The 144,179-nt window shown below is 28.3% G+C and overlaps 2 protein-coding genes across 2 annotated transcripts; one reads left to right on the top strand and one right to left on the bottom strand.

Moving 5' to 3' along the window:
- Positions 1–44,983: 44,983 nt before the first annotated feature.
- On the top strand, positions 44,984–118,700 carry LOC122508841. The gene is made up of 4 exons (XM_043622418.1): positions 44,984–45,102; positions 47,049–47,187; positions 110,396–110,575; positions 117,831–118,700. The coding sequence occupies exons 2-4, from the start codon at positions 47,049–47,051 to the stop codon at positions 118,211–118,213; spliced, it is 702 nt and encodes a 233-aa protein (XP_043478353.1). The 5' UTR covers positions 44,984–45,102; the 3' UTR covers positions 118,214–118,700.
- A 102-nt stretch (positions 118,701–118,802) lies between these two features.
- Positions 118,803–134,940, bottom strand: LOC122508840 (general transcription factor 3C polypeptide 5). Its single transcript, XM_043622417.1, has 7 exons — positions 134,634–134,940; positions 134,015–134,212; positions 126,982–127,342; positions 125,223–125,795; positions 120,235–120,440; positions 119,955–120,138; positions 118,803–119,041 (listed from the first exon to the last, which is right to left on the bottom strand). Exons 1-7 carry the CDS (start codon positions 134,781–134,783, stop codon positions 118,839–118,841), a joined length of 1,875 nt encoding a protein of 624 aa, XP_043478352.1. The 5' UTR covers positions 134,784–134,940; the 3' UTR covers positions 118,803–118,838.
- Between the last annotated feature and the right edge of the window lie 9,239 nt (positions 134,941–144,179).

Here is a 144,179-nt window from a genome sequence, read left to right as displayed (position 1 = left end):
CATATCCTTGGAGTGCGGAATACAAGGTATCTGTAGACAGATTTCCCAAAATTCTCTAAGCAAAAAAAAATTAAAATAATACGGAACAAAACAAAGGGCCTAGCGGAGTAAGCATGCAAAAACTGCCCCCGCTCAAAAAAAATTTGGAATTCTTGTTACATGTTGGCAACATTAAGATAAAATTTTTCACCAAATATTTTTTCAAAAAATCTATTTTTGTAAGAGTTATGGAGGGGGAAAGAAAAATCAAAAATTTGTTTTTTCTCGAAAACCACTGGATCGATTTTAATGAAATTTATATGTGTTTTATGAATTAATAAGAGGAATTTAAAATAAAAATTTAAAAAATTTTGCCCAAAAAAAACCCAAAAAAAAATTTTTTTAATTTTCAAAAAAAAATTTTTGGTCTTTTTTTGGAGATACTACTTTGGAATTTTTACAGAAAATTCTCCTAAATGTGTTCTTTTAAGAAATATTTTTGTCGATTTTTTTAATTGGGTACCACATAGTTAAAAAAATTAAAATCCTAGGTGGCGCATCATTCTGGCTGAAGCACAATGTATCCAGTAACTGATTATTTTTAAATTTCCTTGAAATATAGTAATTATGCGTTTCTGGGGTCACTCAGTACGAATGTAATATTAAATTTTCAAAATTCAAAATGACTTGGTACATTGTGCTTCAGCCGAAATGATGCGCCACCTAGGATTTTAATTTTTTTAACTATGTGGTACCCAATTAAAAAAATCGACAAAAATATTTCTTAAAAGTACACATTTAGGAGAATTTTCTGTAAAAATTCCAAAGTAGTATCTCTAAAATAAGATCAAAAAAATTATTTTTGAAAATTAAAAAATTTTTTTTTGGGTTTTTTTAGCAAAATTTTTTGAAAATTTTTTTTTAAATTCCTCTTATGAATTTATAAAACACATATAAATTTCATTAAAATCGATCCAGTGGTTTTTGAGAAAAAACAAATTTTTGTTTTTTCTTTCCCCCTCCATAACTCTTACAAAAATACATTTTTTGAAAAAATATTTGGTGGAAAATTTTATCTCAATGTTGCCAACATGTAACAAGAATTTCAAATTTTTTTGAGCGGGGGCAGATTTTGCATGCTTACCCCGCCAGGCCCTTTAAAAGCTGATTAAATTACTCTTTTTTGGCGGCCGTCGAATTTTTTTCTCGACATTACCCATTATAAAGTTCTAAACATGCCGACAATTTATAACTTAACAGTTTACACCTTCGAAATTCTGAGGCAGAGATGATACGCGTTGTTATCGATCTCTGCGCCGACAGTAACTTTTCGCAGATGGTCACTCATCTGCTACTCCTCAGGGATGGGGCCCACGCTGATGCTGAGTAAAGCATTTTAGCATGGGCGACACTCGCCACTAGTCTTCTTTTTTGTTCACGGGGTCCGCCTACATGGCATTAACCGTGAAAGATTAGCCGCACACTCGATCGTCTTATTTGACGCCGTAGCCATGTGGTGGTGGAAGTTTAATCTTCCATTCAACTCCACCCCAAGATATTAAAGTCGTTTACTCCACTTGACCTCGAATCCGTCTATCACGATTCGTGGGAGCTCATAACCACGTCTGTCTGTGACAAGTAGTGCCTCGGTCTTTTCCAGGGCCATTTCAAGACCTCTGGTATCCAGCCAGCTTTTTGCTAGTAGCAGACATTCGTTCTCCAATGTCCCAGAGCCTTCTCACTTTTGGCAGTGCACACGAACAACGCGTCGTCTGCAAAGCCGATAATCACCGCACCTTCAAGCAAATCCATTCGCAGGAAGTCATCGTAAGATACATTCCATACAAACGGACCCACCCTCGAGTCTTAAGGAGCCCCACGCTGCATCTCTTCCTTGAGAATGTAGGTGTCTCCCTCATATATAACCCACCTGTCGCTAAGATAATTATTTATTATCCGAAACAAGTAGGGCGGCATGTTTTTCTTTTTCATCGACTCGATAAGATCTTTCCATCTTGCGGAATTAAACGCGTTGTGTATGTCAATTGCTACCCACGCGCAGAAGCTCTTTTTCTTCTCTGGTCCCAATTTGTTTTTTCCTGCTTCGGCTATGTCCACTACTGCCTGTATGGCGTCCTTTACGGAAACCAAATTAGTGATCCGATAGACGATTCTCTCCGGTCAAGTGGCCTTGCATTCTCTGCAGAACCATATCCTCTAGAAATTTGCCCATCGTATCTAGCAGGCATATAGGCCTGTACGACGAAACTTTATCCAGAGGCTTTTCGCCTTTTCTTAGGAGGACTAGCCTCTGCCGCTTCCAGTCGCAGAAGAACTCTCCTTTCTCAAGGCAAAGATTGAAACATCTAAGCAGAATCTGGGGTGAAGTGTCGATAACCAATTTCAGGATCTCGTTACTTATCTCATCGATTCCAGGCGCCTTACCTGTTTTCAATCTTTTGCCTGCGCTTTTCAATTTACTAAGTGTGAAAAGTTCTTTTTCTTTAACTGTATTGATTCTTAATACGATATAAATCTAAAAGAAGTAAAAATCTTTATGCAAAGTATCCGGTTAGAGTTTACGACAACCTTGGACTTCATGCAGTTAAAAAACAATTTGTATTAAATTCGGATGAATTCAAACTATAATTATAATTTTGTATGTCAAAACCTGACCATAACCAGATTAATTCCGGACTTATTTGGACTAATTTCACATTTGCAAGTTACGTATTATCAGACTAACTTCGGACTAAACGAGACTAATTACGGATGCAATAGTTATAAAAAACTGTATTGATTTGAAACTTAATTCAAGGTGAAAAACTCCACAAATAACCGTACTGTTGCGGACAAATTCTGGATTAATCCGAAATCGGTCTGACTTTTTATCCAGGGTATTTACTTATGATAAATAAAATATTTACTTCTGCTGTCAATTTGTTTTTAAAAATTTACTAGTATTATTAATTCTTGTTTCAATATTATGATTAAATGTGTTAGTTTTTTGTTATTTCTTTTCGTGGCACTTAATAAATTCTATTATGAATTTGATCTCCCATGCAAGCGTTGTATAGTGTTTAGTGTATTCAATTTCAGTGCGATATAATGTTAGATAGGTGTCGGTTCAAATCCCCCAGCGTTAGAAATTTTAAGTTAATGTAAATAAAATTGGGATAGGTATATCGAAAAATATGTAGATAATTAATAATAATTAATGCGTGTAACTTGTATAATTATTTTTTATTAACATTCCCTAAATTGCCCGGACTAATTTTTGACTGTTTCGGATTAATTCCGGATTTACTAGTTGTATACAAACCGTATTGATTTCAGATTTATCCGGACTAATTCCGGATAACAAAAACCTAACAATAAACCGCATTGTTTCGGATAAATTCCGGATTCACTAGTTAAAACTAACTGATTAATTTCGGACTTGATCGGACCAACTCCGGATTCACTAGTTGTTTACCAACTGTATAGAGTTCGGATTTATCCGGATTAATAATTTCAGGTGACAAAAACCTTACCATAAACCGCACTGTTTCGAAAATTCTATTTATCCTGATGTTCATTTTTCAGAATATCAATAAAAACATTTTTCTGTATTTTTTAAATTAGAATTTTTATTTACACAATTTTTTTATGTAAAGGAAGATTTCATTACATGCCTTTCAGCCTTTACAATCACCTCAAAATCATTACTAAACTTTTCCAACTCACAAACTCTTTGGGGACCCAACTTTTGCGGCTGCAGCCGACTTGAATTGGGAGTACTCGCATTTGCCTGGACATTCGGCCAGGGGAGAGGAAAACTGCAGAAAACTTACATCCGAGTACAAACGGTTTATTGACCTCCTGCTTAATATATCTCGATCGCAGCGAAAAACACCAGAGGCTGTAAATCACACAGAAGTTATCCATCCAAGTACTAACTGCACTCAAACGATGCTTAACCTCCGTGATCACAAGCAACGAGATTCCGCCAACCGTCTATTAACATTTTGGGTGTACTTCCGAGTAAGGGGGACCTCCGATTTAAATAAATCTTGGTATACAAACGTATTTTGATGCGCTGATTATGAAAATGATAATGAAAATTGACGCAAATTTGATGTTCATGGTGAAAACCATAAAAAACCATAAAATTGTGGTTTTTTGCGTATAATTCGTAAAAAAATAAAATTTTGAAAAACTTTTTAAACAAAAGTTATCGATCTCACCAAAATACACTTTTTATGTTCTTATCATTATTTAGAAAGGTAGTCAAATTTACTTCCTAGTTAATACTAGAAGGTACACAACTCAGACCCGACCCCCCTATAATGTGTTCTCCCAAAAAACCTTTTTTTAAGGTCCCAAGGAGAGAACAGTTGGGAGGCGGTCGAAGCCCGCCTCAGGTCGTGTTCTCTCGCTCTGTGCATATGGAAAGGGAGTCAAATTTACTTCCTAGTTGGTACTAGAAGGTAAACCACCCAGACCCAACCCCCCTCAAACGTGTCATCCAAAAAAGCTTTGTATAAGTGCCACTTTTTGTGGATCCTGGCCCACTGTGCCCTGGGGCACTTATAAAAAGCTTTTTTGGATGACACGTTTGAGGAGGGTTGGGTAATATATACACTGAAAAAATGTTAGGCCATTGGCTGTACTGGTTCCGAAACAACCAGTTCCCCTTTCAACCAGCACGTCAGACGTCCTTTTTCAAAACAGTAGACATACTTCTTCAGCGCATGCGTTGTTCTGTGGTTTAGGGAAATAGCTATCAGCACGGCGGTTGAACTGAAAAAGTAAGTCTACTGTCAAGAAAAAGGACGTCTGACGTGCTGGTCAGAAGGAAAACACTTGTTCTGGCGTTTTAAGAGAACCAGTACAGCCAACGGCCTAAAACTTTTTCAGTGTATATATAATTGCAAATTTTTATTGCAACCAAACTGCGTAGTTTACTGTTTTTGGGGTGGCTGATTACGAATTTGGAGTCAGATTTCAAAAATTCAAAATGGCGGATCCAATATGGCGGATCGATTTTTTAAAATCTTAACAGATTGAGTTTAATTTTGTCACGAGGGGGTTTTTGAGGTTGCTAATTAGCAACCTCAAAAACCCCAATTCGTAATTACGAATTTAGTATCAGATTTTGAAAATTCAAAATGACGGATACAGTATAGTGGACGACAAAATAAAAAATTAATTGGATTGGCTTGAAAGTTACTTGGGGGTTTTAGTATTACGTAGCTGCATGCAACGACTCGTGTAGTATATAATCTAGTATATAAAAAAATAAAATTAAAAAAATATATAAAAATTTTTTAAAAATAAAAAAATGGAATGTAAAATCCTATGGCAGCCTCCTCGTGGTACATTCTGGGGTCGTGAATTTAAAAAAATTAATAAACCATAAAAATTAAATTCACAAGCTAATGTCAAGTTATTTAACGAAATTTGATTTTACCAAAATTTATCATACTGATGTCAGATTAACCAGTTTCAAACAAATTAAATAGATTTTAAAAAATTTTCTGCCATATTGAATCAGCTATTTTAAATTTTGGAAAACTAATGTCAGAATCGTAATCAGCGACCCTAAAAACTCCCAAGTATTTAGTTTCAAGCCATTATAATTAATTTTTAGGGTTCCGTACACCTACGGTGTATCGGCGGAACCCTATTGGTGAGACTCTGTTGTCCGTAGCCAAATCGTGTCCCCCCCCCTAGCGGCTAAACTATTTGACCTAAAGAGCTCAAATTTGGTACAGATATGTATTTTCACACGTAGATTACAGGAAAAATATAGAGAATGTGTTTGGAGATGATGGTCATAGCGTTGTCAAGGAAATAACAAGATTTTTGGCCAAAAATGCATAAAAAGTGACCATTCCCCCCCCCCCTCCCCTTAACTTCTAAACTATTCGACATGGAGAGCTGAAATTTTGCATGCTGGTGTATTTTTACTCGAATATTACAGGAAAAATATAGAGAACTTGATATGTAATGATGGCCATAGCGTTGTCAAGGAAAAACTAAAAAATTTTTAAAAAAAAATTTTTTTCCCCTAACTTTTACATTATTTGACCTAATGAGCTGAAAATTGGTATCCTAGTGTATTATTACAGTCTGACGACAAAAAATTTATTTAAGAAACTTTTTGAAGAAAAATAAAAAAAAAAAATTTTTTAATTTTTTTTAGTTTAAACACGTGGCATTAAATATTTTAAGGAAGAGAGTGAAATTTTAAGAGAATAAATGAGAGGTTGTTTTCTGACTTTAATTTCTTAACTAAAAATAAAAAAAAATTGGACAAGTGCGAGTTGTACTCGCACTGCAATGGCGGGTTCCGCACACAAATATTAAAACAATACTTGTAACATTGATCGGTAATTGGTAGAATTAAAATAAACAATTATAAAAATATATTAAAATCATTTGATAAAAAAAAATAACTAAAAAAAATTAAAGTATTGTATATATCTAATATTGTAAACAATAATAAGCAGAGGAACAAAATTTTGAAAATTTATTATAGTTCCTCTGCTTATTATTGTTTACAATATTAGATATACAATACTTTAACTTTTTTTAGTTATTTTTTTTTATCAAATGATTTTAATATATTTTTATAATTGTTTATTTTAATTCTACCAATTACCGATCAATGTTACAAGTATTGTTTTAATATTTGTGTGCGGAACCCGCCATTGTTTTATTTTGTCGTCTACCATATTGGATCCGCCATTTTGAATTTTGAAAAACGAATGTTAGATTCGTAATCAGCGACCCTTAAAACCCCCGAGTAACCAGTTTCAAATAAATTTGATGAATTTTGAAAAAATTTCCGCCATCTTGGATCCGCCATTTTGAATTTCGAAAAACTAATCTCTGATTCGTAATCAGCGACCCCAGAAACCTTAGGATACCAAGTTTCATAAAAATCCATTTAAAGTTTTTTCAACACACTTTTGGCCCAAACAGTGGAAATCTCGTTGACAGCCAAGGGGGTTAAAGTATATAAGGCATCTCAGGCCAAACCCGAATTCGTTTAATTTCACATTTTTGATTTGGCTCAAATATTTTTTATCTTTTAGTACTAGTTGAAAAAGAGCTTTATGATTTTTTCAAATTTTTTTACCCAGCCGTTTACAAGATACGAATTTTTAAAAATTTTACGTTTAAAATCTGTTTGTATCCTTCAATTCTTTTTATAAATTCCAAAAAAACTACTTCCCTTTACGCAAATTTAAAGCCCTGTCCCGTCGTGGGGAAATAATTTTTACTATTTTTTCAGAATTTTTTAAATTATCGAAATTCAGTATATTCTCATTCAGCCGCTGTATTGTGCAACAAACTGATTTTACCGGATTCAGTTTTGCCTAATATCAATTGAAATACGATTCCTCCAAAAGTCTAGTAATACAAAAGAATACATTTTTAAAAAATGTTATTTTTGGACTTAGTTTTGCTACGTTTGAAGTAAATTTTACTAATTTTTACAAATATGTACTTCGAAAGTAGCAAAATTTACTCCAAAAGTAGTCAAAATTACCAGAAATGCTTTACCGGAAATTTTTGACTATAAAAGTTTAATTATTGAATTAATATAATTTATTCCTTATGGGTCAGTCCACTGACTTTTGTCTGAGAGTTGTTGCGACCATATTTTTAAAAAATCTAATTTTCATATATGTATATGTGAAACTTGATGATTTTCTGAGTTCATTAATCATAATATTATGTTACAAAAAATATTTGCAAAATCCCAAATATTTTTGAGGTCCGACATAAAAGTTGTTAGTGAAACAAAAAGTGTAATTTCTTTGGATAAGAACATTTTTATAATCAATTTTCGTCCGCAAATAATAAAATTTTTATTTTATTTTGGTCGTTAGAACGTGAACCATCTACTTTTGATAATTAATATTATTTATTAAACGGAATAAAATTTGTAACATAATATTATGATTAATGAACTTAAAAATTATCGAGTTTCTCATATATGAAAATTAGATTTTTTTAAAATGTGGTCGCAACGACTCTCAGACGAAAGTCAGTGGACTGACCCATAAGGAATAAATTATGTTAATTCAATAATTTTTAATTAAATGAGTTATTTTTATTAAGTTATTATTATCAGTACAATGGAAAACTGGTTTTCTGATACGTTTCAGAAGAAAATTTAAAAAAAGTGTCAAAAAATTGATGTGAAAAGTTTCTTATATTTATGATTAGGTGCCTATACTAAAAATTTGTTAAAATTTAATTTCATAAGACAATAAAATAACATTTTTAAAAATTTATTCTTTTGTATCACTAGACTTTTGGAGGAATCGTATTTCAATTGATATTAGGCAAAACTGAATCCTGTAAAATCATTTTGTTGCACAATACAGCGGCTGAATGAGTAAATACTGAATTTCAATAATTCAAAAAATTCTGAAAAAATAGTAAAAATAATTTCCCCACGACGGGACAGGGCTTAAAATTTGCGTAAAGGGAAGTAGTTTTTTTGGAATTTTTTTTTTTTAAATCGAAGGATACAAACAGATTTAAAAATTAAATTTTAATCTTGAAATTTTTAAAACTGCAGTAAAAAATTTTTGTAAAGTTCATGAAAAAACAAACAATTTTCATATAAGAAAGTTTAAAATTGATCCACATTTGTAGAAGTTATGAGCATTCAAAAAAAAATTTTTTTTTAAAACGTAAAATTTTTAAAAATTCGTATCCTGTAAACGTCTGGGTAAAAAAATTTGAAAAAAATCATAAAGCTCTTTTTCAACTAGTACTAAAAGATAAAAAATGTTTGAGCCAAATCAAAAATGTGAAATTAAACGATATTTCGGTTTGGCTAGGAATGGCTCATATGCAACAATATTAAATGTAAAATTCTATTTACCTACATAACACTTTAGTACTTTCGGATATTTATGATAAATATAGTGTAACAATTTGTATTGACAAAACGCTTATAATACAGTATCTTGTATGTGGTTAACAGAATATTGAAATATATATATGTGACCTGGTCTATGAAAAGGGACCTTACATGTCAAAAAATCATTTTTTACTTTTTTGTTGATTCGAATAGAATTTGAAACGCTCTTTAAGGTGATGAAAACCAAAAAGTCTTGAGTTGATTAGAAGTGTTTTAAAAAATTTTTTAAAGTCAAAACAAACAAGAGTAAAAATACGAAAAAAATTATTTTTTTGTTATTATACAAATTAAAATAACGAAGACGATAATTTTTTATTATTTTAAAAAGTTGACAGTTTCTTTGATAACTGTCAACCGTTAAAATTCAAATTTGATATCATTTTCGTAATCAGCGACCTCAAAAACCTTATTACTCTCTTTTTTATAAAAAACTATAACTTTTTAGAGAAGTTGACAGCTTTCAACTGTCAAATTGTCAATTTAACAACATATTCGTAATAAGTGCCCTCGAAAACCTTTACAAACATGTGTCACTTATTTATACTTATTGTTGCTATTTAGAAAACTTAGATTATTTTTCCTATGTTTGGGGAGTTTGTTATTAATTTATATAAACAATTATTAAAAAAAAAATTTCATTACTTGTATGTTTTTTATTTTGATACTGTGATCCACGGTGAAGAAAATAAGCCTAAATTGATTAAAAAATATTAATATTTAAAAAAGTTACAAGGGTTTTTCTAAGTTAAACTTTAACGGCTGTTTTCTCGAAAACTTGTTTTCGCACGTAAGGTCCCTTTTCATTGTCCAGGTCATATATTTCAATAATTTTCAGACATTTTTTAACTTTCTACAATTTTTAACAATTCTTTATTTCAATTATATCTTTACTTTAGTTGTTCAAGTGTTACTTTTGATACTTATAATATATTCTTTTATTACACTGTAATGCAACCGCAATAAAAGTCAGATGCTATTGGTGGATCCAGAGGGGAGTCACGTATGCTTAACGCCCTCCCCAAAAGCCTTATGTTTAGGTGAGAGAGAAAGAGATAACACTACATTGACGTCTCTTTCTCTCTCATGCAATACCTCCTTCAAGAACAGTTTGTGAATCCGACACTGTCAGTATAGATCATCACGTAACGTTACGTGATGATATTCTATGTAATAATGTATTGCTGTTTTTAACACTGAAATATGAATATGCGCAAAAGTGCGCAAGTTATATTAAAGTAGACATCTCAAGCTAACATACGGTATATTATTTTTGTTGTTAACGAGTGGAGACACGGAGAAACATTGAACGGAGGTAAACAGTTTACTGAGAAATACCATTTTTTTAACTTCAATATATTAAAATAAAAATTATGCCTAAAAAAAATTTGGCTTTTAATTTTTTTTTAAGTTTAATACGTACTTAAGTCAAATAAAAAACATTAAGACCAACTTTCAAGAATTAGAATATATAGCATGCACTTCTAGATAGTTCAGTTTCTGCAAAAATGTTCTTAATTTTTAAGTTTCGAAAGTAATAATTTGTGTTTAAGAGTCATAATGCTCTTCATATTTCTTATGTAAATACTTTGAAGTATCAAGATTTAAAAAAAAATTTAAACTTCTACAGCCATATTGACTTTTGGCCACTTTTTGTCGATTGTGGCCCACTGTGGCAGGGTTTGATTATGTAATTATTCCACATTCCAGTTTTCAAATAACACATTTCACTTTTCCGATTCCGCATTCCACTTTTTCAGATTCCGTATTCGGGTCACTTTTAACATTCCGCATTCCCTTTTTCAGATTCCTTATTCCACCTTTTAGATCCCGTATTACACTTTTTACATTCCGTATTCCATCTTTCAGATTCCACATTCTTCTATTTCTATTCCGTATTCCACTTTTTATATTTTGCATACCACTTTTCAAATTCCGAGTAAGATCAACACATAGTTGGCATTAGAAGATACCCAACCTAGTCCCTACTCCTCTCTAACGTTAACTCTCTCCTAACGTTATGGTATTTTATAATTTTTTACATTTTTCTCGAAAAATAATAGATTTTAAAAAATAATTATGAGAACATAAAATGTGTATTTTGGTGAGATCTATAACTTTTGTTAGAATTTTTTATAAATTTTGCGTTTTTTACGAGTTATACACAAAAAACTACAATTTTATGGTTTTTTATTGTTTTTACCATGAACATTAAATTTGCGCCAATTTTCATTCATTTGAGCGAAAGTATATTTTAACCCGTTTTTATGGTATTTTACATTTTTCTCGGAAAATAATAGATGTTAGCAAATAACGATAAGAACATAAAAAGTGTATTTTTGTGAGATTAATAACTTTTGTTTTAAAAGTTTTTCAAAATTTTGCGTTTTTTTCGAATTATAGGGGAGAGTGGGGCAAAATGGGGTAGGCGGGTCAAATGGGGTTCCTCTGTTTTTCCATGATAGGTACTTCTAATTTTTTTTTCCTCGACATATATCATTCATGTTAATAAGAAACTGTTATTAATTATGAAGACACTCCAAAGAAAATTTTTTTTTGAAAATTATACAACTTTTAAGTTTTAAGCAAAAAAAATATGAATTTTTTTCAAAATTAAAGTGCTCACCAAACTTTTTGGGATAATGCAATTAATTTGGCAAGTGTGGTATCTTTTTCAGTACTTATTCTAGAGTATAATTTCCAATAGAATAGATTGTTTAATTGTTTACAATAACTTGTAAACATTGCATTTTGTTTTAATATGCAGTGTGGGACAGAATGGGCCGTTTCATTAAAACTATTTAAAAATATTATATTATGCATATTTAAAGGTTTCCTGCAAAAGAATCGATATTTTTGTTTTGAAGCATTCATATCGATGTTTCATTATCGATATATCGATATTTTGCAATATCAATGTTTTTTTGTTAAATTCTAATAAATATTACTTGTTTTTCCATAGTAATAAAGAATCCTACTTTTTGTTTGTATTTATAATCTCATACAACAAGAATTTAATGAATTTTGAAAAAATATTCAATGTTTTGTATAGTTATTTGATGCCACGCTTTCTCAGAAAATACGATATAAGTTCTTTCAAAAATTTTATAATGTATTTGTTATGTATTTATTTATTATGTATTTATAATCTCATACAACAAGAATTTAATGAATTTTGAAAAAATATTCAATGTTTTGTATAGTTATTTGATGCCACGCTTTCTCAGAAAATACGATATAAGTTCTTTCAAAAATTTTTTTCTCCGCTATTATCATAATTTCCTCAAAGCTAAGTGTACAAAGAAGAATTCTGAAGTTTAGCTGAATCGATTTATTCGTTTGGTTCTCTGTAAACAGCCAATTTCAAAAAGGTACCCCATTTTGCCCCACTCTCCCCTACGCAAAAAACCACAATTTTATGGTTTTTTTTTATGGTTTTCACCATGAACATCAAATTTGAGCCAAATTTCATTATCATTTTCGTAATCAGCGCATCAAAATACGTTGGTATACTAACTTTTATTAAAATTGGAGGTCCCCCTTATTCGGAAGTATATCCGCCAAAAAATTTCTGATTTAGAGAGTAATAATTCTATATTATTTATTAAATTTTATGAATGAAAGAATTTTCTATTTTCGCTTTTCATACCTATATATAAGGTATAAAATAATATAAATTATAAATTAAAAACTGCAATTTACACCGCAGTAACTTAATAGTTGTCGTTTCTTCTTAATACCTAAATTAATGGATGTTCTATTGTTTTCCCACATAAAGTGCGCAATTTTATATGATATATATGTACAGAAATAACTGATACTGACATTTCTATGTTGTACGAGAGATAAAATGAAAGTCCTTATATTTTTCCCATCATCTGCTATCGTTCGCGTCATTATTATTGTGTCTAACGATATATATATATTGTAATGATCTTAAAATTTGCCAAAAGGATTTGCTCGCCGGATGGAGTCCGGGTTCTTAGTTTAGTTAAATTCTATCAATTTATCAAAACAATATTTATCTTTAGGACCGTTTTATACCATGATTTGGAATAAGGTGTAGTCATTAATAAGGCATTAATTAAACCTTCGTAAGAAAGTATATTTTAGTAACAAATAAAATAACAAAAATACAAAATAACAAAATAGTATAAATTTAGAACAATAGAAAGATCGTAGAACTTAAAATAATAAAATATAGTACGCTAGTAAACCTTCGAGATTAACGAGTAATAATTTTAAACAATTCAATAACTTTTAACTCTAGTGAATTTACTTAGTTTACGTTGTACTTTTGAACGTTTCACTTATTACATATTTACCGAGTTTTACATTACGTTACGTTACTTACTTTTACTAACGAGTTACGCTTTACTAGATTTAATAAAATTATGATTGTTCTGACGCTTATACTCACGAGGGGTGGTTTCTAGAATTAACCCCCTAGATAACGTTAGGGACGAAAACCGAGATTGTGCACGCAAGACAGTTTAAAATCTTAAACTGGAAACTAGATATCAAATTACGTTTGATATTCTTATCCTGCCCGAAACTAGTGTGAGTATTAAGATGGTTTAGGTTGCATCTCCACCAAGTGGCCCCTTGGTGTGGAGAATTCACCCGGTGCATCATCTTCGTCGAGAGAGTTGCCCCTCAACTCGACGAGGATGGTACAACCACGTGTGTGTGTGTGTGAATAAGAGAGCAAAGGGTGTTACCCTGGTCACGGTTGCCCCCGTGCCCCTTGATACATCTCCTTCTAGGAATTCTTACACAGAGCTAGTGGTAGCGGTAGCCCCCACATTTCACCTGACCTGTGCAAAATGTAAAAGGGTTAAGGAAGAGAGAGTGTAAGAGTGAGCTGCTGTCGGTCTACCTCGGAGCAAGCCCCGACTCAGTTCGACGGCGAACTGAAGAAATTCGCACTGCAAGCAAGGTATATAGAGGTCTGGTCGCTATCCAGGTAAGTCTCGCGGTGGGGAGCATGACGTTGCCGCAACGCGCGGTGAGTGCGCGGTGGCTACTCTCTTCGCGACTAGCAGGCTGAACGTGCTGTAGTATATATAGGTATACTGTCTGTACGAAATATAATTTCTCACGTTAGATTTTAAATGCTATCGTTACAATATATATATATATATATATATATATATATATATATATATATTCAATAAATTGCTTCATTGAATTGAAGGATTCATTAAACGCCTGTCAATCGTAATTTTCTCTGAAAATTAATTTGTTATTCTTTATAATAAATCAATAAATTGTTTCAATAAATTCGCATTTAGTTGAGTTTTTAATTAAATACCGGAGAATAAAAAGAATATAGTACTGTAGTAATTTTTACATTAGATTCATTTTTAACAATGAAACCTGAAAGGACACCGCACAGAATACATTGAAAAAAAGTTTCGGTCAAATTTGTTTAAACTTCGTAGTTTTGTAGCTGATAATCTCCTGAATAGAAAATGCTAATGGCAGAACTCCCAAAAATTAATAGTTTTTTAGCTACATCCTGTTAAGCCTTAAAAAATAGGTCCAAAATAGCAAAGCTTGCTCAAGGCTCAAGGCTTGTTGATGGCTCAACGCTTGTTTATGGCTCAAACCTTGGTTATGGCTCAAGGTTTAATTGAGCACCTGGATCGTAGAAGGGCACGTAAATTTTTCTCGGCCGAAATCGAAATCCCCTAGACACTCAAAATTCAACTTCTGAATTTAGACATTTTAAATATACATCTTTATAGAAAATTTCATTGCACATATTTTTTTCTTATGAAATTTTTTTCTATCTATTACCGTTTAACGGGCGAATTTTAAGTAACAAAGAACTTTCAGTGAGAAAGTTGTTCATTATGGACCAAAGAAGTTTTCTGGAAAATCACAGGGTTAATAATTTATTAGTGTTGAAATGGTGAATGTTTAAAGTTGATACCGTCCGAATGTGTAGCACGCGTCACTCGCCACAGGTGCTTGAGAGGCTTGGGAGTGTCGTTTCATAGGTTATGGCCATCGCGCGTGCCACACGTTCGGACGGTATCAACTTTAAACATTTACCATTTCAACACTAATTAATTATTAACCCTGTGATTTTCCAGAAAACTTCTTTGGTCCATAATGAACAACTTTCTCACTAAAAGTTCTTTGTTACTTAAAATTCGCCCGTTAAACGAGAGCCGAGAAGATTATATTTTATGTTTTTTACATTAATAAAGAAAAAATTTTAATTAAGGAAGATTTCGACTATATCAGCAATTAGTGACATCTATTAGACGTCAATTGAACTCTTTGGTTTAGAGTTAGGTGTTATTCTTAAGATAATTATTCCGATATGGTTGTCGGTAAATAATTATATTTTTGAATTTAATTTTTGATCTGAAAAAATAAGCTGCGTGAACGACTGCACTGTGCATCTGTGAGGACTCGAACCCCAGTTAATAGCTGCCTTTCGCGGGACTAACGCCTACCAATGCACCATGCCAACACAGCCTGGACGTTCACGTTTCCTATAATCTCAGATCAAGCCCATACACTAGTCGAAGAGCTGTATAGTTAATGTAGGAAATTATTTGCTGATTGAGAATTTTAATTAAGGAAGATTTCGACTATATCAGCAATTAGTGACATCTATTAGACGTCAATTGAACTCTTTGGTTTAGAGTTAGGTGTTATTCTTAAGATAATTATTCCGATATGGTTGTCGGTAAATAATTATATTTTTGAATTTAATTTTTGATCTGAAAAAATAAGCTGCGTGAACGACTGCACTGTGCATCTGTGAGGACTCGAACCCCAGTTAATAGCTGCCTTTCGCGGGACTAACTCTAAACCAAAGAGTTCAATTGACGTCTAATAGATGTCACTAATTGCTGATATAGTCGAAATCTTCCTTAATTAAAATTCTCAATCAGCAAATAATTTCCTACATTAACTATACAGCTCTTCGACTAGTGTATGGGCTTGATCTGAGATTATAGGAAACGTGAACGTCCAGGCTGTGTTGGCATGGTGCATTGGTAGGCGTTAGTCCCGCGAAAGGCAGCTATTAACTGGGGTTCGAGTCCTCACAGATGCACAGTGCAGTCGTTCACGCAGCTTATTTTTTCAGATCAAAAATTAAATTCAAAAATATAATTATTTACCGACAACCATATCGGAATAATTATCTTAAGAATAACACCTAACTCTAAACCAAAGAGTTCAATTGACGTCTAATAGATGTCACTAATTGCTGATATAGTCGAAATCTTCCTTAATTAAAATTCTCAATCAGCAAATAATTTCCTACATTAACTATACAGCTCTTCGACTAGTGTATGGGCTTGATCTGAGATTATAGGAAACGTGAACGTCCAGGCTGTGTTGGCATGGTGCATTGGTAGGCGTTAGTCCCGCGAAAGGCAGCTATTAACTGGGGTTCGAGTCCTCACAGATGCACAGTGCAGTCGTTCACGCAGCTTATTTTTTCAGATCAAAAATTAAATTCAAAAATATAATTATTTACCGACAACCATATCGGAATAATTATCTTAAGAATAACACCTAACTCTAAACCAAAGAGTTCAATTGACGTCTAATAGATGTCACTAATTGCTGATATAGTCGAAATCTTCCTTAATTAAAATTCTCAATCAGCAAATAATTTCCTACATTAATAAAGAAAAAAATTAATAACAATTTTGTTTATAAAGAAAATAACTTTTTTCCTTTTTTATCATTCGTAGAATATCTTTAGACGTATTTTCTTTTTTGGTACATTGAAATATATTTAAAATTATCTGAATTATCGCGAGTTGAAGTGAAAAATGTCATTAAATTTGCAGTTTTCAAAAAATCAATTTTTCTCAAATATTTCGAAAACGGTAATAGATAGAAAAAATTTTCATAAGAAAAAAATATGCGCAATGAAATTTTCTATAAAGATGTATATTTAAAATGTCTAAATTTAGAAGTTGAATTTTGAGTGTCCAGGGGATTTCGATTTCGGCCGAGAAAAATTTACGTGCCCTTCTACGATCCAGGTGCTCAATTATGGCTCAAGGCTTGGTTATGGCTCAAGGCTTGATCATGGCTTAAGGCTTGGTTATGGCTCAAGGTTGTATTATGGCTCAAGGCTTGGTTATGGCTTAAGGCTTGATCATGGCTCAAGGCTTGGTTAAGGGGGGGTAAGGTCTAAACAGTGAAAAAAAGCAAGTTTTTAAGAATTTTTTTTGCGATACGCAAAAAGTTAATTTATTTTATCGCTTTGCATATAATATTGCAACATTTGAACAATATTTATCTAAATTTTAATTAAAAAATATTAAGAACTAGCTGTCGTACCCGTCTTCGACTGGTTTTAGTTTCTAATAATGCATTTAACAGTGTATCTACATTTTTTTTTTCATTTATTTTAGTCATATAATTAATAGATACAAAGTGACGAAGAAATGAACAAAAATTCGTTGTGACTCTATACATGTTATATTTATTATCGAACGGGCTATCTTGCCTTCTCGACGAATTGTCGTTGTTTATAATATTAATATCATTCTTGCATTTTCTCCTTCATTCATGGTATTATATGCTCATTTTTTAGTTAAATTCACGATTCAGAAAAAAGTTAGAATAAAAATAATTAAAATAACTATAAAAAAACTGAATCAATAATCACTCTCTTTTACGTCCCAAATTTTTAGGTGTTTATATATATATTTTTTTTCATTAAATAACAAAGAATAAACAAATAAATAACAAAGAATAAATAAATAATTAAAACTTTGATTGTATACTTTTATTTCCTTATTTTCCTATTAGATTTTTTATATTTTCCTTTGATTTAAAATGGAGCATTTTTTAGCCACCAGTATTTATTTTTATTTAGTCTATAATTTCTTAATGAGTCTTCTTTTTGCATGTCCTGGGAGTAACGCATTTCAATTTCTGGTTTTGTCAGGAGGTCATCTGAATTAATTATTATTACTCTATCTCTTGAGTGTCTTAAAATGTGATAGAAAATGGGTACATTTTTTGAATTTTGAATATAACCGTATTTATCTAGAAACATGAACGTTTCGGGCGACAGATTGCCAGATTCCACGAGACTTCTCAATGTCACATTATCCTTCGCATAGGGCAATGATATGAGAGGGTTTGCATTATTCCTTGAAGCTCTCGTTGTATGATCGCGTATTAGTCTTAATATGAATATGTCTATCCTTGGTATGCCTGCTATATCATATAACTTTGCGTTGGATATGTATCTTTCAAAGTCCGTCTCCGCATCTCTGTACACCCCCAGACATGCACGTAGACAAGATCTTTCGAATTTTCTTATTTTTTCCATAGTGGAGGGGGATATTCCAAACCATATTTGGCATCCATAAGTCAAAATAGGTCTTATTAATAACATATAGCAGATAATTTTTACTCTGCTATTCAGTTTCGAAGATAAAAACATTCTCTTATGTTTGAAGAATGCTTTTCTTGTTGCATCAAGAGTTATTGTCACATGTTCGTTATACTTGAGTCTATCATCGATGTGAAGACCCAATAGTATTTAACCGTTCTCTTGTGTTAAACAGTGTATCTACCAACCTAGAAAACCGGGAAATAGCCGGGATTTAATTTGATAGAGAAAAAATAATAATTAGTTACTATTGACTATTTTTTCATTAGGAAAATAATACCATTTGAATCAGTGACCGACTTTTTATTATCAAATTAGTTATTTTTAACTAATTCAAATGCAGAAAACAATAGTTCTCAATTTGTAGTACTTTAATTAATATAATGTATTAAAATCAATCCAAAATTTCCTCCAGTTTTTTGAGTTATAGTAAAGTCTAATTTTAACAAATTGTATAGCAAGTATTAGATCCAGTTTTTCTCGGTTACATTAAATTCCTTGATATTTTCCGTCTTTCCTGGTTAGTAGACACCTTGTTAAATGTATTAGTGAAAAAAAACCCGTCTAATAAACCAGGAAAAATTTGGACAAAGCCGGAAATTGTTTTAAACCAAAATAGACACCGTGTTTAACTTCTGTCCTTACATTGCTCAAAATATCCCTAAAAGTTAAATCAGAGAGCCCACAAATACTACTGTATTAAGCTTCATAACAATTGGTATCAATTATAACTTTTTGGATTTTTTTTACGCCTTCGTTATAAGATAGTATTTTTGAAAAATTATGCTAAAATGTGACTAAATAATATGTAAGATTCAATTTTAGAAAGTTTAAAAGCTATCCATTAAAAAATGTGAAATTTAGAAATTTTCGATTTTTTGAAAATATTTTTATATTTACATCTTAGTTATAAAGTAGTATTTTTTGCAAAATTATGCTAAAATGTTAATAAATAACATCTAATATTCAATTCAGAGAAAGTTTAGAAGCAATCCATGAAAAAATGTAAAATTTAGAAATTTTCAATTTTTTTAATTTTTCGAAAAAATTGAATATCTCCCGTTCCAATTAATATTTTTTAAATCTGTAAATTTATAAACCTTCCTTGGATGAAAACTTAAGGTTCGGTAAAAATTTCATTCTCATCGGTCTAGGCCGTTTTGTGTGATTGGTGCACAAACTTTTGTGACATATATTCATACATACTTCTTTACATTTCTTGATGTTCAAAACAACTGTTTTTTATTAAAATTTCTATATTTTAAACAATGTCCATGCAGAAGTGCAATTTTATTTATAAGGATTATATAGTTATTTGTACCAAATATAAACTACTAAGGTCAGATAAATGGAATAATTCGATCTAATAAATATTGCTTTAAATCAATTATAAAAATTGCTTGATTCAATAATTCCCGTTCTTTTAATTCAAATGAGCAGATTTATTTGCAACAATGAAATAATTTTTTTGAAATAACTACATATATATTTGTATCAAATTTTCAATTATTCATTATAAATAATTATTTTAATTAAGACTAATATCCCTTTAATTGCAATAAATAATTAATTATTGGAATAATTCAGGTACTTCTGGATAGTTTATTACTATTGATACATTTATTAATTTTTCACAACGTTTCAACACCAACGTTGGTATTGAAATTATTTATTCCAATAATATAAATGTTTTTACTCTGGAGTAACTGCACGGAAAAAAAGTACGTGAATCCTTCCTTGACAGTGTTTGACTTTTGGATAGGACACAAAATACAAGGCTGTTCCATATACTTTTTATTAGAAAATATAAGAAAGTCCTAGAATTATTCTAGTACTAGTACGGTCCATACTAGTACTAAAATAATTCTAGGACTTTCTTACATTTTCTAATAAAAAGTATATGGAACAGCCTTGTATTTTGTGTCCTATCCAAAAGTCAAGCACTGTCAAGGAAGGATTCACGTACTTTTTTTTCCGTGTGGACTAATTATAGTCAAATTTAATCAAATAATTAATTATTTAGCCTAAATACTTCGAAGGACTCATATCCTTGGAAATATTAATATTAAATTCTTACAATTAAATTAAAATTTGAAACCTACGGGGATCAAAACCCAGTCACACTTATGTATCTAACCTAAGACCTAAAACCGAAGACCCCTAACTCTCCCGTACCACAGTGGGACCAAACTGCAATTTACTGTTCATAATAGTCTAGAGCCTTCATTTTTTAACCGATTTTACTGACCTTTGTTTTAAATGAAAGATTATTAAATTTGGAAGATATTTGTCGAGGCCGAGTTTTAAATTTCCATTTGTTTATATTTATTTTTTTATTGCAAAGTTTAAGAAAAGCATCTATTTTTAAGAAAAAGAAATCTCCAGCCTCTATAATCGAATGGCATGTGCTAAAAACTTTTTAGAAACACACCTAGAGTACTCTGTAAATTGTAAAAAATTTGTGCAGGTAAATATTCGAATGTTATAAACAATTCATATTAACAAATAATTAAGTTTACAACAAATTGTTAATGTGGACAAACGCTTTAAGGGGTTACGCCACCCTGAAATTTTCAAAAAAATTTATTTTTTTTTTGCTTAATTTCAAAGTTTATATTCTAACGAATATTTTGAGATGTCGCCGAAGACAATGTCTCACTAATTACAAAAGTTATGGTCATTAGAAGTCAGCGCGGTGGGGACGCGCCGAGAGTTGCTGGAAGCAGCGACTTTCTATTTTCGAATGGTCTAGGGGGCCCTTTCATGATTTAGGAAGGGTCCTTTTCATTGTATCCCTTCCATTCTTAAATAAAAAAAATTATGCCCCTGGAATTGCTGATTAAATAGTACATTGAAAAATTTTCAAGTTATAATACACTAAAGTTCATTTTTTTCTTCTTTTGCGTTTTTCTCGAAACCACAATTTTCGAGACGGTGTACACGATAACTCAAAAACTATTCAATCGATTGACTTGAAAATTAATATACATCTTCCTAAATAGATTTTCCACAGAGTGACGTGGGATTTTTTTGATTGAATAATTTGAAAATTTTTTATCCAATTTTTTATACGGTAATTTTAGCCAAAAAAAATGTCAATTTTTGAAGTGCTTCCATTTGCGTAAAAAAAATTTTTTTTTAAATGGCTTCGTCACTCTGTTCAAAATTTATCACTTTTTAAGAAAAATATTGTTTTACTTGTTTCTGACAAAAATTGAACTGCCAATCATGTACACCATCAAGGAGTGCTCCGGAAAAATTGATCCACGCCAATAGTTATATCTCCGCCATTTTTAATTAAAAACCATTTTTTTTTAAATATTTATAAAGCTCAATATATGTACTAAAGCATCAATAATTGTAAAGAAGTCCTACTTGAAACAGTTTTATCAAAAAAATTCCTAAAAAACCATCCGATTTTCATGCGTTCAGGGTGGCGTAACCCCTTAATAGATTTTGATGAAATTGTATACTTAAAGTTTTTGGGGTCGCTGATTACGAATCCAATGTTGGTTTCTCAAAATTCAAAATGGTGGATCCAATATGGCGGATGCTTTTTTTAAAAATCAATTCAATTTTGCTAAAAATCGTTACTTGGGGGTCTTTGGGGTCGCTGATTACGAATCCGATGTTGGTTTTTCAATATTTAAAATGGCGGATCCAATATGGCGGATGCTTTTTTTAAATCCATTCAATTTGTCTAAAAATCGTTACTCGGGGGGTTTTTGGGGTCGTTGATTACAAATATGACGTCAGATTGTTAAGAATACAAAATGGCGTTGATAATATGATAAAAATAAAATTTAAATTATGTTTTATACGTTAATTTTTACATTGATCTTATATACGTTTTTAAATAAAGGTTATAAAATTTACTGAAGATTCGTTTTTCATTATCAGAGCTTATAACATTTGTGAATTAATAATGTAAAAGATTTTGATATACTAAAAATATTAATTATACTTAAAAAACCAAAAAAAACCTCTCCGAGTAACAAGTTTCAAGTACATCTTATCAATTTTTCAGTAAAGCGCCTTACACATTATATCATTCATTAAAAATTTTGAAAAACTAATTATAGATTCGTAATCAGGGACCCCAAAAACCCCTGATTTTTAGCTAAATTGAATCGAAAAAAAGCATCCGCCATATTGGATCCGCCATTTTGAATATTGAAAAACCAACATCGGATTCGTAATCAGCGACCCCAAAGACCCCCGAGTAACTATTTTTAGCCAAATTGAATCGATTTTCAAAAAAAGCATCCGCCATATTGGATCCGCCATTTTGAAAAACCAACATTGGATTCGTAATCAGCGACCCAAAAACCTTTAAGTATACAATTTTATCAAAATCTATCAAAGCGTTTGTCCACATTAACAATTTGTTGTAAACTTAATTATTTGTTAATATGAATTGTTTATAACATTCGAATATTTACCTGCACAAATTTTTTACAATTTACAGAGTACTCTAGGTGTGTTTCTAAAAAGTTTTTAGCACGTGTCATTCGATTATAGAGGCTGGAGATAACTTTTTCTTAAAAATAGATGCTTTTCTTAAACTTTGCAATAAAAAAATAAATATAAACAAATGGAAATTTAAAATTGGGCCTCGACAAATATCTTCCAAATTTAATAATCTTTCATTTAAAACAAAGGTCAGTAAAATCGGTTAAAAAATGAAGGCTCTAGACTATTATGAACAGTAAATTGCAGTTTGGTCCCACTGTGCGTACTAAAGAAATAGGAAAAACAAACTACATCGTCAACTGAACTGACTTATTTTATCTAAATGTTTTTTTATTTGTTTTTATTAACTACTTTATTTGCATTAATTAAATTATTATACTTGAAACATAAAATAAATTGTGTCAAATAATTTTTATTTATACCAAATATTCAATTAATTGGTTGAAATAAATAAATTCCTCTTTTTAAATAAGTTATTTATTTGATTAAAATAAATAATTTGTTTTAAAATAACTCATTATTTGTGTTAAATAAATCTATTTATTAGAGTCTATTAATTATTTAATTATTCCAATTAAGATTTATTTGATTCAACTAATTAGAATTATTTAAAGGAAATAAATTCTTATTAGATCGAAATAAAAACTTTTTAAATAAGATATTATTTTTCAAATAATTATAATTACTTAAATCATATAACTTTTTTTCAGTGTAGCTTTAGTAAAGTAAAAGTTATTAATGTTAACGAACATTATGCTATATTTTCAAAAATTAAAAAATTAAAAATTAATGTTTTGAAATAATTATTGTCACAAATTTTACTCAAATTTGATACAGTTTTAATTTTAGTGTTTTTTATTAGAATTTAGTCATCAGAATGAAATTTGAGTTTTTCATTTTTTGATCATTAATTAATATAATATAATAGCAATTTTGAATTCTGTGCAATATACTGACAAAAGTCTCATATTATTAATATGGATATTGTTAATATTCTGACCTAATAGAATTCTTTTAAGAAAGTAAACTTATGATTTTAACAACAAATTTTTATTGTTGACCTACGAAATACAACCGTATAAAAATTAATTACAAAAAAATTTCAATTTTTAAACTTTTAATTTTTCAATGTTTAAATCTAAATTTTTTTATTTGTTATTCAAAATTTTATTATTCTGACGATTAAATCTTAATAAAAAAAACTAAAATTAACGCTGTACCAAGTTTAAGTACAATTCACTAAAGTATATTAAAAAACTAAAAATTTCGAATTTCCGAATTTTTGAAAAAATGGCATAACTTCCGTCCATATTAATATTTTTTAATCTACTATCGCTAGGATTTTAAGTAAGGCTAATGCCTGAAAGACTGCCAAGTTTCACTTCAAACGATTGAACCGTTTTTCCGTGATGCGCGGTCAAAAATTTGCGGACATACATACACACATACACACATATATACACACATATACACACATAATTTTCTTAATAGTATTTTCGCATTCCTTAGAGTGTAAAAAGAAGGAATATAATAGAAATTTTGAATTCTATGCACTGTACAGACAAAAGTCTGATTTAATTAATAAGGATTGATGGAGATAATGAGATTTTCCTCAGGCGCCTCCAAAAAAAATTGATTTGCGGTGTACACTCTAACTCGCAACAGAATCATCCAAAACAAAAAAATCAAAGTGCATTTGTAAAAGAAGATGTTTTTTGAGGTAACGCTAAGAGGAATTTTTTTTTATTTTTTGATTTTCTGTAGCACTTAAAAGTCAAAAAGTCGATTTTCGCTATAAATAAATCGATTAATTTGTTATTGTAAAATTGGTAATTGAAAAAAAAGTCTCTCAGTGTTATCTCAAAAAACATCTCCTTTAACCCTTTAACGCCCAAATGTGCTGATTTTTAACTTCGGTTTCAAGCTCATAATATTAAAAGAAACAAATTATTAAAAATTCTACAACGACATATCTATACGTTTTTCGGGTCGCTCTTTTGAATGACATGGTCAAAATTTCAAAAAAGCGATGTTTAACCCTTATTTTTTCAAAAATACTCAAGAAATACAAGATTTTGGAAAGTAATTTTTATTTCATATCCAATTTTAGTTGTCATATCGATTTTTCCAAATCATCTAAGGTATAAAAAACGTATTCCCGATAGTTTTAGTTTGAAAATATGCTTTGCGTTTTAAGATTTTTGGAATTTTTTGATTCAAAATGGCGCCTGAAAATAAACAATTTTCTAAAATTTAGCACAGGATGGATACAATTTTCAAAAGTTCATGCAATCGATTGAAATTTGTTACTCGGGAGTTTTCGAGGTCGCTGATTACGAATCTAAAGTTAAATTTAAAAAATTCAAAATGGCGAATCCAATATACTCGGGGGTTTTTGGGGTCGCTGATTACGAATCTAAATTCATATTTTCAAAATTTAAAATGGCGGATCTAATTTGGCGGACGACAACATTAAAACTTTATTTATTGGATTGGCTTCAAATGTGTTACTCGGGGGTTTTTTGGAGTCGCTGATTACGAATCTGAAGTTAGATTTTTAAAATTTTAAATGGCGGATGACAAAATATATAAATGCTAACATAATTTCATCCGCTAATAATTCTGGCGAATCTTACTTGCATGATGGCGATGCTGAATCTGAGTGTAAGTCCGATAATATTTTTTCTGAGGCAGATCATGATTTTAATTCCTTGTTAAGGGGGCATGAGCAGTTGTAAAATTCCATTGAAAAAGGCCTATTTTTAAGTACCATTTTCTCAACTCTAAATAATTTTTTTTATCACACTTTGTTTTGACGATTTTATATACAAAGGACTTTAAATCTGATCGTTCGATAAAGACAAATATTTATTTTTGAATTTTCTGTGCCATTTTGAAAAAACAATTACCCGTTTTATTGATTTTTTTGTTAAATAAGCAAAAAATGTTAAATAAACTAATTTATTTGTAAAACCCAAAGCCCAGATTACAGTCCATTAATGTACAAGTATTTTAAATAAAACCATATCCGTTAAGTGGTTTTCAAGAAATGGGTACCTAAGTGATCTGAAATTTTGAATTTTTAAAATCTGACTTTAGATTCGTAATCAGCAATACCGAAAACCCCCGAGTAACAAATTTGAAGCTAATATATGAAGTTTTAATATTGTCGTCCTCCATATTGGAGCCGCCATTTTAAATTTTTTAAATCTGACTTCAGATTAGTAATCAGCGACCCCAAAAACCCCCGAGTAACAAATTTGGAGCCAATACGATGAATTTTTAATATTGTCGTCCGCCATATTGGATTCGCCATTTTGAATTTTTTAAATTTAACTTTTAGATTCGTACACGGAAAGAAAAAGTCCGTCAACCATTAATGGATTAGTATATTACTTTGAGACGGGACTCTTTTTCCGTTGATGGTTACTTAACTTTACTTAACGATTGAAAACGAGTCATGGATTGATTAGAAGGCCAGTATGTGATCAATTGTTTTAGATTTAATGCTGAATTGTTATCAATGGCTGTTTGAATGTTTACGAATCATTAGTGAAAGTTTGTGAAACGTTAGTTGACTCGTATTCTAAATCGGCGCTCTTCACTAGCGCATTGTTGCGCAGTGTACCGATGCGCATTTCTTCCGGTTTCTCTATAGTCCATGTGTTTTTGCTGTCTGCTATACATATCCCTATATACTATTATGTGTAATGTGAATATTTAACTTAACTAATAATTTGCAGTTGAATTGCGTTTAGAAATTGACCTCGATGAAAATATATTTTCTTTTATATTTCTCACTAATTAAAAAGTAGTTATTAGTGCAAAATCATTTCTCACAAGTTGTGAAAAATTTTGTTATTTGGTATATAAGAACAGTTCGCTTCTAAACTTAAAGTGTTATAAGTGTGCGTTTCTACGTGTATTTATTATAAGTGCGAAAATGTGTTGGTCTAAAGCGTCTAAGAGTGTAAATATAATATCGGAACTGTGCAACGAAAAAAATGTGTTCATTCTGTACCAAATAGTGTCTAAAATTAGGGATAATTCTGAAAGAAGTTGAATTTTTTGAATGCTTTTGATAGTCATAGAAAATGTAATAGACAGTTTTCTAAATTTTAGTGAACGAGTTTTATATATTGATGACAGTTTTCTAAATTTTAGCAAGCAACTCGTCACTGATTGTGACTCAAAGTATGTTATCCATTCAATGATTTTGTGTCCCGTCTCAAAGTAATATACTAGTCTATTAATGATTGACGGACTTTTTCTTTCCGTCTAATCAGCGACCTCGAAAACCCCCGAGTAACAAATTTCAATTGATTTCATGAACTTTTGAAAATTGTATCCATCCTGTGTTAAATTTTAGAAAATTGTTTATTTTCAGGCGCCATTTTGAATAAAAAAATACCAAAAATCTTAAAACGCAAAGCATATTTTCAAACTAAAACTATCGGGAATACGTTTTTTATACCTTACACGAAGAGAAAAAAAAAGAGAGCCGTTTGATTTGGCAAGAGAGCGCTGTTTTCCCTTTATAAAGCACAGCAGTAGCGCCGCAAACGTCGAACGGTTATACTTTTTGAGGAGTATCGGTTCTCTTCTCCACACAAATAGAGCCGCTTACCTACGGATCATCTTGCCCATACCAGGGGGATCATCTTGGACACCACGGTGTCCAAGATGATCCTTTTATAAGGTTTTAGAAAAATTAAATTTACTTGTAAAATATTAATTAGCTGCATACATTTCTAATTAGAAAAGTTAGATGGATTAATTATCTACTAGTTCGTACAAAACAAACTCAAAAATGTTGATTTTTCTTTGAATAATGGTCATTCTCCCTTAGGGGGATCATCTCGTACACCTTTCCCCTATATAAAAATTTTTTTAAATAAAAAAATGGAATGTAAAATCCCATGGCAGCCTCCTCGTGGTACATTCTGGGGTGGTGAATTTAAAAAATTTAATAAACTATAAAAATTAAATTTACCAGCTAATGTTTGGGTATTTAACGAAATTTGAATTTACCAAAAATTATCATACTGATGTCAGACTAACCAGTTTCAAACAAATTCAATAAATTTAAGAAAATTTTCCGCCATATTGAATGTTCTATTTTGAATTTTGAAAAACTACATAATTTCAGATTTGTAATCAGCGACCCTGAAAATCCCTAAGTATTCAGTTTCAAGTCAACCTGATCAATTTTGCTTCCTCGTGAGGAAGCTTTGTAGTCGTTTAATTTACAAAATTTTTAAAAATCCTTTTAACAAATTTTCTTCTATATGGGACTATGTTATATAGGACCCTGAACAATTGTCCGGATGTATGTATGTGTGTGTGGATCCCGATTTTTGTGAACACGATAACTCGAAGAGGTTTTGACGAATTTAGCTAAAATTTGCCAGGTAGATTAGATTAGATTTATTTTCTCCATTGTGCACTTAATATAAGTTTTCTAACTTAAAGTAACATATAAGTTATGAATGTTTAACAATATTATTAATAAATTAAATTAAGAATAAGCTACATAAAAAATAGAACGAATACAAGTATATTTTAGACTTCCTGAAGTCTAGCATTTCTCGCGATTTTTTCAAAACATTTCGCATATTGGCAGAGTTTGGTCTTCGGTCTGCTTTTTAGAGTCTTGATTACATGATTTTCAAGATTTACTCCAGTTAAATCCCCTCTCCATTTATTTACTTCTTCAACTAACGATTCGTTAATTTTTTGTAAAGCCTCACCACAAACCCAAATATGGAATATAGTTTCATCAGACTTTTTACATAGTCTGCATAAGGTACACTTATATCCCTTATTACCTGCTATTCCTACATTCCCACATCTTAATCGTGCCCACTGTTCTTTCTCGGTTGCTTTTAAATGCTTAGACTCCCAATACTCTTCCTTTCCTACAAAACTTTTCCAAGTTCTGTAATTCTCACAGTATTTAGACATGTCGATTTTATTCCAATCTTGTTGAATAAGCTGTTCTGATCTGATTTTAACTCCTACTGATAGATTTTCGCTGATTTTCTCGCTAAAATTTCCTGCTATAATTCCTTCCCAGATTAAATTAATAGTTTCTCCATCTCCAACTAATTTTAGTGCTTTTTGTAGTTCCGTTCCCCACGCTGACGGTTTTTCATTTATCAATCCCCTTATTTCTTCTTTTAAACAAATATTTGGCCACCTTTCATCCCCCATATTTAAAATTTCAGTCAAATATCTTCCTTCTATTTCGAAATCCTGTTCCCCGATTCCATCCTCCAAATATAATCCGGAGTCGTGCAGTCGAGTCCCATTGCCATTTTAACCAACCTTCCTTGCATTTTCTCCATTTCTTCTCTCCTTAGCCAACCCCAGACTTCAATTCCGTAAATTCCTGCCATTTTACCTAAAGTATCCATTATATACCTATAATTTTTTTTTCAAATCGTTCAAGCCTGCTCTCTTCATTACTCCCCAAGCAACATTTGTTGCCTATTGAGCTTTCCAAGACATAAAATTTGCCAGGTATATTTATCATAAAAATATCTCGAAATGGATTGATAGACTTTAAAAAATTCTCAGAAAAAATTTTTTTTTGACCTTTTTCTAAAAAAAATTTTTTTAAGTTGCTTTTTGAAGTTAATATATAATAAAATCTTATTCTTTGCATCAAGACGAATCGATTGGTATATGCAAAGTATAAATTGTATGAGAATTTATAGAGTTAATCACAATTAAAGCTGAAAAATTCGCATTTTTATCAAAAAATGAGTTCTTTCTGCAAAATTATGTTGCTGTATAAGAAAATCTTACTCATTTATTTCTAAAATCTTATTTTTTGCACCAAGACGAATCGATTGGTATATGTAAAGTATATATTGTATTTAAATTTATAGAATTAAAACCAATTATAGACAAAAAATTTGCACTTTTAATAAACATTCATTTTTTCTTAAAAATCATGTTGCTGTACAATAAAATGTTATTATTTATTGAAAAATAAATAAAAAATCTTATTCTTTGCATAAAGACGAATCGATTGATGTATATAAAGTATATATTCTACTGAAAAATTATAGAATTAATTACAATTAAAGTTGAAAAATTCACTTTTATACTAAAAATTTTTTTGTTTATTTAGATTCATATTACTGTATAAGAAAATTTTATTCTTTCTATTAAGACGAATGAACTTTATTTTATAAATGTTAAATTGTATTAAAAATGATTTAAAAATGAAATATACTTATCGTTAATGCTTCCTCCACGAGGAAGCAAATTTTTTTTGCTAATCGTAAAGAGGAAGCAAAATGTTCATGTAATGAACATCTGGATTTACAACTTGTTTATTATTTTACTATTGTTGAGCATAATCAGGGTTGCTACAAGTCAGGAAAGTCAGGGAATTATTTGAATTATTAATGATATTGTAAACATTTCAGATTTGTGCGACTTTCAATATTTGCCAATAGTAAAGAATCCAGTAACAAACGAGGAGGAATGTATATACGATAAAATATATCCAAGGGATATTCCACGTTATAAATGGTTGGATGTGGAGGTTCCTTATTTTTTACCACCAGCTGCATTCAGTAGAATGGTGAGTGTACAGCAGTACGTGCCAAAAACTGTATAGATATCACTCTTACCAGATCAAAAAAGGACATTTTGAGAAAAACGCATTTAAAGTTTTTGTTCATAAGTTTCGAAATTTTTTTTAAAAAATCATTGGATTTGCTTGAAAATCGTTACTCGGGGGTTTTTGAGGTCGCTAATTACGAATATGGAATTAGATTTTTAAAATTCAAAATGGATCCAATATGTCGGACATTTTTTTCAAAATCATTGGATTTGCTTGAAAATCGTTACGGGGAGGTTTTTGGAGTCGCTGATTACGAATATGACATCATTTTTTCAAAATTAAAAATGGCGGATGCAATATAGTGGACAAAAAAAAATTAAACGAAAAAAAAAATTAGAATAAAAAAATTTTCTTTTCCGCCATATTGGATCCGCCATTTTGAATTTTGAAAATTTGATATCTAATTTGTGATCAGCAACACCAAATACATTTTTGTTTGTCTTTTTTAAAAAATGCTAATGAGAAAACAATTAAATCATTCGATTGCTTATCTGCATCCAAAAACATCTTTGACATGGCAAAGAATAAGGATGTATAATTTTTGTTTTACTTCGAATTTTGCAATATTATTTTAGGAGAGTATTCTTGACACTATAAAAAATCAGAAAATAAAAACAAAAAAAAAATCAATTTTTTGACATTTTGAACTGGAATGTACCCTTAATTGTTATATAATAATTAAATTGTTATTATGCAGCAATTTAAGTGCAATAAAAAACAAGCAGTTGTAAAATAATTGTTCTTAATTTATTTATTTCCTGAATACTAAATTTCCAATCATTTTCATTTTCAGTAAACAGTAAATAAATTTTTTCAATAATAAATAAACTAACTAAATACATTTAAAAAAATCTGTCCGCGCAAGCGCGGACACATTCTCATCCGCGCTTCGCGCGCAAATGGCTCGCTTCGCTTGCGGCGGTCTGCAATTGTTGTGCATTATTTGTGTTCTTGTTCTTGTTTCCTATTATATGTTTCGTAAAACATTTTTTTTTCTTAAAGTTACTACGACTTTAAGGATTACATTCTCATCACATGTTTTTGTTTGCTGATGATTGCGAGATAAAGTGGATTTAAATGTATATTTTTGGTCTTGATGATTTAAATTGTGAAGTTATTTTTAATTATACTAACTCTTAGTAGAAATATTATTTGCAGAAGCAGATAAAATATTCTTAAAGTATTAGTATCAAGGTTTTTGTGTAGTGTAGACCGGAGCGTAATGGCTAACTTTTCACTGTTTGTTGATTTACACGGACATTTTTGTTTTAATTAAGTGTTTATCTCCTAGAAAAGTTACTCTAGTACCTCAGCTTTCTTTTAAAAAGTCGAACGTCCCTATATTACGCTTACTTTTTTTCTACAATGAACGTACACTTCGTCGGTATCGTAGGTATTGCTCTTTCCCGTGTAGAAATTTGTCGTGGCCTTCCTAGAAATAGACTACAGCTAGATAGCATTTGTCGTGGAAAATTATTCTGAATAAACTGTCCTGGCCCCGAAATGTTAATGTACAGTTTTCCCCTTTATTTTCTTCGCTATGAAGACAGTCTAGAATCTGGCTAAAATTTGTCTAGGATACTGAATTGAAAATTCAGTACAAGTTCGTATAGCAGGTTGTCCAAGAATTAGCTGGGCACTGTCTAGGACGCTGACTTAAGAATTTAGTACGTGCAGAAGGTGGCTCTGAGAGTCTACTAAGCTAGCAGACGAAATCAGTTCTTGACGTAGTGCTTGATGAAAAGAAACCAAGAGTCTACATTATTGTAACTTATCTTGTTGTGAAGATAAAATCAAATTTATAAATCTAGTGAAAAGTTTTCAGTTTTCCATTTTTGAACAGGGACTGTGTACAAGTTTAAATATATTACAGCGAAAAAAAGATTTATTAGAAAAAGGACATGTGATGTCATCATTAATAGTCTAGATTGTTTTTCATATTATAATGTTCATAATAAGTAATAAAACTTTGGTAATTTTAAGTAAATTTTTTGTGATTGCAACAATATAATATACAATTAATTTTATTATCGGTATACAAGTACGAATCTTTATAGTGAATGTGTTTGTGTTTTAAAGAAAAAATCCAATGTAGCAAAATATGTTACAATTAATTTCAAAAATAATTGTAAGAGGAATTGTGATAATAACAAATACTTTTGTATTACTGTTTTGTTTGTTTAAAAGTTAAACAAACAAAAGAGTAAAGTTGAAAAATATTGTTCTATTATTTATAAACCTAACAATTATTCCCAGTATGTAGAAACTGCTTATTTTAATATCCAGGAACTGGCTAGGAATGATTTATTTTACTAGACAAGGACTAGACAAAATAACTGTTCAAAATCTTGAAGTTGCTAGTGTTACATCCCTCGTTCAAGCCTGTCCATTTTTCCCATCTAGTTGCTAGATTGAATCTAGCGCAACTGGACAGTTTCTCATACACTTCCACGGTAAATTTCTACACGGGTTATACATAGCGTGTTGCATTAGCCAACACGCCCTAGGGGTACTTAGGAAATATTTTGTAATTTTTATCAATACAGTAAGTGTGAATCAAAAATCTAAAATTGACCCTAAAAAAATGTTTCAAGCTTAAAACGCGATTTTAGTTTCTTTTTTAAAGTTATTTTAAAAAAATTAGAATGAAAAAATGAAAATTTTGAAAAGTTACTTTCATATGTGAAATACAGATTTTCTACTATATTTCTTACAATAGTTATTGAATAATAAATAATCAACCTTTGTAGAAACTTGCAGTACATCAAGTTGTCTTTGGAGTGAAATCATTTCGATTTACGATTTTTAAATAAATTACAATTATTCATTACGCCCCTTTAGCCATTATGTCCCGTTTTCCCTATATACGTGATTTGTAAATATATATCAAGTGTATGATTAAAAACATGTAAAGGGCTTAGGGGGTTAAGTGTGCAAAAACTGCCCCCGCATCTATTTTTCTCAAATTTGGCCCATATATTACTATCCATATAACTATAACTTTCTGCAATTTTGAACTCAAAATTATTTTTTTTGGGGGAGTTATGGAGGGGGAAAGCAAAATCAAAAAACTTATTTTTCTCGAAAACTACTGAACCGAATTTAATGAAATTTTAAGAGGTTGTAAATATAGATAAGACGATTTTAGAAAAAAAAATCAAAATTTTTTTTTCAAAAAAAATTTTTGAAAAAAATTTTTGAAATTTTCAAAATTTTTTTTTAGGGTTATTTTTTGAAGTGACCACTTTCTCTTTTGTTGTAAAAAGTACCTTATAATGTCCCCTTTAACATATATTTTTTCCAAATTTTTTAAAAATATAGTTTTTGAGTAAAATGTCAAAAACCATGGTCATGCTATTTGCCACGTACGGTAATGCACATATATACATATGGGCAATTTCATGTGATAGGGTATAGCCAAATAAGTATGGAAAAAGTGACCCGAATATATTTTTCCCCATTCATTCCTACCCACTTAAAAATAACTTTTTGAAATTTTTAACTCAAAATTTTGAGTTTTTTGGAACTTATGGAGAGGAAAAAAAATCGAAAAACGCATTATTCTCAAAAACTACTTATGCATTTTTTGGATTTTTATTTGGAAATAATTTTTTTTAACATCGATTACAGATTTGTATTCAGAAACCCTATAAGTATTAATTTGTAATTAAATAAATAATTAATTAATTAACCATTTACATACAACATAAAAATGTACCGGGTAAGTTTTTGAGTTATTTACCGTGACACACCCTAAAATCATGTCGGACAAAATTTTTTTATTCAGTAGATCACACAAGAGAATAAAATGAGAAAATACATAAAAATGTCACTTTAATAGAACTAGAAAATCTTTTTTTGAAAATTTCAAAAAATTTTCATTTTAAAATTTTCAAAAAAAAAGATTTTTAAAATTTTTTGAAAAAAAAATTTGAAATTTTTTTTTGGAATCTCTTTAATTGTCTTTTCAACATATTCAAAGCTGATTAAAATGCATACAGTAGTTTTTGAGAATAATGCGTTTTTCGATTTTTTTTCCTCTCCATAAGTTCCAAAAAACTCAAAATTTTGAGTTAAAAATTTCAAAATGTTATTTTTAAGTGGGTAGGAATGAATGGGGAAAAATATATTCGGGTCACTTTTTCCATACTTATTTGGCTATACCCTATCACATGAAATTGCCCATATGTATATAATTATGTGCATTACCGTACGTGGCAAATAGCATGACCATGGTTTTTGACATTTTACTCAAAAACTATATTTTTAAAAAATTTGGAAAAAATATATGTTAAAGGGGACATTATAAGGTACTTTTTACAACAAAAGAGAAAGTGGTCACTTCAAAAAATAACCCTAAAAAAAAAATTTTGAAAATTTCAAAAATTTTTTTCAAAAATTTTTTTTGAAAAAAAAATTTTGATTTTTTTTTCTAAAATCGTCTTATCTATATTTACAACCTCTTAAAATTTCATTAAAATCGGTTCAGTAGTTTTCGAGAAAAATAAGTTTTTTGATTTTGCTTTCCCCCTCCATAACTCCCCCAAAAAAGCGAATTTTGAGTTCAAAATTGCAGAAAGTTATAGTTATATGGATAGTAATATATGGGCCAAATTTGAGAAAAATAGATGCGGGGGCAGTTTTTGCACACTTAACCCCCTAAGCCCTTTGGATACAGTGAATGTGATATTTACCCATCGTTTTAACAAGCAAAAGTAAAACACCTCCACTAAGCTGAGACAAAAAGTCAAAAATTCGAAAAAAGTTTTTGAAAAAATTAAGTTTTTCAAAAGTTATCGTCGGACAGACAGACAGACAGACGTAATCGACAGACCATGTTTCTTGGATTCAGGGCACCTCAAAACGCAAAGATTTCATAAAATTAGCAAATAGTATATTAAGCAACAAGGTACCGTAAAGGCAGCCTTTAAGTCCCGTGTAACTTACGATATTTTTTATTCCAAAGGCACAAAAGTGGCGATTTAAGATAGCAGACGACAGGGAGTAAAACTCATTCACTTGTTCGACTTCTATGAAAATGGCGGCATTTTTTTTCCATGAGCAAAAATAACGCATGGGACTAGCTGTTTTTTTTGTCCATGGGAAAAAAAGGTCGCCATTTTCATTCAACCTGAGGTATAAAAAGTCAATTTTTCATCAAATCTAATACCTCCTCATGTGATTAGAATGTAAAAAACCATTTCCAACAAGATAGGACCAAAAATTAAAATGTAAAAAAGGGTCAGACCAGCCAAACTGCATTAAAAAAATTTCATTGATTTTCTAAAATGTTAAAACTTTTATGAATATATTTTAGTTATAACATTTTAGAAAATCAATAAAAATTTTTTAACCCAGTTAAGCTAGCCTGACCCAAAAACTTAAAAAAAAAAAAATTAATTTTCTATGAAAAAATGTTGTAAAGAAAAGTTGTTTGTATTTTTCTAATCTAAAGTAATATAAAGTTAAAAATAATGAAATTTGAAAAAATTGAATTTTCAAAATTTTGAAACTACACTAGAACCTCCAACGATTGCATCTCTATCTATTGCAGTTGTTTACGAAAGTTTGGTGGTCATCCGCTAGGGGGGTGAGAGGGGAGGACACCGCCATATTAATGTGAAGGCAGTATTGTACTAAGTTTAGTGTTCTTTTGCGCCCCATTTTTTAAAGTTGTATTTTCATATTTCAACATGAGACTGAAAAAGGTCAAAAACGTAAAAGAACGCACTTAGGCATTGAAACTAAACATAATATTTTAAAAAAAATAAAAAATGGCGAGGATAAAGATGACATTTTACGCCAATACAAAATATGTGAGAGTGTACGGCCCTGAGTGTTGACACTTTTATGGAAAGATGGCGCCAAGGTGAAAACCTCCATCTATTGCACACAAGAAGGTCACGCTGCAATCGTTGGAGGTTCTAGTGTACTGTAGTTTGCGTAGTTTTCGACGAAAATTGCTGGCTAACGAACTCGATCTGTATTTTAACACTAACTTTGTGCATGCAAAGTTGCAAGTTGATGCAATAAGTTTTTCAAGAGTTATCGTAGGGACACCATTGTGTCTACAGACAGACACGAAGACAGACATACGGACAGACACTTTTTTTAGACCATGTTTTTCGGACTCAGGGGACCCCAAAACGTCGAGATTTCATGAAATTAGCGAAAGTCAATTTTCGACCAAAACTAATACTTTCTCATATGATGAGAATGTAAAAATATTTATTTTGTTCAAGTACATTTGATAATAGGTGGATTCCACGTCAGTTCAACACACTTATTTTCATGACTTGTTGGGATTTGGCTGTAATTTTTTAAATTCATTACTTTTATAGTGATAAACAACTCCACCAAATATTTTTTCAAAATTTTAAAAATTACCAAAAAATTGGCATTTTCAAAATTTTTGTCTTTTTTTTTAAAGTGCTATAACTTTGGTTCTAATTAACCGATTTTGGATTTAAAAAAAAGGATTTCTTTGGTTTTAAGTATATTTTAAGTTAAAATTAATATAAAAAAAAATCAAAATTTTTTTTTTGAAATTTTGAAAAATTAAAAATCTGTTTTTGAAAAAACATCATCTTCGATTTTTTTCAAAATTTTACTAATTGTTAGGGCAAATGTGCTTTACATGTCCTGTAAGTTTTATCTTGAGATCTCAAAGGGATTCGGAATAAAAAAATAAAACGTAACCATATATTACGAACATATGGGGCAAAATTCCTCAACTGCCCAGGTAAAAAAATGAATTTTCTCTAAACTTTGTTAAAATGTTACTATTATTAGTAGAAGTGTAAATATTAATTTTTTTTTAATTTGATAAAATATTTTTTGAGTTATGGAGTTTCAAAATTTTGATTTTTTTGAAAATATAGGGCGGAGAGTCTCCAGTTGTGAGACGGGTTTTATTTTTGACCCGTAAATTGTAAACGGGTAAACGAAATTGTAAATAAACTACACCGTTCAAAAGGTAACAGAAATAGGGGAGAGTGGGTCAAGACGGGGTACTTAAGGTTTAAAGCGCAAAAAAACGAAAATTATCGAATATATGGGTGATTCTCCAAAAAACGGTCACTTTTAACTTGATAAAAATTTTTTTTTTAATGTTTAAAAATTGAACTTTCTTTTATTAATTACTGTTCATTGGTATTTAAATAAACTATATTTGAAGTAGGTACGCTACAAAACTATTTAAAGTTTAAAAATAATATTAAAATTATTTAAATTTCACCAGGATCATTTTGAATTTTTTCACGTCGCTCTTTTTCGACATTTGCTTTTTTCTGTTTGTTTAATAATTCTTTTATGTTAGACAATCCATATCAACTATATTTATTTTAAATTACATTTATTAATAAACATTAGTTTTCGTGTAATTAGCACTTTTCGCGTAATTGAAATGAGATGTGAAAAGTAAACAGGAAAACTAACCTTCATCAGAGGCGTATCATCGAGGGGCACTGAGATTCATATTTCTTCTATATAGGTATTATTAATTGAATTAAAAGATTTATTTTTATCATTTTTAAAATTATATTTAAAAATATATGAAAAGATTAGATAAATTTCAACTTTATTACCTATTTTAAAAAAAGTTTTAGGCACGGGCACACTTTTTACTTGTTTCGCACCTACCACGTGCAAATGTTTTGACACGACAAAGGACTCCACGACAATGGAAATATGTATGAAATCCATTAATACATATTTTAAACAAAAGTAAATAAAAAAATGGCTAGGTATACACTTTTGTCCTACCAAACTGTAAGTTTTCATCCGTTTTTTATTGATATTTATATTGAAATATTAAAGTTATGACAGCGCACGACAAAGGAACGAATAAAAATACGCAGTGTTTTTCTAGTGTTTTTTCTTAAAAATATGAAAAATATAATTTATTTTCCAATTTCTCTTGGAGATTTGAAAAGTGACATGTTTTTTCTTTAATTTCCAATTGATTTTTATAAAAAAGTGCACGTCTTATAGTTTCTTTATACACGTTTATCCTTTGTCGTGCCAGCATGGAGATTTTTAAAGACACTTATATTTTAATAATTATCAATTACTATATTGATGTATTAAAAAATTTCATCGATAAAAATTGAAGCTTTTGAGTTAATCTTTTATAATATTTATTGAATAATTAAAGATAGTTCTTTTTTTATAAGTAATAGTACTTTAAAGTTTGGTACTCAGAGGTAAAGACATATTGAATTGCTGTTTTCCAGCTGTTAAATGTTGTTTTCCACTAAATTTGTATTAAAAAATTATCGTTTTTTATAAAGGGTATAATAAGTGATGTTTAAATAATATGTTTGTCCAATGTTAATATTTAAATGTTAAGTTGTTTAGAAGATATAATTCAAAGACATGAAATTGCCCACTTTCAGGAGAATATATACTTTATTATTATTTTTAATTATCATCTTTGGGAATCAGTCTTTCGTAAAAAAGGTGTACAAAGGCCATCTGTTTCTTAAAAAAGCTTATAATTAATAATATTTAAAAAATTGCAAATCTCCCCATCTTGCCCCATCGGCGGGTAAGATGGGGTACCCGTAGGGGTAAGTTGGGTACTAACAAAAAACAACCTATTTCTGTCGACAAATTTCAGAAGTAAAGGTTGCATCTTCATCTTCATGTATAACTGCAGTGAGCCCATTGGCCGCAGACAAAAAAAGCAGCCCAGCCTTCATTTGAGTCTAAATAATAACCATTACAATAGAGACAAGGTGTATTTTCCACTTTACCATCGTTAATTGGTGATTTAACCTGACAAGCTTTTTTCTTTTTGGTCACTCTTATTTTATTCAGTCTTGATTTTAGTAGTTTTCTTAACTTCTCTTATTTCTCTTTTTCTTTGCTTAATTTGTGAACCCCGTCTTGCCCCACTCTCCCCTACCCCATCTTGCCCGCACCTACGAAATTTAATAAAACGATTAATTACTACAATTTACGATTCAACAAAGAAAAAAAACATATGCTTCTCTTCTTCTGTAACCCTTGACAGTTAAAAACAGTTTTTTTAGTAAAACAGATAAAAGATTTGTTCTCATGGATTTTAGGTTTTGTAAACAAGAAACTATCGTCTCGGTGCAGTATTATGTAAAATATAATCGCAATTGGTGAATTCGTTTGTTAAATAAGGCCAGTACCCCGTCTTGCCCCACTCTCCCCTACGCAACTTTTATTAAAAGAAAGTATAGTGTTTCGATGAACTCAAAAAATTTTACGATACATTTTCCGAGCACATCGCTTTTTTCAAAAAAAAAATGTCTCCAGTTGTGAGACACTCATTAAAAATTGCTAAAATTTAATAAGTTTGACATAAAACGTTATGTTTATTAGAAATAATTAAATATATTAATAATATATATTATTATATACTAAATAATAATATTTATTCGCCAAAATGTGACTATCAATTAAAAACAATTTAATAGCTTCAACAAGAGCATTAAAATTGATTTCTTCTGAATCAATTGACTTTTTTCCACTTGACATGCCCAAAAATACTAGAAAAAAATCAAAACAACATTTAAATAGTATGCCTGCAAAGTCGTATTTTTTATGCTGCCCAGATGGATGTTGACACCGTCTCACAACTGGTGATATGCTGTGTCTCACACCCAGAAATTGGCGCTATTTTGAAAAAGGAAAATTAAATTATTTTCAACCGTAGATTAGAACAATGCAATATTGCATCACAAAATATAAGAAGTTTATATATCTGCTTCGGCGTACACGAAAAAGTTGGCTCATATAAAAAGAAATGTTTTTATTTAAACCAATCGGCTTTTTAATATTGCATGTTAAAAAATTGACTGTCTCACAACTGGAGACTCTCCCCTATTTTTTTCGATTTAATATATATTTATAAGTAAAATTAATCAAATTTAAAGTATGAATAGTGATTTTTAAAAGGGTTTTCACGGGCTATAAGCTGGTGACCTTTTTTCTATGAGCCATTTAAAAATCAGAGTGGGACCATGAGAATTTTTGAGGAAAATAATAATTTATCATTATTTTACATAGAAAATGATGATTTATAATTAATTTCTTCAAAAAGATCCATGGTCCCACTCTGATTTTTACATGGCTCATATGAAAAAAGGTAAGCTTTCGATTGGGATAGGTTACGAAAAAATAAAAAACACCGATGTTGAGATACAGTAGAACTTGGTTAATACGATTCTGTAGGGAATCGATTAAACGGGATCGTATTAACCGGGTTCTACTGTATATAGAAATTAAGAATTTGACCTTGAATTTCAAGGTCAAATTGACAGAAAACAACTTGTTTTTCATCACCAGCTTATAGCCCGTGAAAACCCCTTTAAAAATCACTATTCATACTTTAAATTTGATTATTTTTACTTATAAATATATTAAATCGAAAAAAATATATTTTCAAAAAAATCAAAATTTTGAAACTCCATAACTCAAAAAATATTTTATCAAATTCAAAAAAAATTACTAATAATACTAATAATAATACTAATAATAACTAATAATAATAATAATAATAATATAATAATGATATAATAATATAATAATAATAATAATTTACTAATAATACTAATTACTTCTACTAATAATAGTAACATTTTAGCAAAGTTTAGAGAAAATTCATTTGTCCAACGCCTGCAGTGGAATTGAACTATTGTACGCTAGGCACCAGTGGAGGAAAGTGCTACTTTCCTCCACTGGTGGTTTGGCCAGTGGAGAAATGAGTTTAATGACTGGAAGAAAAATAGAATTATTTGTGTTTTCCTTTTAAATTGTTAATATTCATGTAACTTACGTAACTAAACTAAGGGTATGACTTACATAGTTTACGCAAGGTACGTAATTTACGTAAGTAACGTAACATACCCAAATACGTAAGTTATGTTCTTGCGTAAATTACGTAAGTTATGTTCTTACGTAAAGTACGTAAGTTATATTCTTACGTAATTTACGTAAATTATGTTCTTACGTAACAATAACCAAATCATAAAGAGTTTTTTCGCTTTGAATTATTAAAAATGTAATACATTAGTGAGTTACACATTTTGAAATATTAATTATTAACATTGTTATAACCACAAAAATCTTATAAATAAAAATTGAGTTAAATAAAATAAGTTTTGCAGTTGTTGGACAAAGTATCGTATACAATTCGTGGAGAAAAACGATTTTCGCTCGCTTGATTGCTGCACTCGCTACGCTCGAGCAGCAAACTTCAGCTCGCGAGAAATCGCCCTTTTTCTCCACTCGTTGCACAATATACTATTTTTTACCTGGGCAGTTGAGGAATTTAGCCCCATATGTTCGTAATATATGGTTACGTTTTATTTTTTTACTCCGAATCCCTTTGAGATCTCAAGATAAAACTTACAGGACATGTAAAGCACATTTGCCCTAACATTTAGTAAAATTTTGAAAAAATCTAAGATGATGTTTTTTCAAAAACAGATTTTTAATTTTTCAAAATTTCAGAAAAAAAAATTTTTGAATTTTTTTTTTATATTAGGTAATTTTAACTTAAAATATACTTAAAACCAAAGAAATCCTTTTTTTAAAATCCAAAATCGGTTAATTAGAACCAAAGTTTCAAAAAAAAAAGACAAAAAGTTTGAAAATGACATATTTTTGGTAATTTTCAAAATTTTGAAAAAATATTTGGTGGAGTTGTTTTTTGGAGTTTTTTTTATATTAGGTAATTTTAACTTAAAATATACTTAAAACCAAAGAAATATTTTTTTTAAAATCCAAAATCGGTTAATTAGAACCAAAGTTTCAAAAAAAAAGACAAAAAGTTTGAAAATGACATATTTTTGGTAATTTTCAAAATTTTGAAAAAATATTTGGTGGAGTTGTTTATCACTATAAAAGTAATGAATTTACAAAATTACAGTCAAATCCCAACAAGTCATGAAAATAAGTGTGTTGAACTGACGTGGAATCCACCAATATACAAGTACCTAATCAGTTATTTGATTCAAATAAATATTCTTCCAGTGTAGCAAATAAATATTTACAAAATGAAGCAATTTTTTCTACTATTTTTGAAATAAATTTAAGATTTTCGAATTTTACTCAAAATGAAAATTGTTTTTTAAGACATAAGGTAAATTGTTTTTAAAGTTCATAAAAATACTTTCTATAATTGAAATATTTTTGTTAAGGGCATTTGAACCTTGATGACGTTACAGATTGTGCAAAGCATGTGTGACGTCATCAAGGTTCAAATGCCCTTAACAAATAAAAATTATTCCTCAATAAAAATTGTTATTACCTAAGTAAAAATTTTCCTAAATTAATAATTTATTTAATAATTATTAAATATTAAATTTATTATTTAATTCAATTGATTATTTAATTATTAAAATAATTATTAAATTATTTTGCAATGCAAAGATTAATCGTATAAAAAACATGGTGTTGAGATGAGATGCATAAAAAAATAAAAGTCGACTTTCAAACAGATCCTATCAAGAGAGACGATATTCAATTAACAAATTGTTTCTTTTTTATCAAGATTTGTAAGAGATGAAATAATTTTTTTTCGGTTTTCCATCCCTGCGGAAGTAGCTACCAAACTAATTAAGATATTCATTTGCAAAAATAATGAATTATACAAAAGGAGGAAAAAAACAGCGGATTTAAATTCATTCAAATGTAAAAATGTCATTTCGCTAATTCGCTGAAGTGATAATAATTGTTAAAACAATCCGTAAACAAAATTTTTATTTCCAACTATTATACTATTATTATACTATTATATTTGTTGATAATAATTCTATAATTATAATTATTATAATAATATTATATTATGATATTATGAAAAAAGCCTAACGATAAATTAATTATTATTTGTAACGCGTTCCGAAGAAAGGTACCTAAGAAGCAAACAATTTTAAGGTTATGCTTATGTTAATTTTACTGTACTTAAAAGTTTCTTTAATTTAAAATTAAAATCAGTGTTTATTAATTATTTTCAATGTAATAAAGACGTAAACATCAGTGATTTAAATATATAGAAAGTTAATTAATCTCCTTACTGTATTTTCATTCCAAAAACAACAAACAGAACCTCTAATTTTTTGTTTCTTTTTCTTCGGATCACGTCACATTTATTATTATATTCATAATTATAAATTAAATTTTAGACTAACTTACACTGTACTCTCAAATTTTTTTCCAGTTTAAATTTCAAAAGTAGATTATATTTTATAATTATTTTTCTTTTATCGTTCGCCCTTAAAGTTATTGTACTTTTGGACAGTCAAGTAAAAATGTAGGATACAATAATATTTTTCTTTCTTCTTTTTAATCAGTTTTATTTTCATCATACACTTTGAACTATGAATGTAAATTATTAAAAATTTCTTGTAATTTTCCCTTGAAACACTCTTTTTTTAAAAAAAAGACTTTTACGAAAGTATCAATGTTGGACTAACTTTTCACTTGACATCTGTCCAATTCCATTCTGTACGTAAAAACCAAAAAACATAAAGCAGAGGTCAAACATTTTTATATTTCTTTAGTCATATATTATCATATAAAATTCTATAAATTATAACTCAAGATAATCTCAAGGGTATCAAATGAATATTTATATAGGCTTATTTCAAGGCATTATTGACTTTATATTGTAATTATTGAAAATTATTTTCGATAATATTGTATAATATTGAATAAACCTATAGATTAGGATCGGATCCGAAAAAAAATTCTATTCTTTTAGAAATAAAATATACCTATCTCTAAAAATACAATAATAAAATTAATATTAATATTTAAAAACAAGTTAAAAAATTTTCCGTTTGCAGACAAATTTTCTTTTAAAAATTTCGAATTCAAAATTCTTGTTTATTATTTGAGAAAATATAAAAATTTATTTATATAGCACTTTATTTTTCAATTATTTATTTATTACTTTCTTTATTCGATTTTTTATTTATTTATTATTATATTCATTTGATTTATTGTTTATCTATTTATTTTTCTACTCATTTGACTTTTATTTATTATTGTTCTTTTTACTTTGTTTATGTATTCCGTTTATTTATTTTATTCTGTCGACTTTTTATTTATAAACTATTTTAATTGTATGATTTTTTATTTATTTATTATTATATTTATTTGTCATTTTATTTAGTTGACTATTTATGCATTTATCATTTTCTTTATTTGATTTTTTTGTTTATAATTTTATTTATTTACTATTTAATTTACTTGATTTTTTATTTATAAACTTATTTATTTATTATTTTACTCATTTGACTTATTATTTATTATTTGATTTTGTTTATGTATTCCGTTTATTTATTTATTTTTTTCTTTTGACTTTTTATTTATAAACTATTTGAAATTTTAAACTATTTTAAATAGATATTTATTATTATTTTATTGGAGTGAAAAAAATCAACGTAAAAAAATGAATAAAAATACAACTTTCCTTTTGGTCCATCCGATTTTTCCTTTAAAAAAATTTTTAAAAAATATATGCACAAAGGTAAATTATTGATATTGGGCCCCTGGTACTAAAGAGTATAAGTTCATTGGGACTGGGATAGGATGGGTCCAATATGTTATGGTGGGGAGCAATTCTATATAACTGATGCTAAAGTCGGACGTCTCTGCATAATCTATCAGTGTGTGATTCTTTGAACGTCAACCTGTCCAACTGCCTTAATCAAGGTGAGTGTCGACAGTTATTTAGTTTTCTCTTTTTTTTCAAAGAAAAAATTCGTTCTTTTTTTTCTCATACTAATTCATTAGAAAAACACTTCTTTTCTATTAATATTTTATAAAACTCCCATGTGATCGAAACGAGGAAAAATAATATCTTCTCATTAGTGATAAAAATGTAAAAAATAAAAAGTTTTTCGTAAAACGAAAAATAATAGAAAATACCTTCTCATGTGATGAGAATGTAAAAATCACAAGTGGATTAATTGAGTGAATTTTGTGTTAATATATAGTGCGCCGTTGAGGTGAAAATAATAAAAAAAATTAATAAATTTAATCACTTCTCCCTTGATATTAAAAGAAAGTGATGAAAATAAATTTATTGTTTCATGTCCTGAGAAAAAAAATTTTATTTTTGTCTTTATAATTTTTATTCGGTTCAAATCATTTTTTTGTCAAATAAATTTTACTTGGTTCAAGTATTTTTTATTTGATTCAAATATTTTATAGTTGATTCAAATAAATTTTATTTTAGTCCCCTATTTATTTATACATTTCCCGCGTTTTTATATTTTTTACTTGGTTCAAATAATTTTTATTGGTGAATAAATTTTACTTGGTTCAAATAATTTTTATTGGTGAATAAATTTTACTTGGTTCAACTAATTTTTATTGTCAAATAATTTTTGCTTCAATTAATTTTTATTCAGATCAAATAATTTTTATTCCGTTCAAATAATGTTTATTTGATTAAAATAATTTTTAATTTAGTCAATATCATTTTAATTTGTTTCAAATATTTAAATATATATATTACACTTGGTTCAAATAATTTTTATTTGATTCAAATAAAATTTATTTTATTCAAATCGTTTTTATTTACTAAAAATAATTTTTCCTTTCTTCAAAATAAACTTTATTCAATTCAAATAGAATTTTCCTTGTTTAAAATAAATTTTATTTACATCAGACAAAGTTTAATTAGTTCAAATAAAAATGTAACATTTTTTTTATACTTATAAAATATATTTGTTATTGCAAACTTTTTCATTTATTTACAAAATTTTAGTTCAATGAAAACTTTAGAGTCCATATATTAAATAAATAAATAAATAAATATATAAATTTAATTATAAAAAAAAGAAGTATTCGAAAAAAAAATTATAACATTAAAAAGTCTCATCGCTATTTGTGCAATAGAATAAAGTGAAGAAATTTCAGTAGAACAAGTTTTCATTTGTCAGACAATAATTACTAAACATAGACATAATATGTAATCGTGTACAAAAAAAAATTGAAACAAATTTTTAAAGGAAAAAAAAATTTCTCTCATTCTCAGAGTTTATACGACACACCCTATATCTGATGGGAATCTTCCTTTCACTGCAACCCGTAAATATAAAAATATTTTCACTTGTTGCAAGTGAAATGTGTTCGCGTCTTCTGATTGTTGCAAAATATATATACATATACTAATGATTATAAATTGTAATAAAAAACGAAAAAAAAATTAATACATCATTATTGAAAAAATTTTTCATTTTCCTCAATTAGTTATTTATTTAAACAAAATTATAACAAATTAACAATTTTAATATTATTTAGTCAATATACAAGTCTATAAAAATATAAAATGATCTAATTGTCTTATTTTTTATTTTTTTTAATAATAAACTTTTATTTTTTAGATAAACAAATTAAAATTAGCTAAAAGAATATTTTTTGCAGATATTTTTTTTCTTTATTTGTTTAATAAAAAATTTTTTTGTTATAAAAAATTAAAATTAGCTAAAAAAAATATTTATTGCTGACATTTTATTTTCTTTATTGGTTTAATAAAAAATTGTTTCGTTAGTTAAAAAAAAATTAAAATTAGCTAACAGAATATTTTTTGAAATTTTTTTTTCTTGTTCTTTGAGACAAAATTGACAAATTTTTAATTACTTTGAAAATAGATGACGTGGTCGACGCTGGCCGTCGTGGTGATTTTAGCAGTAATCGCAAACGTGGACTCAGCTATTAATGAGGCACGACCACACAGTAATAGACCAGGAAGATTTTTGTCCTTACCAGTACCACAAAAATGTGCAAACAGTAAGTACATTATTTTCCTATTTTTCCTATTTATTACTTTTTCAATTTTGCTATTTTCCGGTTTCATATATACATTTTTTTTAATTATTTCTTTATATATTTTTAATTTCTATATAATTATCTTCTAATAATATTGTTATTTATTTATTAATTCTGGACGTTGGGGATCGAACCAATGACCCTAACGACTGCGACCATCCCAAAATTTCTTTTCTTTTATTTACTTAAACAAAATTAATTCGAACCCGAATTAAATTGTTATATTTGGTTGCAATTTTAGTACAATAAAAAATAAAAAGTAGTAAAATTCTTCTTAATAATAAAATAATAAATATATTTAATAAACAAACAATATATTATTAATACATTTATTTATTAAATTTATTTACTTACTGAGTAATAATTTTGCACTCGTTTCGCACTCATTCTTATATTTAGTAAACAATAAATAAGTATTTACAAGAATAAATAAATTTACTGTAAATAGTAAATAAACAATTTAAAAAATAAATAAATTTACAGTAAATAGTGAATTTATTGTGAATAATATTTTTTGGGCGGGAAAAACACCTGAAAAAAAACAATATACTCAACAACAAAAAGCCATTTTGACCTATCATTTAAAGCAAAAAATAAAAAGCCAGAAAAAAAGAACGACAAACTTGATAAAATATTTCTCTCGACAATAGGTCCTAACACGATTTTCTACTCATTTCAATTTTAATTTCCTGTTATTCGTGCAATAGAGAACTTGTTTCCGCGTGTATAAAGAAGAATATATTTATGTACTGCTAAAGTCTTAACTTTTAAATGCCATCATCCATCTATATTTCCCCATCATCATTGTCAAAGTTCTCGATAATTCCCAGGCGGAAAAGTCGGACGAACGTCGGAGTTTACAACCGGCTGGGATCCGCGCCCGTACAGACCGCAAGTACCGACGGTCTGTACCGATTCGGATCTGAAAAAGCAACCGGCGCGGTACAGATTATGCTCCGACTGTCGGAACCGTCTTCCCACTATTGTCAGTACTGGCTCGGTACTGGATTTCTTCCGCCGGCGGATCTTATTCTTCTGCGGCGTCGAAAGAATGACGGATATGTTGAGTCTGTACTGGCTCGGTACTGGGGAGGATCCGACTGCGGATCTCGTCATTTATTGTCACATTATAAATTAAATAATTATTACAAGTAATTGCATTATTTTAGAAAATAATTATTAATAAATGAATCTAATCAATATATTAAGTAATTATTTATTGAGAATTTTTTAAGAATTAAATAATTAAAACAATTCGTTATTAATTAATATTATATATATTATTAATTAACATTAATATTATTGAGAATTAATAATAAATTATTAATATTAATAATAATATTAATTAATAATATCTTAATAATAATAAATTTATTGTTATTGATATATTATTAATTAATATTAATATTGATAATTTATTATTAATTCTCAATAATATTAATGTTAATTAATAATATCTTAATAATAATAAATTTATTATTATTGAGATGTTAATTAAAATTATTAATATTATTACGTTCAATATTATTATATTGAAAAACAATTATTCAATATAATATGTATTATATAATAATAAAAATATAACAAGTTTCTTTTTTAACGAAATATTGAAATAGTCCTAAATATACATTCAATAAAGTATTGAAAATATAGCGGTATCATTGACGCGTAGTAATTCTGCAAGTTTTATTTGAGCTAGTGACACTTGAGAGTATTTAAGATTTGAGAGTCCCATGCGAGCGTAGCATAGTGGTTAGCGTGCGAGATTTCGGTGCGTAAATATTCGGTTAGGCGTAGGTTCCGTACCCCCAAGCGTTAGGATTTTTCAAATGTCTATGTAATAAAAAATTGCGTTTAAGTGAATAAAAAAATAAAAAAAATGTGTAAAGTGAACTGTCAATGAATTGTCATCAGTATTTATCTTTTGCAATTAATTATTATTTTTGTATTGATATTTGTTGAAATTATCATTTGGATCCGACCCGGTTGTTAGTCGGTAGAATGCCAGCGCTCGGCTGGCTATTAAATGAAAAATCCACGGTCGGTAGAGTGCCAGGTCCCAGCCGGTTGAATTATACACGGAACGGCTTCTCCCGGCCGGTCAGCGGGCGGTAGAATGCCAGTTCCGAGCCGGTTGCCAGCGCGCTCCTGGCCTAGTCACTATTCGGTAGAATGCCCGTTCACATTCGGTTGGCAAGCGGTTCCGAGCCAGTACAGTTACACCGGCGTCAGTACGGGCTAGGATCCGCGCCGGTTGGAAATTTCCGCCTGGGATTTCGTTCCTTTTTTCGGCATTAATGCAAATTATCACCTGATTAAGGTTTCTCGTAAATTTCATTTAAATTTTATACATATATACATTATTTCAAATCAAAGTTTTTTATTATTGCACAATAAGCAAAAGAAAAAAAAATTACAAAAAGCCAAGAGCACAGGAGGCGTTTCAGATAAATATTATGCATTATAGAAGAAGAAAGTTTTTTTTTGACACCATAAGTGTGAGATAGCGATCTGTATAATATAATCAATTATATAGAAAGAAAGAAAGAAAGAGAGAAATAATTCCCCCGAGAAAAATTTTTCTTTTTTTTCGAATTATATAACCGCAATTATTTATTATGTAAATGTTGGTCATCATTTTTTTGAGTCAATTTCGAACCTATTGAATAATTCATATAGAAATGTGACAAAATTATTTTTTTTACATTCTTCATTCACTTTGGAATAAATGAATATTAAGTTTCTCTTCGTCAAAACGCCATGGGCGTTTAAAAATATTAAAACTGAGCGACCAAAAAATTACATTAAAACGATAATCTTTGCTTTTGTTTTAAAAAAAAAAATTATTTATTTAACAATTTATACGGACTTACAAAAAGGAAAACCGGAAAAACAAAAGAAAAAGTAAGAAAAATAATGCATTAACAAAATTAAAAAAATAAATAAATACAAAAGCAACAAAATAAAAAAAACAAGAAGAATTAACAAATGTAAAGTAACAAAAGGAAAAAAAAGAAAAATAAATAGAAAAGCAACAAAATTAAAAAATGAGAATAAAAAAATAAAAAATAAATATAAAAAGTAAATAAAAAAAATAAATAAATGGATAAATTAAATTGCAAAGAATCACGTGATGCAGTAAACGATATGATGTTGCGGTATAGATAAATTTTTTTCACCTCGTTAAAAAAGTCAGTGACCCATAATCTAAGAAACAATAGGTTCATCTGACGATCAAATCTTTTAAATTCATCTGACCGATTTTCTATTCATTCGATTTTTTTCTTTCTTTCTTTTTTATCTCTTTTATTTTTTTATCATATTCTCATCTTATTATTGTCACCTATACACAGAAAATAACAAACAAACAAACAAAAAATTAATCACCTTTCCTAAAAGGACATATTATTTCGTATTGAACATAAATCCCTTATTCAAGTTGCTTTATCTGAAGAGAAGAATCTCAAAGATTGCTACTACTTCTTCTTTTTCAATATATAATAATTTAGTTTCAAAACAATTTTTCTCAAGTCGTTTAGGAAAATTTTATAACTATTTTGCCATATATAAAGCGATTTTTAGATGTTATACGTTATACCTTTTTTACACTTTCAGTAACGTTAAATGCGTATTAGAAAAAAGAAAATTCTTTTCGATTTCGAAATATATTTCATAATACTGTGACTATTATGTTGAATATAAATTTCTTCACCTATATAATAAAATAGTTTTAGAAATATAAGTATTATTATCTTTTTATAATAAACATTTTTTTTATAATTGAGTTTTATAAATTTTGCTACTATAAATTTATTATAATAGCAATTACTATTTTAAATTATTTACATTTTATAAATTTTGTTATTAATAATATACAATTAATTAACATCTATAAAAAAAAAATAATCCAATATAAGGAATCCAAATATATTAATAACATTTTTTTCAGAGAGGAGTAAATAAACAAAACAAAAAAAAAAAATTTTTATTTTTTTATTTAAAAATTAATTTTTTTAATAACTTTATTTGCATTTCAAAGTACATACTTTTACCTGGTGTAAATTTTATAAAAATCCATAAAAAATATTCCGAGATATTCAAAATTTTATAAAATTAATATTAAAATTCAAAATGGCGTATCTTCAACAATTTTGAATTTTTTTTGAAAAAATTTGGGGGAAAGAAGTCTCTTATATAGAACTATAATCCCACGAAGTTTTGGAAAAATCGGCATACCCTTTGCAAATCGTGATATTTCTGACGTGAAATGCCTCAGCAATGTTTAGCTAAATTCGTTGAAACCTCTACGAGTAATCGTGTTAAAAAAAAGGGATCCACACATACATACATTCGGACATTTGTACAGGGTCTATTATATAACACATTCCTATATTGAAGAAAATTTGTTTAAAGCTTTTTTCAAAATTTTATAAATTAAACGACTACAAAGCTTTCTCCACGAGGAAGAAAAATAAAGTAACAAACAAAAGCACAAAGAATAGAAATTTATATATAGTAATATTAGGGGAGAGTTGTTAGAGTTGGGTATAGTTTTGACTTCTCTTCATAACTTCCCCTGTAGAACGAATTTCGCGATTTTGCGAATATTTTTGGAAAGATCAACTCAAATGCAATGTTTTTGCTGAACATTGTAAAAAAATCGGACCAAAAGTTTCAGAGTTATAAGCAATTTAAAAAAAATGTTGCCAGAGTTGATCATGGTTGCCAGAGTTGGGACACTGTAGAATAGTATATTAAGCAACAAGAGGATAAAGCCATTTATAAAAATAATTAGATATTAAAAAAAGGTTCTATTACATTTATTTACGAATTTCTTTAATTGTAAAATTATTCAAGAACATCAATAACTTCTATTTAAAATAAATATTTAATTATTATTATTTTTCCATAGAAATTAAGATTTGAAAAAAATTCAAATTTAAACCTTTTAAAATTCAACAACTTTTCAAAATATTATTATAAAATTTACAAAAATTTAAATTACTTACGAAAACTTTAACAAAATCCAAGAATTAATTTATTTTTATAAGTAATACAATTTTTCACATCAATTCAAAATTATTTAGAAAAATATAATAAAATTCGTTGTAAAGATTTCAATTATTATCATAAATAATAAATTTTTGTCTAGGACTTAAATTTATTTTGATACAATTATAAATGAATTCCTCCAAAAATGAAATTATTTTCAAACATTTTTTGCAAGAATTCAATTACATTTCACAAATAATGAAATTCTTCGCTAAAATTCAAATACTTTCAAAATCTACTATTTTAATAAAAATTCTCAAAAGAATTCAATTATTTTAAAAAATCAACAAATTTTTAAATAATTGAATTTTTTTGACGAATTTTAATAAAATTTTCGAGAATAATTACATTTTTTAAGGAATTCGGTTAAAATTGTACTAAAAATAATTGAAATTCTATGATGAGTTTTATTATTAATGAAAATAATTTAATCTCTGTAAAAATTTGTATTATTTATAAAAATAATTGAATTATTGCGAAAAAATTTATGAATATTTGAATTTTTGTGAAATTTTTATTATTTTTAAGGATAATTAAAATTTTGACGAGAATTTAAAAATAATAAAAAAATAAATTTAATAATAATAAATAAATAAATAATAAATATAATAATAATTATGTTTAAAATTATTTGCAGAAATCCAATTATTAGATTTCTGCAAATATTTGTAACTTCTTTAACCCTCTGCCTACGCTGACTTATCCCCACTCTAGCATTTTTGAATGTAATTCCCATAGTCCCCACCAGGCGACCGAATTGTCGTTTTTTGTCGATAACGGTCACTTGAGTAGGCAGAGGGTTAAAATTCAATTTGTTTTAGTGTTTTTAACATCCAATAAAACTAATTATGAATCCTGCATATTTAATTTTTTCCAGCACATTAATAAAAATACCTGAATTTTCCCTGAATTCCCTGACCTGTGGCAACTCTGGTCGTAATAATTGTTTATTTACAGTATTATTTTATAAATTATTATTATTTTCAATACTACAATTTTATATATTTATATTTTATTATTTATATTTTTATTTACATACTTTATATTATGTTTTTTCAATGTCAGAAAATGAAAATAAATTTTTTCCTAAAATACTTATTTTTCGGGTAAAAAAGTGGACGGGGAGATACTTATTATGCAATATTATCATATGTGATAAATTCCAACGAGAAGATGTAAAATTGTTACAATATTTTTCGCTTTTAAAATTGTATTTATTTACGCGTGGAAGGTGTGATTTAAACGCAACAATTACATAACGAGGATAGAATATTGTGCGAATGAACTCGAATTAACAACGTGTGTGTCTCACTGGACTTATTGTTTGTTGTTTGTTATTGGGCACACTTTTATCCAGACATATAAAATGCAATATCTCTTTTATTCACTATATTACAATTGACGCGATAAGAATTTTTACAAGAAAAGAAAGAAAGAAAAAGGAAAAAAAGCCTTCTGTTTTGATAAATACCCAAGTGCGAAATGCCAAGACTGCAAAAACGGCCCATCATTGGTCCAGTAATGTCTGCCGAGAATTGGCAGTAGCCCAGGCGGAAAAGTCGGAATTTACAACCGGCTGGGATCCGCGCCCGTACAGACCGCAAGTACCGACGGTCTGTACCGATTCGGATCTGAAAAAGCAACCGGCGCGGTACAGATTATGCTCCAACTGTCGGAACCGTCTTCCCACTATTGTCAGTACCGGCTCGGTACTGGATTTCTTCCGCCGGCGGATCTTATTCTTCTGCGGCGTCGGAAGAATGACGGATATGTTTAGTCTGTACTGACTCGGTGCTGGGCCGGATCCGACTGCGGATGTCGTCATTTATTGGCACATTATAAATCACATTATAAATTTATTTTCAATAAATGTGTCATAACTAAATAATTATTACAATAATTAATTGCATTATTTTAGAAAATAATGATTAATTAATAAATGAATTTAATCAAAATATTAAGTAATTATTTATTGAGACTTTTTTCAAAATTAAACAATTAAAAAAATTTGTTGTGCACTTATACTTTATAATTATTATAAATAAATTTATACTATTAATATAAATTTATTATTATTGAGATATTATTAATTAATATTATTGAGAATTAATAATAAATTATTAATATTAATAAATATTAATATTCATGTTAATAATTTATTATTAATTCTCAATAATATTAATGTTAATTAATAATATCTCAATAATAATAAATTTATTATTATTGTGATATTAATTAAAATTATTAATATTATTATGTTCAATATTATTATATTGAGATACAATTATTTAATATATTATATAATAATAAAAATATAGCTGTAGCATTCACGCGTAGTATTCGACAAGTTTCATTTCAGCTTGTGACACTTGAGAGTATTTAAGATTTGAGAGTCCCATGCGAGCGTAGCATAGTGGTTAGCGTGCGAGATTTCGGTGCGTAAATATTCGGTTAGGCGTAGGTTCGTACCTTCCAAGCGTTAGGATTTTTTAAATGTGTATGTAATAAAAAATTGCGTTTAAGTATATAAAAAAATAAAAAAAATGTGTAAAGTGAACTGTCAATGAATTGTCATCAGTATTTATCTTTTGCAATTAATTATTATTTTTTGTATTGATATTTGTTGAAATTATCATTTGGATCCGACCCGGTTGTTAGTCGGTAGAATGCCAGCGCTCGGCTGGCTATTAAATGAAAAATCCACGGTCGGTAGAGTGCCAGGTCCCAGCCGGTTGAATTATACACGGAACGGCTTCTCCCGGCCGGTCAGCGGGCGGTAGAATGCCAGTTCCGAGCCGGTTGCCAGCGCGCTCCTGGCCTAGTCACTATTCGGTAGAATGTCCGTTCACATTCGGTTGGCAGGCGGTTCCCAGCCAGTACAGTTACACCGGCGTCAGTACGGGTTAGGATCCGCGCCGGTTGGAAATTTCCGCCTGGGAGTTACTGGGCCATTACTGGTGTTCAAAACGTCCCATTGATGGGCCAATGATGGCGCCGATGGTCAGATTTTCAAATTTTTTAAGACTGGGCCAGCTCTCGGCCCAATAATGGCACATTTACGGCAAAGTTGATCAATCTTTAATGGCAAAATTCAATTGCCAGTGATGTGACGAAGATCGGCCCATTAATGGCACTTTAATGGCAAAAATTTTGTGTCTTTGATGGCAAATTATAATTGCCAGAATTGGGGCGTAGCTTGGCCCAATAACGGTACATTATTGGCAAAGTTGATAAATCTTTAATGGCAATATTCAATTGCCAGTGATGTGACGAAGATCGGCCCATTAATGGCACATTAGTGGCACTTTAATGGCAAAAATTTTGTGTCTTTGAAGGCAAATTATAATTGCCAGTATTGGGGCGTAGCTTGGCTCAATAATGGCACATTCACGGCAAAGTTGATCAATATTTAATGGCAATATTCAATTGCCAGTGATGTGACGAAGATCGGCTTATTAATGGCACTTTAATGGCAAAAATTTTGTGTCTTTGATGGCAAATTATAATTGCCAGAATTGGGACGTAGCTTGGCCCAGGAATGGCACATTAATGTCTATCATTTTGTATCTATGATGGCAAATTATAATTGCCAATATTGGGACGTAGCTCGGCCCAATAATGGCACAGTATCGGCCAGTGTAGTGTAGCTTATAAGAACCCTTTTGCTTCCTCGACTTATTTATATCAGTACAACAAAATAAATGTCCTACATTTTTCTTTTTAATTTAAAAATATCTTCTGATTTTAGAGAATTTCATAATTTTCCACCAGGCCTTTTGCCATTTTTTTAATATATGCAATTTTCTTATTATTTTCATAAATTATTTTTGTTTCTTTTTTATTCAGTTTTCTTGAAAGTATCAAATTTTGATTTGGATCAATTTTTGATTTGATCCACACATTTTTGGTATCAATTCGTTGCAATTCGATAAACTTTTAAGTTAAGTGTGTTATAAATAGTAAATAATAATCTATCCTATAATATTAAGACAAGTTGTTCATTTCATGATCATTAAGCTTCCTCAATATGATTTATACCAATTGTTTAATTTTTTATTTTAGAATAATTATTTTGAAATGTTAAGATAAAATTTCAAAAAATACAAAATTTCAATTTTTTGTGAAAAATTAAAATATTTATTAATTCTATAAATATTGATATAATATATATACTTTATATACATAAATCGATTTGTTTTTATGTCAGGAATGCAATTTGGACAAGAATTAATGAAAATTTTAATATAGAAAAAAGTTTAATTAATTTTAAAGTTTAAATTAATTTTTTCAAAAATTAAAAAATTGTTGAAAAAATTTTTTTTTAGATATTTTTGAAAATCCTTCTGTCTGATTTTTGGTATTCGTGACCGTAATACACCTACAAAATTTTATCAAAATCCGTCAAGACGTGTAAGAGAAAATTTGTCCACAAGAATCGGTGACATACACACACACACATACACATGTGTGTACATCCGGACATTTGTTCCTCTCGACGAATTATATATATATATATACCTATGACTGTTAATCTGTAATTTTTCTGGTTAAAGTTGTCGAGTTTATTTTATTCATTTGGTTCGTTTAAAATCTCTTACTTTTCAAACAATTTTTGTTACCAAAAATATATTTTCTAAAGTAATAGAGAATCCTATTTATTGTTCAAATAAAATCTTAAAAGTATACTCTATTTGATTAATAAAAAATTTTTTAAAAAAAGATAGAGAACACATTTTTTTAACCCCAAAAAATAAAAAGTTAATTTATTTTAATAACTTTTGCAAATATTCTAATTTTGGAAAACTATTTGCAGGTTTTTATTATAGCAGCATAGGTTTTATTTTAATTAAAAAAAATAAAAATTTAATACAACGTTAAAGAAATTTAAAAAACATTTAAAACCAAATTTGAATTTTTAAAATTCTTTTACGTCTGGAAATGGGAAAAGATTCATTTCTTTAACACAAATTGAGATTTATTTGAAACCCAAACTGCTTTGTTTTGATTTAAATAAATTTAGTATTTGAACTAAATAATTAATTATTTGACGCAATTAAAAGTATATAAGTCTCAATTAAAATAATTAATTATGAAGAATAATTGCATATTTGATAAAGATAAATATTTAGTTATTTCAAAAAAATTATTTTATTGATCCAAATAAATATTTATTTAAATTAAAAACCATGCATAATTGAATCAAGTAATTTTCATAATATTGATTTAAAGCAATATTTATTAGATCCAATTATTTCAATCAATTTTCTTAAGGAATTTGTATTTGGTACAAATATTAGTAGGTATATAATTTTAATAATATTAGTAAACTCTACTAATAAATAATTAGTAAAATTCCACTATTTGTTAGTAAAATTATTACTAAATCAAATTTAGAGAGTAAAAATTTAGTTTTCTTACAGAAGTCTTCTTGGAAACATGTTACAAAGGCTTCGGAGATTAAATTATTTTAGTTACTGCATAAATTCAGTTGAATGAAATTGTTTAATTTTTTTTAAATAATAAGTAAGTGCTAAATTTTTACTATGGAAACTGTTAATAATTATTAGATGATAGATTTTGTTAAACTAATCGAGACATGAAAAATGTCACATTCAGAAGAATGACCCATATAAGGCTAAAATTCACTGCAAAAACTGGTATCTCACTCGTGTCTTAAAATGAGTTGCTTTAGGTGTTTAAACTATTGAGATACAAAATCTGTTTTATATTAAGACATTTAATTACATCTCGTGTCTCATTTTAAGACATTAAAGGTAACTAAATGCGTATAAGACACGTAAAACGACTTCTTAGGGTGAGACGGATACTCGAAACACATTTCGTGTCTCAAAATGCATTGCTAAATGTGTAAGACACTTTGAAAAATGAGACACTATATCTGTTTCAAATATGTGGACTAAGACATCTTATGTGTTTCAAATATGGGACAAAACGTCTCAAAATAAGACACTTGTTTTTGCAGTGATTAAGCCAATCTTTGAAGGAAGTTATTGAAACCTTCTTATTCATACTGTTATGAAGAATATAGTCTTGAAATTTGTCTAATAACAATCAGTAGGGGAGACTGGGGTAAACCCGCTCACTTTTTTTCAAATCGGTAAAAATCTAAGAAATTATTCTCCACTGAAAAAAAAAGTTCATTGAATCAAGTAAATGCATTTTCTTGACCTGATTTATTTGAAACAAACCCATATTTTCTTATTGGAAGAAATTTATTTTCTTGTGTCAAGTAATTTTGAGCATTGATCAAAGTTATTGAAATAAGAAAATATGGGTTTGACATAAGTAAATATCTTACTGTTTCAAACGAACTGCTTTACATGCGCCAAGTCTCGAAAAAGTATTGAATCAAGAATATCATGTTCTCACGTCAAGTAATTTACCTTAAGTCATTTGGTATCTTGAGTCAAATAATTTTTTTATTTCCTTTAAAGCAACTATTTATTTCATCCAACGCCCATAGTCTTGAGCCAAGAAAATGGGAAGATTAATACAAGTTAATAATTGTTTCAACTCAATTAAAATTTATTTTGTTTCAAAGAAATATTAATTAATCTAAGCATTTCTTTTACTTGAAGCATTTCTATATTCTCATGTTTCAAAATCATTAATTTCTTGCGAGAATGTTATATTTTCTGGAATGAAATATTTTATTTATTCAATTTAATTAAGTGTAAGATCTTGAATTAAATCATTCTTTTGTTTCCTTTAAAAAAGTTTTTACTTAATTCAACGCTCATATAATCCTGATTCAAGAAAATACGAAGGTTAATATAAGTAAATATTTGTTTCAAGTTGATTAAAAATTATATTCAATTAATCCCATGTTTATTTGAAGAAAGAAATTCATTTTCTTGTGTCAAGTAATTATTAGCATTGAACAGAATTCTTGAATTAACAATTTAGTATTTGGCAGAACTCAATATGTAATTATTTCAACCAAATATTTTACTTTTCCGAAGTACCAAAAAGTATTGAATCTAGAATATCATGTTCTTAAGCGAAATAATAAAGTATTGTGTGGAGAATTCATGTTTCTTGAATCGAATCATTTTATTTATTTGCTTTGAAACTTTTTTTTACTTAACACAATGCCGGTATCCTTGATCCAAGAAAATATTTTTCTTCAAATGTATATGCAACTTAAATATCAGTTTTTGAAAACTGTCCATTGAGGCTAGGATGGCATAGTGGTAGCGTGACGGCTTCTGGTGCGTGCAACCCGAGTTCAATTCCTCCGACCGTGGAAAATTTTCTTTCAAGGTATATTTGTTGTATTTGTGTTAAGTAATAATTAAATGTAAATATATATGTAAAATAACAATTATTTAATTATTTAAATAAAAAATATAAATGTTAATTAATTAAATAATAAAAATGTTTGACCTAAGTATTAGAAAAGATGTGATGGGGGTAAGGGGGGGGGGGGGTAATTTAAGTAAATAATTTACTTGCATTGAGAAAGTATTTTTTTGATTGAAATCTATAAATTTTCTCAAATCAAGAAAATATTTTCTTGGACAGAGAACATACTTTCTTGATTTGATACATAAATGATTTTGAATTAATATATTCTGCATTTCTTACATGCTACTTAATTTCTTGGTCGAATTCCATATTTTCTTGGATCAAGAATATCTGTTCTTCTCACAAAATAAATGTTTTCTTCATTTAAATCTTGAATTACTTGAACGAACGTTACAAAAAATTGAATGAATCAAATAAAATAATTCAATTAACTATATATATATTTTTAGATCAAGAAAATATTTTATTCATTTAATACATTTCATACTTCGTATAAGAAGACTAACTTCTTGGTCGAATTCCATATTTTCTTGGATCAAGAATATATGTTCTTCTCCCAAATATCCTATGTCAAGAAAATCGTTTTCTTGAATCAATACTTTAATAGTCTTGGCCGTATTCAATCCCACGATTTGCTTCAACCAAGAAAAATTTTCTTGGTTCAATACTTTTTTTTTCAGTGTCTAAATCCAGGTTAATTAGTATCATTTGAAAGCTTATGATTTCTCATTCCCGTCTTAAGTATGATTTATTATTGATAAACTATAAGTCCTATAAACAATTCTATAAACAACAAATTGGTTTAATAAATAATGAATATAGGATTCATGAAAATTCAACTATGGATTTAAATAATGTTATATTTTATTAAGAGAAAGTGAAATATAGTTAAAATTTTGGTTTTAAAAAGTCATAAATTTTATTATTGTTAAAATATAATACGTGAATTTATTTCATTCTAAACTTTAAATTTAAAACTAAGTGAGCGGCTTTACCCCGAGTGTATTCCTCACATTTTAGAATAAATGTAATTAAATCTTTTTGAAATAAAACAAACCTATATATGTACTTCGAAGAAGGACATCCAATAGCAACAAAAAAAATTTGCCAAATAAATTAACACTAAAAAATAATGATGGAAAAACTTAAAAATCAAAAAAAAGTTTCTTTTTCTGACACCTCTAAAAAACATTTGATCGCCTCTGATTCTATGATGAATTCATGAAACTAAACGAAAGTTCGTTACAGTACAATCTCCCACAAGTTAACTTCCCATAAGTTTATTTTCCCCTATCGTGTACCCCCTTCCACCTAAAAAAATAAACATGCGCATAGTGGTATCAAGATGGCTGACATATCATAACCTCAAAAGACTTGAAACATTATATATTTTGAAATGGACCGCCATCCGCAATAGGTTACTGCGCAACAATTTCCCCTTAAGGCCTAAGCACAATAGGTTCGCGAAAGTCGTTCGCGAACACAAAGCATCCCAAGTAGAAATGTCCGGAGTTAAGGGGCTTGTATACCTCCTCCGTTTTAAGTATATCAGAAACGTCCAGCGTTTTGATTGGCTATGCTCATAGAGAATTTCCAAAAAATTTAATGTTTTGGAAATTCTCTATGAGCATAGCCAATCAAAACGCTGGACGTTTCTGAATATACTCAGAACGGAGGAGGTATACAAGCCCCTTTAGGACGGAGTTAAACACCTGCATGGTACTGACTCAGTACTGACCGTCGGTACTGACTTTCGGAACCCGATCAGTACTGGGAGTATACTGACTCCAAAACCGAATCAGTAATACTTTGGAGTTAAAAAAGTATTAAAATCAGTACTGGCAGAAAACTGGCATAACACCAAATCAGTACTGCGAAGGAGTTAAAAAACAAACAAAATTTGTTATAATGGCATTAAACCGGCCACTATTAATAACAACATCGTTTGATTTATTAACTATTAAAATATTTTCCAAGATTTTTAAAAACGTTATTCATCAACAATAACATGAAACACTTAATTAATATATTATTAATTATTAATTAATAGGTATATAATAATATTAATAAATTATTATTTATTAATTATTTTTACTATTATGTATTATTGATAATAATTTTTTTTTATTTTTTAAAAATGTATAAATATATATTTTTTATTATTATTTTAATAAATAATTAAATAATTTAAAAATAATAAATAAATAATATAAAGCTGTTTTTTGTTGTTGTTCAATAATCCACATTTTTTATTTATTTAAAAAAGCGAAGCTTTTCATCCATACACGATGGACCTCATCAGGTATTTCATTCACTGCAAACATGATAACAGTCAATACTCAACAATAAATAAAAACTTTACAAAAAATACATATAAAGTGAAAATGAAAACGTATAAAAATATTTTAATATAATTTAACATTGTATCTTTAGAGGCTAAATATTAATAACAAATTTAAAAAATTTTTCTACATAAAAGCGAGTGTCCAATGAGACCTGTTACTTCTTTTTGTGGTTCACCCACATACAATCTTTCCAAGTTTATTAGTATGCCTATTAAAAAAGTCATTCGTAAGACAGAGTCACATGTAAATAACAGTTTTGAATTTGTTAAACAAATTACAGGTTTTAATGTTCCTTTGAATTTTAAATTAGTCTCTTTGGATGCAAAGTCTCTCTTTACCAATATTCCAAAATCTCTTGTTCTTAAATGTATAAAACTTAAATGGTGTGAAATTCGTGACCATACTAAACTAACTGATAATGATTTTCTTGAAATCTTGGAATTTTGTATTGACAGCGCATATTGTTCATTTAATGGGAAGTTTTATAAGCAAGTTTTTGGTACGCCTATGGGCTCCCCACTGTCTGGTGTTATCGCGGACCTCGTGATGGAAAAGCTTGAGTCGGAGGTATTAAGGAAGTTTCAGTTTCCATATCTTTTTTATCGTCGTTATGTGGATGATATTTTCGTCATGATTGAAGAAAATAACATTGATAACCTTTTAAATGCTTTTAATAACTATAACAAACATATACAGTTTACCATTGAGATTGAGCGAAATAACTGTATTAACTTCCTCGATACCACCATCATAAGAGAAAACAACCGTATCATTACAAATTGGTATCATAAGGATACATTCTCGGGCAGATTTGTTAATTTTAAATCTAACGTTTCTGATAAAGATAAAATATCCATCATATACGGCTTGGTTGACAGGGTTGTTAAATTATCTGACGTTAGATTTCACGATAAAAATTTAAAATTCATTTTTGATACTCTTATTGAGAATAATTATCCGTCTTCTTTTTTATCAAAGTATATAAATTTAAGATTTCATAATATTTCGAGCCAAAACAATGTTCCAAAGGAACCTTTAAACACTAATAATATAATTGCTTTACCTTTCGTTAATGAATTAAAATTTTTTTATAAAAATTTATTTAAAGAATATAATGTCCGGTTGGTTTTCACATATGAAAAACACCCATTTGGTGTGTTTTTGAAGAATAAGGATGTTACCGATTTTGAACATAAAAATCACGTGGTGTACAGTATTCCGTGCCAGTGCGGAGCTTGTTATATTGGTGAGACCAGTAGGTATATCAAGGACAGACTTTATGAGCACAAGAGAGACTGTAAATTGGATAACAGAAGTACGGCTCTGGTTGAGCACTCGCATGTGTACGATCATCATTTCCTTTTTCAAAATGCCAGAATCATAGTAGTTTGACTTTTTTAAATTACGCGCCTTTTTTGACATTCATACTAGGTTTGTTCTCGCTAGCTACACTTTCTACACTTTGTACAAAAGTGTACACTACGGCGTTCTCGTTACCAGCAATAGTGTACACCTAACTCCCTAGAAGCCCGTGCACTTTTCCCTATTTTATTACACCCGATTGCGAGCGAGTGTAATTGAGTGTTCTGATTAGAATGGCGGTAAATGGACATTTTATTTAAAATGCATTAATTATTTTATGAACATAAAATTATAATATATTTCTTAATGACTTTTAATTTGTAAAATTATTAGTAAGCAATTCTTATTTTGTTAATATTTATATAAAGTACCACATTATAAACAATTAACATTGTAAAGCAATTTTTAAATAATTATTTTCCCATTTATTAAAACCAAACTTTATTTACATAGAATTTTAAAAAAAAATTTCTTAATTTTATGATGGTAAACATATTTTTTAAAAAATAATAGAATTTATGAAAAAAATTAAGTTTGAAAGATAACCTTTAGAATATTTCAAAACATGTCGCTTCCGTTTTTCTTGAAACTTATGTGAAAATGAAGCTTAAAAATTCTAGTTTTATTCTCTGTAAACATTATAATGAGCAAATCGGTTGAAATTAAGAAATTAATTAAATTTTACAAAGATGTCAGGGTTTAAACTGTGTAAAAATTTGAAAAAATTAAATTCTGCTCGGTACATATACATTTAACCTTCGAAATTCTTGTAAAATTTAATTAATGTCTCAAATTTCCATGAATTGCCCATTATAAAGTTTACAGGGAATAATAGGAATAAATCCTATTATTTAAAAAAAAATTTTAACATCATAAAACTGATAAATTTTTCTCTTAAAATCACTAATAGTAAATAAATTTTGGCTTTAATAAATGTGAGAAATAATTATTTAAAAATTGCTTCACAATGGCAATTGTTTATAAGGTGTCTTGTTTTAAATAAAATGACCCATATATTTATTTATAAAACCTAACTATATTACAGATTGTATGCAGTTTACAATTAAGATAGCATTAATTTTTTTTCATTTTTTCGCCCACACAGCACATGATATTTCCTAAATATTTCCTGAATATTTCACTGAAAGATTGAAATATTTCAGTGCAAAGTTCTAGAAATATTTCTGCAAACAGGAAAATGTCCGCTTATGTGGGAATATTGACGCGAAAGTTGAGAAAACATTTCATTGAAATATTTTGGAAATATTTAACTGAAATGATGCGCACTGGTCGAACTCAGTTTCTATGGCCTGTAGAGCTGCGCAGTAGTTTTTGGCTTACTATATCCTATGGGTTTTAAAATATTTCAGAAAATTCCTATTGGTTTGAGGTGTTTAACAAATTTTTCCATTTTGTGAAATATTTTCACAATATTGCAGAATCTTTATGTGTAATATTGCAGGAATATTTCAATGAAATATTTTCTCAACTTTCGCGTCAATATTCCCACATAAGCGGACATTTTCCTGTTTGCAGAAATATTTCTAGAACTTTGCACTGAAATATTTCAATCTTTCAGTGAAATATTCAGGAAATATTTAGGAAATATCATGTGCTGTGTGGGCGTGCACTTTCTCTACACTTTTGCGTTCTTGCTAGATTTTGTACATTGTTTAAGTGCGCATGCTCCGTTTTACACTCTTGTTACACTCGAGTGTAGCGGTGTAGCTAGCGAGAACAAACCTATGATGTATGATAAGATATTTTCCCACTTTTGTGATTCATGATGATAAATTAGATCCCGTAAAGTATACACTATAGGTAATGTGGAGTATTTCCTTTTTCTATCTATTTTCGTTTATCATAAAGGGCACATGGTTTATATTTATTTTCATTTTACAACGTTCAACCATGGCTCTGAGTTTGAAATTTCAAACGCTCATCTCTATACAAAACATGATGTATTTTTCTGTTTTTATTTTTAATTTTTATGTTTAAGATGTATAAAATCTGTATGTGAAGGAAGTAATCCACAAATGTAAGTTTGAGGTTATGTAGAAAAACTTTTTAAATTTGTTATTAATATTTAGCCTCTAAAGATACAATGTTAAATTATATTAAAATATTTTTATACGTTTTCATTTTCACTTTATATATATTTTTTGTAAAGTTTTTATTTATTGTTGAGTATTGACAGTTATCATGTTTGCAGTGAATGAAATACCTGATGAGGTCCATCGTGTATGGATGAAAAGCTTCGCTTTTTTAAATAAATAAAAAATGTGGATTATTGAACAACAACAAAAAACAGCTTTATATTAATTATTGAAATCCAAAAATAACGAACATCATATATATATATATATATATATATATATATATATATATATATAATAATAATAAATAAATAATAATTAATAAATAACTAAACTAATAATTTTTATCATATTTTTATGCTATACCTATTAGTTAATATATAACGTTTTGTTAAAATGTATATAAATATATAAAACCTATATTTATAATATTTTTTCTTTAAATAAATATAATTATACAGTGGATTCATTATTATAGCACTAGGTATGTTTTCGTTGCCTGCACTAAGTGTAACTTTTACACCACCTCAAGAGTAGGTGCAGAAAGTGTAGCGAAATGTATGGTAAAATTACGTCACATCCGGCAAAGAGAACAGCAAAGTGCAGGTTAGGTGTTAAAGTGTAAGAAGTGCAGGCAACGAAAACATATACCGTAAACTGGGGCTATTAGGAACAGATTTCAACTTTAAAGTCTTGCAACTTTTTTGTGTATTGAAATATTGCCTTAATTTTTTGTTTTTTTCCTGATCTTGGCGAGCACATTGAAGAGTTAAATAATTACCTTGATCAAAGCTGAAATTTTAAGCAAAAAAGACGAAAAAGACGCATTTTTTCGAAATTACAAAATGGTGCTATTAGGAACAAGGTGGTAAAAATCATTGGAAAACGTATTTAAAGTTAAAGAAGTTATTTTTTATTGTTCGAAAGTAAACACAGAATATAAAACAAATGTAAAAACAAAACTAAAAGAGCGATTGTGTGTTTTAAACGTTGCTGGTATCATCAGTTGAGGTCGATGATGGAATCACTGGTCGTTTTTTGACTTGTCTCTCCCAACACTCTTTTACATTTTTGATCTATCTTTGAACACTAAATACCAAATAAGGTGATAAAAAACAAAATAAATTACGAAAAACTTACGTTTTGACAACACACTTTAACAATTCGGAAGAAATAATTGTGTTCCTTATATACCCGCCGTTTGTGAATTTTGGTTTTTGTCTCGTAAATCTTACTGTAAATACAAAATAAACGTATTTATTACTTAGTTAACTCTATAAAGTTTCCCATAAGAAATCCCATTAATAAAAAACAATCACTTTAAGAAGTTAAAAATGAAACAACTTACCTCACCAATCAAATGTTTTCCACGTTTGAAACTTTACTAAAACACATTAAGTCACTTACAAGCTACTATTGTTCACAAAATAATTAATAATCACAATTATTGCATTGAAAAGTGTTGCCAGTTACCGCAGCAACAATTTTTCAATAGCAAGTAACACAATTTATCGATAAACGGCGCCGATAGCATCAACTCCAACCGAAAACAGAATTTTGTTCCTAATAGCCCCAGTTTACGGTACCTACTGTATATATCCTTCCCATAATTCAAAAGGAAGTTTAAGTAAAATCACTTCCAAGCTTGCGTGGCTGTGCGGTTAGTGTATTAAAAGTTTAGTGTATGTGCGGTTAGTGTATCTAGGGTTCGATCCCCCATGCGTGCGATATTTTTCCGTCTTAGTTCTAAGTGTTTACCCGAGTCGAAATTTAAGCCCTACTTTCACCCTGAATTTTCAGGGTCTATTGAGTGTTAGGAGTAGTAAAGTAGGGTCTAATTCTAATACGATTAGACCCTACTTTGACTCCCAAAATAGGCGGAAATTTGCCAATCTTCCATTTGGAGAAGCAAAGGAGGGTCTACTTCTAAGAAACCTATACCGTACTTTTAAACCTCGTAGACCCTACTTTCATACTCCTAGACCCTACATTCTAAAAGAAAATTTTGAATTATTTTTTAATGCATTACTTGAAACACTGCAAATGCAAAAAGTACTCCAAATTCATAAATACTGATGTGTTTTATAGCGTCTATATACACTTCGTGTATATAGACGCTATAAAACACATAAAATTCCACTTTTACTCATCCCAAGTTCTTCAATTGAATCTGAGCAAATCTTCAAATTTTTCTTTTTCTAATTGTAGGGTCTAGGAGTATGAAAGTAGGGTCTACGAGGTATAAAAGTACGGTATAGGTTTCTTAGAAGTAGACCCTCCTTTGCTTCTCCAAATGGAAGATTGGCAAATTTCAGCCTGTTTTGGGAGTCAAAGGAGGGTCTAGTTTTTAAAAATTGTATTGAAATCAGACCCTACTTTACGACTGCTAAATCTGAATAAGCCCTACATTTTCAGAGGCTAAGTAGGGTCTAAATTTCGACTCGGGTAGTGTATAATTCTCAACAGTGTTACATAAAATATAAATTTAAATAATTATAAACAATAATAATAGTAATTAATTAAAATAAATAAGATTGTATAAATTAATGAAAAAAAAATAAAAATTTTTTTTTAAAACTTATTTCAATAAAAGCAATTTTGCTAATTATTTACATTTTTATTGTTACTCATAAAAGTTTATTTATTACATAAATATTAATAATAATTATTAGTATTCAATAAATTACTCCCTTTTCTTTAATAATCAAATAACAAATTAATATAAGCTTCTAAAGGTAAATTTTGTTTTAGAAAACGCGTTACAGCATTTTCCAAATTTGTTAAATTTTACCTGCGAATCAGTAATTAGGCGGTGTTCTGCCAATGATATTTTAATACTGACTAAGTACTGACTGCCGGTAAAAAATCAGTACTGGACAGCGTTACCAGCCAGGAATTTCCCAGTACTGATTTAGTACTGGAGTCAGTACTGCTATACTAACAGTCAGTACTGGGTCAGTACTATGCCAGTATTTAGAGTTGTGCAAAAAGCTCGATCGAGTATTTTCAAGCTTTTAGTTTTTCTAGCAGAGCTGAGCAGAATCAATCCGAACTTAAACCACATTCCATCCGACACGTGCAGTATAAAAGCTAAAATAATTTTGAGCACTTGAATTTTTCGAGCACTCGCAAATATTTTTGAGTAACTAAAAAATTTATAATGCTCGACCATGCTATTCGAGCTTCTTGCACACCTCTACCAGTATTACATTTCTACTTGGGATGAGTTAGAAAAGGACAGAGATATATATAGGGTAACTGCACCAATTGCCGAGGGTGCTCCAATTGTCGAGGATAATAATTTTCTTTTTTAGATAAATAGTATAATATATAATATTTAAGAACAAAAAAAATTTCTAAATAATCTTTGTATTTTCAACTGTATATTTATATATACAAATTTCGTAGCGATTCTACTAAAATAATTATTTAATTAATATTATAATTCACTGCTGTGAAATTTACACGAATCTCCATTTTCTTAATACTTCAGGTTGATTAAAACAGATTTTTAGAAATGCAAATTAAACGTATTTATAATGACTTTTTGTGTACAAAATTACTATTATAATTTTGTACACGAACTAAATTAATTTTGTATGCATGTTTTTTTGTTAAAAAAAATATTTAATATTTTTTAAAAGCAAATCATCGGTATTTGGTTCCTTTTTTTTGACAGTTCCATTTTTCGAGGTAATGACTCGAAAATTGGTGTAGTCACTTTTTTCGCTGATGCACCATTTATCGATGGTTAAGTGTTTATTTACTAAACGTCAAACATAAATGCCAAACATTTATAGGTACACAGAAAAAGAAAAAAAATGCTCCAAAAATTTACAACCAACAGAAAATAATCAACCAAAAAAACGAGGAAGACGGAAAAAAATTAATAAAAAAATGCATTATTTAAAACTAAAAAATTTTGTACTATAGTTTAATTATAATTAACCATTATATTTACAGTTCGTAATAAAAGTTTATTTTATTCGTTTACAAATTTAATGCGACTTAAATTAATTTATTTTTTCAATTAATGTCTGATTAACAAAATTGATTAAATTTAATTAACTTATTTATAAAAGTTTAAAAAACAGTTAAATAATTTTCTGTCCTGTATCATCTACTATAAAAATGTTTTATATCGATATTAGGGGCCGTACACATAATACGTCACGCGATTTTTGACCATTTTTAACCCCTCCCTCCCCCTATGTCACACTTCGTCACAAATCTTGAACCCCCCCCCCTCCCCCTACGTCACGTCACACACGTAAATTTCACTGTAAATTTTATACATTGGACATTATATATTATATCCTATACACTCTAAATTATTGAATCAGTTACAAATAACTGATTTAAAAGCAAAAAATCAGACACTAATTCAAATAGTAATATTTTTTCTGACAATTAGTTAAAAATAATTGATGTTTCAATACAATTTTTTTTTATTAATTCAAATTAGTCACGTTTAACTACCTACATAGCACCGAAACTGTTCTAACAATTTATTAAAGATTTACTTGCAAGCTTCGAAATATTTAAATGCAAAGTTTAGTGAAGATTGTGTAAAGATTTAAATATCCCACTTCAATAAGTGTTTAGTGCGAAACTTTCCTGAAAATTTAACTTAAATTTTCAGGAAAATTTTCACGAAAGTATAATACAGTCGGGCCTCCGAACTGTACGCTTTTAAACTGTACGCTGTCGCCGAAGTGTACGCTGGCTTTAGTTTTTAAGTGCTCCACAGTGTACGGTGGCGCTACTAAATTCAGTGCCGTATATTTGAAAATGTTGCCTTTTAAGGGCATTTGAACCATGATGACGTCACAGATTTAAAACTAATGCTTTGCACAAACTGTGACGTCATCAAGGTTCAAATCCCCTTAAGGAAGAATCTGACGGTCAGTCAAATCAAAAGTTATTCCAATGTCATAATTTCGTAATTTAAAAAAACAAATTAAATTTTAAATTCTTCTTGTTGGAAAGGTGAAGAATTTAATTTTGAATATTTAAAACGATTAAAGTTTCATTAGAAACATTTGTTAAATTTTAGGTTATGTTACTTAAATCATTCATTATTGTTTTTATTTGTCATTATTTGGTTAAAAAATGTTGATTCTTCTAACATTTATAATTTTAAAAATAGTATATATTTTTATGATTTTAATTAATTTTAAATCTAAAATTATGCATATTATAGTCCCAGACGATAAATGAGGAGCAACAAGTTTTCAAAACTTGATAAATTCCTATTTTCTTATTATTTCGAGAAATCGAAATAAATGACTTTCCTGACATAACCACTCAGTTAATTTCAAAATAAAAAATTTGTAATATTTAATATTTGTAACAATGTTTTTATTTAATACGTTCTGTTTTTAATTGAACTTTCACATAATAAAGTAACTTTAAGGTTTTGGTAATTTGTTCTAATAACAAACATAAAAATTAAAAGTCAACTTGGTTATGTCAAAAAGTTTTTAAATTGAAAATTCGCTGTTAATAATTTTTTTTTTAAATTTAACAGGGACATGACGATTTGTGAGATATTTAAATTCTTAAATTTATGTTTATCGCGATTTAAAAAAAAATATATTTATTAACTTCTGAAAACTTGCTCCTTAAATATATAAGTGTACAGTCCTGAAAATTAAATAGTGGGGATGAGTTCGTCAGCGTACAGTTTGAAATCAAGTGGAGGGGTTATTTCTGGGGTACCGTACAGTTCTGCGGCCCGACTGTAGTCGAAAATGTAATTCAAATGTTCAGTAAACTTTCAAGCTATATTTTTAAGAAAATTTGACGATACCCACATAGCACAATAGTATGAGGTAAGGTTATGTTTAGTACTAATCGTAAGGCACATAAGGTTACACAATATTGCTGCGGTAGACCTGAGGTGAACTAAAAACTTCCGCCATGGAGGTAAGGTTACATGTTAGGGTGTGGTGAGTATATATGATAAGGCCATGGTAACCTTACACGTTAAGGTTAAGGTAACCTTACACGTTAAGGTTGAGGTAACGTTACATGTTAAGGTTGAGGTAAGGTTACATGTCAAGGTTGAGGTAAGGTAATTATTAAGTTGTAAGGTTGAGGTAAGGTTAAGGTAAGGTTGTGATAAATTTACCAGTTATGGAAAATATTGAAAAAATAATTAATAAATAAATATTCAATTAAAAAGTTAGTTTGTTGCTCTTCTCTATTTTGGAAACCTGACATGAAGCAGAAAATTTTGAAAACAAATTTGGGGGGACTGGGATTTGAACCCGGGATCGACGCGCATAAACCTATCATTCTAACTAACTGAGCTAAGTAGAGAACTGGTAGAAGGAAAATTAATATTGCCTTTAAGGAGTTAATCATCTTCTTGGTTCACCTTAAAGGCAATATTAATTTTCCTTCTACCAGTTCTCTACTTAGCTCAGTTAGTTAGAATGATAGGTTTATGCGCGTCGATCCCGGGTTCAAATCCCAGTCCCCCCAAATTTGTTTTCAAAATTTTCTGCTTCATGTCAGGTTTCCAAAATAGAGAAGAGCAACAAACTAACTTTTTAATTGAATATTTATTTATTAATTATTTTTTCAATATTTTCCATAACTGGTAAATTTATCACAACCTTACCTTAACCTTACCTCAACCTTACAACTTAATAATTACCTTACCTCAACCTTGACATGTAACCTTACCTCAACCTTAACATGTAACGTTACCTCAACCTTAACGTGTAAGGTTACATCAACCTTAACGTGTAAGGTTACCTTAACCTTAACGTGTAAGGTTACCATGGCCTTATCATATATACTCACCACACCCTAACATGTAACCTTACCTCCATGGCGGAAGTTTTTAGTTCACCTCAGGTCTACCGCAGCAATATTGTGTAACCTTATGTGCCTTACGATTAGTACTAAACATAACCTTACCTCATACTATTGTGCTATGTGGGTAGACATTTATTGGAGTGAGAAATTTAAATCTTTAGGGTCAATTAGGGTAAATGTAAACGGAATATGTATCTTTCACCAAAAAACTTAGTTTTTTTTTGTTAAAAGGTAAAACGGACGAATTTCTTTTGCATGAACTTGTTGCTAGTGTTACCTAGAAAAATTTTATGAGGTACAAAAAAATATTGATGCACCTGAATCGCCTAAAACTGACTGTTTACATTCACCCCGAGATTTTGAAATTTTCCTAAAATTCGGGGTAAATGTAAACACCACTGTAGTTAAGCGAGGTTTAAGAAACAAGTTATTTCAAGTATACTACTGTTTTAAGGGATGGAAAAACTGGAAAAAAATTCTTCGTAGATGTATAGTAAATCAACCAGTTGACTGATAATGTATCATATAAATAAACAATCAACCATTACAAAATTAGTAATGTAAAAACTTGAATAACTTGAACAAATTTTAATAGATTTTCATTCAACTTGGTAAAAAGAAGTTTTCAAAGTTGCTGAATAAGAATCTGAAATCGAATTTTTAAATTTCAAAATGGTGGATCCAATATGGCGGATGAACTTAAAAATAATATTTTTAAAAATTGATCAAATTTGCTTGAATCTGGCTACTCGGGGGTTTTTGAGGTCGCTGAATACGAATTTGAAGTCAAATTTTAAATTTTCAAAATGGCGAATGAACCTAAAAATATTTTTAAAAATTGATCAAATTTTTTTTTTTTTTTAAATTTTTTTTTCAAAGAGGACCTAATTTCCTTTTCTATGTAATATTTACATTGCCAAATTAATGAAATTATGAAATAGAAGCAAATTTATTCAATTATTTTCTTTTAAAATGTAGTTAAAGTTCTGTTTACATTTACCCCGAGTTTTCGAATTCTCGGGGTAAATGTAAACACTTAATTATTTATTAACTAAATTGACGAAAATCAAAAATCAAAGTCAATTTTTTTAGGGCATTAATAAGGAAGAATGACATATTTTTGTTTGATTTTTAAATTTATTTTTATGAAAATGCGAGACAAAATACTGAAACAGTAAAATTTTGATTTTCAATCATTTTTGCATTAAAAAATAACTTACACTATGGCATTGCCAATTGTCAAAATAAAATATTGGCAATACTCAGAACATCATGTAGGTGAGCTGAGGTAAAAATATTGACGTCGTACTTATTTTTAAATTTGTAAATTTAGCTGAAACATCTACTGTTTACATTTACCCCTTGTTTACATTTACCCCCAATTGACCCTACACAATTTTAAAATAAACTTTGCAAGTAAATTTTTCGAATTATGCAAGCAAATCTTTAATATACAATATTTAGAAAAATTTCGGTGTTTTGTGGATAATTTTTCAGTTATTTTTAACTGATTCAGAAGCAAAAAGTCAGTCACTGCTGATTGTCAGTAAAAACCATGATTTTTAACTGATTCAAATTAAGAGAATATATTATTTATCATATTATAAATAATATACCAATAGATGTTAAACAGGTACGTGATAGATATTAAATAGTTTACAGCATTTTTAACTTGTTTTATATAGAAAAAGTGACATTGTCACATATAATTTCTTATAATCTTTGAATTTAAAAGATTGTGACGTAACACATGAGTTCACCCCCCCCCTCCCCCATGTCACACTTAGTCACAATTCTCAGACCCCCTCCCACCCCCTAGACGCGTGACGTATTATGTGTACGGCCCCTTATAAATTATCCAATTATAGTTAAATAAATATATTTGTTTTCTGGTAATGTTCTATAATATTTTTATCGAAAAAATAAATATCTACTCGATTTTCTAATATCTGTACAGGTTAATTGTTAGGTTATATTGGGTTATATGTTTAAAAATGTCATACCCTCGACAATTGGAACAGACCCTCGAGAAATTAGCACAAGACCATCGACAAATGGTGCTTTTGCTCGATTGACTTTTAAATATATTTTTTGCTTAACAATTTAGTTTATATTAAAAAAATAAATATGAATATTAAACATTATTAGAACCTTCGTCCAAATATACAAAAATCAAATTTTAAAGTGCATTTACTTCCGAGAAAAAAAATGTCAAAGTCACATGTTGCCTAAAACCCTCGACAATTGGTACAGTTACCCTATTTGTGTCCTTGTCTATCTCATGCGTCTCGTTCGCGAACGACTTTCGCGAATCTATTGTGCGTTGGACTTTAGACGCCAATTCTCTATTAAGTTAACCCCCCACCAAAATTAACTTGTGGGAGATTCTACTGTACCAATATCTCCATCTTAAGTTGGGTTCATAGCGTCAAATCGCTAGTGAGCAGGTTTACCCTGTGAGCGAGTTTACCCCAGTCTCCCCTAATATTTCATACAGTTAAAATGAGTTAAAATACACGGAGAGAAATCTGTTAGGATTAATGCTCGAAACTTTTCATATACTTTTTCCATAGATTCTTTGATGCTAAGATCCTAACAGAGAGCCTATTTATTGCTCAAGTCCGCCTGAATATTAGGCGGAGTCGACTGATATTCAGGCGGACCTCTTATACTTTTCGCTAGTAAGTGCTTATGCTATATTCATAACCTCTACTCTATGCATTATTCGCAACAGATTTCTCTCCGTGTATAATATAATTTAATTTTCATAAAATACAAATTTTGAGAAAATAATAAAATATTTTTAATTGCTTTGGTCAAACTATCAATTTAATAAAAAAAACTACAAAAACTGACATTAAAATGTAAATAAATATGTAAAATAAATAAGTTTAATTTCAACCGAACAAGCGTTAGCGAGTGAGGTATACGCCCTATTGAAAATCCCCATATGGGAAACCACATGGGATCCTATGTCAAAAACCATGTAAAACCCTACTTCCATGAAGGAAACCACGTGGTTTACCATGTGGTTTCCCATGTCAAACCATATGGGAAATTGAGACAGAATTTTAAAATAATAATACACAGATAGCAAAACAATTTTCAACAAGTTTGCAGCAAATTTTTATCAAATAGCAAAAATTCGCTATTTGTATGCATGCATTAAAAAATCGCTAGGAGAAAAATAATATAATAAGCGTAATTTCCCATACAATAGCTTCGACTTTTCCATCGATTTGATGATGCACACAATACATATAAATAAAAATGAAAAATTTACGATACGATTATCAATTATATCCATCTCTAAATTCCTCTCCAAAGCTTTTGCATAAATTAACAACTCTTATCGATATTTTATTCGTTTGACTATGCAGATAAACAATAAATGTCTTCTTCATGCAAGAATATAATAATGAAAATAAACATCATTTTAAGGAAATTTCTGCGCTTATATTATTTAAATAAATAATTGAATAAATATTTTTTTTTAATTGAATAAATAATTAAGTAAATAATTAATTAAATAAATAATTTAATCAGTATAGATAACTTTTGGTTAAATATTTTAATTTGTAAAAAGGATTTTTCTCAACTCCACTATCACTGATAGCTAAAAAGTATCAGATTACAAGGAATTGATACCAAAAATGTGGATTAAATAAAAAATGGATCCACACTTTTGGCATCAATTTGATCTTTTAGTATTAATTTGATACTTTCAAGAAAACTGTGAAAAATTATTAATTTCAGACCTAAAATTAGACTAATATCTTTTTAGACAATAACAGAAAATTTTAGTTCATTTTAATAAGTAAGAGAAAAATGTTTTTTGAAAGAATTTTTTTCACAATAAATCTCTTTTGTGTGTGTGAAAATTTAATGACATACAATACAGCAATAAAGTGCAAGTAATATGTATATTGCAAGTCAACAACCTTATATGCAGTCTCAATACAACAATTATAATAGAGTAAAACGTTCAGCCTCAGCTGAGTGAGCATTTAAAACAATTCAAATCGTTTCTAATAATCACCAGGTTTCACCATTAGGTCATCAATCACAATTTTGATCCTGACACAATATGTATTTATTTCAACTGCGCGCGTTCTCTCCGCATTTCAATCAATTTACTTTTCACTTACGACATACTCAAAAAAAAGAAAACGAAAAAGCAAAGGAAAAAGAAAATAAAGAAACAAGAGATAAGAAAAAAATGAAGAGAAAAAAGTAAATACAAAGAAAGACAAAAGGAAATGAAAAAATTCAAGAGAGAAAAAAAGTAAAAAGAAATAAAAAAAAGCGAAACTAAAAAATTATAGTTTACTATAATTAGAAAAAGAAGAAAATCAAAAATTTAAATAGAAAGTAAATCAGTTTCTTTACATTTTTTGTTTTTTTTCATTTTTAATTTTTTTAAACAAAAGAAAATTCCAGTCTGTTCAAAAAATATTTATCTTTAAATTCAAACTTTTTAAAATGTGTGCCAGTAAATTAATTCTTTTTTTCTGCAAACAAAATATTACTGTTTAGTTTTAATTTTTCTTTTACTAAAATTTTAGCAGCGGAAAAAATTTAAAGTATTTTTAACTTTTTTTCATGTAGTAAAATTTAAACTATCAGTGCGGAATAATATTTTTGTCATTTTTGTTACCTTTTTTACATTCTCATCACATGAGAAGGTATTAGTTTTGGTCAAAATTTGACTTTTGCTAATTTTATGAAATCTTTACGTTTTAAAGTGCCCTGAACCCGAAAAACATGGCCCGGCGAGTACGTCTGTCTGTCCGTCTGTCTGAATGTAGACAAAATGTTGTTGATACAATAACTTTTGAAAAACTTATCGGATCGTTTTCAAATTTAACACACTTAAAGTTGGTGTAAAAATGAAGGCTAAGTTCGTTAGCCAGGCATTTTCGCCAAAAACTACAAAAACAACAGTAGTTTCAAAATTTTGAAAATTCAATTTTTTTAAAAATAAAAATTTTTAACTGCATATTATTTTAGATTAGGAAAAAGCAAACAACTGTTCTCTAGAACATTTTTTCATAAAAACTCAAATCTTGAAGTTACAGACTCTTAAGTGGTCTAAAAAAACTCAAAAATCCAAAATTAACACTAAAAATCAAAACATTTTTAAAGGGTTAAACCACTCTATAGAGCGTCAAAAAGAGGTTCTAATTTCAACATTTTTTTAAAGAAAAGTTTAAAAGTAATGAGAAATATGTTTACGTATCTCTATCAGGTACACTTTAAAGAGAAAAAAATATACTTTATAAATTTTTTTTTGTTTGAAAACTGCAGATGTACATGAACGTGATGGAAACCCTTTGTAAAAAGAATTCTTTCGCGGCCGGAAAGGTTTTTGGTACAATTTTCATCCTAGAACAAAAAGCAAATTTTTTTCTATTTTTACATCTCAAAAGCTAGAGACAGACGTAGGGGATTTTTTTATGTTGCATATTTTTTTAGTTATAAACAATTTAGTGCCTATTTTTTTCAGTCAAAAACTCAGTCTTTCCATTAAATGTTCACCATTTTTGCAAAAATCGATTTAAAAAAATCCCCTACGTCTTTCTCTAGCTTTTGAGATGTAAAAATAGAAAAAAATTTGTTTTCTGTTCCAGGATGAAAATTGTACCAAAAACCTTTCCGGCCGCGAATGAATTCTTTTACAAAAGGTTTCCATCACGTACATGTACATCTGCTGTTTTTAAACAAAAAAAATTTATAAAGTATATTTTTTTCTCTTTAAAGTGTACCTGATAGAGATATGTAAACATATTTTTCATTACTTTTGAACTTTTCTTTTAAAAAAATATTGAAATTAGAACCTCTTTTTGACGCTCTAGAGTGGTTTAACCATATATATTACAAAATTTAGAATTAGATAGAATATAGTTTTTCAGTGTTATTTTACATAATTTTAAATTAATAAAAATTTTATTTCTTCTCATTTTTATTCAGAAGCAAAAAGTCAGTCACTAACTCAAATTAGTAAACATTTTAACTAATTCAAGTTTAGAGAGGCATTCGTAAAAATTCTTACTAAATGTTAATTAGTATTTTTTATAGTATTTATTTATTTAGTTATTATTATTATTATTATTATTGGTCCTCGGTTTCGATACCCAGCAGAGTTTCCTCCATATTTTTTCATAGTTTTAATTAATTTTTCAATTAATAGGGGAGAGTCTCCAGTTGTGAGACACCTCCAGTTATGAGACAGTCAATTTTTTTAACATGCAATATTAAAAAGCCGATTGGTTTAAATAAAAACATTTCTTTTTATATGAGCCAACTTTTTCGTGTACGCCGAAGCAGATATATATAAACTGTTTTTGTTAAATACCAACACTGTGTGTGATAATCGACTAAAAAGCGTTTTTTCAATAAATGCAAAGTACTTTTTTTCCAAGTTAATTAATTAGAAAAGGTAAATGTAATGCATTTTCTTTTAGTGTTTTCCTTATATTTTGTGATGCAATATTGCATTGTTCCAATCTACGGTTGAAAATAATTTAATTTTCCTTTTTCAAAATAGCGCCAATTTCTGGGTGTGAGACACAGCATATCACCAGTTGTGAGACGGTGTCAACACCCACCTGGGCAGCATAAAAAATACGACTTTGCAAGCATGTCAAGTGGAAAAAAGTCAATTGATTAAGAAGAAATCAATTTTAATGCTCTTGTTGAAGCTATTAAATTGTTTTTATTTGATAGTCACATTTTGGCGAATAAATATTATTATTTAGTATATAATAATATATATTATTAATATATTTAATTATTTCTACTAAACATAACGTTTTATGTCAAACTTATTAAATTTTAGCAATTTTTAATGAGTGTCTCACAACTGCAGACATTTTTTTTTTGAAAAAAGCGATGTGCTCGGAAAATGTATCGTAAAATTTTTTGAGTTCATCGAAACACTATACTTTCTCGAATTTTTTTTAATAAAAAATTAATAAAAGAAAAAAAAAGATTAGACAAAAGATAAATGTCAAAGCTATGGTTGAATTTCTCGAAATGTTGAAGCATAATATATTGAATATAGAAATAAATATATTGAGCGCGACATTGTTTCACGTGAAGGTGTAAGTCCATTGCGAAAAGTTTATATAATCGTTATAAGCAGTTGCCATAACTTATAAGCGTGAATGTAATACTAATTATACGATGCAGTACATTCATTGTAATTCCCGTAAAGAGGTCTGTGTATTACTTGTTAACTAATTACTCATTTGATTCTTTTTCTCAACATAATAATATTTAATACTATTCTTTGGGAAAATTGTTACTCTATTTTGAATTGAATACCCTCGTAAAAATTTATTATCCACGAATATTGTAATGTTGTTACATTACTATGTAGAATTTTCCGTTGAGTAACAATTTTCCGTTTTACGATTTTTTATCTTTCAAAATAATTATAATAATGGCAAATGAAGACTCAAAAGTTTATACCAACTCAAACTACATCCAGAAAAAAGATATTTTTGACTCAGAGCCAACTAGACGTTTTATTTGTTTTAAATAAAATTCGTATATTTCAAACTCTCTAAATTTGAATCAGCAAAAAGTCGCTGATTATCACCAGCAGTCGCTGAAACAGCGTATAAACGCTGGAAAATTAGTGCATATACGCTGTTTCATCAGTGTATATAGTATATACGCTATTTCATCAGCTGCATACTCTGGGCTGGTGAATCAGCGACTTTTCGCTGATTCAAATTTAGAGAGAATAAATAACTTATAGCTGGAAAATATATAAATACTTAGAGAAAAAATGAAATTCACTGATATAAAAACTTTCACTTAAAGAGATACTCATTAAATTGTTATTTGATTGAGGAAAACGGAAACTGCGCGAATCTATTATTCTACTGCCGATCTTGTCACAACTTTCTCAAGAATCTCAGGTTAAATAAACATTGCATAATTTATAGTAAAATACTTCTTTGATCAGATAGCACCGCTAACTAATTGGATTTCAAGTACTAATCGAGAAGATTGATATAAAATTTAAATCGAGTTTAAATCAAAATGAGATCTTTCATATAATAATATTTCAATTACACTCTCATTAATGTTTTCATTGTGTTATATTATTTCTTTTGTATACTATATTTTCTCAAACAATGGTAGTCATTATGTCAGTCACTTTACTGTAAAGGAAAAAATGAATACATATTTTACGAAGTTAAACCCTAATTAGAAGTTTTACTATATACTTCCGGAACTAAATTTTTATTGTTTTTATATGCATCGAAAGTATAATTTTATATTCTATAACCAAAACTGTCTGGAACTTTTACTATTTTTACAAAAATACACTTCGATCGTAGCAACTTTTACTCCAAAAATAGTAAAAATTGATAGAAATGCGCAAAAGTTTCTGTCATTGTAAGTTTTACTTTAAAAATAGTCAAACTTATTCATTTTCTTCGGGTAGTAAAAGAAATTTCTACTAGTTTGAAAGTAACTTATTTTATTTAATTTTTATTTTTCTGATAAAGCAAGGTACCTATTGTTAATCTTTCTCAGATTGGAATTACAACTCAGATTTAGAGAGAAAATTAAAATTTCTCATTTAAATAACAAATAATTTAAAAATATAGAAATGCAACATTTAGAAAGTTCTTTTCTCTTTTTTATTTGAAATATTATAAAAACCCCATTCAGTCAAGAGACACACTCAAAAGTAAACGCATAAAGATAAAACGCATTATAATTTTTCAAAAGAAAGAAACACTGCTATATGAAAGAATTATTCAGGGATCTTTTACAAATTATGCGGATACAACACCACAAAACAAGAAGAGTTGAGAATCTTATTCATAGTTTTATAAATAAAAAAAATGCAACGAGAAGAAAGTATTAACTTTTTGTCTTTTTTTGCTTTTTTTAGTGCAATTTGAACTATGTTTTCGTCGTGTTTAATTAATTTAAAAACGAGAAATTTCGTCATAGGGTAAACGTACCAATTGTCGATGGTGTATCCATTTTTCGAGTCAACAAATTCTGTTTTTGACTTAAACATGGAATTACAATTTAAATGCAAAAAACAATTAGTATTAAAGACAATATATTAATATATCCACAAATAAATGAAACATTTTAGGTAATATTTTTGGTTATTACCAAGGTAACATCGACAAATGGAATAGCCTCGGCAATTGGTACACTTACTCGAAAGATAGGTGTTTATAATTTAATGTTAACATTATTATAATATTGAGAATAGATATTTATTATAATTTATTTTTATTCAAATTTTTTAACAGATTTGCTAAGTATGACAAATATAAATTATAATAAATCTCACACTATGAAGTTGTATGTATAATAAATTTTTTAGTATAATAATTACCGTCAAATAGGGTAACTTCGGACGGTTTTCGATGTTTTTTATTAATATTTTTTATAATATAATATCTGGAAGTTTGACGTTCAGAATATATCATCCTTAGGGTCTTGTGTGTTGATATTTCTATTTAACATTTTTTGATTTATCTCTGTTATTTTCTGTGAAGTAAAAAACAAGTGTCCGGAGTTAGCCTTCAAAGGGGGGTAACTTCGGACACCGTATAATTTTTTGTGTAATTTAAAATTATTTTGGATAATTATATTATTTACGTATTTTTGTTTTAACAAGATACCATTCTAAGGTTCTCAGACTATTTATTATAATTTTTTTAGAAAAACAAAAACTAATTAAATTCAATTAATGGTGCATTTGAAAAATGAACATTTTTAAAATTTAGCGATTTTTAATATAATTTTTCGGACATAAGAATGTAATACAATTTGAGAATATAAACAATATATATATATTTAAAGCTTTTGAACATTTAATAAAAGTAAAGTTTGACTGAATTTACTGTAATCAACGCCAGAAGACGTGTATCTGACCATTACATTTTCTTAAATAAAAATCATTTACGAAATAATTTTCGAATTTAGGTTATTGAAATTAGTGTTAATTTTATGTCAAGACATAGTAGATTAAATTTTAAAAAAGAAATAGCTTTTACCTTACATATGTTCGCTTATACAAATAAGTTTTTTCACAAAGTTCAATAACTTCCTGAAATCTCTTTTAACTAAATTAATTTTTTTCTTAAATTTTTTTGATTATTTTTATTTCTCAACTGTCATATAATGTTCCTTGAATGTTCGGTAAAGCAATAGAAATGCGAAATCCTTATAAAAATTTTTAGGTAGAATGGAAATACAAAATATTTACAGAAATATACGAATGTCCGAAGTTAGCCTCCTGTCCGGAGTTACCTGTATTTGAGGTATTATAAATTAACACAATTTTTAACTTGTAAAATGGAAAATAATATATATATGTAATTGTTGAAAATATAATATTTATTTCTTATGATTTTTATAAAATATAATTATTATTTGAAATATTCTTACAGTAAATTAGAATATTATCTTATTGTAAGAATATTTCCCACTTAATTTAAGTGGGGAATATCCTTGGCACCTATTTTAGTATATATTATTAAATTTAGAACATAGTTTTTTCAGTGTTATTTTACATGTAATTTTAATTTAATAAAAATTTTATTTCTTTTAATTTTTATTGCATATAGAATTATATGCCTTACCACAACCTTACAGTGCAACATTGCGGCAATATTGCCGTGCAATATTACAGCAAGCTTACAAGGCAATATTGCTGCAAGCTTACGCGGCAAGCTTTCTGTAGGTGGGACATTTGAAGCTTACCACAATATTGCCGCAAGCTTGTTCGTCAATATTGACAATCTTACGCGGCAAGCTTGCCACAAGCTTGCTGCAACATTACGTGCTGTCTGGGCTAATATTATGTTTATTTTATAAACTTTAAACATGGCTTAATTTTTATGTCACTGAATACGTGATTCACGCAGAATATTCTACGAATTAATGAAAATCTATTATTAAATCAATGAAAATATATTCTTAATTCATAAAATATTCTGCGAATTGGGTATTCGGTGGCATGAAACTTAAGATATATGAAAAGTTTACAAAATAAACATTATATTAAATAATAATTCTGTGCAATAAAAATTATATGAAATAAAACTTTCATTAATTTAAAATTATGTAAAATAATAATTCGAGAATTTAAATTTCGGTTTTTTAAAAAATATGTAAAATTAGATTTAATATATACAATAAGAAGTTATCAATCCTTCAAGTCAATCAATAAAATGTTGCAGTTTCTGAAGAGGACAGCACTGTGCTGTCGAAACGTTAAAAACAGATTTTTTCTTTTTCCTTTTTTTATTGATTGACTTGGAGGATTGATAACTTCTTATATATATGTCGTAGGCCGATGGACTTTCCAGGCTAGTAGCTAAAAGCCTAATTTCTTTTCTAATGGCCGGCCAGTAGACGAAACTAGGCCAGTAGCCGAAGAACTCGCTGATAGCTACTAGCCTGATCATTTTTAGGCCGATAAAGTATGCACTGTTTATATGATTAATTAATTAATTAATTGTATTTACTACAACATGAAAAACTTGAGTCACAAGGAGAATTACATAAAATATGAGCCTTAAAACAGGCACATCTTTATGTCTGGCACTGTTTGTCACCAGTTTTACAGCTACATTATTTGAACCTTGTCGTAATAATCTTCAATTGCTAAAATAAACATTAAAGAATCACTACTGTAATTTCTCATAAAAATTACGTGTGTGTTTTCACCAATTTTCACAATTTCATACGATTTATGATAATGATGATGAGAATTTTTTTTCACGTTATCTTCTATACTTTCCGAGAGACATTTAATTATGTTTGATTCGAGTACTTTATTCCATACGGAATTATTGCTACTTGAATTATTTTGATAATAATTAATTAATTTTTTTCAAATTCCGCACGATCGACAATATTCTTTATTATATTTATAGCGACTAGTACCAACTATATTAATTTAGAAACTAAATTTTTTTTTCAAAATTATTTTACACGTAATATTTCATTTCATTATTATACAAATTCTAATATTTACATTCATTAACGCGACTTAATTAATAATATAAACAGTGCTTATTCTAACGGCCTAAAAGTAGACAGGCTAGTAGCCCAATAATGTGATATTCGGCTAAAGGCCCGATTTTTCTAGGCAAGTAGACATTGCAAAAACATATAAATTACATTTCGTCTACTGGCCGGCCATTAGAAAATAACTTAGGCTTTTAGCTACTGGCCTGGAAAGTCTATCGACCTACGACATATATATTAATATAATTTCACCAAGTGATAAGTTAAATAATATTAAATTAAAATAATTGGATTTTATAAAAATTATGAAAAATAATTATTCTATACAAGTTGTAATAATATGTTTGAAAAGTTGATCGAAATATTTTGTGCAACTCAAAAATAAAAATTACACTAAAAAATATAATATTATAGATGCAAGATCCAAACTCGATATGGTTCTTGTTGCAATTGTTAGGGGAACATAGTCGAGGTCGGCCCACTTTTTGACTTTTGTTTATAACTTTTTTTTAAAATGAATTTAGACAATTGAAGTATATGGTTGGAAAGTCCTGTTTAATAGGAACATCTTTTCTGTACAAAGTAAATTGATTGGTTTTAAAATAAAAAAGTTATAAAGATTTTAAAAAAAATAAATTTGTAGTCCAGCTTGGTCCTTACAGTCAAGGTCGGCCATGTTTAAAATTCAAAGGGCATTAATCGTTAAAAAATAAAATAACATGTTTGGAGTTACGGAAAACTGATTCTTTATTGTTTACAGTTTGTAACTTAATGAAATAACAAAATAATAAAAATAAACAATAGAAAAAAATAAATATAAATAAAAAAAAATTTTGCACTGAAATATTAATAAAATTAAATAAAAATTTTAATAAGATGATCAATTATATTATGAGTTATACAGAATTGCAGTTTTTGCAAATGAAGTAGCTCGTCCTCATCTTTGCGCATTTTAAACACAAAGTGGCCGACCTTGACAGAAAGTAACATTACCGAATTGTTGTAACCAAAAAGAAATACGTTTCGGGATTCGATTTTTCCCTTTGATTTTCTTTCAACAATGAGTCCCACAAAATTTCTGCATGCTTGCCTTCCCAGTGGGAAATTTCCAACCGGCGCGGATCCTCGCCTGTACCGACGCCGGAGTAGTGGCTGGGAACCGCCTGCCTACCGCCCGAGAACTGGTATTCTACCAAAAGATGACTTGGCCAGGAGCTGGCTGGCCATCCGTCTCGGAACTGGCATTCTACCGCCCGGTAACCGGCCGCGAAGAGCCGTTCCGTGTATAATTCAACCGGCTGGGACCCGGCACTGTACCGACTGCGGATCTTTCATTTCCTAGCCAGATGTGCGCTGGCAATGCTGGCATTCTACCGACTGACAACTGGGTCGGATCCAAATGATAATTTCAACAAATATATCAATAAAAAATAATAATTAATTGCAAAAGATAAATACGGATGACAATTCATTGACAGTTCACTTTACACATTTTTTTATTTCTTTATACACTTAAACGCAATTTTTTATTACATACACATTTGAAAAATCCTAACGCTTGGGGGTACGAACCTACGCCTAACCGAATATTTACGCACCGAAATCTCGCACGCTAACCACTATGCTACGCTCGCATGGAACTCTCAAACCTTAAATGCTTTCAAGTCTCACTAGCTGAAATAAAAATTGTAAGATTACTACGCGGCTATAGGCAATTTGGAAATACGAACTGATGTAATACCGGTATATTTTCAATACTTTACTGAATGTGTATTTATGAAATATTATGTTCCTTTTATCAATAAGAATATCTGGTCATGAGGCGCAGACTTGAGAGTAGTAACGTTGGATATGAAGAAGCTGAACAACTCTTTTTAAATGAAGGTATTGCCAGACCTGGATATGAGATAGTTTGGGAGGGTAACATAGATCACACTAATGTGAATTTACCTACTCCTATATACGAAGAAGATACCCCTACACCAACACCTCTCGACAATTCTTCAACACACTCACAGCTTTCTGACACACACCCTAATACTGACAAATTACCCAATACTGAGAATACACCTATGGATCAATCTAGCGACAGTAAAATGGAGGAAGATGTCTTCCCCAAATAAATATTTGTTTTACTTTGAATTGTATTCTGTGTTTTGTCTTTATTCATTTGACAATTACATAATCTCTAAGTGAATTTTTACCTGACATCAATAACTTATTCTACCCAATTGACGTACGACCGTTTTAACATAGTGACTTAGTAATAGTAATATCAATTTTAAATCATTTTATCACATATTGCATGTTTACTTTGACTGTATACCTGTTCCTAATATATCCTCTTTACAATTCAGATCCGTAAATAAATCTTTCTCTCTTTTATTGTGGAATGCGAGAAGCATCATTCCTAAAAGATCTGAATTAGAAACACTGTTATGGATTCACAATCCGGATATTGTCTGTATAACGGAAACCTGGCTTTCCACACCTTTCCACTTTGAGATTCCTAATTTTATCACAGACAGACAAGACCGACCCGACGGTAGAGGTGGTGGTGTTATGATTATTATACGCCAGGAGATATATATATATATATATAAAAAAGTGCATTGCAAATTCTCGACCAAGTTTTGAAGTCATCGCGGTGAAAACTTGTCAGAGAGATATACACTCGGATGAGAGTAGATGGTTATATATATATATATATATATATATATATATATATATATATAAGTATTTAAAGCATCACGTGCGTCGGGACAGGTGCCCGATGCGATACGTGTATAATGATCTAATGTATATAAACGATTTCTTACTCTCATGCGATGTGAGTGGAAGAGAAAAAGAAACCATTGACATTTAAGCGTGCGATAATAACAAGAGGTGAATACCCAACACGGTATCGTTATGCCATAAGGCGTAACGATACACGTGTGCTGTACAGTCAACAAATTGTTTTTTTCTTCAACAACGCATGTTTCGAGATATTCTGCATTTTTTTCAATTTTACACCGAAAAAAATGCCTAGGACCCGTATACCAGGAATTGACTAGGTTTCCTAGTGACGAGAGGAGCCAACTATAGAATCCTGGTCAAAGTAATAAGATTCAAACATAGTTAAAGTGACCAGGAAAATTAGTCGATGTAATCAGGAAAAAATAGGCAAATTGACTAGGAGAATAATATTAGATTTACACTGTGTATCATAATTATTTGAAATTGCTAATCAAATTCTTATTATTCAATAAAAGAGAAAAAGTAAATATAATTAAAAAAAATAATTAATTATTTTATTAAACATATTTATATTTTACTTTGTATTTATGTACCTTGGAATTAATTTAAACTTATGAAATAAATATTTGACGCAGGGGGGACGCGAACACCTGAACCTAACGAATACGCACTTTGAAACCCGGAACGATAACCACTACACTAAACACGACTTGGTATTTTAATTTTTTAATAGACACTAGATTTTCGAGTTAAAATACAATACTTAATCAAATGATGTTTTATACATTTCGAGTACACAATTTTATACACTTGTCAAAAACTATTTATTTTTAATTATTTATGCCATTCAAATGAAAATAAATTTAAACACACAAATTATTGCAAAGGTAAATTTTCAAACACACTGCGCGATTAAAATAGTAAAAATGTTGTCACCACGTGCGTAAAAATTTCGACGATTTATATTGAAACCTAACCAAAAAAGTCTGAAAGAATTGACTAATATAATTAAATAGTTTACTTTCTAAAACATGGACTATCTATATTTCCAGAGGTTCCGAGAAACCAGCAATTTTGATGTATGTAAGAACTCCATTTTATGTACAAAAAATAGACGCGAGTAATGATAAAAAATCGTTTTACGAAATCACGATAAATGACGCGAAAGATATAGAGGTAAACACTGTCAGAACAGAAGCAGACGCGTGCGCATTATGGAAATAGGCAAAATTACTAAAATCCTAGTCAATTTGACTAGGATTTGCAGGGTTGTTTTTGCCAGGCTTGAATTTGTTCAATCAACCTAGCGATCCTAACCATAATGATTAGGAATCCTTATTACTTTTACTGGATTAAGATTAACTATAGAGTCATAGTTAATAATACCATCGAGATTTTTTTCGGTGTGTATATATATATATATATATATATATATATATATATACATAATAAAAGGAAGAATATAAAATTAACCCCCCGCTTATTATTATTAAAACAAATATTTGTTTCTGCGGGAAATGAACAGATAAAGATTAAAAATTATTTTACTATTCTCATTTTTATATGATGAAATCATCAGCAGACTTGAATTTCTGGTAAGTTCTACTAGAATTTTATTTTAATAGTAATAAAGTGTAAATTCCTTTATTCGTTTATTAATTAAAAATGTAAATGGTAAATTTAACCAATATATTTATTTTAATTCAAAAAATCAAAGGAAATTTGATTTGAATTAAATTATGTTTGAACTAAATTAATTTTTTCTAAGTAGATGCATAAAAGCATGTGTTCTAAAATTGTGACGTCATATAATGGTTCAAATTCCCTAAATGTGCGAATTAAATAAGAAAAATAAATTCAAGTGAATAAAAAGTAATTTTTTGCAAACTTTAGGAGAAAAAACTCAGAAATATTTAAATAATTTCTTCATTTCTTTTCTTATTTGTACAATAGAGCATTAGAAACCCAATCAAAGGTAGATAATTCTTTAAAAGAAAGATCTTTCGATTTAGAATGATTATGTCACGCGAGTTCTCCATCACTATTAAATAAGGATCGGAGAACTATTGCCTCACAATTGACAGATAGTTTGACCCATGAACTAACTCTTGCTGAATCTGGGTTGTTCGATAGAATTCTAGGAAACATTTATACCTATATGTAAAAAAGGTAATTTATTTTCTTCATCCAATTCTCTATTCAACTCGTAAATTTACAAATATAATAGGTATGACTGATATTTATAATAATTAATTACATCAGAATCATCTCTTTCAAAATCGATACAATTTTTATTCCTTTGAAATATATTTATAAAACCATATAAATAGGAATAATATAGTTCCATTAGTATAATAAAATCATACATAATAGTAATAAGAATATAATTTTACTGATAATAAAACCATATATGAATAATAATATCGTTTTACTGACAGTATAAAACCATACAAGAAAAATTTTAAAAAAATTGTAATGCAACAATTTCAAATACAAAAAGTGGTTAAAATTTAAAAAGAATATTAATCTTATTATAATTAGGTATTCTTATTATTATTGTTTTAATTAGTATTTTTACTTTTATTACTATTACTATTCTTGTTATTGAAACAACAATAAACTTTGTCTAGAGTAGTGAAAGAATGAATTGAAGCAACTAAAAATTTCTAAATGTTAAACAGTAAAAACAGTTAAAATTCATTATCTTTCGAACGGAAATAGTTAGAGCCTGGCTCAGTGGCGTAACAACGAATTGAGGGGCCCTAGACAAAAAAGTTCGAGGGGCCCACAATTAATCTTTAGTATATACTGCAATTTTTATAAATGAATATGTTGTTCTTTTGTCATTTATTATTATAATGATAACCGGCAACAATTCACGCGTTGACTCGCGCGTTTAACTTTTTTTGTAAAATATTTTATGCTTCTTTTTAGAAAAATTGTCCAAAAGCCTAAAACTTTAAAAAAATTTTGTTATATTTTGTACTCACGTGAAAATTTTTAGTAGGAAATATTATATAAATGCACAATAAATATTTTTTAATATTTATATTTAATTATTTCAATTAGAAAACCGGACAGATTTTGGACTAATCCGAAATTTGGCCAAAACAATGCGGTTTATGGTCAGGTTTTTGTCACCCGAAATTAATCCGGAAAAATCCGAACTCTATACGGTTTGTGAACAACTAGTGAAACCGGAGTTGGTCCTATGAAGTCCGAAATTAATCAGTTAATTTTAACTAGTGAATCCGGAATTAGTCCGAAACAGTCAAAAATTAGTCCAGAAAATTTAGTGAATGTTATTAAAAAAAAAATCTGTCCGCGCAAGCGCGGACTCATTCTCATCCGCGCTTCGCGCGGGGGCTCGCTTTGCTCGCGGCGGTCTGCAATTGTTGTGCATTATTTGTGTTTTTGTTCTTGTTTCCTATTATATGTTTCATAAAACATTTTTTTTCTTAAAGTTACTACGACTTTAAGGATTACATTCTCATCACATGTTTTTGTTTGCTGATGATTGCGAGATAAAGTGGATTTAAATGTATATTTTTGGTCTTAATGATTTAAATTGTGAAGTTATTTTTAATTATACTAACTCTCTTAGCAGAAACATGATTTGCAGAAGCAGATAAAATATTCTTAAAGTACACGGAAAAGTTTTTGGGCGAGCAACTCTATTTGCTCTAGTAACGCTGCGCAACTTCACGTTTGGTGGAGCAGTAGTCGCAAAAAGATAACGCAGCAGGCCAGCATTGGACGAGCTGCTCTACCAGTCGTGTATCTACCACTGACTTTCAGCGCAGCTCGTCCAGCACTGGGTGAGCAACGTTCCCAGTAGAGAAAGAAGCTCACCCATTTACAAGGCGATATGCCTTCTCTCTTTTAGGAAACCTTCTCTACGCGCGGAGAACGCATCTCGCCCGAAAACTTTTCCGTGTATTAGTATCAAGGTTTTTGTGTAGTATATACCGGAGCGTAATGGCTAACTTTTCACTCTTTGTCGATTTACTCGGACATTTTTGTTTTAATTAAGTGTTTATCTCCTAAAAAGTTACTCTGGTATCATAGCTTTCTTTAAAAAAGACGAACGTCCCTATATTACGCTTACTTTTTTTCTATAATGAACGTACACTTCGTCGGAATCGTAGGTTGCTCTTTATACATAGCCTGTTGCATTTGCCAACACGCCCTAGGGGTACTTGGGAAATATTTTTTAATTTTTATCAATATTGTAAGTGTGAATCAAAAATCTCAAATTGACCCTCAAAAAATGTTTCAAGCTTAAAACGCGATTTTAGTTTCTTTTTTAAAGTTATTTTAAAAAAAATAGAACGAAAAAATGAAAATTTTGAAAAGTTACTTTCATATGTGAAATAGAGTTTTTCTACAGTCGGGCCGCAGAACTGTACGGTACCCCAGAAATAACCCCTCCACTTGATTTCAAACTGTACGCTGACGAACTCATCCCCACTATTTAATTTTCAGGACTGTACACTTATATATTTAAGGAGCAAGTTTTCAGAAGTTAATAAATATATATTTTTTTTTAAATCGCGATAAACATAAATTTAAGAATTTAAATATCTCACAAATCGTCATGTCCCTGTTAAATTTAAAAAAAAAATTATTAACAGCGAATTTTCAATTTAAAAACTTTTTGACATAACCAAGTTGACTTTTAATTTTTATGTTTGTTATTAGAACAAATTACCAAAACCTTAAAGTTACTTTATTATGTGAAAGTTCAATTAAAAACAGAACGTATTAAATAAAAACATTGTTACAAATATTAAATATTACAAATTTTTTATTTTGAAATTAACTGAGTGGTTATGTCAGGAAAGTCATTTATTTCGATTTCTCGAAATAATAAGAAAATAGGAATTTATCAAGTTTTGAAAACTTGTTGCTCCTCATTTATCGTCTGGGACTATAATATGCATAATTTTAGATTTAAAATTAATTAAAATCATAAAAATATATGGGCAATTCCACGTGAGATTTCAGTCGACCTCTTAAAATCGGCCAAAAATATTTTTTTTCTATTCTGTATTGAAAAAAAACAGATACGTATTTTTTTATTATTTTTTTAGAGGCCAAATTTTTGAGTTATGAATTTTTAAAATTTTCGCTTTTTAAATGTATGTATATTTTTAATGTCAGATAACTCAAAAAATATTGCTTTTTTTCATTTTTCGACAAGAGAAAAAAAGTTTTGTTTTTCTCTCTACTTTCGAATAATCATAACAAAAAAATTTTTTTTTCATTTTTTATTAAAAAAATAAAAAAATTTTATAAACAAATTAATTTTTTTTAACTTTGGGTATGATAAATTTTTAATTTTCTTTTTTTAAAACATACCTGGAAATGATAAGAAGGTTTTGCAAAAAGTTTCAGAGTGGGCCTGACAAGTTTGATGTGTCCAAAAAAATAATTAAGCTCTCCGTGCAGGTCGCACGCACGTGGCACAATGGGATTTTTTTACAATTTATTATTAAAAATTGTTTAGAGCCTAAAAATTCAATAATAATCAAAATCCGATAAAGTTTGTAGGCTCTAGACAATTTTTAATAATAAAATGTAAAAAAATCCCATTGTGCCACGTGCGTGCGACCTGCACGGAGAGCTTAATTATTTTTTTGGACCCATCAAACTTGTCAGGCCCACTCTGAAACTTTTTGCAAAACCTTCTTATCATTTCCAGGTATGTTTTAAAAAAAGAAAATTAAAAATTTATCATACCCAAAGTTAAAAAAAATTAATTTGTTTATAAAATTTTTTTATTTTTTTAATAAAAAATGAAAAAAAAAATTTTTTGTTGTGATTATTCAAAAGTAGAGAGAAAAACAAAACTTTTTTTTTCTTGTCAAAAAATGAAAAGAAGCAATATTTTTTGAGTTATCTGACATTAAAAATATACCTACATTTAAAAAGCGAAAATTTTGAAAATTCATAACTCAAAAATTTGGCCTCCAAAAAAATAATAAAAAAATACGTATCTGTTTTTTTTCAATACAGAATAGAAAAAAAATATTTTTGGCCGATTTTAAGAGGTCGACTGAAATCTCACGTGGAATTGCCCATATATACTATTTTTAAAATTATAAATGTTAGAAGAATCAACATTTTTTAACCAAATAATGACAAATAAAAACAATAATGAATGATTTAAGTAACATAACCTAAAATTTAACAAATGTTTCTAATGAAACTTTAATCGTTTTAAATATTCAAAATTAAATTCTTCACCTTTCCAACAAGAAGAATTTAAAATTTAATTTGTTTTTTTAAATTACGAAATTATGACATTGGAATAACTTTTGATTTGACTGACCGTCAGATTCTTCCTTAAGGGGATTTGAACCTTGATGACGTCACAGTTTGTGCAAAGCATTAGTTTTAAATCTGTGACGTCATCATGGTTCAAATGCCCTTAAAAGGCAACATTTTCAAATATACGGCACTGAATTTAGTAGCGCCACCGTACACTGTGGAGCACTTAAAAACTAAAGCCAGCGTACACTTCGGCGACAGCGTACAGTTTAAAAGCGTACAGTTCGGAGGCCCGACTGTACTATATTTCTTACAATAGTGATTGAATAATAAATAATCAAACTTTGTAGAAATAAACGTATATACCCAGTGGGAAATTTCCAACCGGCGCGGATCCTCGCCTGTACCGACGCCGGAGTAGTGGTACTGGCTGGGAACCGCCTGCCTACCGCCCGAGAACTGGTATTCTACCAAAAGATGACTTGGCCAGGAGCTGGCTGGCCATCCGTCTCGGAACTGGCATTCTACCGCCCGGTAACCGGCCGCGAAGAGCCGTTCCGTGTATAATTCAACCGGCTGGGACCCGGCACTGTACCGACTGCGGATCTTTCATTTCCTAGCCAGATGTGCGCTGGCAATGCTGGCATTCTACCGCCTGACAACCGGCTCGGATCAAAATAATAATTTCAACAAATATCAATAAAAAAATAATAATTAATTGCAAAAGATAAATACTGATAACAATTCATTGATAGTTCACTTTACACATTTTTTTTATACACTTAACGGTATTTTTTTATATTCACATTTGAAAAATCCTAACGCTTGGGGGTACGAACCTACGCCTAACCGAATATGTACGCACCGAAATCACGCACGCTAACCACTATGCTTTTTTTTTTTTTTTTTTTTTCAAATACTTTTTTATTCAACAATAATATATACATTTGAGTATGCAGCGATAAGTAATAACGCTGAACAAAATAAAAGGGTAATATAACATTTGTCCAAACGGCAGCAACAAAAACTGCACTCGAGGACACAACCATGAATAACAAAAATTATCTTGACAAAAAACATAACGCACCAGCATACAATCATACCATTACTACATATATATTTTGGGGCAGTCACCAAAAAATTGGACACAAAGGTCCACAAAAAAGGCAATGTCACCAACACTTTTCTTTTGTGTGTGGTTCTTTCGAAAGGAAAAAGAAAAAAAAAACAGGGTAGAGGAAAAGGGTAACAACAGGCATTCACCTAGTCCACATGTCCACATGTTCTTGCAACCACACGTATCGCGTGCTATTTTTGGCAGATCGGTCTAAAATATCACGATCCGGTAACGCTCTCGAGAGGACTAGCTTTATAGAATTGTCCGCAATTAAATGAAATTTATTATATTGAATCACACCACCAGAAGAGTATCTAGAGATGTGGTAAACAATAGGCACATTTTCGTCGTCCTGAATAAAGCCGTTCCTGTCTAGATACGGAAACGCCTCGGCAGGCACGCGACCCCGCGAGAGCTAACCACTATGCTACGCTCGCATGGAACTCTCAAATCTTAAATGCTTTCAAGTCTCACTAGCTGAAATAAAAATTGTAAAATTACTACGCGGCAATAGGCAATTTGGAAATACGAACTGATGTAATACCGGTATATTTTCAATACTTTACTGAATGTGTATTTATGAATATTTCAATATTTTGTTTAAAAAAAAATGTTATATTTTTATTATTATGTTTTTTAATATTTTATTACATAATATATCGAATAGTATGAACATAACTTCACTGCAAAACAATTTATAACATATAAGTAATAGTATTAAATTGAATAAAATTTTAATGCACAACACATTTTTTTAATTATTTAATTTGCAGAAAAGTGTCAATAAATAATTACTTAATATATTGTTTAAATTAAAAAGAGATTATTAATTAATTAATAATAAATTAATTAATAATAATCTCTTTTTAGGGTTCCGTACACCTACGGTGTATCGGCGGAACCCTATTGGTGAGACTCTGTTGTCCGTAGCCAAATCGTGTCCCCCCCCCCCTAGCGGCTAAACTATTTGACCTAGAGAGCTCAAATTTGGTACAGATACGTATTTTCACACGTAGATTACAGGAAAAATATAGAGAATGTGTTTGGAGATGATGGTCATAGCGTTGTCAAGGAAATAACAAGATTTTTGGCCAAAAATGCATAAAAAGTGACCATTCCCCCCCCCCCCCCCTTAACTTCTAAACTATTCAACATGGAGGGCTAAAATTTAACATACTGGTGTATTTTATCGTGAATATTACAGGAAAAATATAGAGAACTTGCTATGTACCCAGGAGGAAAAGTCGGACGAATGTCGGATTATACAACCGCCTGGGATCCGCGCCCGTACGGACCGCCAGCACCGATGGTCTGTACCGATTCGGATCCTAAAATGCAACCGGCGCGGAACAGATTAGGCTCCGACTTTTGGATCCGCCTTTCTACTTTCGTCAGTACTGGCGCGGTACTGGATTTGTTCCGCCTGCAGATTTCATTCTTCTACGCGCGTCGGAAGAATGACGGATGTTAGGTCTGTACTGGCTCGGTGCTGGGGCGGATTAGACTGTGGATCTCGTCATTTATTGTTATAGTTTACATTATCAGTATAATCATAAATTTATTTTATTATTATAATTAATTATTACAATAACTAATTGCATTTATTATAATATTATTATTAGTTAACCAATAAATAAATTAATAGTATTCATGCAAAGGAAGAATATAAGAAACTTAATTTTTTCATTATATATATAAAAATCCAACTTTATTAATGTGCAATTAAATAAATAATTTTTAATAAATAATATATTAATTTGAAAGAAGTAAAATATATTTAACTTGAAAGAAAATGTGATCAATATATTATAATGCCTACAATAAATAACATATTAAATACAATATATAAAAAAGAGTTTATTATTAATTAATTAATAATCTCTTTTTAATTTAAACAATATATTAAGTAATTGTTTATTGACACTTTTCTGCAAATTAAATAATTAAAAAAATGTGTTGTGCATTAAAATTTTATTCAATTTAATACTATTACTTATATGTTATAAATTGTTTTGCAGTGAAGTTATGTTCATATTATTCGATATATTATGTAATAAAATATTAAAAAACATAATAATAAAAATATAACATTTTTTTTTAAACGAAATATTGAAATATTCATAAATACACATTCAGTAAAGTATTGAAAATATACCGGTATTACATCAGTCCGTATTTGAAAATTGTTTATTGCCGCGTAGTAATTTTACAATTTTTATTTCAGCTAGTGAGACTTGAAAGCATTTAAGGTTTGAGAGTTCCATACGAGCGTAGCATAGTGGTTAGCGTGCGAGATTTCGGTGCGTAAATATTCGGTTAGGCGTAGGTTCGTACCCCCAAGCGTTAGGATTTTTCAAATGTGTATGTAATAAAAAATTGCGTTTAAGTGTATAAAGAAATAAAAAAATGTGTAAAGTGAACTGTCAATGAATTGTCATCAGTATTTATCTTTTGCAATTAATTATTATTTTTTATTGATATTTGTTGAAATTATCATTTTGATCCGAGCCGGTTGTCAGGCGGTAGAATGCCAGCATTGCCAGCGCACATCTGGCTAAGGAAATGAAAGATCCGCAGTCGGTACAGTGCCGGGTCCCAGCCGGTTGAATTATACACAGAACGGCTCTTCGCGGCCGGTTACCGGGCGGTAGAATGCCAGTTCCGAGACGGATGGCCAGCCAGCTCCTGGCCAAGTCATCTTTTGGTAGAATATCAGTTCTCGGGCGGTAGGCAGGCGGTTCCCAGCCAGTACCACTACTCCGGCGTCGGTACAGGCGAGGATCCGCGCCGGTTGCAAATTTCCCACTGGGTATTAATGTCCATAGCGTTGTCAAGGAAAAACTAAAAAAAATTTTGAAATTTTTTTTTTTCTAATTTCTACATTATTTGATCTAATTAACTAAAAATGGGTTTATTAGTCTATTTTTACAGTCTGATCACAAAAAATATATTTAAAAATCTAAAAAAAAAAATTAAAAAAAATTTTTTTTTTTAGATTTTTTAAGAAAAAATTTTTTTTTACATTTTTTAAAAATTTTTTACAAAACTTTAAAAATAAAACAATTAAAACAGCAAAAAATTTTGTTCCTCTACTTATTATTGTTTACAATATTAGATATATACAATACTTTAATTTTTTTATTTATTTTTTTTATCAAATGATATTAATATATTTTTTTAATTGTTTATTTTAATTCTACCAATTACCGATAAATGTTGCAAGTATTGTTTTATTATTTGTGTACGGAACCCGCCATTGCAGTGCGAGTTCAACTCGCACTTGTCCAATTTTTTTTATATATTGTATTTAATATGTTATTTATTGCAGGCATTATAATATATTGATCACATTTTCTTTCAAGTTAAATATATTTTACTTCTTTCAAATTAATATATTATTTATTAAAAATTATTTATTTAATTGCACATTAATAAAGTTGGATTTTTATATATATAATGAAAAAATTAAGTTTCTTATATTCTTCCTTTGCATGAATATTATTAATTTATTTATTGGTTAACTAATAATAATATTATAATAAATGCAATTAGTTATTGTAATAATTAATTATAATAATAAAATAAATTTATGATTATACTGATAATGTAAACTATAACAATAAATGACGAGATCCGCAGTCGGATCCGCCCCAGCACCGAGCCAGTACAGACCTAACATCCGTCATTCTTCCGACGCGCGTAGAAGAATGAAATCTGCAGGCGGAACAAATCCAGTACCGCGCCAGTACTGACGAAAGTAGAAAGGCGGATCCAAAAGTCGGAGCCTAATCTGTTCCGCGCCGGTTGCATTTTAGGATCCGAATCGGTACAGACCATCGGTGCTGGCGGTCCGTACGGGCGCGGATCCCAGGCGGTTGTATAATCCGACATTCGTCCGACTTTTCCTTCTGGGTACGTGATTTGTAAATATATATCAAATGTATGATTAAAAACATGTAGGACCTTCCGGCAGGACGCGCCTCTTACATAATTTATTAAATATATTAACAAATATTGTTATTATATGTTATTTTGAGCTTAAACAAGAAATTCATTTAGATTTTGAAAAAATTGTCATTTTTAATGCTTTACAAATATTTGAATAACTTATAAAATAGTAAACGTTTTCTAAAGCTTCTCTTCTTAATTTAAAGGTCATTTTCAACAATATGAGAATTACTTCAGGTATTAACGTGTATTCTTTGCTTAGAAATTGTAAGCAAAGCAAAGGTAGGATAGCCAAATTAGAACAAAATAATAATAAATAGCACAGCATTTCAAAAAAAATTTTGAACTAAGAAAATAAAAACAATCCTCCAAAATTTACCCATCGTTTTAACAAGCAAAAATAAATCACCTCCACTAAGATGAGACAAAATGTCAAAAATTCGAAAAAGTTTTTTAAAAAATTAGGTTTTTCAAAAGTTATCGTCGGACAGACAGACAGACCTACAGACAGACGTAATCGCCGGACCTTGTTTTTTGGATTCAGGGCACCTCAAAACGCAAAGATTTCATAAAATTAGCAAATAGTATATTGAGCAACAAGGAACGTAAAGGCAGCCTTTAAATCCCGTGTTACTTACGATATTTTTTATTCCAAAGGTACAAAAGTGGCGATTTAAGATAGCAGACGACAGGGAGTAAAAATCATTCACTTGTTCGACTTGTATGAAAATGGCGGCCTTTTTTTCCATGAGCAAAAATAACGCATGGGACTAGCTGTTTTTTTGCCCATCGGAAAAAAAGGTCGCCATTTTCATTCTAGTGGACAAATGAATGGCTTTTAGTTCCTGTTGGCTGCTATCTAAAAGCGCCTAATTTGTGCCTGAGGTATAAAAAGTCAATTTTTCACCAAATCTAATACCTCCTCATGTAATGAGAATGTAAAAAACCATTTCCAACAAGATAGGACCATAAATTAAAATGTAAAAAAGGGTCAGACCAGCCAAACTGTATAAAAGAAATTTCATTGATTTTCTAAAATGTTAAAACTTTTATGAATATATTTTAGTTATAACATTTTAGAAAATCAATAAAGAAATTTTAACCCAGTTGAGCTAGCCTGACCCAAAAACTTAAAAAAAAATTAATTTTCTATGAAAAAATGTTGTAGAGAAAAGTTGTTTGTATTTTTCTAATCTAAAGTAATATAAAGTTAAAAATAATGAAATTTGAAAAAATTGAATTTTTAAAGTTTTGAAACTACTGTAGTTTGCGTAGTTTTCGACGAAAATGTCTGGCTAACGAACTCGATCTGTATTTTAACACTAACTTTGTGCATGCAAAGTTGCAAGTTGATGCAATAAGTTTTTCAAGTGTTATCGTAGGGACACTATCCCGTGCAGAAAATGCCCCACTTTGCCCTATTTAAAACAGGGTTGTGGTCGGGGCCTCGACAGTTTTCCCTATTAAAATTTTTTTTTTAATAAAGTTTTTAGAATTCCTTTTTGTTGTAGAAGCTATTAACAATGAAAGGCAATCATTATTTTAGTTATTTAATAATTTTTTTATTTTAGGGGTTTGACTAGAATTCCTGGCCAAAACCCCAAGTGAGGTGTTCACTAGATATAAAATAGGGCTCTGATCAGGGCCTCGACAGTTTTCCTCGTTTTAAAAGCATGTAAATAAATTTAATTTTTTAAAATTAACTTTTTTAAAACCGTTATATTTAAGTTAAAAAAGCGTGTTCCTTTAAAACACTTTACAAAATAATTATGGTAATATATTTAAAAAACGAAAATACATATAATTTTTTTTCTTTAAGTACAATATTATAATAAAGTTTATTTATTAATATAATAACAACTAAATTATAAATAACGAATAATAATAGTTATTAAATAATTAATTATTATACATTTATTTAAAAATAAAAATTATGAATTTAAAAAATAATAATTCATAAACAATTATTAATAAATTATACTTAATGAATTTTAATAATAATAATTATTTTATATTATATTAGCTTAAAGTGAGAAAATTATTCGGAGAGATTGTTAAATTTAACACCTTCAATATTTAATAACTATTTTTTAAACATAATTAATAAATTTGAATAAAATATTTATTAAATAAATATTAATTATTACTTATACATTTGAAAACAAAAATTATAACATTTATTAATATTATAAAATTAAGGAGGCAGAAAGGAGCGACAACCTCCAAAAGAAAAATGAATTAATCATAAAACCAAAAATTATATTTTTCAAAAATTTTTAAGTTTTTCTATTCTTGAAATTATATTATTTTTATCATTTTCACTTTTAAATTAGTCAAAATGACTATAATACCTTATTATGTTATGTATAAATATGTTGTATATATAATGAATATGTTCATTATGTTTCTAATATAATAATATTTTTAATTACAGTAATTTTATTGTAATTTCTTTTGAATAAAATTAGCCTCACAAAATAGAGCAATTTTTAGAAAAACTGACGAGGCCCTGACCAGTTTTTCCCTAAGTAGGGCATTGGTCGGGAACAGCGTCACACACTAGTCGGGCACTGGTCAGTTTCTCTACCCAGAGCCACACCAGAGATCGGGAAAACTGTCCAGTACCCTATCAGGCCCACATTTTAATTTCTGCACGGGATTGCGTCTACAGACAGACACACAGACAGACGGACTCGCCGGACCATGTTTTTCGGGTTCAGGGGACCTCAAAACGTAAAGATTTCATAAAATTAGCAAAAGTCAATTTTCGACCAAAACTAATACTTTCTCATGTGATGAGAATGTAATAAAAATTAGTTTTTTGGAAATAACTCGAAAAGTTTAGGTTTTGGCAAAAAGTTGTCAACAGCAAAGTTGTAGATGATGTAAAACCGAGAAAAAAAGTCTCCGGTAGCAAAATCGCATATGCAATAATGTCGGAGATAATGGAGTCGGAATATTGAATTTTTTTCAAAAAAGCGCACAAAAAATATAAATAGAGAGTAATTTTTCCGAAAATTAAGACTTTTTTGTGTACAATTATGTTTTTCGAGTATTTTAGGGTGAGAATATGTCAAAATCAATTATCTGACTTTTATTCCTTTCAAAAAATTCGATTTACAGTGTTATTTTAAGATTTTTTTAGTTTTTTTTGACCATTTAAGAGACTATAACTTCGAAAATTGAATTTTTATGAAAAAATGTTGTAGACAAAAGTTGTTTGTATTTTCCTAATCTAAAATAATATAAAGTTAAAAATTCTGAAATTTGAAAAAATTGAGTTTTCAAAATTTTGAAACTACCGTAGTTTTTGTAGTTTTTAACGAAAATGGCTGGTTAACGAACTTAACCTTCATTTTTACACCAACTTTAAGTGTGTTAAATTTAAAAACGATCAGATAAGATTTTCAAAAGTTATTGTGTCAACAACATTTTGGTCTACAGACGGACATACATACATACATACATACAGACAGACGGACACACAGACAGACGGACCATGTTTTTCGGGTTCAGGGGACCTCAAAACGTAAAGATTTCATAAAATTAGCAAAAGTCAATTTTCGACCAAAACTAATACTTTCTCATGTGATGAGAATGTAATAATTATACAAGTTACACATATTAATTATATTATTACTTTATGGTACATTCAATATATTTTTCGATTTACCTATCGCAATTTTATTTACATTAATTTAAAATTTCTAACGCTTGGAGATTCGAACCTACACTTATCTAACATTATATCGCACCGAAGTCGAATACTTAATAGAATTTATGAAGTGCCACGAAAAGAAATGACAAGAAACTAACACATTAGTGTTAATTTTAATATTGAAACAAGATAACTAATAATACTAGTAAATTTGTAAAACCAAATTGACTGCAGAATTAAATATTTTATTCACCATAACTAAATGACTAAAAATTTTTTTACAAAGATATGAATAAAAAAAGCGTGAAAAACAGGAACTTTTGAGTGATTTTTACTAAAGGACACTTTAACTCTATAAATTTCATAGAAAAAATGGTAGGAGAAATCTGAAAAAATTCATCAACATTCCTTAATATCTACTTTCAACATAATTATTTACAAATTGTTTTTTAAAAAATTTGAAACAATTGTCTACATATTTATTATTAAGGAGAAGTGCAATTTTGGCTTGTAATTGTGCTAGAAACTTCAAACAAAATTTAAAATTTTTTTAATAAATTTTTTATTCTAAATTTAATAAAAGAATTATTGTACAAGTGTAAATTTCTTTTATATTAACAATTCTTTTTTTCAGAACTTTTTTTCCTTTGCATACAAAGAGGGCAATAAGTTTCAATAACACCCTTAAACTTCTGGAAGGATTGCTATCCAGCGTAGCCTTTTTTTTGTATGGCACCTGAAAATAGGAAAAATGACATAGCCATAAACGAGACAGTACTACCTGAGTTTTCGGAGGGTATATCAATTACTTTTCCCTATTGAGTGACTTTTAAAAAAAATTTTAAAAAAGAATTGTTAATATAAAAGAAATTTACGCTTGTACAATAATTTTTTTATTAAATTTAGAATAAAAAATTTATTTAAAAAATTTTAAATTTTGTTTGAAGTTTCTATCACAATTACAAGCCAAAATTGAGGGCCTGCATACAATAACAACCGCTGCGCTTGATTGTAGGGGATAATACCAGCCAGACAGCAGTGAGAGCCTCTGGGCCGTTCACTGCTATCTGCCCAGTAAGAAATGAGAAATTGAAAAGTATTAAAAAGATTCTATTCTTTTCAATGCCATTTCTGTCCAATACTTTTCTATCCAGTGAGAGCAATATGAAAAGTAACGATATCAATCCTCTTGAATACCCATTAAGAAAGCAAAGATTAAGAAGCATTAAAAAAATTCTATCCTTTTGAATACCATTTCTGTCCTATGCTTCTGAATTCCGCGACAGTAGTATAATAATATAATACTAATATTGTTGACATTGCACAGAATGTTCAATTACTTTCAAATAACTGCACTCATGAATTTATTTGCTATTTTAAAAAGGAATAATTATTAATTTATCAGTTTCTTAACTGAAAAAACTGAAACCCTCTTTAAGAGGGTTAAAAGTGTTTAAATGTCTCTGAAATTTTTAGGTTATGATTTATTGTCTTATAGAATAACGGCCCTGACTCGTTTAACTGACGTAAAATTGGTAAACAATCAATTTTTCAGCAAGTTTTTCTTTGAACACAAACACTTTTACAAAATCTGCCAATGTATGTATCTTATAAATTATAAAAATCCAGAAGATTGCTTGAATGCATGCAGAAAGGCGGTTCCATAATGAAAACTTGAAAAGTGATGTAATGACAGGCTGTAATAATTTCGGATGGGATTGGAAAGCATTCAGAAAAAAATTTTGTCTTTGTTAACAATTACAACCAAGCGCAGCGGTTGTTATTATGTATGCAGGCCCTCAATTGCACTTCTCGTTAAAAATAAATATGTAAACAATTGTTTCAAACTTTTTAAAAAACAATTTGTAAATATGTTGAAAGTAGATATTAAGGAATGTTGATGAATTTTTTCAGATTTCTCCTACCATTTTTTCTATGAAATTTATAGAGTCAAAGTGTCCTTTAGTAAAAATCACTCAAAAGTTCCTGTTTTTCACGCTTTTTTTATTCATATCTTTGTAAAAAAAATTTTTAGTCATATGTTATGAATGGAAATTATATGAAAAATAAAATGATCTATTTCGTGCATTTTGTTTTGTTTTATAGAGATTTTTTTCTACTGTGTAATATCAATTTTTCTCCAGGGTTAAACATTCTTGAAACACATAGTAGTAAATGCAAAAGTAATCCGGTTGGTTTAAGTGATTCCGCAGCTAATCCGAAACAGTCTGCTTATGGACAGGTTTTTGTCGCTCAGAATTTGTCAGGATAAATTCAAACTCAATGCGGTTTGTGTATAACCAGTGAATCCGGAATTAGTCCGATCTAGTCCGAAGTTAGTCTGATAATACGCAACTTGCAAATGTGAAATTATTAAATCCGGAATTAATCTGGTTTTGGTCAGGTTTTTGTCATACGAAATTATAATTATAGTTTGAATTTATCTGCATTTAATTATTATTATTTATTTGTTATAGGGTTGCTTGAGAACCCATACAAAAGAGTTTGATACATAATACTTAAAAACTAAATACAAAAAAAAAGAATTTTACTCGTAAAAGATGTTACTTAAAATTTCGTAAACATAGTATACCACTTTCTTAGACGAAGCAGGATTTCTATCATTTAACAACTCTAGCCAAGACACTCTCACACATTCCTCATCGTCAGGATTAACAAAATATTTATTCCTAATACCCACCAAAGCCTTACATTGAACAAGGAGATGATATTCATCAGAAATCAGTTTCTGATCTTCGCAATTACATTTTTGTTGTTTAGAGAGTTTAAAACATTTATTTTTTATTATTATTCTACATTGAAAAACATTGAGTAATCTATATTGCGCTAATGCCTTCATGATCTCTAATGGTAATCTTGCCAATAAGTATGGCTGAGTACCGTCATATAAATTTAATTGATTATAAAGCTTAAGGGAGGAGGACTTTTGGAGACTCAATATATCCTCATTAAATAAGAAGTTTTTATATTTTTCCAATAATTTACTTTTAGAAAATTTTAATAATTCAGGTGATAAATTAATCCAGGTCTCGTCCTCCCCTATGCTATCAAAAAATATTCTTTTGACTTGAGAGGCCCAATTATACTTCTCTTCACTCTTGTTACAATCCGACAAAAATTTAAGACGCTCAAAACAGATTCTAGGATATCTCTCAACTTCCATATCATAAATTTTTTCTAACCAATTTAATAACATTTTAAATATTCTTAGAGAGATATGATGACTCCCTGTCTCTATTCTAACCGCATATTATCTGCATTTAATACAAATTGTTTTTAATATACAATTTCAATATTATACCAAAATCATTCCGGATTAAGTCTTTGAATTGGATCGAATATGGATTGTTTTGAATTGGCTGTGGATTGTATATATTTACAAATTCTTATAATAATAAGACTTATTTTCGGACTGTGGTGTTTTGATCAGATATTATTCGGATTGACGCTGACTATTACCGGATTCTTTGCATACAGATTTTGGATTCTTCCATACTTGTTTCGGATTAAATCTTTTAACTGGATTAAGTTCGGATTATTGCGGACTGATTTCGTATTATTTACATATTAATTTCGGATTATTTCGTATTTATTTTAGATGAGTTTTTTGACAGACATAATTTCGGATTGTTGCGTAATAATTAGGGGAAAGGTGTACGAGATGATCCCCTGATGCAAGATGATCCTTTTGAATTTTGGAGAGCCTATTAGCGACACCTTTTAGGCAAATACGGTAATACGTTGCCAATGACATACCTATGAATCAGTCAAACTGTCATGACAACACGCGTCATTAAAAAAACACTATTGGAAAAAATGAAAATTTCATACTTTTGATCTAAGGAAAGATTAATTTTGGGCTTAGATAACTTTTGTTGTAGTAGCTGAAATTCCATGTTTCTTGTACTCACGGCTTCAGTATATCTTCAACTAAGTGTTCTGATTGGTATTATGGAATAACAGAGCTCGTAGGTTAAGTTACGAACAAATTACAAAATAGTGGCATTTGGGGCAAGATGGTCCCTCAATGGGTGTACAAGATTATCCCCCCTGATTCCCATGTATTTCATCTCACCTCAAAGTGAAATTTGTAGTATTAATAAAAAAATCAATTTTTATCGCTTCTTATATGTTTTTATTATGAAAACTAACCTAAAACAAAAAGTTGATATCTACATCTATTTTATTAATTTTCTCGTTGTAGACAATGCCTCGTAATTATAAAATAGGAAAACGAATCGTGGTGAGTGGTCAAAAGCGTTTATGGCCTAAATAAAGTATATTTAACATTGATACATTGTTATTCCTTCAATTTAGACTCTTTTTCCAATAATTGGGGTAAGATAACCCTACGGATCATCTTGCCCATACTATGGGGATCATCTTGGACACCCCGGTGTTCAAGATGATCCTTTTGTAAGGTTTTAGAAAAATTAAATTTAACAGTAAAATATTAATTAGCTGCAAATATTTCAAATCAGAATAGTTAGATAGATTAATTATCTAGCAGTGCGTACAAAAAAAACTCGAATATGTTGATTTTTCTTTGAATAATAGGTTTTTTCCCTTAGGGGGATCATCTCGTACACCTTTCCCCTACGGATTTAATTCATAGACATTTAAGATTACGCCAGACTGATTTTTAGGATTCACAATTTCACTCGGATTGATGTTAGATTAACCCGGATTACTCCGAAATTTTTACCAGGGATATAATATGATTCAGGTTGCCGTCTATTACCAGATTCTTAGCATACATATTTCGGATTGTTTCGTATTTGTTTCGGAATATGATTTTACCACACTAATTCCTAATTGAAGCGGACTAATGTCGGATTCTTTGTGTACAGATTTCGGATTATTTCGTATTTGTTTCGGATTATACCTTTTAGTTGGATTAAATCCGGATTGTTGCAGTCAATTTTCGGATTCTTAGCATAGAGATTTCGGATTGTTTCGTACTTCTTTCGGAATAGGATTTTGCCACACTTAATTTCAAATTGTTGCGGACTAATACCGGATTTCTTGCTTACAGAGTTCGGATTGCTCAGGAAATTTTGCGGATTAAGTTTTTTTAACTAGATTAAACTCGGATTGTTGCGAACTGATTTCGTATTCTTTACATATTAATATCGGATAATTCCGTACTTATTTTATAAGAATTCTTCACCGGTCATAAATTTAGATTGTTGCGGACTAATTACGGACTGAATACGTAGACATTCAGGATTACTCCGGAGTGTTTTCGGATTCCGGTTTTCGTTCGGATTGATATCAGACTACCCAGTAAGAAACGAAAAATTAAAAAGTATTAAAAAGATTATATTCTTTTGAATGCCATTTCTGTCCAATACTTTTCTATCCAGTGAGAGCAATATGAAAAGTAACGATATCAATCCTCTTGAATACCCAGTAAGAAAGCAAAGATTAAGAAGCATTAAAAAAATTTTATCCTTTTGAATACCATTTCTGTCCTATGCTTCTGAATTCCGCAACAGTAGTATTTAGAGCATTGCAGTTTTGACTATAGGAGGCCTTTTCACTCTAAATAAATGTCCGTACTTATGTGACATTCTGTTCATTTTTGTGGTGTCCATAAATAAATATTGTGTTTTTACCCTACATTTGTAAATTTCTACGGAAAAGAAAATTTCAACTTTTCAGTATATTTTCTATGTAAATTTGTATCTAAGAGAATTCATTGCCTAAAAAAAATATTTTTGCAAAATTTAACATTTAGCGCCAGTCTCCCCTATAGTGAAATTTGTAGCTTTTCCAGGTGAATTGTGAATATTTTTTCCTTGTATTATTAATTTTATGATAAAAAGGCTTAATAACAGAATTATAATTAATTTAATTAGCAAAAAATGGATTTAATTAATAATTTTATTATTATTATTTCCTTTATTACTTTTATGATATGATTATTTAAGTATGAATTTCTTTACTACTGTAATTATTTCATTCTACTTATTTTTTAAATATAATTTAATAAATATCATTTTAATTATACAATATAATTAATTTTATTGAAAATAAAAATTTTTCAATTTATTCAGATTGAAATATTGCGTAAAACATTCCTAAAGTTCACAATATTTAAATAAATGCGATTGTAAATAATTTACAATCAACGATTTATAGAAAAGAAGAAAAAAATATTGTTCTCTATCCAAAAAATATGTTTATAAATTTTTGTCGACGACAATTTTTTTTCTACACACAATTTGTTGAAAAGATACAAAAAAATTTTTTGTTTAATTGATATTAAACAAAAAAAAATTTATATTTTCCGTATGATTTTCTAATTGCAATCGTTGATTTTAAACGTTGGATATGAATTTCAGTGATTTGCGTAAGTGAAATTTAATTTTTACAATATTTTAATAACTTATCATAAATAACTTATTGCACTTAAAATGAATTGCTGTATAATAAAATTTTACACCTTCTTTGCATATTTCTTTCCATATTATTTATAATAAATAGTGAATTACAGAATCTTTTTACATTAATAATATTATACGTTGGACGTTTAAAAGATGGATTAATATTTTTAATTTGAAAAAAATCTATTTACTACAAATTAAATGTTATATTGAATTATTTATTATGAGATTTAATAATATATTGTTATATAATTTGTAAATATGTAAATAAATAAATGAATGAGTTAACAACAATTTAGTACATTTAATTTAATATTTTATTTTCAAATATTAATTTCAATTTTGAAATAATTTCAGATTCAAAATTTCTAAAAATTTAATTATTAACTAATTTACTAATTAATTATTATTTACTGGTTTTAAATACTAATAAAATTTTTTGCAGAAATTCAAGTTCTTTGAAAAATGTTATTATATTTTGAAAGATGGAATAAAATTCTTTATAAGAAAAAAATTTCATTTAATACTTCGGAAAAATTTAATTCTTTTCAAAATAATAAAATTATAGCTGTGCAAAATAATTCGAACCGAACTGTTAGAATTTTTTCGCCTAGTTCGAATATTCGACATTCGAGTTACTACAAAATTCGAACCGAACCGAGTTGTGATCGGTTTTGGAACGCTAAAATGTCGAATTCTAAAATTCGACATTTCAGTCGCCTAGTTCGAATGTCGAAAAACCGACATTCGACATTTCGGCGCCCCAAAACCGAACAAAACTCGGTTCGGTTCGAATTTTGCACAGCTCTAAATAAAATTCTTCGTAGAAATTCAATTATTTGAAATTTTTTTGTAAAAATTCTTCATAAGAATTCACTTGTTTTTAATTCAATATTAGTCAAATTCTTACCAAGATTGCAATTATTTTCATAATAAAAAACAGTTCTCGAAGGATTTCAATTATTTTTAAAAATTTCTATAAAACTCTTTAAAAGATTTTTAAATAATATTAAAAATATTTATTTATTTTTAATATTATTTTAGTTAATTTTTTCGTAGGGGAGAGTGGGGCAAACCAGCCATACTAACGGGTTTTTTACTCTTGTGACTAAATGAACCAAACGATTTCATTTTCTATCGTGGCTTATGTTTGAAAGATCATAATTATACTTTATCTTTTATTGTTTAGTTTACAAGTTGTAAACAATAAAGGATACATTTTTCGTAACGCTAAAAATGTTATTTTATTTTTTAACGGTAATGCCCTTTGAATTTCAAACATGATCCGACCTTGACTGTAAGGACCAACCTGGACTACAAATTTTTTTTTTAAATCTTTATAACTTTTTTATTTTAAGACCAATTAATTTACTTTGTACAGAAAAAATATTCCTATTTAACAGGACTTTTTAACAATATACTTCAATTGACCAAATTCATTTTTTTAAAAAAGTTATAAACAAAAGTCAAAAGATGGTCCGACCTTGACTATACTCCCCTATTTAGTGATAAATAGATCAAGTTCGTAAAAGTGTATAACGGAACTAAAAAAAAATTTTTTGCTCCCAGCGTTGCACAAACAAAAGTGAAAACTGACAAATTGAAAAAATGACCTATACTACACATGATTGTTTCAAATTTCTAAACAACACTTTTGACAATTTCGTAGATAATAATTTAATTTAATTTCCTAGATGTTGACACCTAGCCGGTTCGACCCACTCTCCCCTAAGAATTAACTTATTTTTAAATAATTTAATTAAATTTTACGCAAGAAAATTAATTATTTTGAAAAATTTGGATAAATACCTTTATGAGAATTCAATTATTTATTTATTTCAGATTGAAAATTATAAAAGAAATGTTTTTAATCGAAAACAATTTGTTCTTTATGGCCTTTCAACTTTAAAAAAATATTATATTTAATTAATTAAAATATTTTTAATTATTTATCGAATATTATTAAATGAGACACATTTTTCTTGCAGGGCCAAAGGAATTTAACTTTGGAGGACGTAATTATTTCTTCAGTGGTCATGTACCACAGCATTCATCCCAGAGAGTTGACTGGTTAGATGCCAGGAACATCTGCAGAGAATACTGCATGGACCTTGTTTCCATTGAAACACAAGAAGAAAATAATATGGTCTTCAAACTCATCAAGTCAAGTGAGTCAAATTTTTACCATTATTTTTAAAAACTCTCAAAATTTTAACATTTATTTTATAAATAATCATAATTTTATTATTACTTTTATACCAATTAACATAATTTTATATTTATTTTATTAATCTTTTACTATTTTTATTTATTTTTTATTTATTTTATTAATCTTTTTATATATTTTGTTTTATTTTATTAATTTTTTTATTGCAAGAAATAAATTTATTTATTTTATTAAAATTGGATAAGTAAATAATTCTAGACTGAAACTTCTTTCCTTCCTTTTTATCTCGTATATTAACAATTTAGTCTTTTTTTACTCATGAATAATTTCTATTTCTATATTTTTTTATAATCAAATTCAAATCGTTAAGTTTGCCAACCACAAAAGGCCTTTTTCTTCATTTAAATAATCGTTAGAAATTAAGAAATCTCACGAACAAGGTCGTTTGTAAATTTATATAGAGAAACCAGAAACGGAAACTATTCTCATAAAATAAAAAAATAAACTTTCATCTCTTAAAATTTTCGAATAATTTTGCAAAGAGTGAATTTTTATGCACAGATACAAAAATTCAGAGGAAAAAAATTTATTTTACATAAAAAAAATATGAGCAAATTTATTTTTACATTTTAAGAATTTTTTTGTCGATACGGAGAGAGTTAATTTATTTTATCGCTTTGAATATAATATTGCAACATTTGAACAATATTTCTCTAAATTTTCATGAAAAGATATTGAGAATTGAGCGAGATAATGTGATTTTTCTCAGGTGACTCCGAAGAAAGTTGATTTGCGGTGTACGCTGTAACTCGTAACAGAATCATTTAAATTAAAAAAATTAAAGTGCATTTGTCAAAGGATATGTTTCTTGAGGTAACGCTGGAAGGATTTTTTTATTTCTTTATTTTTCGATTTTTTGTAGCATCTATAGAAGCCAAAAAGTCGATTTTTGATATAAAAAATCGACTAATTTGTTATTGTAAAGTTGGTAATTTATTTTTTTAAAGCTCCCAGGGATACCTGAGGAATTATGTGAAGAAGCACTCTGCAAAATTGCAGAACGATTGGTCAAGTAGATTTTGAGATATCGCGTACACCAACTTAAAAAAAGACAAGTTTCAGAAAACTCATAACTCCGTCAATTTTGCTCCGATTGACTTGAAATTTTAATTAACACAATATTTTTGAGATATTATGCAGTCATTTACAAAATTTTTTTTTAAAATGCATAAAAAAATTTTAAGACGTTAGCCCCCCTTCTTAAATAATAAATAAAAAAAAATAATAATAAATTGAAAAAAACAAAAATACCTGTAAAAAGACAAAAGATATGAATAAACTAATTTTTACATAAAAATAGAAAAAAAAATGTAATAAGACAATTATTATTGTCCGTAATTATTTTCTCAATATTCCTTACCTATAACATTGTTTTACAAATAATAAAATATTCTCTTTGCATAAATGAATATTTTAAATACGTATAAATATAAAATTATCACAAAACACACTTTCCATGTTTTTCAATTGAAAATTAAATTAATGAAACAAGCAATTTCTTAGACTTTAAAGATCTTAATCATTTTCTTAAATCAACTTAAACATTAAAAAAAATAAATAAAAAAACGAGAATACTGATCTCAATGAATTTCTATATAAATTCTTCTTTATCTCGTAAGCAACAAAGTAAGGAAAAAAAAAGAAACGCAATTCTAAGAATATTTATCCACGCAATTATTCACTCATCCGTTAGCGTATAATCTTATCAAACAATTTTTCGCACAATTTCATTATAAATTATGAATAATTATTATGCCACCGTGAAGGTGATAGAAGAACTCGAGATGCAGATGAGATCAGAAAAAGTGATTACAAATATATATATTCATGAAAAGTGTGTCTTTTGATATCCCTTAAAGTTGAAAATGTGACGTCAAAATGCAGAGAAGGTTTTTTACAAAAGTGGGTTGAGGCTAGATAGTCACTTTTTTATGTAATGTAACATCTTCTTTATGCGTTAATTTCTTCGTTAATGGAATTCGAAAAGGAAAAGATAAAAAGAAAAAGGAAGAAAGAAAAACAGGAAACAACACAAAACGAAAAAGAAAAGACTTAAAGAAAAAAAAACCAAGAAAAGGAAAAACGAAAAGAAGGAAATAAAACGTAAAAAAGAAAAAAGGAAATACAAACAAAAGAAAAGGAATAAAACGTAAAAAGAAGAGAAAAAATAAAAGAAGAAAAAACCTCAAGGTGAAATCAATTTCACTTATCCAGACGCTGTGACAATTTCATATACACTTTCTCGCAAGGTTAAAGCACGAAGGTGGTTAACCGCTAATTTTTTTATATTTTCATCTTTACTGTTATTAGGGGAAAAATTTCACTATTTCTGATTATGACAATTTTATATTCAAACAAAAAAAAATCGTTAAAAATTTCTTAACTATAACCAGATATTATTAACTAAATTATAAGTAGAAATGTAAATCAGAAACTAATTAAATTTTTTTACCTTTAAATTGGTTGATTTCAAACTAAATTCGAATTTAAAGATTTTTTAGATTAAAATTAAATAGTAAAGCAAATAAACATTCAATTCAATTTTTAACAAATGTCAACTGTCAGTACAAACTTTTGTCAAAAAATACATTTTTTATGTTCCAAAAATTTTCACTATAAAAAAAATAATTATAAAGTTTCTAAACGTAAAATTTATTAAAATCTTTAGAAAATAATTAAATTCTTCTCAGAAATATATTACAATTTTTTTAAATAATTTAATTCATTAAAGGAGTTCTGTATTAAAATATTTAAAATAATTAAACTCTTTCGAAGAACAGATGTAGGTAATAAATGTAATAAGTAATTTTACTATCAAATTTTATTAAAATTATTTATAGAAAATTTAATTTTTCTAAACAATTTTTAAAAAAAAATTTTTTTTTTTTATTAAAATTATTTATAGAAAATTTAATTTTTCTAACCAATTTTTTTTTTTATTTTTTTTCGAGCCCCAGCAGAGTAAGTCCCTCATTTTTTCATGGCTTTAAATTTGTTTTTCAATTATTATTGTTTGGCGGTAACGTCTTGGAGCGGTATTCATAGTCCCGACTTTTTTTTTTTTTTTTTTTCTTAAATGACTTGAAGCTAGGCCAACTGTCAGAACACACATAGTCCCGACTTAAGCAAGGACTTAAGCTTTGCTTGATCAAGTCGGTCTTATTCGATTGAGTCGATCTTAAGACCATATGTATTCATAGTCAAAAATAAGCAACTGCTTGGTAAAGGAAATGAATTGCTTGACCAAGCAAATGCTTAAGATGATCTTATTGAGCGTTCGGCTTTTTCCGTCAATATTCTCTTGTATCTACCAATAAGCGACGGTAGATAGCTTATATTCATTAGAAAAAATGACGCTAATGCACATAAAATATCTTATAATGGAGAGGAGGGGGGTAAAAAAAAACTTAAAAATATGCATAATATTTTAATATTTTTAGGAAAAAAGTTATAAAGTAAAAGGATACAAGAAATGACTACCAGAATGATGAAAAATTGAAATATTCCTATTCCTCACGAAATATTATATTTAGATTCTAAATTTTTCTGTATTAAAAAATAGAAAAAATTATTTTAACTATTATTTTCTAAAAAAATTATTGAGTCAGAATCAGTAAAATTTTACAAAAAATAAGGAGTATTTTTATAATCGAAATGAAAAAAAGCATTTTTATTTGGCCATTGTCTCTAACAAACAAACGACAGAAAAAATTTTGTTTAATAAAAGTTATTGTAAAATGAATTTTTTTGAAACTTTTTATAAAAAAATCTTATTTTTCCTAAAACAATGAACCAAGAGTGCATACAAAAGGGGTGAAACAATTAACTTTCATTTGGAACTACAAAATTTTTAAAAATAGTATTTTTTAATAATTATATTTAATATTAACAGTTTTATTTCCTCATAGGGGTGTCGATTTTCTTAGAACCCTGCTAAAAATAAAATCAGAAATAAAGAGAAAACGTCAGAAATTTTGATGTTTTGTGACTACTTTGACGATTCCTGAAGCTTTTGGTTAATTCTGACTAAAGGATTTTTTATGCTCCTGTTGAATCCTGATGTTTATGGATTGTGATTATTGAGCATTGAAATCTTTTTTTTTATTTACAGCCCCTCACCGAAATATAGCCGGTAAATGTAAAGTACCGTTAAAACTTGAAATTTGTGCGTAGCCCTTTTTTCACAATAGAATTGCGGGTCTATTGTTACGAGGTTCGGGTCTCTAACCTAATTTTTATTGCTCAAAAGTTTTGCAATTTTAAAATTTCAAGTAAAATGAATATAAATTCAAAATCTAGAAATCTCCACAATTACAAATATCTAAAATTTATTATAAAAAACATTTTTTTAAGGAAACTGTAACGTATCTCGAAAACCGTAATTGTTAAATAAAAAAGGATATCATTTTTGAATTTAAGTTCTAAAGGATATACTGCATGCATAATAAGAGCATATATTGTTAGATGAATTCTAAGTCGATGAAAAACAAGTATAATGTTTAAATAAATATGAATATAAACAAATAAAAAGATTTCCCTTCAATTTTATGACGGTCAGTCGACCTTTTTCCAGGTAAAAAAGGGTGTCGACTTTGTATAAAAAACCTGACTACTTTTGAAGCTTTCTGATTAAACATGACTCAAGCCTGACGTTCTGTGGCTGCAAACGTAACAAATGCAGCCTAAAAACGTCAGAGATTCTGACTAAATTTCTGTCGTTTTGTGATTTTATTTTTAGTAGGGAATCAATTATTTTTACAAATTTTCAAGTATAGCGTATATAAATATTTCAACATGGGGAACAAATTCTCCTGATGTATGTGTGTGGATGCATATCGAAATGTTTTTTCAACATTTCGATGAAAAAAGATACTTTTTATTTCTCGTGAAAATTTTATAAATTTTGAACCTTTTTTCTAAATTATTAAATTTTAATTATTATTAAATTGTTTTTAACAAAAAATCTTTTCATTTTTATTATAAATATTTATAAAAAGACAATAAGTAATTGCTTAAGTCATGTAAAACGTTGACTTAAAATCATAACCTCAATTCGTTCAAATAAGTTCACCGGCAATGTCAAATAAGATCATCTTATTTGACTATGAATACTTGTCATTCTTAAGATGGGACTATGCATCTCAAAATCGAAGCATTTACTTTGTCAAGCATATGCTTAAGTTGCGGCTTAAGGCAATGCTTATTGCACGACTATGAATCTAGGTGGCAGCTTAAGTCGCTGCTTAAGAAATAAGTATCGACTATGAATACCGCCCTTGGTTTAGATATCGTTATTTCTTCTGGAATTTGAAACTTGGTCGATGTTGTAGGTTTCTGCTTCACGTGTTTCACACAAATGTTTCGTGAAAAATTCTGGGAAAATTTGAAAATAATTTGTAGCGAAGAATGCATGCCATTTGGACTATTGAGTCAATAAGGCTATGAAAATTTGATGGATGTGGACCTCTGTAGCTCAGTGGAAGAGCAATCAACCGGCAATTGATAAATCCTGGGTTTCGAGCCCCAGCAGAGTTAGTCCCTCATTTTTTCATGGCTTTAAATTTGTTTTTTCAATTTTATTAGAGTTCTTGTTTTTGTTATTGAAAATAATTGAATTCTTTTGAGAGGAATTGAATTTTGGAAAGAATTGAATTGAAATTTAATAACATTATTAATAATAATTAAATTGTTTTAAGGAATTCAATTAAAATTGTATTAAAAATAATTGAATACTTTTGAAAAATTTGATTGAAATTTGGAAAATTAATTGAATGAATTGAATTAGAAATTAAACTGAAATTAAGTTCTTCTTTCCAAAATTCAATAAAAATGTAAAACAAAATTGAATCCTTTCGTGAAATTTTATTAAAAATGTTTTGAAAATAATTGAATTCCTTCAAAGAATCTATATATATATATATATATATATATATATATATATATCTGTGTGTGATTAAATTTAAAATGTCATTTTTGATCCTACTAACTTTGATTTTTCGATGTTGGATTTTGAACTTAACGATACTCTATTTTGGTTGACTAGAATATATGATGGACAAAAATAATAGTGGTCGAGCAGGTGGAAGCAAATTTTAATTTTCACTAGGTGAAAAACGATAGGCAGAAATGATAAGAAATTTTCTGTTTTCGTTTATTCTTTTCTCAAATAAATTCTTACAACTTTAAAAAGTTAAAATATTTCAAATTACAATAATGAATGTTTCAACATGACTTAAAAAATATTTGTAATGAGTTCTGCCATAAATTAATATACTTTTGAAGACCAAAAAAACATATGAACATTGAAAGACACCATTGACATTTTGCTTCATTTCTCAATTTAGAAAAAGAAAGACTTTATTTTTAAGTTAAAGTCGGTGCGGTTTTTAAAGTACGTGTAATACCTGAAAACGAGATACAATAATATTTAAAAAATATTAATATTATGAACAAGTTTTCGATGGGGACACCACTGACATGGTGTGCTCGACAAAGTGATACTTGCTTTCTGCCACTAACCGTACAAGTTATAGATGTGATAGAATGTTGTAATGTTTTTTCTTTAAGAAGCTATACATATCACCAATACTATTAACGCTTAATAAGGCAATTATCTGCACTAGGTTATTTAAATATCAGACATGCTATTCAAAATTTGCGATAATTACTTAAAAATATGAAACTTACGGACAGGCGATTTTGATTTTTTTTCTAGCACTGGATCAAAATTATTCTGCTAGCACAATTACTATATAAAAATATAGACTCTTAGCTGTACAAAATAATTTTTCTGGTACTAAAAATGTGAGAATCAACAATTTTTATTATTAGGTAAAGTTCTGATTTCTTAAGTGCGGACAGGGGACACCACCGACATTTTGCTTCTAATTCTTCTGCAAAATTTTTTCAGAGAATTTCTAGCGACTAAGAATTATTAATTTAAGTAGAAGTGATTAAGAAAATTAATTGACTTCAAAAACTTTTATATATGAACTAGTATTCCAGATTTTTGGGCAGGACATGAAAATGACATTTTAAATTTAATCACCCATATAATATATATATATATATATATATATATAAAATTAGACTTTTATCTGTACATTGCTCAGAACTTTAAATTTCGCACATAATTCGTAACGTCATATTTAGTAACATTTGCTGTTATAATTATAAAATTTCGTTTTACATTACAGATGACGTGCCCTACATCTGGACATCAGGTCGTCTCTGTGACTTCAAGGGCTGCGAAAATCGTCGCGACTTGGAACCAAAGGCAATCAATGGCTGGTTCTGGTCCGCGAACAGAGTTAAATTAACGGCAACAAATCGCATTCCCAACGCTTGGACCTACAATCCATGGTCAAAGACTGGTCACAAGAAACAACCCCAACCCGATAATGCCGAATTCGATATCAATGCCACAACGGAATCCTGCTTATCCGTTCTCAATAACGTCTACAATGACGGAATCGCATGGCACGATGTTGCCTGCTATCATGAAAAACCATTCATCTGCGAAGATTCCGATGAACTTTTGAATTACGTCGCAAGTACAAATCGAGGAATTCGTCTTTAAATTTTTCAAAAAAAAAACAAAAATCTCTTTCCATAATCCGTCGTCTCTTTTATCATCCTTCAAATCTTTTTTTAATTTTTTCTGAATATTTCCTTCTCGTTAAATAAGAAATTCTCAAATATTCGTCTTCTTTTACAATCCATTTTCCAATGATCATTCCGATCTTTCCCAACTCAGTATTTTTAATTTCTTTCAGTATCTCCTTGTTTTTTACCAACAATTTGGTTTTAAGATTCTTTTAAGATTTTTTTTTTATTAGTTAGAAAAATGATCCTTCGTGAGTGATCAGCAAAACCCAACGTGTTCCATAGAAATATTCTCAGAGAGAAGAAAAATTGAGAGAAAAATATATATTTACGTTTATACCTGTAATTACAATAATCGATAAAAAAATTATTGTACTACACATATTTATTGATAAAAAGATGCATTAATTCGTCTTTTCTTTTTGTACAAACAACGAATAAATTGTGACTTAATAGAGAAACGAAAGATATTTTTTACATCACTATAAGAAAGAAATTTGTAATGAAAAAAAGGATTTAGTTCCATATTTCTTTACAGTTTTGTGTGAAATGAGAAAAGTAGATTTTTATCAAACCTTTTTTTTATTAAAATAACTAAATTAATTATTATCGTCAGCAATTATTAATCTATCATCCTCTGGAGCTTCCTCATCACCGAAAGATTCAACTGATTCTGGTTCCGATTCTTCCATTGAATTAACTAAACGGAAATTTGCTTTTCGCCTCGCCAATGGTTTCTTCTTATTCGTAGAAAGCATTTTTCGACCCGCAAATTTCTTCCGTCGAGGCAATGACGTAGGATCTAGAATAAAATTTGCAGTTAAATATCTAAGAATCGGAAACTAAATCTAAAAAATTTAAATTAAAACTAAAAATGTAATTTAATTAAAATAAATTTTAAATCGAAAATTAATTATAAAAACAAAAATTAAGGAGGTTGTTTACAGGTATGCAGACCTTCAGAAAAAATATTGAATTGACATTAAAGAATTTTTTAATATTATTGTTATTCGTATCTTCTGGAAGAACAAATATCAATTTTCAAGAAAAAAATTTGAAACTTACAAAAATTGTTTATTTAGTCATTTTTGCATATGATCAAAGTTTTCTTCATATTAAAAGGTTAAAGTTTTTCAAAACTTATTCGATTTAAGTCAATGATGACTTATTTTCTTCAGAAAATGATTCTCTATAACTTGACCGCTCAGATTTATAAACAAATACACCGTTTTGAAAATATGCTTATTTGTTTACAAAAAATTTTTAAAATTAAATCACTTTTTTTAAACAAATAAGCATATTTTCAAAACGGTGTATTTGTTTATAAATCTGAGCGGTTAAGTTATAGAGAATCATTTTCTGAAGAAAATAAGTCATCATTGACTTAAATCGAATCAGTTTTGAAAAACTTTAACCTTTTAATATGAAGAAAACTTTGATCATATGCAAAAATGACTAAATAAACAATTTTTGTAAGTTTCAAATTTTTTTCTTGAAAATTGATATTTGTTCTTCCAGAAGATACGAATAACAATAATATTAAAAAATTCTTTAATGTCAATTTAATATTTTTTCTGAAGGTCAGCATACCTGTAAACAACCTCTTTAAATCTAGAATTCTAATCGAAATCAAATGTAGAATCAAAATTTAATTATAGAATCGAAAATTAAATCTAAAATTTAAAAAAATTGTTTAAAAGTTGTTTTTAACGTACGATCTTCTGGAATGTTATTTTGTTTACGAAGTTCGGCGCGAATTTGTCGATTGATTATTTCTCGGCATTGAGCATCGAAACCACTCGGTAACCAGCCTAATTTTGAGTCGCATTTCGTGCCTGCCAAGGGTTTCGGAAGTTTTGTCAACATTTCCTGAATTTCTTCCACATGAATGTCGCAATACTGTTTTCAAAAAGACATTAAAAGTTTTTTAAAATTCGAAAAAGTATAGATATTAAATAAACTTAATTATTTAAATTAAATCGAAAAATTTCAAACCATGTAAAACATTTGACGAGAGGGAGGAATTACACCTTCTTTATAAATATAAACATTCTCGTTCAAATTTCGTTTCTTCTTTTGCGTCTCCTGACTGAAATTCGGCGAAAGAATCATCGTTTTTTGCTTTGAAACAGGAGTCGATTTATATGGCAAATTATATTCCGAATAATTTCTTTTGCACTTTACAGTAGCTCCCAAACCATCTGAAAATTTTTAACTTTTAATTTCCGTCCTCATATTTTCAATTTCGGAAAATTAATCCGGGTTGCCACAAAAATTTTATTCTATTTTTCCCTCATTTTCAGACAAAATTTTGCCTTTTTCCCTGACCCTAAAAAATATTCACTCAAAAAATAATTAGATACTCAAAAAAATGTTCTATCAGATATACCTATCTATTTACGAATTTCTTTAATCAAGATTTTCAAAAATTTCAAATTCAAACCTTTTGAAATTATTATAATAATTAAAGATAACCGAGTGGTAAAATCATTATTTTATCAAGATTCGTGGTAGAGAATCTCCGCCAAATAAGTAAAAATCGCGAATATATATTCTCAAAATATCGACTGTTTATCGATAAAATCGAATAACTCTATTTACTTAAGTAAATATTAACCGATTTTGCTCAATTTTTTGTTGTTGGATAAATAATGATAAAAGAAACAATTCTGTTAAGTTTATTTAATATTTATAGAACACTTTTATATAATTAAAGCAAAGAAAACTGAAAAAATAGCGAATTTTTGACATTTAGACAAATCTAGAGCATAAACTTTTAAACGGATTTGTAAAATATTCTGGAATATTAATTATTAGGTTAAAATCTCGATAAACATTTCAGGAAATTTCAATACATTTCGTATTTTTGGAAATATTTGAATATGTCTTGCCGCCTGTCATTACATTACTTTTGTATTTCCAATCCTGCAACCGCGTTTCTGCTTGGATTAACAAAATCTTTTGAATTCAGACACTGAAAAAAAAGTTCATTGAATCAAGTAAATGCATTTTCTTGACCTGATTTATTTGAAACAAACCCATATTTTCTTATTGGAAGAAATTTATTTTCTTGTGTCAAGTAATTTTGAGCATTGATCAAAGTTATTGAAATAAGAAAATATGGGTTTGACATAAGTAAATATCTTACTGTTTCAAACGAACTGTTTTACATGCGCCAAGTCTCGAAAAAGTATTGAATCAAGAATATCATGTTCTCACGTCAAGTAATTTACCTTGAGTCATTTGGTATCTTGAGTCAAATAATTTTTTTATTTCCTTTAAAGCAACTATTTATTTCATCCAACACCCATAGTCTTGAGCCAAGAAAATGGGAAGATTAATACAAGTTAATAATTGTTTCAACTCAATTAAAAATTATTTTGTTTCAAAGAAATATTAATTAATCTAAGCATTTCTTTTACTTGAAGCATTTCTATATTCTCATGTTTCGAAAACATTAATTTCTTGCGAGAATGTTATATTTTCTGAAATGAAATATTTTATTTATTCAATTCAATTAAGTGTAAGATCTTGAATTAAATCATTCTTTTGTTTCCTTTAAAAAAGTTTTTACTTAATTCAACGCTCATATAATCCTGATTCAAGAAAATACGAAGGTTAATATAAGTAAATATTTGTTTCAAGTTGATTAAAAATTACATTCAATTAATCCCATATTTATTTGAAGAAAGAAATTCATTTTCTTGTGTCAAGTAATTATTAGCATTGAACAGAATTCTTGAATTAACAATTTAGTATTTGGCAGAACTCAATATGTAATTATTTCAACCAAATATTTTACTTTTCCGAAGTACCAAAAAGTATTGAATCTACTTAGAATATCATGTTCTTAAGCGAAATAATAAAGTATTGTCTGGAGAATTCATGTTTCTTGAATCTAATCATTTTATTTATTTGCTTTGAAACTTTTTTTTACTTAACACAATGCCGGTGTTCTTGATCCAAGAAAATATTTTTCTTCAAATGTATATGCAACTTAAATATCAGTTTTTGAAAACTGTCCATTGAGGATAGGATGGCATAGTGGTAGCGTGACGGCTTCTGGTGCGTGCAACCCGAGTTCAATTCCTCCGACCGTGGAAAATTTTCTTTCAAGGTATATTTGTTGTATTTGTGTTAAGTAATAATTAAATGTAAATATATATGTAAAATAACAATTATTTAATTATTTAAATAAAAAATATAAATGTTAATTAATTAAATAATAGAAATGTTTGACCTAAGTATTAGAAAAGATGGGATGGGGGTAAGGGGGGGGGGTAATTTAAGTAAATAATTTACTTGTATTGAGAAAGTATTTTTTTGATTGAAATCTATAAATTTTCTCAAATCAAGAAAATATTTTCTTGGACAGACAACATACTTTCTTGATTTGATACATAAATGATTTTGAATTAATATATTCTGCATTTCTTACATGCTACTTAATTTCTTGGTCGAATTCCATATTTTCTTGGATCAAGAATATCTGTTCTTCTCACAAAATAAATGTTTTCTTCATTTAAATCTTGAATTACTTGAACGAACGTTACAAAAAATTGAATGAATCAAATAAAATAATTCAATTAACTATATATATTCTTAGAACAAGAAAATATTTTATTCATTTAATACATTTCATACTTCGTATAAGAAGACTAACTTCTTGGTCGAATTCCATATTTTCTTGGATCAAGAATATATGTTCTTCTTCCAAATATCCTATGTCAAGAAAATCGTTTTCTTGAATCAATACTTTAATAGTCTTGGCCGTATTCAATCCCACGATTTGCTTCAACCAAGAAAAATTTTCTTGGTTCAATACTTTTTTTTTCAGTGGACAATTAAAAACATTTGTGACAAATGTACGTTGTCAGATTTTGTAAAAAGTGCATGTGTGCAGAGAAAAACTAGTTCGAAAACGGTTGTTTACTAATTTCACGTCATTTCAAACAGGCAGTGCCGTTTTTCTTGGGCGATAACTGCAAGTCGCACATAACCTACAAATTTCAGAGACCATCGAACGTTCTTAAGGCAATTTTATAATCTTGGAGTCAATAATTTTTCTAACTTATAATTGATGAAACTATTGACGCCAGAATTTAAAAATTAGGTACCATTTTGCATCAAAGATGTTTTTGTTGGTATATTATAATAAGGAAACCGCTGCCAAGTTGTATATTTTTTTATAGTTTTGGTGCTCATTTCATGAACACTTTACTTCCTCATGGAGATAAAAATAATAGAAATATATGAATAACTTTTTATAAATATGGTAAAAGTGATTGAATTTTGAGTCAATGAATGTATTTTTAAATACCCTACAAGATAGTTACAATATTTTAATAGTTAAATAAAAATTTTCAAACAGAAAAGTTGAGAAAATGTCATTTTTCACAATTTTTAGTTTTTAAAATACCAATAATTTCGAAATTTATTATCGAATTAGGTTTAAAAATAGGTCAATCGAAGCGTTTTTTAATGCTCTACAAGTTAATAACGATAATTTTAAAGTTACTTCTACGTTTTTCAACAAAATTTTCAAAAGTCTTATTTTCCAAAATTTTTGATTTTTAAAAGTTTAATAACTCTGGTTAATATGGACGAAAAATGTTCAATTAGGGCTCAAAAGATGTGTCTAAAAAAACTCTACAAAATTATGTAAAAACATTTATAGATGGCCTAACATTTTTTTAAAGTTATGGGCAAAAAACGTTTTTTTGTAAAATTAAAAATAAAAAAAAAATTTAGTTAAACTTTATTAATATATCAGAAAGTACTCTCACTTTATGTCTGCAGGTGAGATCTACAATTTAAAAAAAAATTTAACCCAAAAGCTCTTCATGATTTCGAGATATTTATGAAAATGTGATGTTTACACACACACACACACACACACACACGCGGAAAATGTCATTTTTGAACTCCTGAGGTCAAATAACATAAAGATATGTCAAAAAATCGAACTCGAAAAATTTTGGTATTACAATACTTCCTCTATGAGGAAGTAATATTATACTGTAACTACTTTAAAATTATTTTTTTGAATTTAATTATTATATTCTAGAAATTTTAAATCCAATTTTTCATTAAATCAATTATTTTCTAAAATTTTAATAAATCCTGCGACAAAAATAGACAATAATCGAAGCTCGAATAAACGAGGGTGTACTGTAGAAATTTCGATCCATGGAAGGTAAAAGTATAGACATTGTGTTATAGACAAGTGTTTTATGTCATATTTTTCATTGATGTCAAATAATTAAAATGATAGCGTCGTTTCGATGACTTGGTTTCTCATCATCATCAGGCTAAGCCTAAATAAATAAACACTAAATTTACACCATAAATAAAGACGAAAAAAAAATTATTTAAAAGTTATAAATTTAAAAAAAAATTATTTACCACATCACAAAAACACGTTACATATTAAATTCGCACAGTTATTACTGGCACGAGTTTAATATGTAACGTGTTTTTGTGATGTGGTAAATAATTTATTTTTAAATTTATAACTTTTAAATCGAAATTTCTACTTAGTTTTAATATAAAAAAAAATTTCGGAAGGGAATATCATCATTATACTATATGTTATACTATATTCAATTATATAATTTCTAAGTAATAGTTTTATGATAGTCCTTCAAAAATTAAGTTATTTAAAAAGAAATTATTGTCAGAAATAGAAAAATTTGAAGGTTTTGTATTAGAATTCGTGTCAATTTCAAAGTTTAGAAGGCAAATAAAAAAGATACCAAAATTTAGAATTTTCTTATGAATTCTAAAAATTAAATTTTTTTACTTTTAATAAAAATCCCCGACTTTCCCCTGAATGCCCTGATCTGTAGCAACCCTGTTAATAGTAAAAATAACACCAAAAGAAAATATAACAGTAATCTAAATAATTGACAGTAAAAGAGAAAACTACGTAACATTAAAATAAAAGAATAGAAAAATTCAACAAATAGAAAACAATTTCTTACGCATCGCCTTCAATCGATAATCCAAAGTCTGATATTTCCTCGCCGATGGATCCTTTCTAGGATCGTAACCTAGTTTCACCCACATAACACGCCATGGACCAGTGAGAAAATAATAAGCAACCGATGGCAATAAAATCTTCAATTGATCACTGGTGAAATTAGTCTTATGCATTAGCGCATTTTTCGACCATACTGGACGCTCTTGAAATAATTTTTCAATTTTCTCAAGATGGAAATGTTGTAGAAATTTCACTCTCATTGCCGTGTCGATACCTTTTGGTGGATTAAATGGCACTTCGGGATCAGTGAAATTGACAAAATTCGAAAATCCATGACGTCGTTTTCTCGTCTTTCCAATAACATTCATTGGCTCGGAATCTAATACAGTTTTTGGCACGTACTGCTGTACACTCACCATTCTACTGAATGCAGCTGGTGGTAAAAAATAAGGAACCTCCACATCCAACCATTTATAACGTGGAATATCCCTTGGATATATTTTATCGTATATACATTCCTCCTCGTTTGTTACTGGATTCTTTACTATTGGCAAATATTGAAAGTCGCACAAATCTGAAATGTTTACAATATCATTAATAATTCAAATAATTCCCTGACTTTCCTGACTTGTAGCAACCCTGATTATGCTCAACAATAGTAAAATAATAAACAAGTTGTAAATCCAGATGTTCATTACATGAACATTTTGCTTCCTCTTTACGATTAGCAAAAAAAATTTGCTTCCTCGTGGAGGAAGCATTAACGATAAGTATATTTCATTTTTAAATCATTTTTAATACAATTTAACATTTATAAAATAAAGTTCATTCGTCTTAATAGAAAGAATAAAATTTTCTTATACAGTAATATGAATCTAAATAAACAAAAAAATTTTTAGTATAAAAGTGAATTTTTCAACTTTAATTGTAATTAATTCTATAATTTTTCAGTAGAATATATACTTTATATACATCAATCGATTCGTCTTTATGCAAAGAATAAGATTTTTTATTTATTTTTCAATAAATAATAACATTTTATTGTACAGCAACATGATTTTTAAGAAAAAATGAATGTTTATTAAAAGTGCAAATTTTTTGTCTATAATTGGTTTTAATTCTATAAATTTAAATACAATATATACTTTACATATACCAATCGATTCGTCTTGGTGCAAAAAATAAGATTTTAGAAATAAATGAGTAATATTTTCTTATACAGCAACATAATTTTGCAGAAAGAACTCATTTTTTGATAAAAATGCGAATTTTTCAGCTTTAATTGTGATTAACTCTATAAATTCTCATACAATTTATACTTTGCATATACCAATCGATTCGTCTTGATGCAAAGAATAAGATTTTATTATATATTAACTTCAATAACCAACTTAAAAAAAAAATTTTGAAAAAAAATTTTTTTTAGAAAAAAGTCAAAAAAAAATTTTTTTTCTGAGAATTTTTTAAAGTCTATCAATCCATTTCGAGATATTTTTATGATAAATATACCTGGTAAATTTTAGCCAAATTCGTTAAAACCTCTTCGAGTTATTGTGTTCACAAAATTCGGGATCCACACACACACACACATACATACATCCGGACAATTGTTCAGGGTCTTATATAACATAGTTCCATATAGAAGGAAATTTGTTAAAAGGATTTTTAAAAATTTTGTAAATTAAAGGACTACAAAGCTTCCTCACCAGGAAGCAAAATAATAAATTCAATACAAAAAAGGGGTGTTTTTTGAAACATACTTGTAAATTTAAATTCCGTATCGACTCGTCCCAAAACTTTAAGTTTAGGCAATTCGTAGTCTTGATCAGAGGACAAATTTTCATATTTTTGTCTGTCAAAAGCGGGCGGAATGTTTTCTGGTGCACCATAGGGATTATTTCTGTTACTCCCGTCTGTTTCGAAATTACTTTGTTTCTTACTGATTTGAGTATTATTTTGTTGCAGTAATTCACTATCATTTACTTGAACGGCTCTCGATTTTTTCACTCTCACACGTAATAAAAAACCACAAGTGTTATTCCTATCACCACAAGCTGGTTTACTGTAACCTTCCTCGGGTCTAAAGCGTAATTCTAATCTCCTATTATTAACGTCAACTGCCTGAAAAATTAAAATGTAGTTATCAAAATAATTTATCAAATTTACAAAACGAAACATTTCAAAGTATTTTTAAAGATCAAATTAGTTTTATGTCCCTTATATTATTTATTTATTACTTATGTGCGATTCCATGGGAGATTTTAGTTTTTTCGGAGTAAGTAAACCAATTGCAATGAAACTTAGGAATTTCAATCTACACATAAAAAGAAACATTTCCACCAAATATTACGTCAAAATATTCAGTAGTTTTTGAGATGTCAAAATTTTTCCAAAATTTTGAAATCGTTATATCTTATTATTATGTTTATATTATTAATTACACAGGTCCACAAAAAAATTCATTGAAAGGTTCCTATGACCAAACCTGGTGTATTATATGTTTTTGGGGTCGCTGAAAACGAATCTGAAGTCCGTTTTGCTCAATCACGTCAGGATTTTTCCTAACCTCATATCAGATTTTACGTGACAGATAAAATTCTATAAATATTGACAAATTTACCTCAATCTTGGTATCGAAGGTTTATTGGGGTTGCTGATTACGAATTTAAAGTCAGATTTATGAAATAAAAATAAACGATCTAATATGGCGGTCGAATTTATAGAAATTTCTCGAATCTTTACAGAACTTGATATCTAGGTGTTTTTAAGGTCACTGACCAGGAATTCTTTTGTAGGTCTGTATCTAGGGCAACTCCACGTTGTGACGGTGGGCAACGGAGTTATTCCGTGGTCTGTCAGAGTCCAAAAACTCACAGATACTAAGTTCTGTAAAAATTCAAAAAATTTTTATAAATCTGACCGCCATATTAAATACTTTATTTTTATTTCAAAAATGTGACTTTAAATTCGTAATCAGCGACCTCAAAAACCCCTTGATACTAAGTTTTGTAAAAATTCAAGAATTTTTTAAAAAACCGACCGCCATATTGGATCCGCCATTTTGTATTTTAAAAATCTGCCTCTAAGTTCGTAATCAGCAACCCCAATAAAGCCTTAATACCAAGATTGAAGTAAATCCGTCAATATTTATAGAATTTTATTTGTCACGTAAAATCTAAAATCTGATATGTATTTTGAGGTTAGGAAAAATACTGACGTGATGGAGCAAAACGGACTTCAGATTCGTTTTCAGTGACCCCAAAAACATATAATACACCAGGTCTGATCGTTTATACAAAATTTTTATTAACAAAAAAGTTATTAAATAATAATTGACTAACTTTTGAACATAAGCACGAAATTGAATGAGGCAAACACTAAAAAAATCTTCGCTATGGTTTCTATAAGATTCCGAAATGAAAATTTTGTAATGAGATTGTCTTTATATAATATTTTTAATATTTTTGTTCACTTTTGAGCGTAAACATTGAAAGTTTCTCCTTCTTTTTTTTTTTTCTTCTTAAATTAAATGACTTGTGAAGCTAGGCCAACTGTCAGAACACACACTCTTATATACCAACTAGTTTTGCGTTTCTACAGAACGACTTTTTGAGATTAGGAGTATTCGCATTTGCCTGGACCACCCGTCAATGGGTTTTCTCCCCAGAGAAGAGGGAAACTGTAGAAAACCTCTCCTGAGTACAACCGGTTTATCGACAGCCGAGTTTTAACGCACGGAGAGAAATTTAAACCGTAAAAGACAGTGTCTAATTCAGAAGGTTAAAAGAGGGGGAAAGTTCACGGTAAATCTGATTTCACCGAGTTTTTCCATTCACGAATCGCAAGTGGCAGTGACAGTAACCGTCAGAGAGCGCTACATCTTGTAGAAAATTATGATGAGTTTCCATTCATCGCCTAAGGCTGGAGTCCCATGGCAGCGTTTTGCGTTGCGTTGTAATGAGAGAGAATGCAGCAAACGTATATTTGCGTCTTTTTCTCTCTCATTACAACGCAACGCAAAACGCTGCCATGGGACTGCGGCCTGAGACTCTGATCACACCGTGATTTTACGTTCAACCTTCTCTCCGTGCGGTGTGTACTGGATAATAATCGACAGTGCACATCATTATACCTTGACGTCAAACCTCCCGCTCAGATTATCTCACGTGCAATATGGCTGACATCAGCTGATTTACCGGAGACAAATCAATGGGACAAATCAGTTTTTTAACCATAACTTTTTAAATATTCATTTTTGAACCATAGTGTAATGGAAAATTATTCTTTATTTATCGAATAATCTATTTTTTAAAACAATAAAATTTAATTTTATGGTTTTATTGTTTTATTGTTTTAAAAAATAGATTTCGATAAATAAAGAATAATTTTCCATTACACTATGGTTTAAAAATGAATATTTAAAAAGTTATGGTTAAAAAACTCATTTGTCCCATTGAATTCAATGCATTGTTTGTCCTCCGGTAAATCAGCTGATGTCAGCCATATTGAATTTCCCCCACCCAACTTGAACTACCTTATCAGCTGCGAACTTCCGGTTTCAGAGAGAAAGATCTGCGCGCGCATTTAAAATTACACGTTAAGTAGCAGAAACTTCTAATGTTTACGCTCAAAAGTGAACAAAAATATTATATGAAGACAATCTGATTACAAAATTTTTATTTCGGAGTCTTATAGAAACTGTAGCGAAGATTTTTTTAGTGTTTGCCTCATTCAATTTCGTGCTTGTGTTCAAATGTTAGTCAATTACTATTTAATAATTTTTTTGTTTATAAAAATTTTGTATAAACATAATATAAAAAATTTCCCGGACGCTAGACCCCCTGAAAAAAACTTGGAATAATTTCCATTTTTAAATCAATTTTTATTAGAAAATTCTACGAGAATTCAATTATTTAAATACAAAAATAAATAATTTAGTTATTGAATAAATTGCATGTTTTTTAAAATTGAATTCTCAAATTTAATTAATTCATTCATTTAATTTATCAGCAAATTTTTAAATAATTAAATTTTTGCGACGAATTTTAATAAAATTTCGAAGAATAATTACATTTTTCGAGGAATTCGGTTAAAATTATATTAAAAATAATTGAAATTTTATGATGAGTTTTATTATTCATGAAAATTATTGAATCTCTGTAAAAAATTTTATTATTTATGAAAGTAATTGAATTATTTTTTAATAAAATCATACAAAATTGAAATTTTCTAAAATTTCAAATTAAAACCTTTTAAAGTTCATTTGTTTATGAGAATTGTAAACGCAACTCTTAAAATTCAATTCATTTTGAAATGTTGAAGTAAAATTATTCAAGATTTATTATTTAATTATTTACAAGCAATAATTTTGTGATTCTTATGAATTCTAAAAATTTAATTTTGTCCAGTACTTTTAATATTTTTTTTAATATTTCGATTTTGGTTCTAGCTCAAACCGTTTTGCAGAAAACTTGCACGCCGATTTGCTACTCGAGAATTTGAAGGTCACTTGTTGCTCCTTTTGCATGAGATAATACAAAGTGTAATATTATATCAAAAACAAATTTTACAAGTTAAAAGTAACAATAAATTAATCCCTTTAAACCGATTCCTGTTTACTTTATTCCTTCTATGTAAAAAAAATTCATGAAAAAAAGGTAGAAATTGTGCTGCAAAGGTGTCACTCCCCCGTAATAAAAATCCCTGACTTTTTCCTGAATTCCCTGACCTGTGTCAATTATATTAATTTTTATCAATTTTATATTCATTTATTAATTTTACATTAATTTCTATGTTCGCAACGTTTTTAAGAACAAACACGAAAAAATAATGCGATGACTCATTTTATTTTCACTTCGAATTTATCTTATTTTGAAGCAATTATCTTTTAATTTTAAGTAACAATTAATAAGCAACAATTTCTTAAAAACTTAAGCATCTAAAAATTAGAAATAAATTAAACTTATTAAGAAATTTTGTTGACTTTTAGTTTTTAAAAACGTTGTGGACTTCAGCCTAACAAATTCTGAACATTCAAATGAACGCAATTTATTTATTTATTCCGTAAATTAATATTTTAATTACAATAATATTGCGAGACGTATTTAAAAAATTATAATTTTTAATTGACCATGTCTATACGGCCAGTTAACTGGCAGAATAAGATGGTTTTACTATTTGGCCATTGTATTAACCCCTTCAGTGTGCAGCTAAAATATAACAAAATGGTCCCAAAATGTGTAAGACCTTCTTGTGAATAAATTTTCATGACACTATGTACTAAGGGGTTTTTGGGGTCGCTGATTACGATTCCGGTGTTAATTTTCAAAAATTCAAAATGGCGGATCCAATATGGCGGACACGATATTAAAAAATTCATTGGATTCGCTTAAAATTAGTTACTCGGAGGTTTTCGTGGTCGCTGATTACGAATCTGACATTAGTTTTTTAAAATTCAAAATGTCAAATCCAAAATGGCGAACACGATTTTGAAAAATTCATTGGATTCGCTTAAAATTCGTTACTCGGGGGTTTTCGTGTTCGCTGATTACGAATCTGGCATTAGTTTTTTAAAATTCAAAATGGCGGATCCAAAATGGCAGACACAATTTTGAAAAATTCATTAGATTCGCTTAAAATTCGTTACTCGGGGGTTTTCGTGGTCGCTAATTACGCATCTGTTATTAGTTTTTCAAAGTTTAAATAGTAAGAATTTTTAAAAGAATTTATCCACTTTAGAAATTTTTCAAAATTTTTGGCGGAAATTTTGTATGAAAAATTATTTATTTTAAAAATATGACTTCAGAATCGTGATCAGCGACCCCAAAAACCCCTGAGTAAGAATTTTGAAAAGAATTTATCTACTTTAAAAGATTTACAAAATTTTTGGCGGCCATTTTGGATGAAAAATTATTTATTTTGAAAATCTAACTTTAAAATCGTGATCAGCGACCCCAAAAACCCCCGAGTAAGAATTTTTAAAAAAATTTATCTACTTTTAAAATTTTTCAAAATTTTTAGCGGCCATTTTGGATGAAAAATTATGTATTTTGAAAATATGACTTCAGAATCGTGATCAGCGACCCCAAAAACCCCCGAGTAAGAATTTTTAAAAGAATTTATCTACTTTTGAAATTTTTCAAAATTTTTGGCGGCCATTTTGGATAAAAAATTATTTATTTTGAAAATCTGACTTCAGAATCGTGATCAGCGACCTTAAAAACCCCCGGGTAAGAATTTTTGCGAATATACGTTAAGATGTTTTCTTGTTCGGGCCATGACGTGTATACACGTCATCCACTGTTTGGGCCAGTTTTTTTCATGACGTGTATACACGTCATCCACAGTCAAGAGGTTAATAAAGCGCCCATTAGGTATAAATATATGTTGGATGTGTGTTTGTTTAATTTAACATTTTAACCAATATTGTACAAATTTTTTAAAAAATTCCAAAACAGGTAAATTGGTTCTGCTTTAAATGTGACATGAACTAAACTTATTAAGAAATTTTTGCTAAAATTTATATTATTAAATTTATATTATATAATATTTATATTATTAAATATTAAATTTTTGAATAAAGTAGGAGCACGTTATGCTTTTTGTTATTTTTGTTGTTAGTATAGACGAAGTTCTTGATGCACATTTGAAGGAAAAAAAGCAATTTGTTTTTATTCTGCACACACTTCCTGAAAATTCTGTCTCACGAAGTTTTCTTATAATTTATTTCTAAATCGGTAAAGTTATTTAAATTATAGCTTTTCAATTGGCCAAAAGATACTTAATATACAGTCATGGTGGTCACAAGTTTCACATTATCAATTTCCCTGACAATTTACTGACATTAAAATTATATTCCCTGACAAAATTCTTTTTGCAGGAAAATATGAAAGTTTACAGAAAATGAGTAAAATTTATGAATTTTAATAATTTCTAAAAATAACAATTATAACCCTTCCTAAATTCAATTATTTTCTATAATTTACTATCAAACTTCATCTCTACATCAATTATTTAAATAATTTTCCGAAAGTTCTATTAGAATTCAATTATTTAAATACAAAAAGTGAATTTTTTATAATAATATTGTAATTGTCCATGTTTTTTTCTTAAGTTATTAAGGTAGGTTGTTATGGGGTGATGTGCAACATTTTTTTTCGTTGGACGAAAAACATGTCAAATAATTAAATTTTGAAATATTTCAAAATTGAATGACTTTAGAGGCATTATAATAGAATATTTCTGCATTTTATACTAAAAGATGTGGTATTTTGTTGCAATATATAGAAGAAAAGTCGAAAAGTCGCAATTTTTGAAAATAAATATTATTTAAATTCATAATACTTTTTCACCTTTTGAACCCTTTTTGTTAAATTGTCTTCTACTTCATACACATATTTAGTTGTTTTTTAAACTTTTTTTAATTTATCTAAACGTTAGCTTGCCCGTATATTGAAATATTAAAAACTGTTTATTTTGACTGGCCAAATAGAGTCCCTTTTTTATTTGGCCAGATTTAGATATTAATTGTATATTTTTTTTAGATACACTGGCCAAATAGGAAAAGCAACTTATTCTGCCAGTTCACTGGCAGAATATTTAAACCACCTTATTTTGACAGTTAACTAGCCGAATAGCCACTCTGTTTTTAATTTTGTTTTTGTTTTTAAGAACAGTCACAGTAATTTTAGAAAATATTTATGTTGGCAAAAAATTCCACTCATTTGAACGTTAAAAAACTTGTAGATAATATATTTAATTTCTATCAAATTTTGTATTATTTCTTGAATATACCTTTGAAATTCCATTGAGTCCTCCTAGCGTTTTGATTGCGTTATCAGGATTAATGACATTTCCAGGATATTTAATGCAAATTAATTTGCGATCAAATCTATGACCTCCGGGAAGAACTACACCTGTGAATTCTTTGGCACTTTCAATAACTCGCAAAAATGCTCTTTTACCTTTCTGAGAAGTTGAAGCACTTGGAGTCTAAAACAATATCAAATGTTATTTTAAATATTATTTTATATCGATAAATACATAAATAAATCCTAAACAAAGTAATTAATTAATAAAATTCTATATTAGTAATTAATAATTCAATGTTTTGAATATACATCTATTGTGAATAGTAACTAAATAAATAAATACATACAAACTTCTACTTCAATAAAATAATTAACAAAAGAACTGTAATAAATAAATAAGAAAACTAATAATAAAAAAATAAAACATAAAATTAAATTTTGAATTGAACCCAAGTTTTCAGAATTTAGAAATAGAAAAAAAACAAAATATTAAAATACCAAAACAAATAGAGAAACATAACCTCAAAAGTAACAAACAAATTTTTTATTTCCACTCCCAATGTTTATGATAAACGAATGAATTTAGCGTAAGAAATACTTACCTCTTCGACATCATTAAAATTTTCAAAAACCAAAGAATCTTCACTATCTAATTCGTTTTGACAGTCCTCGAGTGTAAAATCTTTGTCCTTTTCGTTGTTATAATCATTTAGATTTCCGACACTTTCAATTGATTCATTGGACTCACTCATTTTTTCACACTGTGTTATTGTAATTAGTCTACAATTACATTGATAAACTAATAATTATTAAAAATGTTCACATAAATTGTTTTCTATAAACAAAATGAAGCGCATTTATTAAGGTTATGTTACAAGTTGCACCGGTTTTGATCTGATATATTATATTTAATAGATTTAATATATTGTTGGCAACACTGAACTCATTTTTCACGCAAGTAAAGTGGGTTGCCATTCTACAGGTACAGTTTATGAATATATTATATTGTTTGCCAAACAATGGTTTTTTACTGACAGTTGGCTTTGTTTATTTAAATAAATTTAATTTATATTAAAATGATTAAATCATGCTTGCCTATTTAAAAAGGAGAAGAAAAAGCAATGCAAAAGATTAATATTATTTTTATATAATTAAAGTCGACATATTGTAAATAAATAAATAATATTAATACATTTTTGTTCCAATTAATGGTTGAAAACCCATTAAAATTTTTTTAAATTCTCTTATTTACCTAATTAATTAAAAACAACAATTGAATTAAATTTAAAAAATTAATTTAACCAATAAAAAAGTATTCATAAATCTTTTGAATTCAGACAATTAAAAACATTTGTGACAAATGTACGTTATTGTGAGATTTTGTAAAAAGTATCTGTGTGCAGAGAAAAACTCGTTCGAAAACGGTTATTTACTAATTTCGCGTCATTTCAAACAGGCAGTGCCGTTTTTCTTGGGCAATAACTGTAAGTCGCACATAACCTACAAATTTCAGAGATCATCGAACGTTCTTAATAAAAATTATTATTACGGATAATTACAATAATATTATAAATAATTATTAGAAATAATTACACAGTAAAAACAAAGTTTTACTTTAATCTCAAGAGTTGACTTCTTTTCAGATGTAAGTGAAAGTAGACCGAATGGGATTAATTTCAGCCAAGAAGACTACTTTAAAGGCGCTCGCACAGCTATACTTCCTGCATAAGAGTAAGAGAGAAAAAACATTGATTTTGAATTTTCTAACTTATTTACTCTCATGTGTTCCCATAATGACTTATTTATTCTACCGCAATACAAAATCGTGCTTACCGCATCTGAGAAATATCTAATGTCGGTAAGTTAGAGTAACAAGGAATTATCAAATTCTAACCTTTTTTCAGTGTGAATAAATTTTTTGAACAAAATTATTCTTTTTTTCTTAAAACTTCATTTCCTTTATAAATTTAGCTTTGTTTTACTTTGAAAATTTATTTCTATTATCTACATTTACTTTAAAATAGTGTTATATTAAGAAAAATGCTTTAAAAGTCACCTCGTATACAAGCATCTATACACTTCTCATTACGGAAAAGGCTCGTATGAGAGTTTTCTCATATTTCTCATACGAGCTACCGAGCTCGTATACGAACTCCGCGGTCCGTGTATCGAATTTTTTTTTACTGGGGAGCAAACTGTATAGTTAAACACAAAATATTTTCTTTAAGATTATAAGGTCTCATCAAAATCTTCTTTATTCAATACAAGTAGAAATTAATATCCTATGTGTATAATAATTTTATTAATACAATTTACTTGCCTACACAAACAACAAAAACAAATGTTCAAGAACACTGATATATTAATCTCGCGACATAAATTTGTTGACAAGCTGTTTTGACAACTTTTCGAGGTTTGTTTATTGAAATTTAAAGTATATCTAAAGATATCCCAGAGATATTACTGGGACATAAGTACGACGTCCCACAGATATCCACAGGACGTCCTACAAATATCCATAAATATCCCCTAGACATGCTCAGGATACCAAAAGTTCCTTCTCTTAAGATATTTGTTGGAATGTCCATAAGATATCCCTGAGATATCCCAGATATCTATGGATCTAACTGGGACGTTATTTGGATATCCGTAAAATGTCTTGTGCTGTACGGATAACATTTGCTGATTTATTGATAAATTTTTGCACAATAAAATTTGTAAATACGTTAATAAGAATATTAAAATTTGAAAAAAGAATAGCAATTTTTATTAATGAATTATTTAATAATAGAAATAATTTATTGTTTAAATTATATTTATTTACTATTTTTTTATATCATTTTTATTTTATTTAGGGGAGACTGGGGCGAAAAGTTAAATTTTGCATAAATGATTTTTTTGGCAATATAAGCCGCTTAGATGCAAATATTTGTATATCAATATTGTAGGGCAACTTGTCCCCTACAACTTTCAATAAAAAAGTTTCTGATATTTTTGCATACCATACATGTTTTGTCCTTTTTTGAAAAATTTTTTTTTTTTTTAACTTTTCGCCGCGAAAAGAAGGACGCTGCACGGTGGGAAATATTTAAAAGTACGCATAGGCGTAGCGAGCGATTTCTCCTCAACTTCCACTCTTTTCCCCTTTTTTCGTCCCTCTTGGTAAAATTTTTTGACTTTGATAATTAATTAAAAAAAATCCAGATTGAAAATGAAAAAAAGGGCGATTTAGGGAAAAATAATATTTAATAGAGAATATTCAACAAGTTTTCTTATGACGATTAGATGTTTCTATGGGCGTGAATATCAATCCGCGTTTTCCAAAACATAGCAAACTGACAGCTCAAGTACAGTAGAAATGAACGTGAGGAACAAAAATATTAAATGTCAATTATACTCTCATTGTTTACTATTACATTTATTATTTGTTTATTTATTTATTATTGTTATTATATCTATTATTATTTATTATTTTACTTACTTTTTTAAAATATTATTATGGAAAAGTATTAAAACAATAAAGGAAAAATTTTTATGAAAAAATTATTAAACAAATAAAATTTCTAAACAAAAAAAAAGTAAATAATAAAAAATTATGAAATGTATAATTTTAAAAATTTTTTATTGTTATTTTTATTATTGATATTTTTAAGTATATGAAAAACCTAATTTAAATATTCCACAAAATTAGTTTTAAAGTAATTTTTTATAAGGAATTCAACGGTCATAAAATAAAAGCGGACAGAAAATATTTTGACCCTTTTTCAATTATCATTTTTCTTAAAAATTGGTGGATTTCGAAACACACGCGTAATTTGGTAGAAAATATGTTTTTAAATCCATGAAAAGAATTCCAAATGAAATCGATGATTTTCATAATTACCTATAGAAGTATTGTTTTGAAAAAAATCTTTGTTTTTAAACTGAAAATTCTAAAAATAATATTGTTATTCAATTTTTCTATATGGAAAATTATTTGTTTACTTATTTAATTTCTGATCAAAATTTAATCTTAATTTTTCTGTATTTCTATTTTTCATCAATAAAAATTATGATATGAAATTATTTAGAAAAATAAATGTCAAAAAATGCCCTTTTTTAATAAAAAAAAAGCTGCAATGTATTGAAAAAAGACGAAAATTTAATAATCTACTTCAAAAATTGTTAGAAAAAAATTGCAAACATCAACGTCGTTTTCTCAAGACAAAAATGGTTTTCATAATTAGAAATAAATTCTGAGTACCTCCGTGTTTCAGAAAAAGGACTTTTTTCATAAAAAAGATCCAATTTTATGACAAAAATTATGTTTAATAATATTTTCATAAAAAATTTACATTACTTTGTTTTATACTTTTCCATTATAATATTTCTAAAAAGTAAGAATAATAATAAATAATAATAGATAAATAAACAAATAAATATAATTATTTATATAATATTAAATAATAAAAGTAATGACTTATTATTTTTGTTGATCATCTACGTCCCTACATTACCATAGCGTAAATACTTTCAACACGAAAATGGTGCAACCTGTTATGGTCGGCAAAGGCCTACATCGAGCTGTTGCTTTGTTTTGTAAAACGCGGATTCATATTTACGCTCCTAGAAACATCTAATCGTCATAAGTAAGTTTGAATTATATTCTCTATTAAATATTATTTTTCCTTAAATCGCCCTTTTTTTCATTTTCTGTCTGAATTTTTTAAAATTAATTATCAAAGTCGAAAACTTCCCCTCTTTTGGTGTAATTTTTTACTTTGATAATTAATTTTTAAAAATTCAGACAGAAAATGAAAAAAAAGGCGATTTAGGGAAAAATAATATTTAATAGAGAATATAAAACAAATTTTCTTATGACGATTAGATGTTTCTATGGGCGTAAATATCAATCCGCGTTTTACGAAACATATCAAACTGATAGCTCTATATGTAGGGAGAAGTTGGACATGGCCGACCATAACAGGTTGCTCCGTTTGCGTGGTACAGTAGGAATGAACGTGAGGAACAAAAATATTAAATGTCAATTACTCTTATTGTTTACTATTATATTTATTATTTGTTTATTTATTTATTATTGTTATTATATCTATTATTATTTATTATTATACTTACTTTTTAAAAATATTATTATGGAAAATTATTAAAACAATAAAGGGAAATTTTTTATGAAAAAATTATTAAACAAATAAAATTACTAAACAAAAAAAAGTAAATAATAAAAAATTATGAAATGTATAATTTTTTAAATTATATTAGTTACAAAAATTTTTTTAAACAAAATTATTTCAAATACCAAGATTAATTTTTTTTATAGACAATTTGAAAATTAATACACTGGGAATAATATTGACACATTCAGAAAAAATAAATTTTAATGGATAATTTTTTTTTTATTATTTATCAACTATAGTTTATTTCTAAGAAAATTATACATTTCATAATTTTTTATTATTTACTCTTTTTTGTTTAGAAATTTTATTTGTTTAATAATTTTTTCATAAAAAATTTTCCTTTTATTGTTTTAATAATTTTCCATAATAATATTTTTAAAAAGTAAGTATAATAATAAATAATAATAGATATAATAACAATAATAAATAAATAAAAAATAATAAATATAATAGTAAACAATAACAGGGTTCCTACAGAATCTGGAAATCATGGAAATGGTATGGAATTTTTAAAAGGCTTCTGGAAATCAGGGAAATAATGGAAAAGGCCTGGAACTTTTAAAAGTTTCTAAATTTTTTCTGTTTTCCATTTTTTCTCTTGAATAGAAATTCAAATAATAACAAAGCTAAATGGCATAAAAGAGAAGAAAAAATATTGAATTTTAAAAAATTCGATTTTTCGGATTTTTGATAATTTTCTATAATTTTAGATTTTTTACCAAAGAGTCGAGACTATTAAATAAGTAAAGTATTTTCCAAGAGCCCAAAAATAATGAAGCTAAATCCCATAAAAGAGAGGAAAAAATGTTGAATTTTAAGAAATTCGGATTTTTGATAATTTTCGATAATTTTAGATTTTTTACCAAAGAGTCGAGACTATTTAATAAGTAAATTATTTTCCAAGAGCCCAAAAATAATGAAGCCAGGCTTCGAAGTGACACACTTTTCCACTTTTTTTGGTCAAGCCTACTTTTTGCTACTTATTTTGTCAAAAAGTTACTAAATGCTACTTTTTTCCAAAAAAGGTAAAAAAAATTTACAGAATTCAAGAATTTTAGTTTTTTTGGTGAATTTCGTAGATTTCAAAAAACCCGCCAAGTGAATTAAATTTATTATTGGACGCGTGATTATAATATATTATAATAATTACTAATAGTGGATGTTTATTAAATTACAACTTTTTAACGTTTCGAATTTTTCGTATCTAATTTTATTATTCTTTAAGCTTCTTAAAAAAATTCAAAACTAAATTTTTTAACTATATAATTTAATAGTAATACCTTTTTTGACTTTATAAAAGTTCCATCAAGTATAGAAAAAATTAATTAAGAATGAAAACTTAATTCTTTTGGTTATATAAATTGTTTGATTAAAAATCCAAAATAATATTTGTTTAACGTGATTATTTATTATATTATGTTTACAAACTTTATGTCAAATTTAAAAATATTAATTGTATTTTCAATAATACAGTGTTTTAAGTCGGTTGTTCAATAATAAAAAAATCATTTATAAAGATTTAAGATCTATCTAGAAAAAAAATTATAATTTTTTTTATTGGAATTAAATTGCTCATAATTTATTATTGTACAAAATTATGGCTATGTGGATTCTAAAATTAAAAAAATTTATATGACTAAAACAATCCATTTTTTCCATTTTGATAGTTGTTATTAGTAAATTACTAAAAAATGTTTACGTTTCATTTTTAAAAATTAGATGCCTGATAAAAAGTTATTGATAGTTTTTTAAAAAATAATAAGGAGAAAGAAGGTGTCAATTTAACTTCTCAAAATTATGAGCCTGTTATTAAAAAACAAATTCTTATGAAAGATCTCATTTAAGTATTATTAGCAATTGCATTTCATTATGTAAATGAAACTTTCGAATGTAAAATATCGACAAAAAAGCTATTATATTTTCATGTTTTATGTTTATTTTTGAATTTTTGATAATTTTCTATAATTTTAGATTTTTTACCAAAGGGTGGAGACTATACGGCCATGACTATAGTCATGGCCGACTATATCAGGTTGCACCGTTTGCGTAGTACAGTAGGAATGAACGTGATGAACAAAAATATTAAATGTCAATTACTCTTATTCAGGATTCCTACAGAAATCCGAATTTAAAATTCCATACCTTTTCCATGATTTCCAGGTCAAATTTTTACGAAATTCCAATAGAATTTTAAATCTAATTTCAATATTTTTAGGCTCTTTAAAAACACTTTACTTATTTAATGGTCTCCAGCCTTTGGTAAAAATTCTAAAATTATCAAAATTTATCAAAAATTCGAAAAACCAATTTTTTTAAAATTCAACAGTTTTTTTTCTCTTTGATAGTATTTAGCTTCATTATTTTTGGGCTCTTTGAGAACACTTTACTTATTAAATAGTCTTGAATCTTTGGTAAAAAATCTAAAATTATCAAAAATTCAAAAAACCGAATTTTTTAAAATTCAACATTTTTTCCTCTCTTTTATGGGATTCAGCTTCATTATTTTTGGGCTCTTGAAAAATACTTTAGAGAAAGGTGCGGATAGATGCCCCCTTTCTCAGATCTCCAATATGAAAGAAACTATATTTATGGATTATTAGTTTTTTTTATACCTATTGGCCATAACAATTTTACTGTAAAGTACCAGCTCGCTGGCACCCCGGGGTTAATAGTTATAATAATGTAAAAATTTCAGATTGCTGAAAATGTCCAAAAATTTTCAAACTGCTGGACAAAATTCCTCATTACAAAAATCGAGGATATTTAATATGTAAGAAAATATTTTCAATTATTTAATTGTTTCAATTTAATCAGAGAAACATATTAGATCGACGTTTTCCATTATTTATAATAATAGTTGTAATAAATGATAATAACTTACCGCGGGGGGCGTCTTACCCACCCAGGTGGGATATATGGCTAAATACAGACCTTTTGTATTTTCGTTCTGATTAATTTATTATTTATTGTAGGTATTTGGTCCTTAGGTACATATGTTAATAATAAATAGTAATAGTGTGTAAAAATCAAATAGTCAATTAAAAATATTAATATTTGTTGAATTTAGATGTAATTTTCGAATTGGGGGGGGGGCATCTATCCGCACTTTACCCTACTTATTAAATAGTCTCGACCCTTTGGTAAAAAATCGAAAATTATCAAAAATTTAGCTTCATTATTTTTGGGCTCTTGGAAAATAATTTACTTATTAAATAGTCTCGACTCTTTGGTAAAAAATCTAAAATTATCGAAAATTATCAAAAATCCGAATTTCTTAAAATTCAACATTTTTTCCTCTCTTTTATGGGATTTAGCTTCATTATTTTTGGGCTCTTGGAAAATACTTTACTTATTTAATAGTCTCGACTCTTTGGTAAAAAATCTAAAATTATAGAAAATTATCAAAAATCCGAAAAATCGAATTTTTTAAAATTCAATATTTTTTCTTCTCTTTTATGCCATTTAGCTTTGTTATTATTTGAATTTCTATTCAAGAGAAAAAATGGAAAACAGAAAAAATTTAGAAACTTTTAAAAGTTCCAGGCCTTTTCCATTATTTCCCTGATTTCCAGAAGCCTTTTAAAAATTCCATACCATTTCCATGATTTCCAGATTCTGTAGGAACCCTGTTATTGTTTACTATTATATTTATTATTTTTTATTTATTTATTATTGTTATTATATCTATTATTATTTATTATTATACTTACTTTTTAAAAATATTATTATGGAAAATTATTAAAACAATAAAAGGAAAATTTTTTATGAAAAAATTATTAAACAAATAAAATTTCTAAACAAAAAAGAGTAAATAATAAAAAATTATGAAATGTATAATTTTCTTAGAAATAAACTATAGTTGATAAATAATAAAAAAAAAATTATCCATTAAAATTTATTTTTTCTGAATGTGTCAATATTATTCCCAGTGTATTAATTTTCAAATTGTCTATAAAAAAAATTAATCTTGGTATTTGAAATAATTTTGTTTAAAAAAATTTTTATAACTAATATAATTTGAAAAATTATACATTTCATAATTTTTTATTATTTACTTTTTTTTGTTTAGTAATTTTATTTGTTTAATAATTTTTTCATAAAAAATTTCCCTTTATTGTTTTAATAATTTTCCATAATAATATTTTTAAAAAGTAAGTATAATAATAAATAATAATAGATATAATAACAATAATAAATAAATAAACAAATAATAAATATAATAGTAAACAATAAGAGTAATTGACATTTAATATTTTTGTTCCTCACGTTCATTCCTACTGTACCACGCAAACGGAGCAACCTGTTATGGTCGGCCATGTCCAACTTCTCCCTACATATAGAGCTATCAGTTTGATATGTTTCGTAAAACGCGGATTGATATTTACGCCCATAGAAACATCTAATCGTCATAAGAAAATTTGTTTTATATTCTCTATTAAATATTATTTTTCCCTAAATCGCCTTTTTTTTCATTTTCTGTCTGAATTTTTAAAAATTAATTATCAAAGTAAAAAATTACACCAAAAGAGGGGAAGTTTTCGACTTTGATAATTAATTTTAAAAAATTCAGACAGAAAATGAAAAAAAGGGCGATTTAAGGAAAAATAATATTTAATAGAGAATATAATTCAAACTTACTTATGACGATTAGATGTTTCTAGGAGCGTAAATATGAATCCGCGTTTTACAAAACAAAGCAACAGCTCGATGTAGGCCTTTGCCGACCATAACAGGTTGCACCATTTTCGTGTTGAAAGTATTTACGCTATGGTAATGTAGGGACGTAGATGATCAACAAAAATAATAAGTCATTACTTTTATTATTTAATATTATATAAATAATTATATTTATTTGTTTATTTATCTATTATTATTTATTATTATTCTTACTTTTTAGAAATATTATAATGGAAAAGTATAAAACAAAGTAATGTAAATTTTTTATGAAAATATTATTAAACATAATTTTTGTCA

Source organism: Leptopilina heterotoma, unplaced genomic scaffold (genome assembly GCF_015476425.1).
Source record: "Leptopilina heterotoma isolate Lh14 unplaced genomic scaffold, ASM1547642v1 Lhet_58, whole genome shotgun sequence".
Classification (NCBI taxonomy): Eukaryota; Metazoa; Arthropoda; class Insecta; order Hymenoptera; family Figitidae; genus Leptopilina; species Leptopilina heterotoma.
This window is presented reverse-complemented; position numbering and strand designations above follow the sequence as displayed.

Excerpts from the sequence above, each read along its gene's own strand:
- LOC122508841 (XM_043622418.1), top strand. The coding sequence starts at position 47,049 with ATGACGTGGTCGACGCTGGCCGTCGTGGTGATTTTAGCAGTAATCGCA. Across the intron at positions 47,188-110,395 it reads ACCACAAAAATGTGCAAACA|GGCCAAAGGAATTTAACTTT; the intron begins GTAAGTACATTA and ends TTTTTCTTGCAG. Across the intron at positions 110,576-117,830 it reads CTTCAAACTCATCAAGTCAA|ATGACGTGCCCTACATCTGG; the intron begins GTGAGTCAAATT and ends TTTACATTACAG.
- LOC122508840 (XM_043622417.1), bottom strand. The coding sequence starts at position 134,783 with ATGAGTGAGTCCAATGAATCAATTGAAAGTGTCGGAAATCTAAATGAT. Across the intron at positions 134,213-134,633 it reads ATTTTAATGATGTCGAAGAG|ACTCCAAGTGCTTCAACTTC; the intron begins GTAAGTATTTCT and ends ATATTGTTTTAG. Across the intron at positions 125,796-126,981 it reads TACGGAATTTAAATTTACAA|ATTTGTGCGACTTTCAATAT; the intron begins GTATGTTTCAAA and ends TAAACATTTCAG.